This window comes from Microtus oregoni, unplaced genomic scaffold (genome assembly GCF_018167655.1).
Source record: "Microtus oregoni isolate MIOR12 unplaced genomic scaffold, Mior012 000011F_ref0000422, whole genome shotgun sequence".
Classification (NCBI taxonomy): domain Eukaryota; kingdom Metazoa; phylum Chordata; class Mammalia; order Rodentia; family Cricetidae; genus Microtus; species Microtus oregoni.
In genome coordinates this window covers 8,185,465-8,329,643 of record NW_024543070.1, presented here as the reverse complement: position 1 = coordinate 8,329,643, position 144,179 = coordinate 8,185,465, and the positions used below count along the sequence as shown (strand labels likewise).

At 41.6% G+C, this 144,179-nt stretch overlaps 3 protein-coding genes across 6 annotated transcripts; 1 reads left to right on the top strand and 2 right to left on the bottom strand.

Moving 5' to 3' along the window:
* Positions 1 to 48,496: 48,496 nt before the first annotated feature.
* Positions 48,497 to 63,257, bottom strand: Cdo1 (cysteine dioxygenase type 1). The gene is made up of 5 exons (XM_041659617.1): positions 62,880 to 63,257; positions 59,044 to 59,121; positions 54,818 to 54,972; positions 50,390 to 50,559; positions 48,497 to 48,957 (listed from the first exon to the last, which is right to left on the bottom strand). Exons 1-5 carry the CDS (start codon positions 63,047 to 63,049, stop codon positions 48,928 to 48,930), a joined length of 603 nt encoding a protein of 200 aa, XP_041515551.1. The 5' UTR covers positions 63,050 to 63,257; the 3' UTR covers positions 48,497 to 48,927.
* Positions 63,258 to 67,826: 4,569 nt separating this feature from the next.
* Atg12 (autophagy related 12) lies at positions 67,827 to 77,627 on the bottom strand. The gene is made up of 4 exons (XM_041659851.1): positions 77,230 to 77,627; positions 72,969 to 73,105; positions 70,775 to 70,837; positions 67,827 to 70,226 (listed from the first exon to the last, which is right to left on the bottom strand). The coding sequence occupies exons 1-4, from the start codon at positions 77,555 to 77,557 to the stop codon at positions 70,167 to 70,169; spliced, it is 588 nt and encodes a 195-aa protein (XP_041515785.1). The 5' UTR covers positions 77,558 to 77,627; the 3' UTR covers positions 67,827 to 70,166.
* Positions 77,628 to 77,700: 73 nt separating this feature from the next.
* On the top strand, positions 77,701 to 124,152 carry Ap3s1 (adaptor related protein complex 3 subunit sigma 1). Of its 4 annotated transcripts, XR_005974985.1 has the most exons (8): positions 77,720 to 77,941; positions 89,853 to 89,944; positions 93,403 to 93,514; positions 112,542 to 112,613; positions 114,590 to 114,697; positions 117,509 to 117,549; positions 122,346 to 122,393; positions 123,550 to 123,621. XR_005974985.1 is itself a non-coding variant. In XM_041659854.1 (7 exons), exons 1-7 carry the CDS (start codon positions 77,873 to 77,875, stop codon positions 123,676 to 123,678), a joined length of 630 nt encoding a protein of 209 aa, XP_041515788.1. In that variant the 5' UTR covers positions 77,701 to 77,872; the 3' UTR covers positions 123,679 to 124,152. The 4 variants fall into 4 exon arrangements, 3 of the variants coding, with proteins under 3 accessions (XP_041515788.1, XP_041515787.1, XP_041515786.1); XM_041659854.1 differs by lacking the exon at positions 117,509 to 117,549 and having other exon boundaries at positions 77,701 to 77,941; positions 123,550 to 124,152; XM_041659853.1 differs by lacking the exon at positions 122,346 to 122,393 and having other exon boundaries at positions 77,723 to 77,941; positions 123,550 to 123,666.
* The last annotated feature ends 20,027 nt before the right edge of the window (positions 124,153 to 144,179 follow it).

The following is a 144,179-nucleotide window of genomic DNA, read 5'->3' as shown; positions in this document are numbered from 1 at the left end:
CATCTTAACCAGCTGTGGGAGCCTGCAGACTACATCTTCGCTATAGCTCTTGTTCAGCGCCTCTGAATTCACTCTCTAATCACAGAATAAGCACAAAATCAACAGCTTAAAGCAGCAGCCATTTGGCCCCTCACAACATCCACATTTCAAGTTTCCAAAAGTTCTTTATTGATACATCCCTCTGCACCAAATGCCAGCCACGGCATTCCTACCTAGAGGCTGGACTGGGGCTGCATTCACCTCCAGCTTCACAGATTGTTGGTGGACTGCAGTTTCTTAGATGTAGGACTGAGACCCTCTGCCCTCAGATGCTTGCCACGTGGGCACTTTATATGCTCTTTGCTACTTAATCAGCCACAGATCTACAGTGGCTCAGACATCGAAATGGAACCACATACAGCAATATGACCATAGAGGTAGCTATTCATCACCTCGACTGCATTTTATGCTACTACTACTAAGTCATCCATCCTGCCTACCCTCAAGTGGGGGAAACGTGTGCCAGTGAGTGGCAAGGTCAGGGGCCACATTAGAGGCTGTCAGCCAGGCTCTCAGGACTCCTTCAAAGGGAGCTTCAGCAGGTGGCTGCTGGAACTTATGTGCATTGCCTTCCACTAGCGTGCGGACATTGGTTCCTCTCGTGACTTGTTTGTAGAGGGATTCCTTCCCAGAAGAATGCTTCTTCCTCCATAAATGTCTGAACAGGAATGAGCAAATGACCCCTGTTAGGTTGGCAGTAATTATAGAAAGCAATGACGATCAATGAGTAGGAACAAGGCTAGAAAAACTGACTCCCTGCTACATTTAAATATGAAGGTTGGGGGCTGGAGAGATGGCTCAGAGGTTAAGAGCATTGCCTGCTCTTCCAAAGGTCCTGAGTTCAATTCCCAGCAACCACATGGTGGCTCACAACTGTCTGTCACTCCAGTGCCAGAGGGATTTGACATGCTCTTTTGGCCTCTGCAGACTCCAGGCACAAAAGTGCTGCATAAATACACATGGAGACAAAGAACTTATACACATAAAATTAAATCAGAATTAAAAAGTAATTAAAGAACCAAATAGACACCAGAGGTAGATGTTGCATGGAGCCCCTTTGTATTTGACTGCTCCTCCCATGGATATAGGACCTGAGGCCATGGGACAGAACCAGGTAGGAGCAAGGCCATAAGGGCTTGAGCACTGTAGACTCTGAGGGTGTGAGTTTGTCATTGATTTAAAATGAATAGAAACAAGACAGTGTGTGGATATAAATAGCTACATGGCAGGTAAGTTGGACATTTCAAATACTGGTTGTTGGTGCACCCACATGCAAGCTTGTGTGACGCACAGGGGATGCTTGACTGGCTTCGCTGCCTATCAACTGCGTCATTAGGAGAAGCACCTGACTGGGAAAGAAACTACGGGGCTTTCCTGTCACAGTCCTCCAGGTGCAGGAGGACAGCAGAAACCAGGACGGAGAGGTGGACTCTGGTCTTCTTCTCAGTAGACTTTCCAAACTTCTAGTGCACAGAAAGAAAAAAAGGCCTGTTTATAGGCTGAGGTTTCACCAAAATTTATGCATCCGAACATAATATGTGACTAAGAGGATCACAGCCAGAGCAATCCCTAAGATGAAGGGACTTGCTCGAAAAAGAAACAGTGACCACAAACAGCCAAACCCCAAATCTCGGGGAATGATCACTGTGGCCTTTCTGTCTACAGCTGAGCTGCTGTTTGCACTAGGGGTTTCCAGAGGCTTCTAGAACATTCCATTTGCATCACTGTGTTCTCTGCTGACTGGCAGTTCTGTAGACTGACTGATTGGGCATCTGGAGACTTTGTCTTGTTCCTTTGCTCTGTGTCTGTCTGCCTCCTAGCTAGATGTGGGTCCCACTGCTGTCTCCAGTTCTTACCTATTACTTCTGACAGAGTTAGCTAGAAGGCCCCTCAAACACTTGTTCTGCTCCCACAAATTGTTTGAATCATTGCTTGCTCCTAAGTGGGAAGCTAAAAGGCACTCAGGATCCCTAACACTGCCTTATCTGGTCAATATATGTGGATTATAAATATTTTAAGTACATACTTGAATATATACATATATATGAATGTGCTCATGCACACACACAGACACAAATATTGCAGACTAAGTCACTGACAGAATTCCTGCAGCTGTGGAGAAGACACGAGGCTTCCCCTCTTCCCCATCTGGGAAGCAGTTGAGATTCCAAACAACCCTGGCTTTCTCAAGCACACTAAGCTGTGAGTGACTTTGAGTGGCATCGTAGATGGCATCATTGCTCCGCCCTTCGTGGCTGTTTATTTATTTAGGGAACGGTGGCTCTACGTTAACTCTCCGGGAGTGCTGTAACAGGGTACCACAGGCTGGGTGGCTTAACAGCAGGAAGGTTTTCTTCTCTTAGAGTCCTGGAAGCCAGATTGGCCTCCCCCCGCTGTGGCTTGCAGTTGGCTGGCTTCTCTTGGTCTTTCTGTGGCAATCTGTCCTAATCGGTTTAGAACACCTGTATCTGATCACGACTCATTTCAGTCACCTCTCAAGCTGTATCACCGGGGGAAATGATATTCTATTTGCTTTTTTAAATTAAAAATTCAATGGGATAAAGACAGCATTAAGTGAACACTGTGAACATGGTGGCAGATGACAAACACTGCCCTGACAAGCTTCAGATGACTCAAGGGAGCTTCCATGGCATTTCATCTAGTTCTTCAAGCAAACCAATGGGGACACACTGTAATGAAGACACTTTAATCTCTCTATGTGATTTGAGCTTTCCCATCCAGCTATTTTCAAAGCCGGGATTCACCTGCCATTATGTCTGACAGCAAAGTATCTTTAACTACTAGAAAGCATCCTTGCTCATCAGCCCACAGCAGCTTTGTGAGTTAATAAAGGGAACTCTTTAGAGAAAATATACAGGGTGGTGGTGGTGGTGCACACTTTAATCCCAGCGCCTGGGAGGCATGGGCAGGCCGATCTCTGTGAGTTCGAGTTCAGCCTTGTCTACAGAGTGAGTTCCAGGGCAGCTAGGGCTGTTACACAGAGAAACTTGTGTGTGTGTGTGTGTGTGTGTGTGTGTGTGAGAGAGAGAGAGAGAGAGAGAGAGAGAGAGAGAGAGAGAGAGAACCAGAGAAGCTAGAAAGCTGATGGATCGGTGGTTTCAAACACTTGCTGCTCTTGCAGAGGACCTGGATTCTGTTCCCAGCACCGACATGGTGACTCACAATGGTCTATAACTCCAGTTTCAGGGGAATCTGATGCCCTCTTCTGGTTGCTATGGCAGTGCACACATGGTGAACTTAACATACATGCAGGCACAATACTCATGCAAATAAAAATTTTAAAAAAAGTTAAATTTAAAAAAAGAAAGAAGAAAATATTTGAGCAATGGGGAAGGGGATAGTACAGGCTGAGCACTGCGTGGTGTGTGAACACAGTAGTCTTCTCTTAATTCTGGTTTTATGCTGTTTGGCTTTATTTGCTCAATAGTCTATAGTAGCATGAAATTTACCTACAAGTTCTTAGATCAATATTCCCCTGAGTGTAATTCTCTACCCTGCTCTATCTTGATACCCTAATGTCTTCAGGAGCAAAGGTTCCCTCACACCTAAGCAGAAGTGAGAAGCTATGGTCTACTCAACCACTATATCCACCAATTTAATCATAATAAGCGATTTTAATATCCTGCAGACAATAATTGGTACTGCCACATGATCATACATGGTTCTTTAGTATTGTTTGAGATTACGGGTAAGAAAAAAAATATGGAATACAGTTCTCTTAGCTAATTTTAACATTTATAAGCCTCAAAGTAACTATATATGCTTTAAAAATAAAGTCTACCTGTTTGAGACAGACTAATTCTTTAGTCTGACTAACAAATGGATCTTTCAAAAAGGTCTCCCCAGGACCTCCATTCCACAGATTGAAAAACAACATTATTTCATGAGCACCTTGAAGAAAGGTTAATGTTTTATTCATCTTTATGTACTCAAGACCTAATCTAGTGCCTCGCACGAAGCAAGTGTTTCCTAAGAAGTAGCTATTTGAGAGCTGCTTTGTTTTAGCTGAGCTTTAATATTCACGGAGCATTTCTCACAGTTTACAAGACTCCGTGCTAAAGACCACATAGGTTTGTATTAATTAGCTTTACTTCACAGCAGTGCGACACCAGACAGGTTATTTTTGAAGAAAAAAAAAAGGCTTATTTTGGCTCTTGTTTCTGGGGGTTTTGTCAGATCTGATGCCCTCTCTGGGTTTGGGGCTCTGGTAATGGTAGCTCATCTTAGGAAGATGTGTGTTGAGGCATTCACATCGCAAGCCAGTGAACCCAGAGACGGGCTCTAATGCCCCAGAGTTCTTCCAAGATGTTCTGCCTCTTCTGTCTTCAAGGCCTTTCTCAGGACCATCACCCCAAGAAGACACCTTTACACTGGACCATTTTTAAACCATGGCGTGTATTGAGCTCCATAATTATTAAACAATTAGGAAGCAGATGGCATTGTCATACATGTTTTACAGATGGCAAGGCAGACTCAAAGATCTTTAGGAATTTGCTCAAGGTCACATTGCTGTGCATACAGCAAGATCTTATTGTTTTGTATGCTATTAAATGTAACTTCCTAGCCGAAGAGAAGTCTGTGGATACTGATGATTAGCCACATTAATAGAGCCCTACTTGAACAGCTCCATTTTTCACAAGATGGACCACAACTTTCATAGAGACATTGCTCCCCTTATTCCTAAGCAACCAACATATATCGTGGTTTGTGTATACCCACTTCTAATCTGACCTGTTTTGTACAGCAAACTCTCACCTAATCTTTGAATGACTGTATGAATGAATGAGCCAAGGAGTGAATGCCATTCCTTGAAAACTTTACATAGCATCAACCATCTTTCTGGAAGGTTTATGGTTATCGTATGAGGCCCCCAGTGAAGGGAAAATGATGCTGGCACTTTATTTCCAGTGGCAAACAGATCAGAGCTCATCAGAAGTAGAAAGGATAGTATAAGATAGAGAGTGGTGGGAGGCAGAGGTCAGCCCAGTAGGGATACCCTGAGTCTTCCGAGCCCCCAGTTCTGGGGACCGCCAAGCAAGGGTGCTAAGGAGAATGCAGAGAGGAGCATGGTAAATGCCTTCCCTGTCCTAGGAAGCTTGACAGTCAGGGAGAGGGAAATCTGGATCGCAGCAGTGCCATGTCAAACATAGCCTGAGCCAAAAATCTAAACAGACAGTCTTGAACCAAGATCTCAGGGAACACAGACAGAAGCCAGATGGCTTCCAGCTGGAGGAAGCAGGAAGTGCCAACCCTAGACCCAGCTGTGTTTTGAATCAGAGATCAGCAAGGACTTTCTCCACACAGGAGACTCTACAGAGATCTCAGATAGGGGACAGGGGAGAACTGACCGCTGTTTAAACACTGGCTACACTCCGACCAGCTCTGAGCTAATCTTTACTTGGTTAGAACATTACCGTAAGTTTTTGAGAAGCCAATGTTGTATTTGAACACCCAACGGGAGGGCTCGGGCTTTGTGTTACCCACCTTCTCTAATGTCGGATTTATCTGCCCTGCACTCATTCAGACTACTTGCTATCTCTGTGGGTTTGAGGAGGAGAGCCACACAACATTAAAGCAGAGAGTGTCCTGAGATTTACCTGGGCCTAAACTAGGGGCAGGGGTGGAGGATCAAACACCAGAGGAGATGGAAACGGGAGAGGCAGTGTGGAAGAGAGCTGCTGTCAGATGCACAAAACAGCACACTGCTGTTTTCACATCTCTGACTGAAATTTAGCATCTCCTTTCATCTAGCTATAGAGGAAAATCACAGCATCAGCCATCATCTGTGGCTTTGCCATCACTGAAAACCAGAGAGTCTGGGGCCAGAAATACAGCGTGGTGGATAAGAGGACTTCCTGCGCTTGTGGAGGACCCAGGTTCAGTTCCCAGGACCCTCATCAGGTAGCTCTCGATCAACTGGAACTCTGTTCCAGGAGATCCTATACTCTTCTCTGGTTTCCATGGACTCCTCCTTGTATGTGGTTCACAAAACTCATGCTACTACACACACACACACACACACACACACACACACACAAATTAAACAGATCTTTTAAAAAATCCTATATTCATTTGATTTAATGGGATCATAAAAGAAACTATGTCACAAAATAGATTAAAAAAAGAAACCTTGCTGAGCGTAGCTTGAGATGACAAGGAATAGAGCTTTGCATAGTATCTTTCCAGTTTAATAGTGTAAAATTAATTTCACAAGCTGATGGCAAACACTGACTTCTTTTATTATTACGGCAAAACTACACCCTGAAGCACACAAGTGGAAGCCTAGTGGGCTTTCACAGACGTAGCCTTCCACACAGCCAGTCACATACAATCAACACAACCAGGCACACATAGCCATCAACACAAGGAACCATATATATATATATATATATATACATCCTGGAGCTAAGCCTGGGGGCACACACCTATAATCTCACCTAGCACTGAGAGGCAGAAATAAGAGGATTTGGAGTTTTAAACTAGCCTGGGCTATGTAATAACACTGAGAGAGGAGGAGAGAAAAGGTGGGGGGAAAAGGAATTGGTAGCAGAAAGTAAAATATGGAACTGTACATCCTTAAATCCTACTATCCTATTTTCTAAGGCTCCTGCTCACAGCTTGGGGAGCCAGAACTGCTCTGAGGGATCCAGACCCTGGGTTCCAGTGAGAGAGAACAATTTCCAAGATCATTCATCTTACAAAGCTACAGATGCTGTACAAACAAGTCCAAGACAGTCAGTCTTCAGGTACCTACTTATTTTCTAAAGGAAGTTCCATCATCAAATTGTAACATTTTACTACCTGAAAGGGGGTGGGATTTGCTATTCCATTCTTACTGGCTGATGACAGGGGACAGTGCTAACCAGAGCACATATGTTTTGATGATAAATATTTCACAACTTGTGGTAGTTTGAATAATAATGCCCCCCATAGGCTCATATATTTGAATGCTTTGTCATCAGGGAGTGGAACTACCTGAGAAGGATTAGGAAGTGTGTCTTATTGGGGCAGATGGAGCCTTGTTGAAGGAAGTATGTCGCCAGGGGTGGGCGTTGAGGTTTCAAAAGCCCAAACCAGGACCAGTGGCTCCCTCTTCCTGCTGCCTGTGCATCTGGATGCTGTACTCTCAGTTTCTTCTCTAGCACCATGTCTGCCTCTGTGCTGCCATGCTCACTGCCGTAATGATAATGGACTGAATCTCTGAAACTGGAAGTGAGCCCAAATTAAACGCTTTCTTTTGTAAGAGTTACCATGGTCATGGTGTCCATTCACAGGAATGAAAATTGACTAGGACACAACTTAAGCTTAGCCTTATTGAAATTCCTGAAAATTATGGACATTATTTCAATTTGTTTCCATAAAATGTATTTTTTTTTATTTTTTTATTTTTATTTTTATTTATTTATTTATTTTTTTTTGATTTTTCGAGTCAGGGTTTCTCCGTAGCTTTTGGTTCCTGTCCTGGAACTAGCTCTTGTAGACCAGGCTGGCCTCACAGAGATCCGCCTGTCTCTGCCTCCTGCGTGCTGGGATTAAAGGCGTGCGCCACCACCGCCCGGCTATTTTTTTTTAAAATATACATTTTGCTTAAGAATATTCAAAAGTAGCTGAGTGCAAGCCTTTGATCCCAGTGCTCAGGAGACAGAGGCAGGTGGATCTCTTGAGTTCCAGGCCAGCCTGGTCTATAGAGTGAATTCCAGGATAGCCAAAGTTACAGAGAGAAACCCTATCTCAAAAAAAGAGTATGTTTTGAACTGGAGAGATGGCTCAGTGGTTAAAAGCACTAGAGGTCCCAGGTTCAATTCCCAGCACCCACATGGAAGCTCTCAACTGTCTGTAACTCCAGTGCTGGGGATTTGATGCCCTCACACAGACATGCATGTAGGCAAAACACCGATGCACACACACACACGAAATTAAAATAAATACATTTTAAAAAGAATATTCAAAATCCTGTCATTACACAATATTGATAACAGACACAAGGGATATAATGATATAAGTGATTTTTTCCAATAAAGTGAGATTTCTCACATCTATGTTCATCTATTTTAATGATAATATCTTTGATTTGTTGAATCTTGTCTTTAATCTAAGTTACATGACGATTTCTTTTAACTGTCCCAACAATCCTAAAAGTTGCATTAATGCCTCTATACTTTTGTTTTATTTATTATTAGTGTTGCATGTGCGTGCACATGACTGGTGTGCATGTCTTACAGGGTGCATGTAGTCAGAACAGCTTTCAGTAGGCTTTCCTTCCGTGGGTGAGCCTTGAGGCTTGAATTCAGATGGTCAGATTTACATGACAAGCACGTTCCCCCGCTGAGTCATATTACTGGTTCCATGGCTACTTTCTGTAAGGTCACAGAAGTGAGATGCACACAGATATGACTTCTTCCACGTCCTCACTTATTCCGCGATGTGTTTATTACTTATAATCGTTCTTATTGCAATTTAATTGTGTTTCCGTAGCCCATTTCACACCCCCAGGTTGAAAGAAATGGATTCTCATTTTCCAAATGCACCCTGTGATCATCTTTTCTTTTTAATCTTATTTTAAAAAAAATAGCTAGAAAATATAAACATAATTACAGGGGCTGACTTTAACATGCTCGCGGATCAGTTTCAGTGCTGAACAATCAACACGCACGACAAGCACGGTTGTAGGAAAGAGTTAAAAAAGAAAACTGAATCTGGGCGAGGTGGCACATACCTTTAATCCCAGTACTTGAGAGGCAGAGGCAATGTATTTCTGTGAGTTCAAGGCTAGCCTGATCTCCATGGTGAGTTCCAGGACAGGCCACACTTCAAGACAAAACAAAACAAGCAAACAAACAAACAAAAAAAAAATCAAAACCTAAACCAAAATACTGTCTCAAGAAAAAAAAAAACAAAAACAAAACACAAAACAAAAAGGGAAGGAGGAAAGAAACTAAGCTTGAAGATGGCCCACTATTTCTTTCAAACCTGTTTCCTAAAGTCTCCCGGAAAGGAGGCTGTTAGGGGTGTGGGCAGGGAAAGGGGGCGAATAGGAGCTGGAAACAGCAGAGGTGAATGCGATCCAAGTACATTATGTTCGTGAATGGAAATGTTATAAAGACATTCTCCTCTTTCTATAATTGCTATGCGCCGATGAAAATCATTGGTGTGGGTTGGGGGATGTAGTTCAGTTGGTAGAATGTTTTTCCCAGCATGCACAGGGCTCAGGAATCTGATTCCAGGACTGCCTAAACCAGGCATGGTGGTACATTCCTGTAATCTCCAGCAAAGTGGAGGCAGGAGGACCCCAGAGCACTTCCCATCACAAGGCTTACTCCAGTATTACAGTGCCCAGTCCCATGAACTGTGCAAGACTTCCTTTTGAGTTAAATCATTTTCCTCCTCCTACCAAGGGCAAGCTTCAAACAGCGGAGCAGGGGTGGCCTTTGCTTCATCTGCCAGCACCTCTCTTGTCCCCTTCAGCTAGATTCCCAGGCTCCTGGGCTTAGAGGAACTTGGGGGAAGGAGCACAGAAAGTTCTTCCTCTGCTGCTGTCTTTCTGAAGGCCTTTGCACTCCCCAGCATGGCAGTTGTTGAAAGCTGATTCTCCCATGGGACCGCTGAGTTCTTCAGAAGTTTCCTTGGATGTCGCTCCCTCTGCAGCGCTGCTAGAGAAACCAGTTCTCCAACAGTCCCTTTGCAAGTTGAGTTTCGATCCGCCTCATTGCCTCCTTCGGTATGGATAGCTAGCGGATCTCAGAGACTCAGCCAGAGTTTCCAGGTCATAGCCTAAAACATTTGCCACTACAGCCATTCTGGGTATTACACACACTCTCACTTTAGAGGATGTGAATACAGAACGGAACTTTCTTCCAGAAAATTAAGCACTAATTATCTCAGGGTTGGTTCCTGGGCCTCCCATGGATATCAAAGTCCACAGATGCTCAACTGCTGTAGTGTTTGCAGATAACTTCTGCAGGTTGCAAGCTCCAAAGCCCCTCTGGATTACACAGAATACAGTAGCAATGATATATAAATAGTTGCTGGTACTGTATTGTTTTGGGAATAATTGTAAGACAAAAATCTGGTCATATTCTACAGAGATTTCAATATATTTTTCAAGTATTTTCCATCTGGTTTGTTAAAAATACACATACGACATGATACCTATAGAAACAGGTGGCTAATTATATATGATAAATGTTGCCTGGCATTTGGCACAGTGCTGAAAACTTCGTTATTATTGCTAGTTCTTACTGCTCATTTAAAGTTTTATTATTATTATTTCAATTTGAAAATGAATTATAATACCTACTCCTCATTTGCTCTTTTTTATTTACCCAGATTTTAGTGGTTCTTCAACAAATATGTAGTTTCAGTTCTGTCTGTTCCATCTGTAAACTTGAAATCGATTCTGTCTTTCTCCAGTGATAGAAGTTTTTCATATGAGTTTACATATTTCTATTTAAAAATGGAGAAGAAAGCATAAACATAACTTTCTAATCTATAAAAGGGTTAAATTCAAATAGAGGAATATGGTATCATTTCTAGCCAATATCATTCATGCATTTGATAAACTTATTGGAATACCATTGGAGCCACACATTTTAAAATAATAGTAGTATTAACTTTTAAACTTCCTAATCTCTTTCCCTGGCTCTTTGATCCCACCCTCAGGATCATAACAGAGATTGCCATGGCAACTACATCACGATGACCATGGCTGGGACAGGAAAGGGAGTGGCTTAAGACACACATGAGATGCTCGTTTCCAATACCGTAGAAGTGCTTTTGCTTGTTTTTGTGGTTTTGTTTTGTTTTGTTTTTGAGACGGGGTTTTGCCACGTAGCATTGGGCCTGCATTCCATCATTCATTTGTTCAATCAATTATTTTCTTGAACTCTTTCTGTGCTCCAGACATAGCAAGCGTTCTTGCTGCTAGACATCCAAACAAGGAACAAGCAGATGAAAGGTGCTGGCCTTGGTATTGGGTCTCCAACAAGTACTGCAGAGAAAGAGAAAGTGGAGGAGGATAAAGATCCTTCCAGAGTCGAATGGAGGGTGCAGATTGAAATTGAATTCTGGAAAATCCTTACTGACAAAGTGACATTTGGACACAGAAGTGAAGGGAGTGGGATGACTCTGAAGACTTGACGAAGCATTGGTCATTGCTTGTCACTTGCTTATGATAAAGAGACTTCACAGACAGTTTGGACTTCATGCAACAAATCCAAAGCTCTAGCAAAACGAAGCCACATTCTATGTGACAGCAGTCAGATGAGACAGAGGGGGGACTGGTTACTTTAAATCAAGTCAGAGTCTTGATATTGGGCAAAGAGGTTCCAGTTTCCCAAGTCTTCATTACCTGTCTCACTCAGTTACATCACCTGTCAACCCCTTGAAGACCCGAGTTCATAACCTTGACTATGTGAGAGCCAAAGTCACATTTTAAGTTTTAATTATTATGCCTTAGAGATCCAGGAAACAAAAATGCCTCTGACCTGCTAGCCACTTGCCCAAGGACAGACACTGCCTGAAATGCTAGAGGCTGTGTTTATGGGAGCTAACAAGTCACGTGCCTTTTGTTCTCATAAACAAGTTTGTTTGAGCCGTGTGCACCAGGTATGCTTGGTCACGTGTGGGCGGGAGGTTCACAGGCTGGAGGTGTGTCAGAATGGATGCTTGCCCCTGATTGGACCTGGTGGGAAATGCAATGAATTATGGGTTTTCCATCTCAAGCTGCTGCAAACTGTGATTCTGGGCCGTTTCCCAGGAACCTGGGTATGAACCTGGCCAGAGCCCATTCACCTGGCCAGGATTTAATTAAAGCTTGCTTTGAATTTGGCCTTAAACTGTGGTAGTGGTCTTATTCTCAATCAGTGGGATTAACAACTAAAACCTAAAGAAAAGAGAGACCTCAAACGTCAGCACCCTCCTTTAACGCAGTGCCTAGGCTTGAGGTCCTTGTAGTGCAATACCTACTCCCCAACACTGTGGTGGGAATGCTGCCCCCGTGAGCCCCAGCCTGGGTCCTGGCACTCTAGATGGATAAATGGTGTTCGCTTAGCTGTTGGAAGCCTGGAATGACAGACACCAGTGTCTCTTGCACAACGGCTGATGTTATCAGGACTGAGTTAAGAACTTGCCATCCTGGTCTGCACACATTATACCTTTCAAACACACCAACAAAAATATGTTGATTAATAAAGAGATTGGGAGCCAAACAAGGCATATTTTCTGTCTCAGCAGAACCTCAACACAACAAGCTATTGCAGGCATTTGAACTCCACCTACCTGTTGGCACACAGAAGGGACAGGAATTCTCCACTTTGAGTGAGAAACCACAGCGTTCACAGAAACTCCTCTGAGGAAGCTCTGAGTGTGGTAGAGAACACGAGCGAGCAAAAGCCCTCTGTCAGGTGTAGACACTGTCCCCAACCCCAGCAGTGTCAAATGTGGGTTGACATAGCAACGACCTCATGCTTTCTACCCCAGGTAGACTTTCGTCTCTGTCACTATTTGTCTAAGCCTTTGAATCCTTTAAACTGAAGCCCGATAGAAGAGGAGTTGAGATTCCCAACCCCACTGCGATTGCATCTAGCTAGTTTGTTATAAAATAAAAATAGGTGAGAGCGTGGTGACTTGGAAGCAAACTGTAGGACGCAGTGTGGCATGCACGTTTGTGGGGACAAACTGTAAGGTGCAGAGTGGCCCGCACGTTTGTGGCACAAATTGTAAGGCACAGCGTAGGTTTCCATCCTTTGCGTTTGCACAGGGATAAGAACACCTTAAGCCGGGGGTTGGGGGAGGGGAGTCCACCGAGCACAGGCAGTCTTCTTTGTATTTCACAATCAGTTAAAGAAAAGAAAAAAAAAAAAAAAAAAAAACAAGGGGAGGAGAAGGAATCTTCAGCTCTAACTCCTAGTGGGTATTTTAAAAAGAAGCGAGTCAAGACCGACTGAGCCACTCCTATCAGCTGGCTGCGGATCACAAAGACTGTGAAATAGAGGAAATGTCTCTTTTGTGTCTCAGTCCCCCTCTTGTGTTCTTTTCCCCTCCAGCGCCGCCGTCTATTCTCTACCGTAGAACACAGAGTTCCCAATGACTGTGCTCTCTTTCATGCCCCTAAATATGGACCAACGCAGAGACTAAAGAAAACTTTTTTTTTATTTTTAAAAAGAATTCTTGTTCAATGATTGATTCTGACTTTAAGACTGAAAGCAAAAAGTAAAGAGAAGAATGACCTCTCACAGAGTTCTCAAGATGTATTTCTCTTCTCACAGGGAGTTTTCAAGGGGCGCCAGCCACTTTCCTAAGGAATGGCTTGTGCAGTTTTGGGTTGGAAATGAAGCATTCGGCACCAGCATCTGGCAGGTGCAGTTCTTGGTTCTTTTAACTTTAATACTTTATATCCACTGTATCAGTAGCGGCTCTTTGAAATGTGTGTGTGTGTGTGTGTGTGTGTGTGTGTGTGTGTGTGTGTGTGTGTGAGAGAGAGAGAGAGAGAGAAATTCTACACACAATCATACTCCGATTATGTAGTAGATCTAGATTCAGCAAAAGATAAAACAAAATAAATCTTATTTTTATCTTCTGGGGAAAAAAGCGTTAATGTTAATGCTCTTTTTACCTGGTACCCACTTTCACTCTTTCCTTTGACTGTAAAACAGTGACCAGGGATGTAGTAGCCCAGTTGGTAGAGTGCTTGTCTATCGTGTGGGAATCCCTGTGTTTGACAGCCAGCCCCACATAGGCTGGGCATGGTGGTATACACCTACAATTCCAGCTCTTAGGAGATGGTGGTGAGAGGATCAGAATGTCAAGATCAGGACATAGGAAGGAGACATACATAAAACCCATCAATCAATCAAACAAATAAACAACAGGGCCCCAGACCTTAGTAGGCCCTGAGGTCTTAGCACAACTGACTCCATGATGGAAATATCGCTCAGTAAAGCTCAACCTATGGACAGCACCACCTGCCAAAATGAAAACAAATACCTAATCTATCAAAGTCCATATAGTTCTGGGAAAGTCTCTAAGTGTACTAACCTTGCTCTTTGGCTTCTGCACTTTCACTACTGGCTAACTGTTCTTGTTAACTGAAGTATGACATCCCACGGCATGGTTTTGTGCTTAATAGGTCAACCTGAGAAGTGCTCAGTACTACCCTGGGATCCTGAACACCCTAATAAAGACTTTCTATTGGCTTAAACCCATATCCAAGCAGTCTCCTTTGGTGAGTATCCCAAAACACACCAAAGGCAACTGTGAAATTAATTTGAAGATAGCTACCAGTCCATACATTTGAGTACTAAGTGCATATTTACAGAAAAACATAATTTTAGTATCAACTTTCATTGTAAGGAAGTCACAAGTGACTGATTTTTTTTTTTTTAAAACGGTTGGTGAGGTGACTCATTGAGGAAAGGGACCTGCAGCCAAGCCCGAGGACCTGAGTTCAATTCCTGGGACCCAGGTGATGGGAAGAGAGAGCCAGGTCTTGCAAGTTGTTCTCCAACCTCCACATGTGTTTTCTCATTACACACGCAAATGCTTGATATTAGTCTCTAAAAAAATTAATTTCTTTTTAAGGGACATATTTTCTAGCATCCATGACTGAAAGACCCAGACCCACACAAGGAATAAAAAGATATAGTACCTGAATTCCAGAGGAACTCTCGACTTATTCCTGAAATCAAAACAAAACAAAAGAATGAGTGTTTTTCTCTTTTATTAACCTTGCCTATTCCTCCTTGCGTTTCTTTCACGCTGCACCTGTGACTTCCCGTACCAGACAGGCTGAAAAGCTGGTTTGCGAACCTAGGCTCCCACTTCTCCACTCACTGCCCAGGGCACAAACGTGGGAGGCTGGTGTTCATCTTCAGTTTTGTCTTCCAGTTTGTAACTCCAAGTGTATGTCCTGTGAGCACCTTCTTTCAGGGACCAGTCGATGGCAGGTAAAACTCCCATACCTTGCTCTGTGCGTTGTCTTTATCTGACTGCTCTGATCTGTATCACTGTTAGTAAACTGGTAATCTAGCAAGCCTACTATTTTCCCGAGTCCTGTGAGCCACTCCAGCAAATGACTGGATCAAGGAGCTGGTTGAGGGAATCACTGATTTGTATCCCATTGGTTAGAGACAGCAAGTCCTGTGCCTATGGTCTGCAGTGGAGCAGTTTTGTTGGATGGAGACCTTAACCCATGGGGCCTGGTGATATCATCAGAAAGAGAGCATTGTGATAGGTTGAGAATGTAGGACATCAGGTTGATATCTGTAGAAAACTAGAAAATCACTTTATATGGAAAAAAAAATCCCATATTGGCCACAGATGCAATCTGTGTTAAATTCCAGTATAGAGAAAAATGGTTTATTATACAAATTCAAACCATTTACTGATGCCCCAGACACCAGCAGTACTTGTTCTTATCACCTGAAACGTGGGACAGGTCCTGTCCAGTGGCAGGCACTGTGTCACGTGAATCAGGAGGGGCATGTTTGTAAGGTGCCATTGCAGCCTGTGATTTGGGATAGTTGTCTGTTGGAGCTACAACCCTCCCTGTCCCTTGGGCTCGCCCCCAGAAGATATGAAAACTGTCTCTGTAAATAGAACTCAATTTGAAGAAAAATTTGAAATGCTTTTAAAAAGTATAAAAGCTATCCTCAATGAAATGCAAGAAATAATATATAGTGATAATACATAGAATTGAGAAAAAATTCAAGAAATTATGATAAATTCATATTACCAAATGGATAAGAAATTAGTGTACATACATACATATACATAGATATGTATAATGAACCAATAAGAAATCACAGAAATGGCATATATATATATATATATATATATATATATATATATATTGGTTTTTCAAGACAGGGTCTCTCTGTGTAGCTTTGGAACCTATCCTAGAACTCACTCTGCAGACCAGGCTAGCCTTGAAATTTATGAGCTTGGGACAGATCACTTGAGTTTAACCAACTAGATGAAACATTTAAGGTTTAAAAACTGAAAGATAGCAATAATAATTAAAAAAAACTCTAAAGCCATATTTTTTAAAAAAAAATGAAAAGGGAAGAAGTGCAAAATTAAATAAAAAGAGGGGAAAGAGGTATGGAGGTCAGGAGAGAAACAAAAAGAAAGAAAATATAAAAAAGAATGAAGAAATCCTATTAGATTTACCGCACGCTGTTAAAAGAACAAATATTTGTATTAGGGGACTTCCATAACGCACAAAGGAGAGGAAGGCTCTGGAAGGCTCTGGAAGGCTCTGGAAGGCGATTCTACGCAGCGTTTTGACATTAACATGAATCTTCCCAATATCCAAAGACTTTGGGCACCCTGATATAAAATGCTAAAAGGATACAACTGTATTTTTAATCTATATATTCTGTGTCTTAATTGTGGTAACAGTTCTATGGACTTACACATGGCCCCCCAAATCAAATTAATCATTTAGATATATATGCACTTCAGACTGGGGTATAGTACTTGGCAAGAATGCCTGAAACTTGGGGTTCTATTGCTAGAAACACATAAACTCTGTGTGGCGGCTCTTGTCTGTGACTCTAGCACTCAGGAAATAGACGCAGAAATATCATAAGTTCAAAGTCACCCTTACTTGACAGCAAACTTAAGGCTAGCCTGAAACATATGAGACCCTGTCTGGGCCCAAAACAAGAGAGCAAAATCAAACCAACCAGTCAAACAAAACCCCTAGATTTCTCTGAAGTCAGAAATGTATCATTTGGTCTACATTTTTTATATGCCAAAATTAATGGAGACTATGTAGTGGAGGATCTATGAGCTGCTAGAGCAATCCCAGACAGACAGACAATAATACAGACAAAAGTCTCCCAGCATCTCCTTTGCCTTCCTGGTCTGAGACAGAAAGGCCTGGCAGGCTTTGTTTCCTGGCAGCATGGATTTCCATATATTTTCCCACCCATATATATGTATACATATATGTGTAAATATATGTGTTTACACACACATATGGAGAGAGAGAGAGAGAGAGAGAGAGAGAGAGAGAGAGAGAGAGAGAGAGAGAGAACTATGGAGAACAGTGCCAGGACAAACCCTGGTGCTAAGAACATTCTCCCAGAAAAGTGACTTTTGAGATACAGGGAGTGGTGGGGATGAAGTACGCCCTATATCCCAGGGAAAAGCATGCAAGTCAGAGAAGAGCATGATAAAGTTCCAACCAAGGGAGTCTTGGCTCAACTGGTCCAGAGCAGAATAAGAAGCAATGAGAAACAGTGTTTCCAGAGTGGAGATGTGTTAGGGTCCTCCAGCTGCTGAACAGAATCTGTTGTTTACTAGGAGAGAAGCCTCTGACAGTTTCTGTCAACTAAAATAATGCGGGAGTATCCGACTGTCTGACTCCTGAGCTAAAAAGAAAGAGGAAAATCGTTGTGTAATCGCACCAGTGCACCAGCCCACGTTGACATCTGAGCTTGCATTTCCTGTTAGTTTACTTGAATCTGGTGATAGCACACAAGTCACCTGTGTTTCTACCCGGACAGAAAAATGCAGTCATGTTAGTTAACTTTCAGGCCACTCTGGTGGACTTCTTCCCCTAGCCTTTGGAAAAAAGAGCCTCGCCAGTCACGGCATGCACTTCCCTCCCCATCATGGCATCTACTAGCCTTATCGTCTGAGGTGAGTCTCACCAAGTTGAAGATCCCTTACAGGAACACATTCCAGGTGTCCTGTCTGAAGCCACAGCATTGAGAACAAGATGTATGATCCCTTGCAAGGAACATGTGGTGTTCTTGATTTTTTTTTCAGCGGCCACACCCGACAGGTAAACTTGTAAGTGGGTCGCGGACACAAAACGAGCTTTGAGATTAGAGGAAGCAGGTTCATTTCTAAACGCAAAGCTAAGCTCCTGAGACAATCTCATCAGCTAGGAAAACAGTACTTGCTCAGGAAGTTGGGTTCTGGGTATTTAGCCTGAGTGTGACTTGGAAAAGAAAATCATTTGGCTCAGAGTCATCTGGCACAATGCAGCTTCAACAAAAGTTCCAATTAAGATAAGCCAATTAAGACAAACTTGTTTCTAAATTAATAGCCCGAGTCAGGAATAACCACTTGACTTTGTGTTGAAGCAGGAGGTAGAGTTGGGAGGACCAGGAGCCCTTCCCAAAGGCTACAAAGTTATCATACAAAAAAGAAAGAAAGAAAGAAAGAGAAAAAAGAAAGAAAAAAAGAAAAGAAAAGAAAACAAAGAGCTGGCAGAAAAGATGGTTGGAAACCCTGCCCCAGCCCCTACCACCCTGAACCAAGGCTGACTTGCAAAAGAAATTCTACTTTATGCAAACAACACACAGAGCCTGTGGAATACGATATAAAAGTAATTGAAAGTGAGACCCCAGCCCTCTAACACCTTTATATCCAAGGAATCTGGGATAGATGATTGGAAGCATCACCCCAGCCCCTGGTCTGGGAGTTGTGTTGGTCTCTACTCCAACTGTCAGCCTGCCAAGTGCTGACCCTTCCCCCAGGAGGGTCAGGACCACTCCCACAAGCTATTTAGGCTCCTGTTGGAAAAAGGAACACGTGGTCTCCAGGGTTTTCACGGGCTCCTCTCCCCCGCCGTGCTGTCTCAGTCCACCTGAGAGTGCTGCATTTATTAAACATGGACATTTTAATTTGTTCTAATCTGGTTTAATTGTGTCGGAGGAGCAGCTTTTCTTAAGATTAAACCAAACAAAAAGCCCTAATCCTCTACACAGCCTGCATACTCTCTCCCTGGATAGTGTCTTCATTTTTAAAGCATTCTCTCCTTTTCCTTGCTGCGCTCCATGAGGTTGGCAGAGGGTTAAAGCCACTGCAGCCAGTGTCTATAGAGGGCATTATTTCACTTTAAAAATTTGATGTGTGCAGATGTTTTGCTAGCATGTATATCTGTGCAGTACAGTGTGTACAATGTTCATTGGATCAGAGTTATGGAAGAATGTGAACTTCCACGGGGGTGCTGGGAATTGAACTCTAGTTCTCTGAAAGATCAGCCAGTGCTTTTAATTGCTGAGCTGCCGTTTCGCCAGACCTAAGACAGGAACTGTGTGTTAATAACAACCTAGCTGTAGCTGTACTCCATGTGGAAAACTGTATTTGCCAGCCTAGGCTAAGTGGGGAGCCCAACACCACGCCCATAGCACCTTTGCCTCTCCCCATGGGTTCAGCAGAAGCTGGGCTGGAGTCTCCACTTTTAACACAGCAGGCAACCAAAGAGCAGTGCTCTCTCCTGTGGGAAAGGTTAACAGGAGGTCTGCTGAAAATAAGACTTAAAGATGTCCAGAACAGAACAGAACAAAGGCATTAACCCAGAGAAAGCTGAACTTGGATGATGCCCTCCCCACCTATGCTGTGCTGCTGTAACAGACTGGATAATACACAGAAAAATACAATCACTGGTTTGGGTTCTGGTGGCTGGAAAGCGGACACCAAGCTCCAGGGGCCTTCCTATTGCTTCAATGCTCAGAATGCCTGAGCTGTAGAAGGAGGCAACTCTTTTATCAGTTCAGAAAAGCTAAGTCACCAGTGTATCCACAACAGAAGATAAAGCATTTAGGCCACTAGAGAGGAGAAAGCCTGGGAATTAAAAGGCCTCCAAAGCAATAATCACAAGAAAGTAGCCCATGTTTGGCAAGAAGTATTAACAAATTCAAGAAGGTACATAGACTCTAGCTAATATAAACAGATAGATTCTCACAATGACAGGGAGAGAGAGAGAGAGAGAGAGAGAGAGAGAGAGAGAGAGAGAGACAGACTTGGAACGGCCAGAGGGCAGGGGAACCTCTAATTTCACTGGTTCTCTAGCTGGCATCAGATTGCCCATCTGAAACCATGGGAACCAGAAAGAGATAGTTATGTTTTCCAAATGCTAGAACTGTCTCCTCAGCAAAAAATCCTCCAGGCAAGGGAAAAGTATCAGAATTTGTTGCCAATAGATCTTCCCTTAGAAAAATGGCTTTGCCTAGCATCTATGAGGCTCCTAGTTCATTCCCAGTACTGTGGGGTGGTGAAAATGGCTTTAAATGGGTTTGACACTTGAAGAAAATAAGAGAAAAAAAATTTAGAACCTCAAAAAGGAAGGAAGATCAACAGAGAAAACAAAACTGTGCGTAAACACAACAGACGTTTACTGCTCTTGAGCTCACTAAATTATGCTTAAAGTTGAGGCAACATTGTCTGATTCAGCTATCGATGCATAGAGAAGGAGTATTTAACACTACTGAACAGGAGAGGGACAAGGGGCTAACATATCTGTAGATCTTAAACTGTAACCAAGACAACTGATGTAGATATATTAACCAGGTGCCCCCCCCATCCATGTGGAGGACCCGGGGAGATAACTGAGTTATGTGCTTACTGTCCAAGCATAACCACCCACTTAAAGCTGAGTGCAATAGTGACCGTAGTGTTGGGGGTCACAGATAAGAAGATCCTGGTGGCTTGCTGGTCAACCAGTCTAAACCAGTCTAATGGAAATAGTGAACTTCAGGTTTTGTGAGAGACTATGTCTCAAAAAAACAAGATGGGGAAGAAGAGAGGAAAATACCACACCGAATCTCTGACCTTTACATGCTAATACATGGACAAGCGCGCGCACACACACACACACACACACACACACACACACACACACTGTGGTGGTTTGAATGAGAATGGCCTAAATAGGCTCATATGTTTGAGAGCTTGGTCCCCAGTTGGTGTGACTGTTTGAGAAAAATTAGGAAGGATAACCTTGTTGGAAGAGGTAAATCCCTAGGGGTGGGCTTGGAGGTTTCAAGAAGCCCACAAAGTCTCCACTTAGTTTTCTCCCTGCCTCATGTCTGTGGATCAGATGTAAGCTCTCAGTTGCTGCTCCAGCTCCATACTTACCTACCTGATGCCATGCTCCCCACCGTGATGGTCATGAACTCTAACCCTCTGGAACTGGGAGACTAAAATTAAATACTTTCTTTTTAAAATTGCCTTGGTTATAGTGTTTTGTCATGGTGATACAAAAGTAACTAAGACACATACACACACCAAATCTATGTAGAAATACTCAAAGAATGTCAAATAGGGTTGTCCTCTCTTGGAGCCTCCCCCCAACTCTCAGGAGTTTCTTCTTATATTTTCTTAATAAAGCTCTATTTGTTTTTCTACCAAAAGAAATTTTAAAGAAAGAAATGAAACAGAAAACAACAAAATAGAGTGGCATAAAAACAAAATTAAACTAAAAATAAAGTTTATGCAATACACACACACACAGAGAGACAAAAAAGAAAACACGGATGCTGAGGCCCAGGCCTATGCTCCAAGCACTTGGGAAGTGAACGTGGCAGGGTCAGAAATTCATGGTTATTCTTGGAGATGGATTGAGTTTGAGGCAAACCAACCTGGGCTAAGTGAGACTCTGTCTCAACAAAACAAAACAAAAGCTAAGGAGAAACAGATGCATTAACACCTTTTAGTGCTTATGGATGGGTTCCCACACACTCCACAATCCTATTATCTTCTGTTCTAAACCTTCATTTGCTACATTGTATTCTCAGACAAACCAGAAATGGTTAAAACAACCATTCACACCATGATTTTCCATGATAGTATAGTGATATTTTATTTATGTTTTAATAAATAAAACTTGCCTGAAGATTAGAGGGTAAAAGTAAGCCATTAGAAGCCAGGCAGTGCTGTCATGTAGGCAGAGGCTTCTTGTTTATTCCTGGCCTCTTAGTCCTGAAAGAATCACACAGAAACTATATTAATTATAGTAAATGTAAATAAACTTTTATAAGCAATATTTGGGAATGGGTGTAGTTCTCTCCAAATTGCTTCATGCTTTTGGTTGGGCAAAGTAATTTTGTGGTGTAGGAGGTCCTTCTGTATTTGTGTTGCTTTCATTGGTTAAATAAAGAAACTGCCTTGGCCTTTTGATAGAGCAAAACTTAGACAGGTGGAATAGACCGAATTGGATGCTGGGAAGAAGGGCAGTGTGGCAGAGGCCATGAAACTCCTGTCTGAGACTGATGCTGGCTAGAATCTTTCCCAGTAAGCCATGACCTCGTGGTGAACACAGATTGGTAGAAATGGGTTAGATCAGGATGTGAGAGTTGGCCAAGAAAAGGCTAGATATAATGGGCCAGGCAGTAATTTAATTAATACAATTTTGGTGTGGTTATTTTGGGAGTTAAGCTAGCCAGGTGGTGGGATGCGGCCCACTTCTTCATACTACAATTTTGGCCAAATTACCTAAAGCGAACCTTTCTATTAGCATACATGGGCCGCCTTTCTCTAAGGCAGGGTTCTAGAGGAGCAGCATTGGATGTGAAGCAGACAAGGCTTTTATAGAACTTGGGTGTAGGGGCTTCCAAGTCGGGGGAAACAGATAGGATAAAAGGAGCTGAACATAATGGTTGTCAGAACATGATAATCCCAAAAGGTAGTCATAACAAGGTAGCCATAGGTGCATAGGTGGTCATATAACCTTTGGAAACAAAGTTAGGGTTCAAGATGATTATGAAAAACTTTCTGAAACAAAGACACGATTGTTTTTCCTTGAGTATTGGGTACAGAATCATTTGTAGCTAAGCTTACAGGTGAGACATAGCTCAATCCTTGAAAAACGGAAGTTTAATCACAAACAAGGAATGAACCTGGCTGGTCTTCACCATAAGATGGTGTTTAAGCTTAAGATGGTTTAAGCAGCATGGCTCTTCAGAAACACATTTAGCAAACGTGACTGTGTCTATCATAAATGAAGATAATGATGACGATGCTATTGGCCATCTATCTCTCCGTGTTCCATATCCATAGACTCAACTGTTTTAGACTGAATTTTTTTTAAAGTTCTGACTTGTATTGAACATATAGACTTCCTGTCCTTACTTTCTACACATTACAGTTCAATATATTATAGAACTACTGCAGCTGATGTAAGGAATATGGAGATGCTTTAGAGTTTCCAGGAGGATGTGTGTCGTTATAGCAGGACAGTAGAACACTTTATAGAATTGGGGGGTTGGTCCCCATGAATAGCAGGGAGCAACTCTACTGGCCTTTCCTCCTTCCACTTCAGTTTCTGCTAAACAGACTAATGTGGAACTCTCTAGAACCTTGCAGCCTGTCTTCATGCGTTCTTCTTTTCATTTGCAAGAACCCAAGCATAATTCCAACGCACAGATCACTTGACGATGAACCCAGCACAAGACGGTTTTCAGTACAGTGTTCAACCATGTAAAATATTATCACCCTCCTATAACGTGACCACTAATTAATCTATTACCCTACCTAGAACACGTTTAGGTGAGACTTTTAGGTTAACTGTGAAAGAGGACACCGTCGATCTAGTCCTCGGGATAGCAGGATGGATGCTTACGGTTCAGCGATTCAGCAATGGCCCCAGCCCCACGCAGTGCGGAGAGCACCAAGTCGGGGGCTAAGGGGTGCTTGCAATGCTATGTCGTTTAGTGGCAAGAAACAAAGTGTGCCAGCAGTCACGCTCACACTGCTGGCCGTGGGTCCTTGAGGAAAGTTTGACTCATACTCAAGTTTTAGTGTTTCTACGTCCCAAAAAGGTGGCTTTAATTTGTTTTGTTTTCCCAAGAACGAATACTCAAGTCTTTGAAACTCAGCTCATCCAAAATGTAATAAGGGGTCTTAGCATAAAATCAAATTGGGCCTGGCGTCCGATTCCTACTTCTGCAGCCATAGCAAGTCTGGTGGCCTCTTGGGAAGGAACTTGCCTGAGGACAAAGCAGCTAAAGGAGCAGGTGCCAAGGCAGCAGAGACTGGGTAGCATGAGGTACTTTGGCGGAGCCATGGCTTTTGCTGCCACCTGGTCTATTTCCTTCTTCTCTCTCGGGCCCATCTCCATGTAGCTATCTGTGTACCTGTGCTTGAAGGGCAGATCTGTAACTTTAATATTAGGTGGTAGCTTAATGCACTGAGCAATGGAATTTAGAAAGGACCAGAACTTCCCCAATAGTACATGGAGATCAGAATCAGCAAATGAATAAACTCTTTTTATGGTAGACACAGACTGGTGGGGTACGGGACATACAGAGCCCCCAGAAGGCAGGACTGTTGATATTCCCCCAACACACACACATGTTACAAAAAGAGGTGGAGGTAAACTAAGATTAATAACTTGCCAAGGTCTCGGGGGGGATCGATTAGATAATGGAGTCTCCAGTCTGAGTCTAAATATATCCCCTCTTACCTCATTGTGGCTCCTTGGAAAAGTACAGAAATACAGAGAATGGCGGGGAGAGGGGTGGAAATCGCATGCCGTTCCATCACCAAAGGACTTGGCATTTGCCAGCGAAGCTGGGCATGGCAGTTCATGCTCAAAACGCCAGCAACCGCACAGGCTGAATCAGGAAGACCACAAGTTCCAGGCAGCCTGGGCTACATGGTGAGCCTCTGAGTTAAAACAACAATAACAACAGCACTGTTTCATGTCAGAAATCACAGTAAAGTTTATAATGTCAGTAGTCTTTGTAGGATCCAAATAGAGCAATTGCTAATTATTTCTCTGAACTTTCTGCTTCACCATCCTAGAGCAGTCCCACTAAAGTCCCACTAATTACAGAGCATTTGCTGGAGTTCCTGTAATCCACTCTTGGCTCTTAAGGGGTTAACCCAGGTCTCCCAGACTTCCTCAGTGCCCACATACAGCTTAAGAAGGCTAGGCCATAAGCAGGGTATTTCTTGACTTGGTGCCAAGTCTTAGCCATTTTGACCCTGTAACACAATCCCTCTGAATTCCTGCTGAAAATGATCCCAACCCCGTTGAGACGCCATATGGCAAACCCTAGGTATCACAAAAGCCTGATTTTAATTTCTGGCCAGCCAACAGCCTCAGAGGATGAAAACCCTTCCAAGGCCTTGGAGTCCTTTCAGCTGTGGGTTACTGGATGGAACAGAAGCCTCTGGGTGGGAAGAATGGAAATGAGCCCACTCCAGAAGATGCCTAATACGGGGAATTCAAGCGGGGTTTAAACCACGGACAAAAGAAGGCTGAAGTCCCTGCCTGGACTTGTGACATCAGCCATTCCGCCAGGCAGACACCAGGAATGCAGATTAACTGCCTCTAACAGGACCAAACTGAGAACACCGTGCTGTAATTCCCCCAATTTAAATCAACAAGGAAGGAAACTGGGTGGTGCCCTGCACTCCCGGGGCTGCCAAAGCCCCCTTATGCAATTTAGGATGCTTTACCAGAGATAAACTTCTGACTGGCGTTGATTTTTTCTTTTCAAACTAGGTGGGGCAGGCTTGACTGCATTCTTTGGGAGTTGGGAGTTTGCCGTGTAATTTTCAATGCTGAATTTTCATCCTGATGACACCATGAAAATGATCTTACTTGCCACTAAAAGAATATTTGTGGTGCTAATTAACACTGGAAAATTTTGTTTGTAGCTTACAATATTTTCTTTCATGGAATAGTATGTTTCTCACTGAAGAACCTGGGCAAAGTCTTGGGGCATTATGAAAACATTTCCCTTGAAAAGTTTATAGTTCTTAAACTTGAGAAACTCTGGTGTGCAACATTTCTCTTTAAATCAAGAACTATAAGGATGTAACTATATTTGGAGGTTATTTCAGTTGCTCCAGTCTAGGACCACCACCCCTTCATCTCCAAGTGACCATACTACACTATGTCCTTTGGGTAGAAAGATACAGATGGATGGAAAGCAATGATATTCCTTTAAGGATAAATACAGTTCTTGGATGGGGGTACAAATCACTACAATAAGAAAAAAGTCCTTCTTGCCAAAGACTTCATGGAGGATTGAAAGTAAGATAGCTAGTCTACGAGCTAGAAAATCACTCACAGGCACTGGGCCATAGAGCTGCCCTCAGCAAGAAGGGCTGGCGGGAGCATGGGGCTCGCAGGGATGGAAGTAGCAAAGGCTTTATGGAGAAGGTAATTGAAAGGAAGGAACAGTTGGAAGTACTTGTAAGACAGGAAGAAGAGCAGCTGCTTGGGACGCAATGTGCAGTGTTCTCCCGTGACCCGCCAGTAGAGGTATCCCGTGCAACGTTCAAGGAATAAAGATCTAAGTTCTGGAAACTAAGTTAACAGCGATGGCAAGTCACTTATGGAGACCAGTGCATCTGAAGCCCTAACATCCATGGTAATCTGCTGGAAATGTGGATAAATCGTACATTTCCTGTTGCCATGGCTGGCTTCACGTTTGAACAAGTCCCATAACCCCTGAGCACCAGTGTCCTCATTTGTGATGTGGTAACTAACAGCACTGCCTACCTGGTAACACGGCTTAGAGATGAGATGCATATCAAGTGTTCTGCCTTAGGAAGGATTCAGCGTACATGAGCCACAGTCCCAGTTCTCCTGTTGACTTTGTTGGATGGCCTAGAGGCTTACACACTATGGCTGTAGAGATGGTCATATTGCTTGGGTTATGAAGTGATACAAGGACATATTAAGCAGCTTTTTTTTATTGTATTTGTCTTTTCTTTCTTCTTATGATTTATGCAAAACGACAATAAAGAAAGATACATTCACTCAACAAATGCCGTTGAGTGTCCATATGCTGTGGTTGCTCTCCTTCTGAGACAGAGGTAAGGAGATAACAGCACAGCCCCTCCCCAGAGAGGATGGTAGAGCGTTTGATGATAAATGCTATGGAGAAATATGAATCTGGGGAAAGAGCAAAGGTTGTTGTGAAAGTGGGTGGTTATTTTGGTCAAAGGAACTTCAACAATAAATACATTCTCATATGTTCGTCTCCTCAAAACTTGTTTATAACTCAAGCCGGACACTGTGTTATTGCCTTCCGTGTTCCCAATGTGCAATGGTGTGTAAGGAACAAAGGAAGTGCTTAATAAATATTTGGTGAATGAAAGAAAGGATGAATAATGAATGAATGCTGAATTCCAGAATAAACCCAGAAGTGAAGACAGATGCTCTGAGAGGTTTGATCTACCCAAGATAAAACAGAAAGCAAGAGAGGAAATCTAGGTTCCAGGAATGCTAGCTTCAAACACAATGCTGTCTGCACTGCTGTGTTCTGCGTGTCTGAAACATCTTTGTTTTAATACTGCCCCATCTGCTCCTCTTTCAGGGGTGACTAGACTTGGCTACTTGGACGGAATTCTGAGAGCTTGTTTTTCTAGTTTTGTTTTTTTTACTTGGTCTTCATGGAAAACATCACTCCTTACTCCTAAACAGTCAAAACACTCCACCAAGGTCCCTCTAACAGTGGTGTATTTGCTCACCTAGTAAACCAGCTGTTCCATCCCAAAGGAAATGTTTCAGAACACATTAATAAAACAGCCAGAAAAGAGTTCCCATTGAGATCATCTTTCAGGGTTCTTTTAAGATGGAAAAATAAATTTGGAACACTTCTCAAACTTTTGGCTCATGACAACACCCCTACCGAAAATTGCTGAATACCCTAAATAGCTCATTTGTAGGTGTTTTTTACCTATTGTTATCCATTATTCAGAAATTAAGACTATAATCTAAAAATGCACTTACAAATTAATTTGTATTTAAACTATAAGTCCATTACATGTTAACGTAACATCTTTTTAATGAAAAGCTATCTCCTAAAAGCAAAGAGTAGGCAATGAAAAGGAGGCATTGCTTCCCAACTACAGACCTCTCTCATGCCTCAGAGAAGAAGTCAGGACCCAGCTGCTTCTGCGTTTGATTTGCTGTGATCTCCTTGTCATTTAGCCTTGGGAAAATTCCACCAAAGCTTATGAAAGAATGAGGTTTAAAAACTCAAGTAGTATCTCGGTGTTATTGTAAAAGTAGTTTTGATCTCATAGATTCGATGAAATTGACTTGGAGAATCTGGTGAATTACTGTGCCCAAATGTTATAGGAATACTAGATATTAAAAAGTTATGGTAAAATACTATTTATTAATAATTAATCATAATATAATAATTGTTATTATTTCTCACTATGTAGTCAGGCTGGACTAAGACTCATCAGCATGCCACAGCCTCCTGAGTGCTAGGATTACAAATATGCCCAAGCACACACCAAACACCGCTTGTCTTTGGTTTTGGCTTTTGGTTTTGAGACAGGATCTCTCCACGTAGTTCTGGTTATCCCGAAGCTCTATATACAGACTAGAATAACCTTGAGCTCATAGAGATCAGCCTGCCTCTGCCTCTGCCTCTGAGTGACAGAATTAAAGGTGTGCACAATCCATGCCTGGCTAAAACTTGCATTTTGTGAGAGTGATAGCTGCTTATTTAAAAGCAAACAAAAAAAATGAAATTGTGCTTTAGATTTTTATTATAAGAGTGTACAGGCCTGGCAGGAGGGCTCACCAGATAAAGGCATCTGCCAAGTCTAATGAGCTGGGCTTGATACCCAGGACCCAAGATGGAAGGAGAGACCCAGCTCCTGCACGTTGTCCTCTGACCTCCACACAAGTGCTGTGGCAAGTGTGCACCTATACACACACATTCCGACACACACTCATACACATACCTATATAAAAACACAGTAATAAATAAGTAAATGGGATACAAAAATTCAATGTATTAATTTTCTAGAACACAGCAATGTTCTTCAACTTTCAGAATCTTTAGGAGAGGGATGAGGAAATGGCCACGTGTTAAAAGTTTGTTTCCCGGCACTTCCATCAAGTGAGGACACATGCCTAAAGTCCCAGCAAGGGAGGAGGTAGAATAAAGAGGATCGGGATTCGCGGTCACACTACGCTACACTAGTGAGTTTGAAACTAGCCTGGGCTACATGAGATGCTGACTTAAAAAATAAAAAACAAAAGACATCAAAATAGCCTTTCTGTGGTGTAAGGAATTTGTGTGCATGCCCATTGATCCTGCTAGGTTGTTTCCCTACCACGACCAAAACCCCAAACTCTCAGTCATTCATCCTTCCAGCCACTCATTCATCCGGTGAAGGCTCATCTTTTCTTAGGATGGCTCATTTCATGTACCAACCTGTTTTGACCACGATACCAAATAACGCAATAAAAACGCAACTGTGACTACAGTATCTTAGTGTTTGAGCATTTACCCAGCATGCCACAGGCCTGCCTGAGCTCAACGTCCAATACTGAAGACAGCAACAGAATCTAATCTTCTAGCTGACATGAAGGTACTTTGCAGATGTGACTGACATTTACAGACAGATGATATTCATCCAAGATTATCTTCAATAACTGGCATGAGTCCCATCCAAGGACTGCCGACGTAATGAACGAGCATTAGTATGTGCTTAGACTCCGAGTCTGACAAGCCCCTTTCCTTGTGTTAACTGGCCGGATGGCTTCCTTGTTTTTTGTACAAAAGTAGAATTGATAAAGCACTTTTTTAAAAACAAAAGTTAAAAGAAAATATTAAAGGGGGTTGAGATACCTAGGAAAGCATTTGCTTAGCAGGCATGAAGCCCTGGGTTTTCTGCCTACGAGCAGATCTATAAAGTCAGGGTGATGGCACAGGCGGGAGATGGAGGCAGAACAAGAAGTTCAAGGTCATCCTCAGCTATAGAGTGAGATGGAGGAGATGGAGGCCAGCCTGGGCTACATGAGACCCTATTCCAAAATTTAAATCATAACCGGTGAAAATAGACCTCAAAGCCAGGTATTTGGGTTGTAGACTTTTTCTTCTGTGTTCAGGTTTTAGTGAATTTCAGCTACATTAAAGGCCTTTGAGATACTCAAATGGGAAAATAATTTTTTCCTACAGACTTGTGGGATTGTGGATAACAATCACAAAAAGAATAAAACTGCAAAACCAATCACATAGCTCTGCTGAGTTAACCAAATGTCACTCCCCCTTGCTAAGCACAAGATGGGCATGGCTTCCCTCACACAGTAGCCAAGAAACGTAGTTGAGAAGTAAAACAGAAGCATACACTCCTTCTCCTGACCCACACTGCACTCTCTTTCCTGGGTCTGTGTGTCTTCCCTGCTCTGGGCTTCTCAGATGACTACTGAGACTTCCACGTGGCTGTTCAAGCATCGGCGTGTGCGGCCTTGTTTCATTCATCTGGAGACAGAAAGGAAAAACCTACCCCAACTTTCAGTTTCTCCCCCTCCACTCACACAGCCCAGAGCACTTCAGACACCAGAAATACAGTTTTCCCACACACACCAAGCAAGCAAGTAAATGTTATTTTTTCCGGTAGCCGATACCAGGTAGATGTCGTAGGCTCCAATTCAGTTCTAACACTTGCTTTTTTGAGATAACACCAGGCACAATGAGTCAAAGGTCATTCCCCGAGGCTGCCCTCTGTCCATTTTTCAGGCCAGTTATAAGCCCTAGGTTGTTCCCACCCCTGACAACTGGGGTTCCTGAAATACTTGCCCAGTGGGTCACCGAGCTCAGGGAACACTTACACATATTCGCTGGCCAGGTGTGCAGGGGACAGAGGATAGAGATGGGGAGAGGGCGTGTGCTGGAGGACCACCAACTTGCCTGTCCTTCCCCGGAAGTCCCATAGGTTCAATTATCTGGCAGTTTCTCTTCTGGATTTGGTGGAGATCTCACACAGGCACGATAGTTACTAGACTGGGTGTGGAAACCAAGCCAGGCCTGCCTAGCATTTTTCCTGGCCTCTCTGTACAGCATTCTTCCCTCTAAGGTATGAGATGAACCCTTCTAGAATGAGGAAGGCCTTATCCTTATCAGCTGAGGGAGGGGGCATTAGAGTTTCTATGACCTGCATTGAGGAAAGAAGTTAAAAATTAGAAACTATGAGTAAAAACCAACTATATATATATATATATATGTGTGTGTGTGTGTATATACATCATATATGTATATATATATGTGTGTGTATATACATCATATATGTATATATATATATATATATATATATATATATATATGTGCGTTTTTGTTTTTTGAAGCAAGGTTTCTCTGACCTCGCCTGATACTCACTTTGTAGATCAGGCTGGCCTCAGGCTCACAGAGATCTGCCTGCCTCTGCCTCCCGAATGTTGAGATTAAAGGTATATGCCACCACTACCTGGGCAACACAAATATTTAATGTATATTCACTTATAAATATCTTGAAAATCCACTTCATTTAATCCATTGCCTACACAATATGCTACAGTATGAGTATGTTTATATGTGTAGTAATAAGAAGTGGCGGGGCTGCGTCCCGGCACCCGGCCGCCCTCACGGCTAGCTTTACCCGAAATAATTACACGGAAAACTGTATTCTTTTAAACACTGCTTGGTCCATTTCTTTCTAGCCTCTTCTAGGCTAATTCTCACATATTAATTTAGCCCATTTCTAATCATCTGTGTTGCACCCCAAGGTGCGCTTACCGGGAAGATTCTAGCCCACGTCCATCCTGGGTCGGAGCTGAATCGCGTCTGCCGGTGAGAGAGGAGCATGGCGTCTCTGTCTGAGGCGTCTTCCTCCCAGCATTCTGTTCTGTTTACTCCACCCACCTATGTTCTAAGCTATGAGCCCGAGCAGTTTGTTTATTACTTAGCCAATGAAATCAACAGATTAATATATGACACTCCCACATCATATATGTGTTTCGGATCCCAGCCAGCTGATTCCAGGTTCTTTGTGTCTTATCCAAAGAATTGAAAATTAAGGCTCACACATGTTTTCTATGAGGTTGTTCGGAGAGAAGGAATAGCACAGACTATCAAGGTTGACAGCAGGCCACATGAGTGAAAGTAAGTGAGGGTCTCAGGCTACTATAGCCTGGGTCTCTTTTTATGGGGTCTAAGGAAGGAGAAACTAGCTACTAAAGGTCATAGTTTGGGTCATTCTCTGTTTTGACTGATGAATTACGTTATATATTCACTTTTTATCCTACTGTGCATGTCCCTTCCCATAATGCATCTGATTTCTATCATATATACACACAACTGTGAAGAGGCCTAAGATGGTGAATAGAATATTTCCCATAAAAACTCACTTGAAGAACACTGTTTGCCTTTGTCTTACTACTATGCACCCCAAGCAACTTCAGACCAAATGGACCCTGCTATACTTTGCCCCAGGATACAGTGGGACAACGGTAGAACAGAAGTTACCCAAATTTGATTATTACTAAGGACAGAGAAATCTTTACTATTGTTCAGAGACAGGAGTATGTGGAGCCCAGTGTAGGTGGGATGTTGAGGGGGTTCCAAGGTTACTAGGTGCATTGTTTGGAGAGGGCTGTGTGCTCATATGTATGTATGCAGGTAAAGAAGCAAGTCAGCCAAAGTACATTGTTAGAGAGTGGGTAGGGGAGCACATGCAACACCCAGATCAGCCGTTAAGCTGTCTACACAGCTGAGGATGACCTTGAATTCCTGATTTCTTGTTTCTACCTCCAATTGCTGCAATTACAGGCACATACGATGATGCCCAGCTCAGCTCCCTCATCTGCAGACTCTTGTCTTTCTCCAGGGATGGCTAATCTGTCTTTCCTTTGATTTACCTGATTGCTACCTCCTTCCTTCCCTCCTTTCTTTACTCGCACCCCCTTTCTCTTCCATTCATTCTTTCTCCTCCTTTCATTATCATGAGTGTGTGCATGTGTGTGTGTGTGTGTGTGTGTGTGTGTGTGCGCACGTGTATGTGTGTGCGTGTGCCTGGGTGTTACCTCCTCTTCCCCCTCCCCTCCTCTTCCCCTTTCTTTCTCCCTTTTCATTCGCTCAGTGTCCATGTCATCTTTTTAGTCCTTTTCTGGATTATGCCAGAGTATTAGAAATTTCTTTACCTAGGTTTTATAGTTACTATTTACTCTTTTAATTTGTCTATTCCTATATTAGGTTCATATGTTGAGCTTTTAAAGTTCCTACATTAAAGAAAACAAAAGATGACAATTAAAAATAATTTTATCTTGTGATGTATGAGTATATTGATAAGGTCTTATCACACTGAAAATATTTATGATCTGGAGTCTTCCTTGCCTGTCTTGACTGTTCCTTCGAGTGTTGGCTTTGTTTCTTGTTTATCGTCCACTAAGCTCCACGTCTCTCCTCGGTTGGCTGATGGTTCAGGATTGTGTGCTTATCTCTGTATCCTGACATTGTGTGTACATGCCTGTGGTTTGGCAGCTACTAGTGATAGCTTGCCTGCAGGGACTTTGGAGCAGTGTAGGTGCTATAGACAGAGGGAGGTGTTTCAACGACAGTCTTCTATGTGATATTCATAAGCCGGCAGCTGTATGGAGTGCGGTTTTATCAGTTCATCCCCAGAGTCAAAAGAGCTTCTGCCCAGATTCTCTCCCCAGTTGTTCTACCTAGCTGCTCTGCTCGGTTGCTCTGCCCAGCTTCCCTAGACAGGATTCTCCAGTGATCATAACAGCTGTGGTCTCTGCTTCACTGCCGCTATTGAATGCAGGTTTTTGGAACCAGTTATTTTCTGTAGCAGAAACCATAGGAGTTTTATCATTATTTATGGGCTCAGTGGCTAAGAGCAACTACTGCTCTTTCAGAGAACCCAAGGTGGATTCCCAGCACCTATATCGGGCAGCCTGTAACTCCCGCTTCGGGTGATCTGACACCCTCTACTGGCATCCCTAGGCCCTGCACTCCTGTACATAAACCTTGCACACACATTTTAAAAAAATCTTCAAAAATTGTTTACAATGGAGTTGCTTGGACTCCAACCACTGACCTGAAGAATTTACAAACAGCGTATAGGAAGCACACTCATGCCAGTATCACTATATTTGATCTTTATTAAGTGACACATGAAAGATTTCTGGAAGTCCCTTTAAAAATTGTAAGTCCCTTTAAAAATAGTTACACAAACCTATAGTCCCAGTTACTTCAGAGGGTAAGACAGGAGAACTGCTTGAGCCCATTAGTTGGGGCTAGCCTGGGCAACACAGCAGGGCCTTGCCTCTTAAAACAATACTAGAAAACACACACACATATAAACACAAACAAATAAACAGATGTAGTAATGAAAAAGGAATTGGGGGGGCAAGGGAAATATCAGCATGCAAGCACTTATTTAGTGGTATTATGACTCCGTGACTTTTTGTCACTGCTCTCCAAGGACTGAGATTATGGACACGTGCCTGAGCATTCACTCCCAAGGCAGAGCACTCCATCCTCCCTTCCCTTAGGCCTTTGTTTATAAGTCTTTCATGATTTCATGATGGTGAGGGCCGTCCCCGGAAGCAATGGGCAGAGGTCTAGACAGCTATTGATTGTCACAACGTCACAGTGATCATCCGTTGTCACAATGCCTGTGACAGAGAGTCACACCCCTGGACCCTCCTACACTATGAGTCCCAGAAGTGAATCTTTTCCCCCAAGCTAATATAGTGGTCACCATGGACTGGGGCGGCGTAAGAGCCACACAAAGAAGGATGGCGCCAGGTAGTCCGCCTGGGATCTCTGGAATGAGAACCAAAGGAATGCTTGAAAGACCTGAAATTTCATGGGGGAGGGGTGTGTGCAGATAACTGTGCTAAGTGTTCAGAGGCCAGAGGACCTTCCTATATTATTCACTACATGGCCCATCAAATCTGAAGCTCACCATTTAGGTTAGGCTGGGAGGCCAGCACGTTCCTGGGATCCACTTGCCTCCTCCCACACTGGGGTTGCAGGTGTGCACAAGCCATGCCTAGATTCTGGAGGTGCTAGGAATTTGACCTCAGGTCCTCTCATTTTCTTTTTAATTTATTTTTTTAAACTTTATTTTATGTCAATTGGTGTGAAGGTATCAGATCCCCTGGAACTGGGGTTACAGATACTTGTAAACTGCCATGTGGGAATTGAACCCGGGTCCTCTGGAGGAACAGGCAGTGTCCTTAACCTCTGAGCCATCTCCTCAGCCCCAGGTCCTCTTATTTTCAGAAGTGCTTGTACTCACTGGGCCATGTCTTTGTTCCCAGGAAAATAATCAGTGAGGTCAATCTGTCCAACAGAACTTTATTTGAGATCCAAATTATAAAGCAAATATTTGGAGTCCAGCTGCTTTGGTCCCTGGAGGCAGTGGGTTAAGTCGGCTATGGTTTATTCCACCCTGCACTGCTCATTGAACCATCCGGTCTATAGCAGATTTGGGAGTCTTGGGATTCTGTGGAGAGCAGCTGATTTTTAATTCTTTAACTGAACAGTGAGTGAAGAAGCCACAACTCCATAGAAGTGAATAAATAGCCCAGTACAAGTTAGTGCCAGAGTGAAGCATGAGGACGGGACCCTGATCGAGTGTTCTTGTTGCTCTTCCTACCGTCGCGCTGTGACGGCCAGAAGCTGGGAAACAGTCATAGGCGCCAGAGACAAGTGTGCACCGTAGCAAAAGCAGCTCCCCAGCGCGATGATGAACCTGGTGTCTCAGGTCTGTTCTACAAACCTAGCACCGCAGTGTTCCAGGTCTCTGGGGGATGTTCTCTTCACTCCAGCCTCCTGCAGTAGCAGGGCCCCTGGGGGTGAGTCTAGGAAACCGTTCCATACCTGGTCTACACAGACAAGCAAACAAAACACACAAACAAACAACAATAACAACTACAAGGGTCTCTTGCTTTACTGACTGAGCCAGCCGTGTTGTGACAGGCACTGGGTGCGAACCCAAACACCGGAACCCTCCTCACCTTGCTGTGTTTCTGAGATTACACCGTTGCGGGTCCAAGCTTTGACGTCTCTGCCGGGAGCTCTTACCAGGTAAGAAAGGAGAGAGAGAAAGGAACCCGGCAGCCACTGCTGTCACCACAGCTGAGGAGACAGAACAACCAGGCAACAAAAATTTGCCTCCATGGCTCATAGCACAATAGGAAATACTCTTTTCTGTATTATTAGATTTTTTAAAATTTATTTTACATACCAACCACAGTCCGACCCCCTCCCCCGTTCCCTCCCTGACTCCTTTCTATCCCCAACCCCCCTGCATCCACTCCTCAGAAAGGATAAGGCCTCCCGTGGGAGTCTGCAAAGCGTGGCATATCAAGCTGAGGCAGGACCAAGCTCCTCCCCCTGCATCCAGGCTGAGCAAGGCATCTCACTTTGGGACTAGGTCAGGAAATCCATCCTCTTAAGCTTCAAGTCCCAGAACTGTCGGGATTGCTCTTGATTACTAATGTGGTGAGTCTAAGAAATGCTTATGAGATTTGTGCAGCTTACCCCTGGCTGGGAGGATGTTTCCAGACCATTAGATCGTGAGGGAGCTGACCTAATGAGTGGGCTCATGCGTCACGTGTTTATAATATGATATTTATTGGCAGCGACGAAAGGTGGAGCACGGCATCCAGCTGAGGAAATAGGACTCCGGCACGTGTCCAGCCCTGCTCTCTGTTGCCTCTTCACCAAGAAGCGGGGCTCAGCCCCTTCCACTCACTCTTCGGTTTGTTCCCGTATCCAGGACATCCTGTCCAATGCCTGTGCTAAGCGGTCTGGGACTGAAGGCTCTGAAACCGTGACCCCAAACAAATCCGTTCTCACTCAGGTTGTTTATGTTTGGCATTCCATCACCGCAAGGCGAAAATAGCTGGCGGATACACTGGACTCGGGAACCCTGCATGGAACCCTGCAACTCTGGGAAAAAACAGGGAACTCCGTTATAACAATAAAATTGCTAGTTCCTGATTCTCTGCAGCTCAGTTACGCTGCCCGTTTCTGTTGGCGTTCACTCATTTTGGCGTTAGCAGCTTCTCGCAGAGTCACAGCTCCAAGTGTGAGTCCGTATCTTCGCATATGTGTGAAGTTATTTTAAGCAGGTTCACTGAGGGAAAATTTCTCACATATACTAAAAAGTATTTAATTGTGGGGTTTCATAAGAAGTTTTGCTTAGGCCAAGGCAAAAGAAAAGCAATAAAGACAATACTTAATGACAGTATGGACAGAGGCGAGACAGATGTATGACTTCATAATTGATCAGCTGCCCTCACATGGCTGGTGTCTTCCCGTGTTCCTTGTTCACGTGAAGGAAGGTGTGTCTTGATTAGTGAGTTTTGGAGAGAAAACTTCCCTGGCGTTAGAGTGGAGATGCTCTCTCTCTTTTAACTAGGGCCTTGTGCCTGGGGACAGTTGTGTGATGGGGAGAAGGTGAGGCAGGAAGCCATCGGTGATCCTGATAAGCCAATGTCTAGGTGACTCATGTCTAACTGAAAAGTAACAGATTGGTAAACTACTTGGCTGAAATTCTGAAGCCACATTTACTAGTGACCATTACAAAAATAAGGTGTGTTTGTTGTTTTATTCTCAGATGGGCATCTCCCTATCCTGCCAGGCTTATCCCAACTCCCATACAGTCCCTGTATTTCTATCGTCCTAACAGCTGGGTGTGCTGGCTGGTTTTATGTCAACTTGACAGAAGCTAGAGTCCCCTGAGAGGAGGGAATCTCAACTGAGAAAATGCTTCCATTACACTGGGCTGTAGGCAAATCCATAGGGCATATTCTTGATCAGTGACTGAGGGGGGAGGCCCCCCCCGCTGTGAATGGTAGTATCCCTTGACTGGTAGTTTGGGATTCTATTGGAAAGCAGGCTAGGAGGGGCAAGCCAGCAAGCAGCACTCCTGGCTGGCCTCTGCATCAGCTTCTGTCTCCAGGTTTCCCCACTGGGCTGAGTTCCTGCCTTAGCTTTCCTCATTAGACTGGCTCAGGATCTGTAGGGCCAAATACACCCTTTCCTCCACAAGCTGCTTTTGGCCATGCCGTTTATTACAGCAAGAGTGTCCCTAACTAAGACACTGGGGTTACGGTAGTCCGCCATCATACCCAGGGTGATATTTGCAATTCTCTCTGGTCTCTGTCATTGTCTCCCTGTTTGCTCCTAACTTGGAAGCTCAAGAAATTTGGGAAAGTGAATTCCATAAAACCAGTGGGCATGAACTTGGTTGTTTTTTTTTTTCATTTTTATTTATTTTTACTTAAAAATTTCCACCGCCTCCCCTCCTCCCATTTCCCTTCCCCTGTCCCTGTCCCCTCCTCCTCCCCCTCCAGTCCAAAGAGCAGTCAGGGTTCATTGGGACTTGGTTGTTTTACTGTCAATTGCTAGGACCCTCAACACAATGGCATTAAAAGCCAAGCTGAGGTGACTTGGGCTAGTTAGGTGTTCCCTTCTTATTGGTGGATGCTTACACCAGGTAGTCAAAGGACAAGCTGCTGGGATTGTGGTCCCTGCAGTGTTAGGCATCCTCTTCTTTACCGGGACACGGATGCAAATGTTACATCCCTCATCCGCCAGTGTGCTCAGGAAGTTCTCAGACCTTTAGTTTCGAGCATACTTGTGCTCATCTGCGCACCACATGCCTAGACTACTTTGGTGATGGTGGTACCTTTTTATCTTCAAAAATAGGTCACCTATCAGGCTCTGCTTGGTGGGTGGTGTCCACAGACTGGTGGTGGTTCTGTGTGCAGGATGGGATATGGCGTCATCCCACCTCTACATCTGAACTCAAACCGTAGTCAGATGCCTCTGGTAAAATTAATCGCCTCGGGCAAGACACAGCTTGCCAGCGGCTTACACAACATGTGTGAACTTAGCGCATGGCCTGAACTCTGAGGCCTCACAAGGAAACTCCCAGGTGGTTTTGAGACTGTCTCGTGTATGTGTAATTAGCCTTCTCTTCTCCATTTTGTTGCCTAACCTAACACTGCTGCCAAGGCTTCACGACATGGTTGGTTATTGGTGCACTACTGTATCTCCAATTCTGGCCTCGGGGAAAGAACACCAGGGCCCCTCAGGGGACCAACCCAATCTTCCATTGAATCCCCACAGCCCATCAAGTATAAGATGACAAGAATATGTCATGGAACACAATGAGATGAACTATAGACAGAACAAACTCATAGTAGGCTTAGGTGTGGCTTCTCTAAGACCTTAGGCTCAGAACTGTGCTAGGGTCTATGAAAGGGCCACTTGTCCCCTCGGTGTGACAGGAATGAGCTCTGACACTGAGGTTCCCACTCCACATCTGTATTGGTTGGTTTTTGTTCCCTTGACACAAACTTAGCACTATCTTCAAAGAGGAAGCCTCAGTTGAGAAATGCCTCCATCAGATGGGCCTCTACTCAAATCTAGGGGCATTTTCTTGATTCATGACTGATGTGGTCATGGTGGGTAGGTGGCTAGCTCACTATGGGTGATGCCACCCCTGGGGAGGTGGTTCTTGGTTGTATAAAAAAGCAAACTGAGTAAGCCAGTTAACAGGCCTTCTCTATAAGGTCTCTGCTTCAGTTCCTGCCCGGCTTCCCTCAGTGATGGACTAGAAAATGTATGTATAAGTCAACCCTTTCCTCCCCAACTTGGGTTTGGTTAGCACTTTTTATGGCAACAGAGAAGCACACTGGGATGGCATTTTCCACTGCCTGTAAAGAGGAAGGGATTTTCTCCTCTTTACCATCTACGGCACCTTCTCCCTCCACTCGGCCATAGTCTGCCTTCTAGAACGACTGACAGGAAATGGGTGTTTTTGAGAAATCTGCTGACCCCATTCTTCCTGCTGTCCACCCTCATATGGTCTGGTCCTTTGATCTTGACAGGATATTCATAAAGAAAATAATCCAACATCAGTGCCTTCCTAGAGTTTGCCTTATTCGGTCTTGAAAACACCAAGAAAGGAATGTTCTCAGCCAGCCACATTCCTCTCTGTGGTCTCTTCCACAAAATGAGGCCACTATGGGGGAATCTTGTCTCTACTGTAAGACTCTACAACTAGTCTCCTTGGATGGCTAGGACACACACAGTCCGTAAGGGAAAAGTAATCTATACTATACTAATAAAAATCTTCAGAGTCATAATCTATATTAAAGCAATAAGAAGAGACAGGTGGATCTCTGTGAATTCGAGACCAGCCTGGTCTACAGAGCTAGTTCCAGGACAGGCTCTAAAAGCCACAGAGAAACCCTGTCTCAGAAAACCAAAAAAAAAAAAAAAAAAAAAAGCAATAAGAAATCACCAGGCACGGAGGCACACACCTTTAATGCCAGCACTCAGGAGGCAGTGGCAGACAGATCTCTGTGAGTGTGAGTTCAGCCTGGTCTACAGAGTGAGTTCCAGGACAGCCAGGACTATTATACAGAGCAACCCTGTCTTGAAAAACTAAGAGAGAGAGAGAGAGAGATCTGTAGAGATATAAATCCAATTTATATGATCATCCAGAGTGTTTAGCTGACTTATGTCAGCAACCATAAAGAGCTTTCCTGTCCTCTTGATTTCTAATTATGTTTTAAAGATATATGTGACAGAGCTGGAGAGAAGGCTCAGCAGTGAGGAGTGCTTGCTGCTCTTGAACCTGGATTCAGGTCCCAGCACTACCATGGCAGTTCACAACCACCAGTAACTCCAGCCTCAGGAGATCTGACACCCTCTTCTGGCCTCTGTGGGTACTGCACACACACGGAACACATACACACAAGCAGACAAAACACTCATACACACACACAAAAAGTAAAGAAATCTTTTTTTTTTAATCATAAAATGTTTCCCAAGATTAGCTTTTTCCCCAAAGTACTAGCAACTTGTAATTCAGGTTTTCTCTAAGTTTTTTTTTTTTTTTTTACAATTGCAATTAAAATTATCAAAACACCAGGGTATCTATCCCACTACCCTTATTCATTTCCTGACTTTAAGACATCTATGTTTATAGAAAGCTTTTAACTATGGTGTTTTTGATGGTGTTCATTTTGTACCTCCACGTGCGTATGTTGCCTGCAAAGACCCAGAATGGTTGTTTTGCATAACTCGTTGTAACACAGGCATTGTTGTAACACAGTCTTCAGAAGAAGGCAGGACAGAGTGCACTTTCCAGCTTTGTAGCCTATCAGGGTTCTCCTGATCCCACATAACTTTGCCTGTGTTCCTACACCAACTGTCTGTCGGCGTCTGCTCATAGTCTGGACCTTTTCTGAGTTAAAACACAAGTGTTCTCTGTGGATTCCTGACCTAGAGTCAGATGAAGTGCTAGTTTATGAGTCTGAATGCAGCTTGCATCAACCAGGGTGTTTACCACTACCGGGAGCTGCAGAATTTCATTTGGTAAGTCTAATTAATTTGAACTGTAGTTCAATATCTACCAGGTTGGTGGAAAACCATATTTTCAACTTTGTTTGAAAAAGCTCCTTCCCTCCTTCAGATTATGCAACAGTTGAGGAAGCATGTAAGCATAGTGTTGAAAAAGGTTCAGAAAACACCTTTTGTTTTGATTCATCTTGATAATTACCAGTTCGTTTATTGTTTAAATCTGTCTGATCCCTTGAGAGATCCTGCATTGTGATGAGGCTAGAACAAACTGATCCCAGTGACCAGCCTTCCTTCTACCATTTCCAAAACACTTAATAGAATGGGTCAAAGGTCCTTGTCCTCCATAGGCAAAAACACACACACACACACAATATGAACACCACACACACACACACTATGAACACCACACACACATACACACTACACACACACTCACACACACTGTACATACAAACTACACACACAGAATACACATATTACACACACATTACACACACAACATATACACACACTGAAGTACACACACACTGTATATACACAGTACACAATACACTATAAATACACACTACACACACTGCACGCACACACACACACACACACACACATACACACACCTTTTCCACCTACAAAGGCCTTCAGAATCCTGCTTTCTTACCCTCCTTGACATCTCCCCTGAATCTTTTCAATCACACTAGTCAGAAGGGGGCCAGAGAGGCTGGTTTGATGTAACTTCAGTCCCTAGGGACAAGATTACAAGATGCTGTCCTCACGTGGGAATGAGGGAGGGGAAAATACAATGAGAAAAGTTTCCGGAATGCTGAGCATCTACTTTTCTAGAGCAGCTGAAACAAGACACAAATGAGTGTTTGCTAAGTGGAGATGCAAGGCTCAAAGTGCAGGTTTAAATAGTCCAGCAAAGTCTTGTCTCTGCTTTGACTTGGTTGTGAGCTCGGATATAGTGGTCTGCTGATGAGTGTTAACAGTAGCTCTTTAGAGGAAGAAAAACACTTCAGTTTACGGTGCTGACAAATTTCCATGGTGCGAGTGCTCCTTTTATTTTTATTTATTTACTTGCTTTGTTTTGTTCTTGAGACAGGGCTTCACTTGTAGTCCTGTCTGTCCTGGATCTCAATACCCGCAGAGATCTGCCTGCCTCTGTCTCTATACTGCTGGAAGTAAAAGCATGTGCCACCATACCCAACACTTATTATGACCGCTGATTTGCTTGCAAACTTTCTGAATACAAATCCCTAAGACCCGTATGAGCCTATGACTTCACAGCACTGCTTAAACACTTATGTTAACCCCAATGTCCTCAACTTCTTCATTTGCCACCATACCTGTTTGACGAAACCCTCACCTGAGTACATTTCGCCTTCACAACTCCATAAGCACTAATGTTTATGCTCTAAGATATTTGTTCAGGAGAATTCTGTGGAAATTAATTATAATCTTACCAGTTTCTTTCTGGGACTTAAAACACTTGTAATCGTGCCTGTCAGGGTTATCAGCCTCCAGTGGCTTTGGACTACTTCCCAGCTCTGAAGAACTCTTTATTCTCCAGGAGTTCTTCTGGTTGTGCTTCTTCGTAAGCATGAAAACTGTTGCTCTGGTATGTGGCTATCCATCTCCAGATGTTCGACAGATGAACAACACTACCTGAACTTGTGCAAGGAGACCCCTCAGATGACAGAGGAAAGCCATTCTTAGTTTTTTTTTACGTCCCTGTGAAGCATTTTAAAAATACATTAGGTATGTTACCTCATATCTGTAATCCCAGCACTTGTGAGGCTCTGGAAGAAGGATTGCTGAGTTCAGGGTCAGCCTGGGCTACATAGTGAGTTATAGGATAGCCTGGGCTACATCATAAGTTTCTGGAATAATTTTGGCTGAAATAAGTAAATAAGCAAACCAGGGCTGGAGTATCAGGAAACAGCACTTGCTGGCAAGCGTGAGGCCTTGGCTCTGCCCTGCCCCCAGTACTGCAAGATGTAGCATAGAAAATAAACTTAAACTAGCCAAGCACGATGGTGTACACTTTACATCCCAGCACTTGAGAGGAAAGGACATGAAGAACACTTCAAGCTTGAGGCCAGTTTGCAGGCCTACTAAGATACTGTCTCAAAAAAGAAATCAAATAAACCAATAAACCACAAACCTCTCCATAAACAGCACACAGGGCATGTTTTCATGTAGGGCTGTCACATCTCCAGCCACATAAATGGCTCAGCAATAAAAAGCCAACACAGAGAATGCTTCAGTGTTCAGAAGGAGAACAGAGCAGAATTCTTTTTTTTTCCTTTTTTTTTAAAATTATTTATTTGTTTATTAAAGATTTCTGTCTCCTCCCTCCACTGCCTCCCATTTTCCTCCCCCTCCCCCAATCAACTCCCCCTCTCTTGTCAGCCCGAAATGCAGTCAGGGTTCCCTGCCCTGTGGGGAGTCCAAGGACCTCCCACTTCCTTTCAGGTCTAGTAAGGTGAACATCCAAACAGCCTAGGCACCCACAAAGCCAGTACGTGCAGTAGGATCAAAACCCAGTGCCATTGTTCTTGACTTCTCAGCAGTCCTCATTGTCCGCTATGTTCAGCAAGTCCGGTTTTATCCCAGGCTTTTTCAGACCCACTTCAGCTGGCCTTGGTGAGTTCCCGATAGAACATCCCCATTGTCTCAGTGTGTGGGTGCACCCCTCACGGTCCTGAGTTCCTTGCTTGTGCTCTCTCTCCTTCTCAGAGCAGAATTCTAAAGTCAACCATGACCAACACTGGCTTTCCCAAGGTTTCTTTGACTGTGATAATCCCCATGCGAGTGACAGAGCGCTGGAGCTTCTCATGACCTTGGTTCGCCAGTGAGCAGAATGAAATGGCTGAGTTGACGAGTGAGGACGTCAAGGGGCAGGTTCTGCATTCCAGAGGGCCTGCCAGTTCCTGCACACTCCGCATCAGAGTCCCCTCATCTCCCCCGACTCTCCTTACAGAAACACACCAAATGATATTCATAAAAATGACCTTGCCTTCCCTGTATTTATTGCAGAATTGTTTGCAGGGGTAAAGGTTTGGAAATACCTAAGAGTAAAAGTCCATCAGTATGAGATTCATGAACTAACTTGCACGTGGCGGAATCTGAGGTGGAAAGAGCTGTGGGTGACCAGCATTGGCTCCAGACTGAGAGCCTGTTTATAAAAGCGGAGGAAAGAAATAAGCAAACACATGAAATGGTATACTCGCTGCCTGAAAAGCGGGAAACCGAATACCTGCTGGTTGGAATGCAAGGAATGCCACCGAGTCCCTTCCACATCTTCTCATACTCACGGTCATTGTGCCCTACCTATTCTGGCACACACAGGTAGACAGATTTTTTTTTTCAAATATAAATTTTGAAAAGACTATGATGAGAAGAAATTTTTCTTCTAAACATTCACAAATGTCCACTTCTGTAGCATTAAATGCATTCACAGTGCTGTGTGCCTGTCCCCACTATCTATAGCTAAAACATTTCATCAATGCCACTACAAACCCCGATTATAACTTCATCACTAAGCCCTCTAGTCCTCCTCATCCTGGTCTCCAATAACTTCTCTGCTCTGTTTTGTCTCCATGAGTGTGCATATTCCGGGTTCTTCAAATACACAGACTCTACAACATTTGTCTTGCTGTGGCAGATGTACGTCATTCTTCCACAGGTATTTTTTTTTCCTCTAAACACCTGCCAGATAAATAGAGTTATGAAAGCCTGGGGTTTCCTTAGAGACAGAGAGGACATAACTTGTGAACTGTGTGGACATGTCTCCGATGAGGTAGCTCATGCTTCTGATGTTTTCTAGAACCCCCACTGTATCCTGTAAAAGGCTAAGTAGAAGGCCAGGGATGTGGCTCTGTGGTAGAGAGCACCTGCTTAGCATGTGCAAAGCCCTAGGTTGGATCTTCAGCACTGAAAAAAAAAATTAATTAGCCATGCTGGAAGCTTGTTTCTCCCATCTTAGCTTTGGGGAGTTAGAAACCAGTGGGTGGTGAGTTCAAGGCCAGTGTGGGCTACCTACAAAAATACTGTCGTTTTGTATGGGGTATGGGAGTGCATACTCTTAATCTCAGCACTTGGGAGAAAGAGGCGGATTGATTTCTATGAGTTAAAAGCCAGGCAGGTGGGAGAAAGAGGCAGATCGATTTCTGTGAGTTAAAAACCAGGCAGGTCTACGAATTGAGTTCCAGGCTAGTAAACAATAGACGGCAAAGCCATGTGAGCAAACAAAGAAACATGAATTCTTGGCCTTTCCTGCTCATGTTAGTGCTGTTTTAATTTCATAAAACAAAGCCCAATAGCCATTAGTTCCCATGAGTCATGGCTTGTATATGGCTTCTATAGAGCATCACATCATTTGTGGGGTTTGGATGTTTTTGTTTTGTTTTGTTTTTTGAGATAGGATCTCACTGCATAGCCCTAGCTGGAAATCACTTTGTAGACCAGACTGACTTCGAATTCACAGAGATCCACCCACCTCTTGCCTCCTAAATGCTGGGTTTAAAAGTGTGCACTATCACACACGTCCACCTTTTTGTGTAGTGTTCTGAGGGAAAGTCTCATGTAGCCCAGGCTAGTCTCCAACTCACTATGCAACAGAGGAAGAGGTTGAACTGATCCCCTGTCTCCACCCCCTGTCCCAAATTCTTGGGATGATGGAGCCGTATGCCACCGCATGGATCTGAAACCATTTTTTTTCTTTTAGAGAAAGGGCTTATTTTAGCTCATAATTACAGGCTACAGTTCATCATAGCGGAGAAGTTACAGCAGCAGGAGCCTGAAGCAGCCGGTCACATTTCATCTGTGCTCAATCAAGAATGAAAAGAGAATGAATGCATGGGTGCTGTGTGCTTGCTTGTGCTCAGCTTGGCTTCTCCACTCTTATACAGTCCAGGACTCCTGACTAGGGAATGGTGCTGCCCACTGTGGGCTGGGAAAATTACCTTAATTAAGACAGTCCCCCACAGACACATCCACCTGTCAGTTCACTGTAGAGGCCCTCGTAGAGGTGTTCTTCCCAAATGAGTGTAGGCTGTGCTTGATTGACAGTTAAAACACTAGCTGTCACAGATGTATACCCAAGAGTGGGAATATTGGGTCAGATGTTTTCTTTTCATTGCAGTGCTGGGCATAGAACCCAGGGCCCTGTACCTGCTAGGCAAAATACTCTACCATATATATATATATATATATATATATATATATATATATATACACACACACATATACATATATTACATTTATGGGATCTCTGTCCCAAGCCCTGCATCAAACTTTCATTTCTTTGTTAAATTTTTATTAAAAATTTTAATTTATTTTACATACCAAGTTTCCCTCCCTCCTCTCCTACTGTTCCCTCCCCCTGCAGCTCCCTTCTATCCTCCTCCCATCTACTCCTCCTCTGTCTCCATTCAGAAAGGGCAAGGCCTCCTTCCCATGGTAATCAACAAAACATGGCATATCAAGTTGAGGCAGGACCAAGCTTCACCGCCCTGCATCAAAGCTGAGCGAGGCATCCCGCCATAGGGAGTAGGTTCTAAAAAGCCAACTCATGCACCAGGGACAAATCCTGGTCCCACTGCTAGGGCCCCCACAAGCAGACCAAACTACACAACACATGCAGAGGGCCTAGGTTAGCTCCATGCAGGCTCCACAGCGGTCAGTCTAGAGTCCATGTGCTCCCACTAGCTCAGGTCAGCTTTCTCTGTGGGTTTCCATCATGATCTTGACCCCTCTTGCTCATATAATCCCTCCTCTCTTCAGCTGGACTCCCAGAGCTTGGCCCAGTGCTTGGCTGTTGCCCCTCCCCCCAACCTGAAGTGAAATCTTTATCTAGGGGCCCCAGAAACCTTTAGAGGGTCCATGAGTCTTTTTTGAGCTGTGTGCAAACTGTGGGTGTGGTTTCTTTCTGGTGTTCTTTTCCTTTTGTGTCCAAAATTTTTAAAGTCATTAAAAGATGCTGAATGGGATAACTAATGCTTCCTTTTCCCTTGAAGCATATTCAAAATTCCTTTCAGGTGTATCAGTTTGTTTTTTTTTTAAATATTTATTTATTATGCATACAATATTCTGTCTGTGTGTATGTCTGCCGGCCAGAAGAGGGCACCAGACCTCATTACAGATGGTTGTGAGCCACCATGTGGTTGCTGGGAATTGAACTCAGGACCTTTGGAAGAGCAGGCAATGCTCTTAACCACTGAGCCATCTCTCCAGCCCTATCAGTTTGTTTAAATATGTGACTGATGAACCCATACCAAAGATAATTCCACTGGACATAGGTCTTACCTAAAAAAAAAACAAACAAAAAACAGTGGCTTAAAAAAATTCCTGGAATTGACATATTTAATGAAAATAACATTGTTCATTTAATTTGGTGAGTCACAGAGAAAAATATACCATTAGGATGCATGGATGTCAGATTACTGTGTGAGGAGATGGAGTTTTCTCTATTCATCCTATAAATACGGGCAGTTACTATGTGTCTTTGTATTCTGTACACAGTAGTAAAGGAAATGACATCACCACCCGCCCCCAACAGAGCTTCTGTCTTATTAGCAAGATCTCCATGATAGAGGAGTGAAGAAGAGGAACAGCATCCTCAGCAGAGCTGCTTTGTGGAGCTGGACAGACAGCATCTGGAGACAATGTGGGATAATGCCCTTGTACACTGTAAAGATTTGTCACTCATATTGGTTTAATAAAACACTGATTGGTCAGTATCCAGGCAGGAGACTAGGAGAATTCTGGGAAGAGGAAAGGCCCAGACACAGTCACCAGCCAGATGCAGAAAAGTCAAGATGCGAACACCTTACTGAGAGAAGGTGCCAAGTCACGTGGCTTAAACATAGACAAGAATTATGGGTTAATTTAAGTTGTGAGAGATAGTTAATAATAAGCCTGGGTTAATTTAAGTTGTAAGAGCTAGCTAATAATAAGCCTGAGCTAAGAGACCAAATGGTTTATAATTAATAAAAGCCTCTGTGTGGTTCTTTGGGACTGATTGTCTGCGGGACCAGGCTGTTAGGTAGGGTGGATGGAGAACTCCTCTCTGGGAGGGGGAACAGCAGCCTAGCTGAAAACACAGCCTCGCCTAATGTTGCCAGGTAACTTCAAGGTTCAAGATGTTAGGAATCTATCTTCTTTTATAATGTTCCACTATTTAAATGTTGGATACAAAACCACATTTGAACTCATGCAAATAAGGACACTCCAGCAGTTTTCAGGCAAGAACGCCTCTGTGTTGGTATTCTTGTCAGTTAGTGAAAATAAGACCCCCACGTTACTGTTGAGTGCATCTCCTGGGCCTTCACAATCCTTTATCCTAGAAACATCTTTTGGGATGGGGGTATACCTCAGTGGTGAAGTACATACCTAACATGCAAGAAGCCTTGAGTCACACACACACACACACACACACACACACACACACACCTCTCTCTCTCTCCCAAACCAAAGTGCTTTTCACATTGTAATTTATCTAAATCTAAGAAACTCATTTATATGATGACTTATAGCATATGCATCAAAAAAGCAATGTCTACTTGTTCTCAAATCCAGTTTTATTAAAGTAGTTTGGCAATTTGGTGGCAGTACAAAGGGGGGGGCACATTAGAGACAGTTTCGGTTTTCTGCATGCAGGAGGTCTGGGCACATGCGTATTTCCACACCCGCTGCTGTCTACTACCAAGCAGCAGGCTGCTATATGCTTTCCTACTCTCCAACGGCATAGGAATTTGTCAAACAGGCTTGAAAAAATAAAATCCAGATTTAAAAAGTTCTCATCAAATACCAAGAACACAGATTTTCTCCTGCATAGCTTAGGACACCATTTGCTTCCTTAGTGACCACTTTGCCATAGATTCGAGCATGGGCTTTTTTAGCTGTGTTACTGGGCAGCAAATGTTGGGCGGCCTCTCTGCCCAAGGTAAACATTGAGGAGCCAGAAGCAAAACTTCTCAGGGCTTGGTATGCCTTAGTTGTTCTCCACTGAGCCTGAAGTTGGCTGTAAGGAAGGAAACGAGAAAGACGTGTAAGAAATTTTGTACAAGACATGAAGGCTTGTACTAAGTAAGTGGTTCTCAACATAGGGGCTGCAAGTCCCCAAACACTGTCAGAAAACACCGATATGTACGTTATGATTCATAACAGTAGCAAAATCACAGTTATGCAGTAGCAACAAAAATAATTTTATGGTTGGGGTCACTACAACCTGAGGAACAGCATTAGGAAGGTTGAGAAACACTGTTCTAAGTGGTCTTGTTTCTCAAGCAGAACTTGAAAGCCTGGCTATGACAATGGAGCCTCATGGCTTTCTTCCTGTGAAAGGAGTATCTTTTGGAGCTTCAGATGTGGAAGACAAAGGCAAAACAGGGCAATAAGTTACCTGAGGATTACGGTAGCCTGTTTCCATGTACTATTGCTTAACAAGTTGCCATATGCTTCCTTAATAACTAAATGAAGACCATTCCAATTTATTTCACCAATGACAGAAAACTGGTTGCCTTATGGGGGGCGGGAATGCTTTTCCTTGAAGAAGAATGTCTTAGCATAGAGTACAGTATTTTTGTGCCCCCCCCCCAAAAAAAATCACATCTCAGTGAGTTAGCTAGCACACGTGACAGTCAAAACACAGGCTTCAGAACAGTCTCAGCAAATGCAATGTATTGTTGTCCCAGTGAATTAGACCTATAAACATTAAGTCAGAGTAGTGAGAAACAGGCCAGATAAAGTCTTCAGTCTTATTTCCCAAGTGGAGAAAACATTTCCTTTAGGAGTGAATACACATCTTGAAGTTTCCCAAAAACAAGTCCTTGCATTTAATTTAATTTAAAATAATAAAGTATCTCCAATGCTTAAGAAATAAGGATAGACTGGATTTTTACCCTGAGATTTCATTCAAGAATATCTTAGATTTGTGATACTTAAATAATGCTTATGATTTTTAAAATAATCTGTACATGTGTGTAGGTATGTGCATGTGAGTACAGGGGCCCAGGCTGACCAGGGCATGGGATCTCCCTGGAGCTAGAGCTGAAGGCCGTTGTGAGCTGCTGGGTATGAGTCCTGGGAACCATGGTTCTTTGTAAGAACCATGAGCTCTAGAACCATCTCTCCAGCACATTAAATAAACCTACGGCAATAAAAGCCTACAACACACTATTGGCAGTCTCTAAGTTATGCATTTTTAAAGGTTTATGCGCATGAGTGTTTTGCCTACGTGTGTGTGTGTGTGTGTGTGTGTGTGTGTGTGTGTGTGTGTGTGTGTACAATGCGCATGGCTGCCCATAGAGATCCTAAGAGGACACTGGCATCAGATCTCCTAATTCATGTAAGTCCTAGAATCAGTTGGGGCTTCTGAGAACTGAATCTGGGTCCCCTGCAGGAGCCCTCTCCGTAGTCCCTCCTAAGTCATTCAAACCCAGGAAACTACTTACAAATGGAGTCCTGATTCCGAATTTGCTGTGGAAAGTCATGGTGACTTTGTTTTTATGGCCGGTCCTTTGATCAAAGGCGTGGCACGAATCGAAAGGTGGGCTGTACAGGTGAAGGCTCACGGCAGGCTCCGTGTGGCTGACGTTCTCCACCCGATGTAATCCAATGGAATCTGTGCAGACAAAGGGGGCAGGAAACAGCGGAGAGATGGAGACGGCGGCTGAAGGCAAAGAGTTTCCTAACCACCCACAATCTTTAACTGATATCGATGAGTATGGCATGAATGTACAGTAGATTTAATTTCCTTGTTATGGATAGAAAGCGCCATGCAGGCATTCTCCCTGCAAACCATCTCACATTACAGTGAAAGACTAAAACTAGATACAAATTTGTAAGAACCTGAAAGCTTAAAAGATAGTTTCATTAGGGAAAAGAAAACAAAACTCTAAACCATTCAGGGGGAAAACCAAGAAAGAAACTATAATTTGAAACTCTCAAACAGATCAGGAATTGGCAGCCCCAGGCACTTTCTGGAAACAAGTGAAGACAGGGCTAACACACTTACAGGTTGAAAGGTTGTTTAGGAAGTAGGGTCTCAAATCCTTTCACCATCCCCCCCGCCCCCCCCCCCCCCACACTCCCAACCCCTGTAGAAGACAGAGATTGGCTATCTAGAAAAAGTACCGTGGCTGAACTCGGGACTGGTGGATACCAGGTTACAAACGAGTGAATGAAGCAACAAGGCACATGTGAATGGCAAGGGTCTTGCTTCCTTCACCAGCCAGCATCATCCAGGACTTCTTTCTCCAGGCAGAGATGCGGGCACCTCCGTAAGGAGTCTCACCAGCTCCACAGAAAAGCCCTCCCCATCCTGCCACCAGCAGTTCCTCTGCTAAAGGGCTCTGCCTGACCCTCAGAGAGCGATCCAGTCAACAAGCCCTGTCCTGTGCACAGAGACACCAGTGAACTTCTTTGTCCCTGGATTTTACACATGAGCACACAACTGAATTAGCCTCTAGTACAGAAGACAGAGGGGGGCTTGAGCAGCCTGGAAAAGCAAGTTGAAACAGGACATTGAGAAGACCTGGGGAAGTCTATTATTAGCATTCTAACTGAGACAAAACACCGGGCGGGGGGCAGGAATCAAAAGATTTTTTGTTTTTGCTTATTTATTTCTTGAGAGATGGTTTCACGCAGCTCATGGTCACCTTGACCTTCTGATCTTCCTTTCCTCAGCCCCACCCCAAGTCTGGGGCTGCTTTATTTGGGGGTAGGGTTGAACCGAGGACTTTGTGCAGACATGCTGGGCAAACACTCTACCAGCTGAACTACAACCCCAGCCTCAAAAAGGCTTCTCAAATAAAAAGACAGCTGGATGTGGTGATGCATGTCTGTAGGACATGCTGAAGAGGCAGAGGCAGGAGAATTGCCAAATAAAATAAAACCTGAACAGAAGGGCTGGTAGAAAAAGTTGAGGTCGATTAAAAAAAAATCAAAGGACAAAGATGAAAATAATAAAGGGGACAAAGATCAAAGGACAAGTTCAGGGAGCTCAATATCCAAACAAGAGGCCTTTCAGAAACACAGCTCATAGGGACAGCTTGAGGATATTTCTTGGATTGAGGCTCATGTGGTCAAACTGAGAGAAACCAAGCACCTGGCAGAACGATGAGTCCTTAGGTGACCTTATCGCTGTGGGACAGCAAGGGACAGATGAAGGTGCCACATGAGAAGATCCCAAACATTTCCAGAAGAGTCTTCAGAGAAGGAGTTAAGAGTCAGAATGACCACTTGTCCCCTTTCAACAGGGTCAGGGACAGGATACACTAAAGACAGAGACATAAGCTTCTGAGGTCACAACCCAAATTCAGCTAGTTTATCCATCAAGTTATAAGATTCGAATATGGGGTTTTGTGTTTTGGATATTAGGAAGTCTCAAAAATCTAGCATCCATGATGCCTTCCCTAGAGAGACACTGGAAGAGACGCTTACTCAAACGAGGATCAAGAACAAAGGCAACATGAACTCGGGAAATAAGCTCAAATGCAGAAAAAAGCAAAGGGAAGGCTGACTGTGAACCCTGGCTTAGAAATAACCAGTCTAGACAGGGCAATTATGTCCAGGAAGATTTAAAAATCCAGTGTGCTCTCCCCCCCCCCCCCCCACTCATTGCTTTTTCAAGACAGGGTCTCACTATGTAACTCTGGCTGTCTTGGAACTCACTATGTAGACCAGGGTGGCCTCAAAGTAACAGAGATCCTCTACCTCTGCTTTTTAGTGCTGTGCCACCATGCCTGGCCCAACCTTCAGAATTTCTCTGTGTCTCCGAGGTTAACATTGAACCCAGGCTTGTTTCAAACTTGCAGAAAACAAATCCTCCTGCCTCAGCCTCTTGAGTGCTAGAGTTACATGGTACATGAACACTGTGCAGTAGGAAAACCAAGACGATCTAGTGCCTGCTTATGCACAATCTGGAATGAGCATTAACAGTTAACACTGAATGCTGTATACGAATAATATTTTGCTTTTCTAATTGCAGGTGTCCACACCAGCTGGCTCATGATGGACAATCGAAGGCCCTCAGATCAAATCACCTGTCCTTTAGAAGAGCCCAAGGTTCCTATGTGAGCCTCACGGTTCACAGTCTCAGCATTTGAATCTTTGCCTCTTTCTCCCCTATGTGTCTGTACTCCCTCTGTTACAGTCACGCTGGACTTTTCTTGGTGTTTCTGTCAACGTTCTCTGGACCTCTCCCACTTGAAACAGGCTCCTGAGCGTCTGTCCCAGTTCTCTGCTCACTTTCGCCTATGTTGTCTGTTACTCCTGGATGTGTAAAGACATTCCCAGCTACAGCTCTGCTGATGGGCGAGAGCTCGTCTCTCTGCTGCTTGCAGAGCCTTGTGTCTTGATCTTGTTTACAGTCTCCTAATACATCCTGCCCAACCTTATCTTCCTTCTTCCTTTCCGTTTGCCCCCATTCCTCAAGTTTCTACTCTCCGCAAGAGCTGTACCTTTCCCTGGACAGGGAACCTTCCCCAGATCATACCCATGTCTGCCCCTAATCTGTAAACATCAGAGGTTGGAAAGCGTTTAATGTTTTTCACTAATTAGTCTACAAAAATAGTCAGTGAGTACATCCCACCTTTCGCTGATTGGCAAAAATTAACATTAACAACCAGAATTTAACACTTCTATGGAAAAAGAACCAGGACTCACTCTCCTCCGGGGGTGGGGACCACTGCTGTCCTTTCAGAGTTCATTAGGTCCTCGCCAAAATCTTTTACCCCTCGTCTGCAGCTCCCTCCTTCACCCATATGTTTGGCTGCTACAGGCTTCTGCACTGGAGACCCCTGACAGAGCTCTTTTCCAAATGGAATGTATGTTCTTAGAGACTCTGGGTCCAGCTGAAAGTGATTACCCTAAAAGACGTTTAGCTTTACTGTGCTAAGGTATAAGTGACAAGCCTGTTCTTATAAAGCCGGTGTGCGCCTTCTATATAGCAACCCTCAAACATTTGAGAAAAATGAAAATGTCTACAGGGGAACCCGACAGACTCGTGTGAAGTGAATACAAGAGAAAACATTTCCCATACAATCTGATCTCTGTAAGTGATCTGCATTCCTAAACTAATAATCTAATAAATTTAAGCCAAGTAGCAAGGTCAATACTAGACTTTAAGATATATGAAGGAAATGCTGTGTTTGCCAGGGAAAGCTATAATATTTTATTTTATATAAGCAGGCCAGCTTCCTGATTAAAAGCATATGTTTGGACTTGAACTGCATGCATTCAAATACTGGCTAAATATTTAAAACCGGAGTGACTCCAGACAAGTTATTTAATCTTCATATGTACTGGCAATCTCATCTATACATGAAAACATTATGACTCTCATATGTTTTAATGAACTTTGGGAACGTTATGGTCCTTTTCAGAAACATAAATAAATTCACTGCCTCTCCTGGGGAGCATTTGGCTGTTCCAGAAGACATTGGGGGAAAGAACAAATTCTTGGTACGATATCTCTAAGTCATTGCCCAACAATATACATTACAAAATTTCCCTTGAGAAAAGTCTTTTAGGTATGCTGCATGCGGTTTACAAAAATAGGCACTGGCTAATGTTCTTAATCTCTTCCAGAACACGTCCTTGCATTTTCTGATACACACACACTATACATTTTGCAAGTAGACACGACTCTTTTGTATAAATTCATATCCCGTTCTCTTTGTTCTAAGTTTCGACGGGGTAAACAACTTTCCAATGAATGACAATCTTCATGCATATGTTTTGAGTGAATAATTCCAACCCTGCTTTAAAGCCTTAGAAACACATTGTGTTCAGGCCAGATTGTAACTATTTCCCATCAACACGCATAGATAAGAGTTCAGCTGTTCCTGTGTTCTCCTAGACAAAGAATAGGATGTTACCATTAATGTAGGCACACTGGTTTTCCCTCAAGGTCCTTTCTGACTTCTTGATCATCTCATTTGATTTCTTGTCAGGCCAGGCAAACAATGTCTCCTTTAGGTTTCCTTGCAGCATCTTCAAAAAGCAGTGGGAGTCCGTGTGGTCATGGATACTGCTATATGAGCACAAAATGACAAATGAATTCAGTAGTTGGTCCAGCACTCCACTGACTGAGTGGAAACTGATACACTCTTGGGAAGCTCTCAACCAGATTCATTTCAGTTGCTGTGTTTTACACTTCAGCACGATGGTTCCGGGCACAATAACAACACAGCATCCACAGCAAGGCACGTAGTTAACAGTTTAGATGTAAACTCTCACTAAGGATTGGCTTACATTTTTATATTTTTGGTTGTGAGCCTAGCCTTTAACGGCTGAGCCATCCCTCCAGGCCTGGCTTACATTTTTAAAAATGTTATAACTATAATCTGGTAACAAAACACAAACCCAGAAACCTTTCCTCCCCTCCCATACAGTTGTTTGGTTTGTTTGTTTTTGTCTTTTTGTTTTGCTGATCCTTGTCTTTGAGACAGGTATCATTACACAGCTAAGGCTGGGCTAGAACTCATGCTCTTCCTGCCTTAGAAGGGAGGATTACAGGCTTGCTGGGGTTCCAGGTGCGGCACAACGCCCAGGAAAACGCAGCATTTAATAAGACATATAAACTGTGCTATAACTGATAATGAAAGAATATTAGAAGTGGAGGAGGGCTCACATGTATGTGAGGTTCTGAATTTTATCTCTGGCATCCCCCACACATGCACGCATGCACACATGCATGCATGCACCCATGCATGGGCACACAGGAGGAAGGGTTCATTAAAGAAATTTTTAAAAGGATGAGGATAGTCATTTGTAATAATTGTACCATATTGGGATCACTGTTTTTCCCCATAGGCTTTTCCTCTTTTCTTCTTTGTGTGGGTGGGAGAATGTGTACGTGAGCATAACATACTCACTATCCTGAAATGATGATGTAATGTATACACAGCGTTAACATCTTACAGGCTTGGAGTAGCCTACCAGGGATGATCTTCCAATAGTGGTGGGAGAAAGCAAACTGCATATTAAGTGAAAAGGAATTTATTCATGTGATCTTAGAGCCAACAATTTAGGCATATGAGGTCATAACAGGGACAAGGTTGAATAAAATCTGTAAATGTATATAATTTTTAGCATTTGCATCCCGTTGAATTCTGGTAATGTTTAATGTGTCATAAAAAGAACTGTTCCTTGTGCCCACAAACTAGCCCTATCCCTGCTGATCTGTTTTTAAAAAGCACTGAGAATGACCCCTACCCCATTTCATCAACAAATGTTCCCTACGGACCTAACCTCGTAATTCTGCATTTCTTTTCTCTCACCAAAACGGGTCTAGCTATTGTTTTGACAGAACCCGAGAGATCTGTGTAAAAATACAGTTATTATTCAGTTGGCAACAAAGCTGACCAATGTGCAAACTAAAGACAAGGAAACAGATTTGAAAAGTATTGGTGTCAGTTTAAGTTGCTTTCCTGGTAAAGAAGTTGAACGATTAACTAGAGGTGGACAGAATTTTTCTGAATTTGTGACGTTTTTCTAGCTCCAAATCTTACCAGTTTGGTCTTTGGTCCCACAGTTGTTGACACATCTCACATACCACAAAGGTCAAAGGTCAGGGTTAAGCACAGTTCCAAAAACAGTTTAACTCCATAGGAGACAGAGATGTCGAATTAAGGTGACTATTTGCTTCCTCTGAATTACTACTACTCATTTGGGGTGGAGGTCTTATTTTTATTTTTATTATTTTATATTCTTTTTTGGTTTGTTTATTTATCCCCCTGTCTCTCTGTGTATGTGCATATACAACTTGTAAGAGTTGGCTTTCTCTGTGGATTCCAGTAATTGGGGAGAATCATCGAGTTTGGGGGCGAGCGCATTTATGCACTGAGCCATCTTGCTTGCTGAGGGAGGAGATGAGGGGTGATTTAAATGTATGTAGTACATGCCTGACTCCTACCCCAGTGCTAATTCCATGCTGAGATTAGTGGACAATGTAAACAAATAACTCTAAATGTGAATTGCTAGTCCTTGTGAAGTTGGTGACTAGCCTGGAGCTCTCATTGTTCACTGTAAGAAATACCGTGAATGTTTTCTATTTCCATCCATTTGTATGCAAAATTCAAGAAGTCCTTGTTTTTTACTGCTGAGTAATACTCTAATATGTATATATTCCATACTTTCTTCATCCATTCTTCCGTTGAAGGGCATCTAGGTTGTTTCCAGGTTCTGGCTATTACAAACAATGCTGCCATGAACATAGTTGAGCATATACTTTTGTTGTATGATAGGGCCTCTCTTGGGTATATTCCCAAGAGTGGTATTGCTGGATCCAGGGGTAGGTTGATCCCGAATTTCCTGAGAAACCGAAACACTGCTTTCCAGAGTGGTTGCACAAGTTTGCATTCCCACCAGCAATGGGTGAGTGTACCCCTTTCTCCACAACCTCTCCAGCAAAGGCTATCATTGGTGTTTTTGATTTTAGCCATTCTGACAGGTGTAAGGTGGTATCTTAAAGTTGTCTTGATTTGCATTTCCCTGATCGCTAAGGAAGTTGAGCATGACCTTAAGTGTCTTTTGGCCATTTGAAGTTCTTCTGTTGAGAATTCTCTGTTCAGATCAGTGCCCCATTTTATAATTGGGTTGATTAGCCTTTTACGGTCTAGTTTCTTGAGTTCTCTATATATTTTGGAGATCAAACCTTTGTCAGTTGCAGGGTTGGTGCTATCCTGAGTGAGGTAAGCCAGACCCAAAAAGAGGAACATGGGATGTACTCACTCATATTTGGTTTCTAGCCATAAATAAAGGACATTGAGCCTATAATTCATGTTCCTAGAGAAGCTAAATAAGGTGAATCCAAAGACAAACACATAGGCATCCTCAGGAATATTAACCTTCATCAGGCGATGAAAGGAGACAGAGACAGAGACCCACACGGGAGCACCGGACAGAAATCTCAAGGTCCAAATCAGGAGCAGAAGGAGACGGAGCACGAGCAAGGAACTCAGGACCACGAGGGGTGCACCCACACACTAAGACAATGGGGATGTTCTATTGGGATCTCACCAAGGCCAGCTGGCCTAGGTCTGAAAAAGCATGGGATAAATCCAGACTAGCTGAACATAGCGGACAATGAGGAATACTGAGAACTCAAGAACAATTGCAGTGGGTTTTTGATCCTACTGCACGTACTGGCTTTGTGGGAGCCTAGGCAGTTTGAATGCTCACCTTAGGAGACCTGGATAGAGGTGGGCAGTCCTTGGGCTTCCCACAGGTCAGGGAACCCTGATTGCTCTTCGAGCAGATGAGGGGGGGGGGGACTTGATCGGGGGAGGGGGAGGGAAACGGGAAGCGGTTGTGGGGACGAGGCAGAAATTCTTAATAAATAAATAAATTAAAATAAAAATAAAAAAAAAAAAAAAAAAAAAAAAAAAAGCTTTCAAAGCCCAAAAAAAAAAAAAAAAAAAAAGAAATACCGTGAATGGGGCTGGGGTGTTAGTTCAGTGTTAGATGGTAGAGTGCTTGCTTAGTATGCATGAGACATACATTTGAGTCCTGGCATTGTAGAATACAGGTTTACTTTTGAATATTTTGAGACTTACTATGAGTCTTACTATGTACCCCTGCCTGTCCTAGAACTCACTGTGTATATCAAAACCTAATACTAGTTGAACCTTGAGATTATTAAATACCTATTTTAAAACACATTATAAAAGCAGTTAACAGCTGGGCGGTGGTAGCACACGCCTTTAATCCCAACACTCAGGGAGGCAGAGGCAGGTGGATTTCTGTGAGTTTGAGGGCAGCCTGGTCTTCAAGAAGTTGACAAAATGTGCAAAACAGAAAACAATGTGTATCTAACCTCAACTTCATTAACAAAGTATCATAGACACATAGTCACATTAGTATAGTGTACACACCGAAATGTTACTTCACAGTAGGGACATATGGCGTTTTGTAACTTTCTCCAACCCAGAGATCCATCTGCTGGCTCTTATGTTGGGTTTAAAGGTGTGTGCCACCATGGCCAGCCAAACCATAGATTTATCAAAGAAGAGTAAGAAAGAACCCCGGAGGCTGGAAGGATGCCGGAGGGAGGCGTTTTCACAGGGAAAGCCGGGACTGAGTGAGCGAGCGGCTGTGTTACCTGCCATGTCCTTCTCCCCAGCACAGGATCATCAGGTTAAACTTCCCATTTCCTTGATCCACAAGATTGCGAGTGTACCTGAAAAGACAGACATATGCCAGTCTGAATCTGCCTGCTGAGATAAGTACTAGAAAAAAGAAGCATAACGCGGTGTCATCTACTTTTATTTACTAATATTCTCATTTTAAACAATGGTCTCATGTAGCCCAGGCTGTGAACTCCTGGTTCCCCTATCTCCATGCCCAAGGGCTGGGATTCTAAGCATCACTTATGCCCAACCTTCCTTTTTTTTTTTTTTCTGTTTCATAATCTTTCATTCAAATGTAAAAGTTCAGAAGAAGCCATTTGTAGGGATTGGGATTTGTTCTTTTAAAAACAAAACAAGAATAAAGGAAATATAAAATCAAAACAAAACAAAAACAGCCAAGGAGAAAAACCAAAACCAAACCAAACAAACTGTCAGAAACTGTCAAGGAAAGGAAAGAGCATGGAGCCATACAAGTTAATTGAACAAACCCCTTTCTCTCACTACCAATAGCTCACACCCATTCAATGCTAATGCGTATTCCTGAGTTAAATCCATAGTTCAGTTTTGTTCACAAAGCCATCTGAAAATAACAAGCACTGCTTGCTTCCTTCAGCCCAGTCAAATTGTGAGCCACTTCAATATGCACTTTCTGTTTTTGAAAACAAGGGAGGCATTATTCAAAGAAAGCAGTACTTAGCCTCCAGATACATTTCCCAGGAATGGCAGATTCCAAAAGCCTAGCTGCTCTGGGGCTTTTCAAAGTGGACCCCCTAACCCACTGTGCACAGGAGCATGAATCCTAGCCCCCAGCTTCCACCTCAATAAAACTTGAACACGGTTTTCGAATTCAGAGCCCAGAACAAATAAAAACTGTTTTTACAGCTGAGCTTTGACTTTTCTGCATTGTGTACTTTTATTTTTTTCTGGTCTAGAAAGAATGACGAAACATTTCTGTATTTTGATTTGCTGACTTTCCTGAGGTAGCTATTCAGTCTTTACTACCAGCATGAAATGATAACAGGGGGAAAAAAGTTTCATGTTTCTCCATGCTTATCAGTCTCAAACTAGTAAAAAGTAGTGTTTTCATGGAAGGTATCTGGAGAGTTCATTACTACCCAGAAAAGAATGTTGCTATTGTTTTGGGATTTTTTTTTCCCTTGGTAGCTTTTGAGGACTAAAGTTTCATTAAAGGACTGTTCTAGAACTCTGCCCAGTTTTACTGCTAAAGCCCTGATACAAACACATTCAAAAGCACAAATAAGCCGTAGCTTGAAGTAAATACCAGAACAAAGGCTACATTAGGTCAGAATACTGCCAAACCTTTTACTATTATAACTGGCAAGAAAAAAAAAACCCATCAAAACCAAAACAACTATCCTATGGACACTTGAACTCTTTAAGTTGTAATTTGGTCCAGTGATCCTGTTGTCAGCATTTGGCCAGCAGTGTCTGATGTTTGTGACACCCGTTTTAGACTGCTGTCTCTATGGGCAAGGAAGCATTGTACACATTTGCTTGGGTACTGTTTGCTCACTCCGTCATCTGTTAACCCAAGCTCCCCATGCACTGCAGCTTTCCTCTTGTCCTGTCCTTCCTTCTGTCCCCCAGGCTCAGGGCCCGGTGCGTGCAGGCCATGGGTCTCTGGAGAGTTGCCAGGTACCATTATTTTCTTTTTAGCTGTTAGTCTCCCTTATACCTTATGACCCAGGAAGGGGCTGTACACACAGCCTTTAAGCCACAGTAAACAGAGTTCCTGTATTAACACCCCACTTCTCCAAAGAACCCACCGTCTGGATATACTGAAAGGAACACACACAGCCTTGCTCCCACCCCCAGATCAGATTGGAATCCTTCTGGGCACCAAGGACAATACAATAGAACTCTCTGTCTCTTGTTCTCCCTATAGTCCACCCATATCCCACCCAGGACTTCACCTCTATCTTACGGAGCTGTGCTTGGGTGTAGGGAGAGATCCCTGGCAATGCCATTGTTCTGGAGAGCAGGCGCTGTTGCCACAAACCTGACTAATTTCACTTGGACAATGCTATGTCTCCAGATATGTTACAGTAACAGAAGAATTTGTCACAGGTCTAGAGGAAGTTGCCTGGGGGTTTACAGTCCAGCTTCTTAAATTGTGCATTGCACAGCGGAATGTGGGCGCATAGAAGATCGGAACAGTGTAAGATTTCTGAAGGTACAGCCCCAAATTAATACCAAATAAAATGTCATGTGTAATAAACTGGTAACTGGCAGCACTTGCCCCGTCATCGCATGACACCATAGCAACCAGTTTTTTAAAATGTATTATTATTGTGTGTGTCATGTGTGTGTTCAGGCATGCATGTGTGAAGGATATGGCATTTTTGTGGAGTTTTCATGTAGCCCAGGCTGTGAACACACAGGGCAGCTGAGGTTTACCTGCCTCCACCTCCCAAGGGCAAGCAGCATGCCCAGCCTCAGTTCTTTTTCATGCTTAATAATATTTCATTCAAATGCAAAATCAAAACAACAAATATTGGACCAAGATTCATGTAAAAATAAACAAGCACTCCTTCTCATTAACATACATATTTGCTTTAATCTTTAATAAATGATAGAATTATATGTATGCCAAATTAAAAAAAAACTGTGGATGATTTTCAGTAAATATTTGATTTTTATTTTAAACACCTGCATATATGGAGCTATAAAGTTTTTCAGGCCAAAGGCGCTGCAGGCGGCCTTGTTAGTTGTAGGCTCCTAAACAATGACGGGGAAACGACCTTGTGTAGGATACCCAACTCCTTTTCCGCTGCTCTTTGCTTGTAAAACTGAGATAAGAACAGTTTCATCTCACACCGTGTGACCTGACTGGAGGAGCTCTTGGTCCACAAACGGGCAATTACCTGCCAGCATTTAAATAGACATCTCAGGTGTACCCTTGCGGGACCCAGCCCAGACCTGAGTGACCAGAATCAAAGGAAACGCTTCAGACCACTTCCCAAACACAAAATGCCACCCTTCTTGTCCTAAGTTTTTACTACTTTAAGTTTAAAAATATTGTCGAAACAGCCCTTGCTGACAGAACTTTGTTACATGTTAAGGAGAGAACTTCCGAGGAGAAGCCCCGTTCTTGCCACCCTTTCCTCCAGCCAGTCTATCAAGCGCAAGCACTGAGGCTTGCTCTTTCTTCCACACAGAAAACTTAAGAGCTCTGGCTCCTGAGGGCTGACCATCAGACTTAATCCTTAAGTCAAAGCTTCCAAAGGTCTCAGGCTACCAGACTCAAGCAGGTCCGGAAAGTAGCGGTCTTTATTTAGTTTTACCTTCTAGGTTCTGGGAAACAAGGGAGAGAGAAGGCCAAAGGCTTGGGGGGCTGCAAAAGCCGCGGAGTGCCCAATTTACAAAATCTGACAAGTGTGCGAGCCAATCCTTAGTCGGGGTGGTGAAAGTGGGGTGGAAGAACTAACATTGGATAGGAACAGTTCGCAAAACCCTTGCGCTGTTCCAGGATCGGGGACAAAGGACTGACTTGGGGTTGTGTTGGGTCCCACCAGCACCCAGGGTGATCTCCGGGAGCGTTCTCCGACCATCTGCCGTCAGTCCCAGGCGGCTGCCCGGCTGGAGCTCGAGCGTGCCAGGTGGCGGGAGGGGTCTCTTGGTGCTGTGCCAGAGACGGCTGCGGAGGTGGGGCGTGGTGTTGCTGTGTTGGAGGCTAGGACTGGGGGTGGCGGGGTTTTGCGGGAGACAGCGGAAAACCTGAGAGTGGTGCGGGGACCTCCCTTCCGACTGCGGGGACCTAGCTTTGCAGAAGGCCGGGCACGCTCACCTGTACTGGTCGAATTTGGCGTACAAAGCCCACTCGGCGGGATTGCTCTCGTAGGCCTCCAGCACAGCCTGTACCTCCTCTACGTTGACCTCGTCGCCCGCGAAGAGCTCATGCAGGATGCGGATGAGGTCGGCCAGGGTCCGGGGCTTCAGCAGCTTCGTCCCTTCCATCCCGTAGGGCTGCGGCACCCCCCTCCAGGCCGGCTGCGGAGGACCCCGGCTGCAGGCTGGACACCCGACACACCCAGGACCCGGGACGCCCGGGACCCACCGCACTAAAGGCTCGCAAGGGTGTTGAGACTCAGGTCTAGGAGTCACCGGAGACCAGCCTAGTGCACCGCACCGGTCGAGACCAAAGCTGCGGAATCCGCCCTCCCGGGCCCTTTTTAAGCTCTTCGAGTCCTGCAGAACGTATCAACCGCCTTCAGGGGGAGGAGTGAGGCGGAGAGACCTGAGAAAGGGGCTGGAGCTGGAGAGCGCCAGCGGGAAGGCTCTGGCACAGGACCCTGCTGCCTGTGCGCGCCAGCTCTCAGAAGCCCCACTGTGGCCCTTGCTCTATATGAGCAATTTCTTCCCCGCCTTAGCAGCGGATTTTGGCCGCCCATCCCATCCCTTTCCAGGGCTTGGTTTACAATGAATGCCTGTGGGTTTTAGGTCTCGGAGGGGTGGATACTGAGGAAATGGAACCCATCTTCCAAATGCAGCTAAGGTGGTCGGGAAGATGAACGATGAATCCATTCCCTGGCCACAGTAACTGTTAGGTGACTATAAACGGTCCACATACAAGCCCCGGGCTAGGTGATAATTAATCTTTGCTTTGAGAGTCATTTTATAGCGCTGGCTGGCTGTAGCCCTTCATCTCAGAGGTCCGGCCTGCTTCTGCCTCCAGAGTGCTCGTGTTTTTCTCTTTTTAAATTCAAATGTACAGTAGTGTACTGTGGATTAATATTTGACTTGAGCTTTTAGTAAGACCAGCGGCTTTAATCTTATACATCGCTTGGTAAAATATATCCAGTGCAAAGAGCTGGCGGTGATGGCACAGGCCTTTAATCCCAGCACTTGGGAGACTTAAGAGATGGTGGACTGGGCCTTTTTCTGGGGCTGGTGGTGGTGATGTTCGTCAGTGTACAGTCATTTAAAAGACTGCAATTGGATGACTTGAATCCTTAAATTCTAGGCACATACACACAAAGAGTTCTACCCCCTTGCACTTAGCATGCTCTGGGAACAGCAGGGGTTACATGTGGCTGAAAAAGGAACAGACACACCTCAAAGTATATATTCATTCTTCCCATTATAAATGATGATTTGGATTATTAAAGGTATAGACTTCTGTACCCCCACCCCGTCACTGTCCACACGTTAATATTTACTTGAGCTGCATGGTTTGGAACACTCCTGTCTAATGCTATCACAGCACACATGTCTCAACTGTAATCCTAGCACTTGGTTGGCTGAAGCCCAATTGCTGTTTGTGGACAAGCAAGCAACAAAACAAATAACAAAAAGCAGAAAAAAACAAAACACACAAAACAGCTTTGTGGGGTTCTCTGAAAGCTTTTCTAAGGCATCTGGGATCGAGTTTACATGAAACTTTATAGCTTACTCAAAACTTATTTTACTTTCCATTGTTCTGAGTTCCCTCATTCTCTCTTCCATTCATTCATGACTTTATTGTCTGTCCATACCCCCATCCCCACCCCGATTTTATAGGAAAAGTACAACTCCCTCCCCGCCTTTACTTGGGTTTATCTGTAGCTTTGGAGCCTGACCTGGATTTCCTCTGTAGACCAGGCTAGCCTCAAACTCAGATATCCTCCTGCCTCTACCTCCCAAATGCTGGGACCAAAGGCGTACACCACCACTGCCCGGTTCTTTGACAAGAATCAGAGAGGAAGAACTAGGATGTGCAGGACTCTTTTGAGATTAGGTCTATTGTTGCCTAGGCTGACCGGGGACTCAGTTGGCTTAAATCATCAGCTTCCCATGAGATGTAACTACAGACAGACACAGGCCACCATGACTGTCAACACTTCCCATCTCCGACAATTCCTAGCACACCGTGCTTTGTGCATGTTGGGAGGTACACAGAAAAGGTGGTGAGAGAGCTGGTAAGTGGCTAAGACAATGCTATTGTTGGTAAAGGGCAGCTGAATTCTTCCTAAGGGACAGTATAAGTCAGCTTGTGATAGTCACCTGCATTATTTTTATTTATATAAGTGAAATGTCAAGATCCAGGTAGATCCGTTACTAAGGGCAACGGCTGTAGTTTTGTCAGATACTGCCACTGGGACAGCACTCCAAGAGAAAGGAGCTACAAGTAATAGAGTTTTGGAAATAATGTGTCTACCCATGAATGCAAAACATTAAAAAAGCATGTACTCTGAGCCAAGCTTGTTCACACAATCCAAATTCCCTATGTTTTAATTACTGTCCTCAGATGGGTGATAGTCTAAGGGGAGGGTTGAGTCACAGCAATGTACATGGAGAGATGGACAGACACTGGCAGTATACACAGTGGAGAAATACAAAGCAAGGGAAGCTGGGTAGTGAGGAATTGCCAGTTTAGAGGGTGTTCGGGGAAGATGTCCTTAAAAGTGACGTTTGAGCAGGAACCAGAGAGGTCAAGTGCATTTAACTTGGAGGAGACCCTTCCAAGAGGAGGAAAACCAAGGACAAAAGTCCTTGGAATGGACACAATCTTAGTGTCTGAATTCAGAGCACAGACTGGCTGTGACTGGCCAACTGTGGAGAAGGGAGGAGGGCTGCAGGTCCAATGGACTCGGCAGGGTAGAGGAGCTAGAGGAGACAATGGCTGAGCGCTAACAAGTTCTGAAGGGGAAGCTTTCAGGATCTGCAGACAGATGAGCTGGTTTGGAAGATGAGTAAAGATGGAAAGACCGGAGAAAAGCCGATTGGCATGGTTTGTGAATCCCATGGGAGAGCCAGGAATGTGGACTGGCTTGTTACAGGTAGCTCTGTAAAAAGAGCCATTTCACACTGGACAGACTCGAAGTAACCAATGTTAGGATTAGTATCCAATTTCCTGTGATGTGAAAGGACTGTGGGAGTTAAATTCTAAGATTCTCCTCATGGCCGTTCACGTTTGATCTCTCATGCACTGAAGACAGCAAGCGAAACCAGTGCTGCCCAATGCTTTTGTTTTCCACTTTCCAGTATTTCTAAAACAAGAAAAACAACAACAAAACACAAAACCCAATGCCCCCAAACCTGTAGGACTTACATTCAAGTAGGAAAATCTGGCTGCTCCACTGCAGGTGTCATGGATCAAAGGCAATGATTAGCATCTGCAGTTTTTAGATTTTTCTTTAACCACCCAAGGTCTTTCCACATTCATTAGTCATTTTCCACTTTTTAATTATTTGGGGTGCTAGGGATCAACCCAGAACTCTATCACTGATCTACGCCAGGCCCTGTGGTGTTTTGCTGATTAGTGTTTGCCTTATCCAGAACGAATCCATATATTAACATCATTAACCTCTCCATGTGTTGCAACTGTTTTTTTTTTTTTTTTTTTTTTGTTACCTTCTGCTGTACGAAAGCTACAGATTTCCTTCCTTGTTCCTTTTGAAGTTAAATCCCTCTTAATTCAGTCAGGGAAAAGCAACAGAAGCAGCCCTCCTTTCCACCTGCAGGCCCCACCATCATGGAGTGATGGGGACATGTATGCCGCAGCAGCACACAGCTAAGCGCTGTCACTGTCGTGGCTTTCTCACGTGTTCTTAGGAGGAGGAGGGTCTCCTGAGTCACTCAAGACTTTAAGGAAGAGTTCAGAGTCCCAATTAGACCCTGAAGGAGCTGGGGCTTGAAGGAGTGAAGAGTTAGTGAATCCTTGGAGGCAAGGAAACAAAGAACAGGCAAGCCAGGGAGTAACAAATCCTGTCAGGCTGCAAACTGCCGTGGTAAGATAAGTTTTCTCAGCTTTCCCATCAGTCAGTTTCCTAGAGCCAGCTCTCTTCCTGCCCGAAGCTTGCTCAGCATATTACAATACCTGGACAATGAAGTGGGAGCTTCGTAACAAGCCGTTTTCATCTTCATACTCCTGCAGTATGTAATGCTACCCTACCGTTAAGTTACACACAAATAAACTGGCTGACTAAAGTTAGTAATCTGAGGCACAGCTTACAATTTTGTTTTCTTCCCACCCCCAAGGCTTCTCTGTGTAACTTTGGGATCTGGGATCTGTCCTGGAACTTGCTCTATAGACCAGGCTGGCCTTAAACTCACGGAGATCTGCCTGCCTCTCCCTCCCAAGCACTGGGATTAGTGTGCACTGGCTGCTCTTCCACAGGGTCTGAGTTCAATACCCAGCAACCACATGATGGCTCACAACCATCAGCAACGAGACCTGATGCCCTCTTCTGGGCCTGCAGGCACACATGCAGGCAGAAGACTATATATAATAAATAATAAATATTTAATTTATAATAATAAATCATAAATTAAAAAATTTATTATGAAAAGAAAAAACCAAAATCTTTAAAGTTAAAACTTCTAAAAATCAGCCTTCAGGAAGAATTCAATCTTATTTTGATTAGCAACAAATCACTTTAATTTGCTATATGTTCTAAATATTTGAAAACTCATTATGAAATCCCTGGCATAAATAATTTGAAGGATAGGCGTGGAATATTCATGTATACTTGTGTGCTGTTGTACCTCTGCACAGGGTGCAGATACTACCATATACTCATCACACACAGGGAAAACTGAAATAAAAACGAAGGTTCATTCTCTTTTCCTCCTATGTTTCAACTGCCCCTGAGATGCTTTAAACTGTCCAGTCACCCCATCAGTCATGGGCTCCCTGCTTACAAGTGTCGAAAATTATTTGGGCAAAGACCAACAGACAATGTAAAACAATTCGATAGTATAAATCCCTACATAGTCCTCAAAACTACCGGGGGAAGAAAATAAGGCATACAAATTTAGTTAACTTTTGCTTTAATATGGCAATAAGTTATTTTGATAAAAATTACAAATTCAAACTCAAGTATTTCTGATTTCATGGAGGCAGTAAGCACTCTGGCATCTAGAACATCAGCAAACAATAAATCCAACATTATTTCTCCTGTTAAGTATCTACCATTGTGTTCTTTTAGAAACCTCGTAGCGGGCAAAGGTAGAACAGACCTTTCCCTTATCCAGCTGACACTGCTCATAAATTAGTACATCAGGTGTTTTCCTGAGCCTACATTTTGTACATCTATCTCACTGTCCACATCCTCCCTCTGTGAACTATTACCTGTATTAACTCATTCCAGGGTAATGCTGACAAGGGGACATCCAAAACTCATTCTTGGGCAGAAACAAGAAGCCAACAGCACTGTGCTGTGTTCTTACACAGCATCCTCCATGGCTCACATGGATGAGTACTACTATAAAGCACACTCTAGAAATTGAGCTACAAATGAGCCAGAAGCAGTGGTGCATAAGCCTGGCACCCAAAAGCCCGAGGCAGGTCAGCCTGAGTGACACAGTCTGTCTCAAAAAGAACAAAAAAGAGTAATTCAAGTCTTCATTTTTTTTTTTTTGTTTTTGATTAAAAAAATACATTTCTATCATCACTTCTGAAAGAAACCCTTGGAATTCTGACATACTTTAAATCCTGTAATCGGTTTAGACATTTAATTTATTGGAACACTTTTGTCAGGGGAGGGGAAGGGTTATTTTCATGTTGTGTTCAGATAGTCTCATCCTTTAGCCCACACTGGTCTTAAATAGTCAATCTTCTTGCCTCAGCTTTCTGAGTGCTGGAGAAGTGTGCACTATCATGTCTGGTTCTGGTTCGACATGTTTGGAGCAGGGTAAGGTGATCCATACCTCAAATCTCAGCATCATGAGACAGAGTAGGTAAACAGATCTCTGTGAGTTCCAGGCTAGGCAGAGTCCACCCCTTCTCCCCACAAAAAAAAAAAACACATAACAAATACGGTACATAAGAAAAAAAAGTTAAATCTTACCTCAAGCAATGACCAGTCTAATGACAGCAGTAACAGTGATACTCTCTTCCATGATGGCACGACAGACACATACAATTGGAGACTTTTTTCGAGACAGGGTTTCTCTGTAGCCTTGGAGCCTGTCCTGGATCTAGCTTTTGTAGACCAGATTGGCCTCGAACTCACAGAGATCCGCCTGCCTCTGCCTCCCGAGTGCTGGGATTAAAGGCGTGCGCCACCACTGTCTGGCCTATGCAGGCTATTTTTAAATCACTATCTTTGAATGCTTTCAATTTGGAAAACACATTATGAAGCACTCACTGAGTGCTGGAGATGCAGCTGTGCAGAGCCATGGCCTTGAGTGTACACTGATCTCCAGCACAGCAAAGAAACAAACTAAAAACACACAGCTTACAAACGAGGGCTGGGATGAATCGAAAGCTTGATGATGTTGCTGGGTTAACTAAGTCAATTGCTCTGACACAGATAGCTGACACTAGGAATACACAGGGTGGGGGTCAAGAGTCTGTTTGGAATAAGTTCTTTGCAGCGCAGACTGGTTTTGAACTCCTGATCCTCCTGCCCAGGCTTCCTGAGCGCTAGAATTACAAGTGTGACCACGATGCCCAGGCTGAAGCACACGCATCATAAACGGCAGGACTGAAAAGCGTCGAGGACTCATTTGCTCACAATCTGTACAATTGTTTCCGGCATGATTAATTTTAAACTATGCACATCCTCCAATTCTTCCAGTCTGTCAACATAGTTGCTTTCCTGATTACACATTAACTAGAAACTAGGTTCAACAGTTGTTCCTCCAATCATCTGGCAAAGATGTCACAACTGTCAACTCATTTTATCAACTGGGCTGCCCTCTACTGGATAACTTAAGGCACTGAGACAAGTCAGTGCGCTTGGTTTCACAAAGCAATACAGACAAATGTAAACATTCCATATTCCAAACAGAGGTTCCCTGAATAAGTTAAAAAAACACCTCGAAACACAAACCCTTCAGTTAGTCTTTACCATGGAAAGAACACAGTGCCAACTCCACAAGGAACGCCAGTCATCCTGAGAACCCACAATAGAGTTCTAGCCCCCTTTCTAACCGTGGAGGCAGATCTGAAACAGGAGTGGGCAGGGGTAATGGGCACACTAATCTTTCATGATTTTATGGTAATGTAAATCTCGTTTTTAGTCCATTTACTCTATGTTGTCTTCTTACACATAAGCACAACTCATGGCAGATTCATGCTGAGTATCTGATAGTCATAAGCCTCTTGAGCCCTTTCTTCTGTGATGATATCTAGCTGTTCTTCTGTGGCTCATCCCCACGCCTGTGATTTGCAGTAATGTAGGACCAGTTTACCATCACTGCCAAAACACTACAGAAAGAAAAAAAACAACACATTAAACACTAACTCTTTTTAGATTAAGAAAGAGTTCTATAACATACTACATTTTCCAAAGGATACCTCTATCATACATATCAATATTATACACATTCAACAAAACTAGGGTACCTGGGTATGGGCTTAAACACCTTCACTGCCTTCGTGACATCTCTGATCAGGTATTCTCAGCTCTTTCCTGGCAGTGCTAGTCTATCTACTCATGACTACTGTCATGAAGCAGCACTGTCGAGGTCACTCTAGTGTGGCTTTATCAAATACGGATGACAATGAACAATGCAGAAGTGATACAGATTAGACAAAATTTCTAAGAAAAGCAAAAATTACTTCTAAATAAAACTTATCCCTTGACTGTTTAAGCTTAATTATAAAGATCCTACTATGTTAAAGGTGTTCATGACATAAGAGAACAAAGGGCTTTCCCCCACTGATAGTTAAGATGGCATGCTAGCTCTTAAAGACGCCAATCAATAGTCCACAATGTTCAATAGACACAATACCCATGAGGGTAGGTTACTTACCTCATATAGAGTTCCAACTTCTTGGTCTGGGGAAGGGGCAAAGGATTGGTTCACATAAATAAACTAAAGGGAAAAAAAATGGATTCAAAATGGTATCCTTTTTGTAACTAAGACATTTTTAAACACTGTGTATGGTGTCTGTGCCAGAGATCAACACTGGGCATCCTTGGTGGCTCTCCTGCTTGAGACTGAGCCCATCTCTGAGTCTGGAACTCACCTGATGGCAAGTCTGGCTGGTCACTGAGATCCAGAGTCTGCCCATCTCCCCACCAGGCACTGGGGTCACATAGACCAGCACAGGGCCCTGAGGTCCCTAGGTACTAGATCTTCATCTTTGTGGGTGGAAGGCCTTTATAGACTGAACCAGTTCCCTAGATAAATACGTTTTAAGTAGTTTTTCACAAATAGTTTTTGGAAGGATATTCAAAACACTACATTAACAAAATGCCTACTTGGCATAGCAGCTCCTGACTGTAATCCCAGAAGGTGAGAGTGCAGGATTGCCCATGACTTCAAGGCCAGCCTACGCTACACAGTGAGACTATCCCAAAAGAAGAAAAATAATTCCCACTGAGCCAAGATAAAATTTCTTCTACTAATTTCACATTTGCAGTTAAAAATCAATACATTTGATATTGGGCATTTTCCTCTTTTTTTTCTTTTGATCTTTACTACTTTTGAAAAATTTCTGAGGTACTGAGTTTTAAGCTGGACATTCTTAGTATTAAATTAGTTGAAGAGAAAAAAAGGATTCATTGTTCTAGACTTTTAATCAATTTTAATCACTTTAAATAGTGCTTAAAGAATTCCTAAATATATTAAAGCAAAAGGTCATAGTGTCGAAGAGGCTTTTTTGATCAACTTCTTTTTAGAAAATAGAAGAAAACTGGCAGGTAACATCCATCTCAAAATCTAAGGATAAAATATTCTAGGCGTAACAACTCTCTCTCTTTTAAACAGAAACAGTATGTGAACAGTTAGTCAACAGGTATTGTTTATACAACAATAAATATTGGTTAAGTTTTTTCCTTCTGTACTGAATGAGACAGTTAAGAGTCCTGGCCCTAAACACAAATAACATTTCATGGCCCACTCTATGTATATGAGCAGTACTGAAAATAATAGTATCTATATCTCATGGGGCTACTCAGAGCAAACCACACCAAATAACATATAATGCCAAGCACAGCTATGTGCTTTAGTGATGATTTAGTTTAGGAAGGACTGTGTTCATGATCATGGTCCTGTAAGATCCTGTCTTCATGAGACATGCTATTTTAATCAGTGTAACCATACTCTAAGATGTTCACACAAAAACAAAAGCGTCTAATAATGTATTTCTCAAAATGTATCCACTGCTAACTGTGGAGATAGCTCAGTTGGTAAAGTGCTTGATATGCAAGTGTGAAGACCAGAGTTCTACCCTCACATACTCCCAGCAATAGGGAGAGGGAGACGGGGACTCCTGGGACTTACTGGCTAGACAGTTTAGCCTGCTTGGTGAGCTTTAGGCCAATGAAACTGTCTCAAAGAACAAGATGGATGGCAACTGAAGCATGATGCCCGAGGTTCTTCAAAGAAACAAAACCCTTATCACAACTAAAACCTAAATGGAGTGCTTACTATATTGTATACCATGAAATAGGTATATGAGTCTTAGTTCTTTAACCATATGTGAAAGACACATTGCTTACCTCAAGAACAATAGGACAAAAGCAATACAGAATCAAAGTAATTTAAACACCAAACTGTACTAATATACAGAGTTCATATAATGTTCTATGACAAATAATTCTGCATGGATATTCAGTGATACTTTGAGGAAAATAACTAAAATGCCAGCCTTAAAAAATACAAAACAAACAGAATGGAAAGCAACAACTGTAATGATAAACATGATGTTAAGGGCTTGGGATAAGTAATCACACTTCCTGCCCGATGACCTGACATAATTTCCAGGAACATGGTGGACGGAGAATCCACTCCCAAGCACTGTTCCGACCACTGCATGTACATGGCAACCACCTCCAGAGGTAAACAATAAAAACAACCGTGTTCGAGAACAAAGGAAGAATCTGCTCAAAAGTCCATAGAACAAAAGCAACGTGTAACTTTGTACGTACACGTGTTACTCAGGGTTGCCTAGGAACTACTGTGGATTTTTATAGGCAAACAATCATTATTGTATTCATACCAACTGTTCCGAGGCCACGAGTTTAAGGAACTTTTTGATGAAGTCAATGAGTCCTTGGATGGTTCGGGTTCGCTCCACAGCCCATTTCTTTGTTTTCATTATAGGGGTATCTCCTACAGCCTTCAGCAGGATGTCAACTTCAAAAAAATCGTTTTGAAACATCTGATGAGAAGGTGATGTGAAACCGTTCAGAAAACAAACTTTATCTACAATTACTTTTCTGGAGCTATGTGGGAAATACAAAATATTAGACTCTTCTCTACTATTTTCCCCCTTAATCCTACAAAGTTCTTTCTAATGAGATTAATCTTTAAGACACATTCGACACAAGAGAACTCTAAAGATAATAAATCGATCTAGCCCATGATATAAATAATACCCAAACCAAGTTAAAAAAAAAAAACTCATCCATTTTTCACCTACAAAATTGGTGGTAAAAATAAGGTGGTAATGTAGGTAATGCTGCTGCCGCCACTGTAACATGGCATGCCTTTCTGGAAAGCAATATGGTAATACATATCCGATACTTGGAGATACACCTTGACTCAATAATATATTACTTAAAATCTAGAATAGCTTGAGATTTATATTCAAATAAAAGGATGTCACCTTTATCAAAACATTTATTTTTACAGGGGGGAAAAAGCAGTAAATTTACATATTCAACACATATAAGTAGGTAGGATTAAATAAAATATGAGCTGCTTTATGGCAGAATTTATAGAGAAAGGACACACATTCCAAATTGGGTCCAAACTATGGCTCTGTCTCTTGTAGAGCTACAAGCACTAAACTCTTTCACTCTCAAACCCCTGTAACAGCACCTACCTCACAGGGCTGATATGAGGACTAAGTCAGTTAATGCACGTTCACAGCAGTACCCAGGCCATAAGTTATACTAATAGAAATTTAAGCTTATAAAGAGATGTTCAAGAATACAGTTTGGTTTTTGAGACAGGGTTTCTCTGTAGCTTTGGAGCCTGTCCTGGAACTCGCTCTGTAAACCAGGCTGGCCTCGAAATCAGAGAGATCCTCCCGCCTCTGCCTCCTGAGTACTGGGATTAAAGGCGTGTGCCACCACAGTCTGGCTTCAAGAACACATTTTAAAAGCAGTTAATAGTTTAAGAAGCTGAGAAAATGTGCAAAATAGAAAAGCGTGTGTATACAACCCCAACTTCATTCAGAATCACATACACATATTCAGATTAGTATAGCATCAAAATGTTACTTCGTAGTAGTGACATATGGCTGTTTGTAAATACTAAATTTCCTATACTTAACTTTTTAATGAAAAAAAAATCCCTATTACTATAGTGGTATATTATTTGTATTTTAATAAATAAAGCTTGTTTGAAGATCAGTGCAAAGCAGACATACTAGTCAGCCATACAGGCCAGGCAGTGGTGGCTCACACCTTTAATCCCAGTAGCCAAACTAGCTAGTCATAGAGGCTGGGCAGTGGTGGTGCATGACTTTAATCTCAGCCCTAGAGAGGAATATAAAACGGGAGGAGACAGGTCTCATGCTGTCTCAATCTGAGAATTTCTGGAGGCAGGATCACCCATTTTTGGTCTGAGGTAGGGGTAAGAGCCAAGTGGCTAGCTGCTTTGCTTTTCTGATCTTCAGCTTGAACCCCAATATCTGTCTCTGAGTTTTTATTATTCGTGTTACACACTATTAAAAAAAAAATCAGGGGCCCAAAAAAGTTTCAAAGAAAGCAGTAATATTTCAATGATTCAAAACACAGATGTAGATGAAAGTTTCTGTCCCGCCTGGTCCCACAGCCGTTCAGTACCAAAGAAACACACTGTCTGGACTATCAGCTCAGGCTTATTATTAACTAGCTCTTACAACTTAAGTTAACCCATAATTCTTGTCTAAGTTTAGCCACACTGCTCGGTATCTTTTCTCAGTAAGGCATTCTCATCTTGCTTACTCTGTGTCTGGCTGGTGACTGTGTCTCTGCCTTTCATCTTCCTAGAACTTGTAAGTGGCCTATACTTCCTGCCTGGCTACTGGCCAATCAGCATTTTTAAACAAATATTTACAGTGTGCTAAAACATTATCCCACAGCACACAGATATGCAAATAAAGACTGATCTCCTGAATGAAGTTTATTTCCCTTAAGAGACACCTACAACCAAAGCTGCCCCAAGAGCAGAACTGTCCAATTGTTACCACACTCTTGCCCCATTTGTTTGGCATTCAAAGTTGGGATCAACTTATTCAAGTTTCCTCCTGAAGCTAGGTGTGGTGGTGCAGGTCTTTAATCCCAGCACTTAGGAGGCTGAGGCAGATGGATCTCTGGGAGTTTGAGGCCAGCCTGGTCTACAGAATGAGTTCCAGGAGATCACATCTCCTCCTGAAATGAAACACAGGATCTAGAACATATGATGCAGCTCATCTTCCTAGAAAAGAACTATGTAAATGCCCTTTCAGTTATTTTTGGGAATAAGGATGAGTCGGGAAGGCATAAAGGTGATTTTGGTTAGTCTATCTTTCATACCTTCCTCCTCAGTTCCCTCGACCCCTGGAGCAATCAATAACTCGGCAGCAATTAGGCACTGAAATGTACTACTGAAGAAAGAAGAGCCAGAGGGCAAGAAGCTGGAGACACAGTAATTTATAGTAATTATGTAGTAATTACAGCTGTAGTCTTAGTTCCCAAAATGACTTGCTTGTAGCTCTGAACCCTGACTACACATTAGAATCAACCAGAGAAGTTAATATACACAGCAATTAAATCACAATCTTTTGCAAAGTAGGACCTTAGCACTGGTATTTAAACGCTCAGCCCGGGAAGCCTGTGCCAGCAGGGTCAAGAACATGCCATCTTTCTTTGGCAAATTACAGTGGAAATGTGAAATATCTGATAAAGAAATTGTCTACAAAAGGATGAAAATAGGAATTCAACTTGTCAGAGTGAGAGAGAGAGAGAAGAAAAAGAAAGGAAATATGGAGACCCAAACAAACACAGCCACCTCAGGCATCATCTTGGATTATGGGTCATTTTCTAGTTTTTCTTTGATTTTGGTATAGCAATCATCAGTGTGAAAGACTAAAACTTTGCCTGAGATGGCTAGGTGTTTTTGTTTGTTTCTGGCCCGGGGATGGCTTTGACCATACAGAGATTTGCTAGTCAAAGGCTTCTGAATGTTAGGATTAAGAGTGTATGTCACAACTCTCGGCCCGGTGCTTCCATCTTAAAGGAAACCTTTGAAAGTGAGCTTGCTACAACTAACTGGAGGAAAAAAATATTAGGACTTTTTTTTTTTTCCAGGTTGACTGGTCATCTGTCAAAATACTAAGTACAGCATATATATTCATGGCAGATTTCCTCCAACCGCAAGGTCATTTTTTTTTTTTCTGTCTAGATGAGCTGGGACTTGAACCCCTGGACCTTTAGTACCGTTTTACTATTGAGTGACATACACCTGCATTTCCTCCAGGAGCAGTGCTGGGAAACAATTCTCCTGTGCTGCACAAACAAGCTGGTGAGATTAAGGAGCAGCAGAGATACCCGGATCTAAATTTTATGTCCCTGAAAGGAGAACAATCAAGGACAAGGTCTACCCTTTCCATCGATACGTGTTAGTTTGCTGATTTTTCTTATAGTCAAATCTCACTTTACAGTGTTCAGGGCAAGTTAACCTCAATTTCCTTACTTTCCAGTGGCAAACATATATGACAATACAGAGGCTGAGGACAGCTAGGTAAAAGAAATATTCAATATTGCACAAAAAAAGGCTTACCCCCCATCCCAAATACATAGCTAACTAAAAGGTGGCACCTATACCTTGAGTTTTCCCTTAGCATTCTTCACAGTAGCTCAAGTTCCAGGTTTTCGTTCTACAGAATGAATCTAAATTCATTCCATTACTGTTTCATTCATATCCACATTGGGGGAAGCCAATAGCGAAACTCGTCACAATTCGTGGACTGTACTCCACTTGTCGCCCGTCACCTTACATTTTGATTTCAGTAACTTCTGTTCTACCCGGAAGTACCAAGATCTCACTCGCAACCCAGCTTCAAATTGCTCGAAGGCTGACTACCTCCAAGACCCCGTAAAAAGTGCGAAGGATGGCGAATCCGGGTATCACCCGGATCACGTAGGCACCCAAAGGCGCGAACACCGGCAAGAGGAGAAAGAGCACCTCTGGGACGCGCCCTTCTCTAGCTTTCGCTTCTTTACGGGCCGCCTTCCTTACAAATTCTATTACATCTCCCGCCTCCGCACACAAATGGATGTTGACATTACTTTTTTTCTTGGTGTCACCGGGAGGCTCCTCCGTCCCCGGGGAGACTGTGGCCGAAGACGGGGGCTCTGGGGTGGCAGTTTCCGGGGAGAGCTCCGAAAGGCTCTCGCCGCCGGCTGCAGCCGCTGAAGGAGGGAGCTGCAGCAGAGCCTCGGGATCTTCCGCCATCTTGCTCGCCGAGAGTGGATGGCGGAAGTGACGTACCCGGTGCAGAGGTTGGGCCTTGCTCCACGGAGGGTCGCAAAGCAGGCGCCGGGTGGGGGGACCCGGGACAACAGTGAATTTTGGGGTGTCTGGAGAGCGGTACATTAGATGATCCGTTGGAAACATTATTTAAAAGAGTTCTGAGTGTCATCTAGTCGCAGCGAGCTTCCGGAACGTTCCACGACGCGGCTCCGCGCGCCACCAGTTGAGTACGTGCCCCCTCCCTCCAGCAAGTTGGCTCCGGCCCGGGACGCTTCCGTTTCCTTCCGGCCTGCCCCGCCCAGGTCCCGCCTCCAGGCCCCGCCCCACAGCGCGGGAGCGCGCGCGCGCGTGCGAGAGGGGGCGGGTGGGGAAGCAGTGGCAGCAAAGCTCCCGGAGGCGAGGCTCGCACGCCCGCCCCCGCCCTGGCCCCAGCGCCCACCCGGTCGGCCCGGCCCAGCCATGATCAAGGCCATCCTCATCTTCAACAACCACGGGAAGCCGCGGCTCTCCAAGTTCTACCAGCCCTATGTGAGTATGCCCCTGCCGTGGACCCGGGGAGAGGGCGAGCGCCGGCGCAGGGCAGCGCCCAGCGGCTTCCTCCGAACGACCCTCGCGACGCCGCGGCCCTCCCCGCGTCCGACTCCTGCACCGCTGGCCCGCCTGTCACCTCGGGCAGTGGGAGCCGCTTGCCACTCCCCGCCGGCGGCTCGCCGTCTGTGGGCGAGGCGGTTTGTCCGCCGCGAGGGGCGCTGCCCACCTGCCCGGCACCTCCGCTCCAGCACGGCGGCCGCGCCGCTCCCAGTCCCACTCCCTTGTCTCCCAGCCTGGCCAGGTGGATTGCTTTCTGTCGCTCGGGGACAGATGGGCCACTGTGCTGTCCGCCCTAATCCCCCGGCGAGCTCAGCAACTTTGGCTCGCCGCACGCCCTGGCCAGTGTGTGCAGTGTGTTTCCATATGGAAGCCTCCCAAGCCCCCGTGTGACTGTTGAGGAAATTAAGTGGGAACCTGGGGTTGCGATCGGCGTTGCCTTTGGGGTTTTAACCTACCGTCTGAATCTACTCTTGACTTAACTGGCAGCGTAAGTCGTTGGCCCATCAGAAAGGGACTCTGCATCTCGGAGTTAACGATTTCATCTTGGTGTGGTTTTACTTCTTTAAACCAAAACATAAGGGCATTTGCCCTGAGTTTTGGTTGACAGGAAATAGCATCTGAGAAAGTTCTCTTCTAGAACTGTGAACATTGTTTAATATTGCTAGGAGCAGAGACTTTCAAGTCACGAAGATCACTTCTAAACGATGGAGGAGAGGTGATAGGTTCCTATGCCTTACCTGAGGGCAAAACTCAGACTGGGTCATGCTCTGAGCTGTCATTTGTAGGGTGAGCTCTGTAGCTGTCTTGGGGACGTTTTGCGTATAGCCAGACATGGACTTTGAATTTAGTGTTGAAAATATGCCAATACCGACACTTTATGCGCATGGCCCCAGATGGAAATTATTCCTGCCATTAGAAATGAAACGTGAAAATGTCAGTTTGCCTGAAGTGATAATGCAGTCTGTGGAGGTGTTGGCTGAAGTGAGAAATAGAGCTGCTGCATTTCCTTAAGTCGCTTCGCTAAAGAACACTTTGCTCTACTTTCCGCGTGGTTTTTTATCGTTAGTATAACTAAACGCTAATGGGCTGCTTAAAAAGTCTAGATCGTTCTTGAGTCCAACATAAAATTCTAGTTGTTCCTTCTGAGGAAAACAATGCCATTAGCTTGACATTACCTGATTGCCTAAAATGCCCTTGTTGAGTCCATTTGCTGTGTAGAAAAGGCACGTTCCAATAGTGAGATCACATTGAAGAGTTTTGTTTTTCTTTCTGCATTTAAATCTGCACATTTACGTAGTAATCCGTCTTGCCTGGTGATGAAGATCTGTAATTCCAGCTACTCAGGAAGCTGAGACAGGAGTATTGGAAGGTCAAGACCTAGGCTATGAGTTCAAGACCAGCCTGTGCAATTTAGTGAGACCCTGTCTCAACATAAAAAGTAAAAAGTGGGCTAGTGATAGTGTTTCTCACATCCACAAGGTCCTGGCTTCAATCCCTAGTATTATAAATTTAAGTATTAAGCACTATTCAGAATAATAGGTCCCTTGGATAAATCCATAATTTCACGGTAATCACTACTATAGGTAGACTTAAATCATATGAAGTATGAATTTAACCTGGAAATCTAGAAATACAGCTTTGGCCAGCAGTGGAAGCAGACTTGTCTTTTACCTTTCATTATTAGGTAGCAGTGACAGCTAATGTGGGAGAAGGTGTGCAGCTGAAGCAGCTGTGGTGGCACTTTTTTGGTCACTGAGTGACAGTGCTGCTGGCGGCGTGGGGCTGGACGGAATTTAAAGGGACGTGGATTATATAGAGGTGACGTGCCAGAACTGTTTCTCTGTCAGCTGCTACAAATTGGATCTTCCCGACCGTGTGCTAAATGGTCTTTCAGAAATAGTTGAAAGTAATTTATTTCTTTGCTTCTTGCACTAGACTATAACCCCTGTGGGGTTGTATTTTTCTATTTTTTGTTCATTTATTCCATTGTCATCAAATTTTTACTTCATGCCTGCCACATGTAGGCACTGTAAGTGAAGAAACACATCCACTTTCTGCTTGTAGGAGGATGTAGACATGGCTAAAAAATAGCCTGTATGACATTACAGGTATTAATAGAAATAAATGATGTGGAAAATAAATCAAGACAAAGTAGGGACTGTGAGCATGACAATTTAAAATACTGCAGCCAGTTACATTCTCAGCAAGAAGTAATGTTTAAGCCAAGTATTGAGCGTGGTAAGAAAAGCAGTCTTGTAGAGAGATACCTGGGGGGAAGGGCACTCCAGGCAGAGATTAAGGAGTGCACATATGCAGAAGTTGATGTTTGGAGAAGGAATATCACGAACACATGCCTTACAAGTGGAGACTGTCAAGGAAGCACGCTAGGAAATGGTCATCCAAATGTAGCCCTTTTGTGTTGCCTGCGATTCCTTTCTTCTCTTTGTGACAGAACCCAAATCGAGTCCTTGTCTTTGCTTAGCCCAGACACCATGTACAGTGTTTTCTGAAGGAATTTACCCTGCTGCTGCTCTTGTCTTAGAACTTCCTTTTTATGGTATGATACTCTGCTTCACAGCTCCAAGTCCTTGGGACATCCTATTGAATTTTTGTTTGAAGATGAAATTTAAGCATATTTGTGTCATTTCCAGCAGTCAACATTGAGTCTTTAATGTACTGAACTTTTTAAATTTTATTGTGTGTATGTGTTTGTCTATGTCTGTGTGTACCACATGTGCACAGGTGACCGCTGAGGCCGGGAGTGGGATCCACTGGAACTGGCGTTTCAGTTGGTTGTGAACTGCTTGCAGTAGGTGCTGGGAGCCAAGCGTTACCCTCTGCAGGAGCAGTCAGATCTCTTAACCAAACTTAACTCTCTGGCTCCTGCAGTGAATTCCTAAGGAACTGTTGTTAAATGCTTTCCTTTGGAATCTAGCTTTGGGATAAAAGTTGAATTAAAATTGATTGGTAAATTTCCTTCTAACTGTTACAATTTAGTTGTCCATTAAGCAGAGATTTTCAGAATCTGTCTTCAGCATGAACGTAATGGTGGAGTAGCTGTTACTTCTTTCCTGTGTAAAGCTGGGAGACGTCTCTGAAGAAGTGTTCTTCAGGTCTGTCCGGTGGCTCATCTGGGAAGGCATTTCCTGCCACGCCTGGCAACCTGAGTTCCATGCCCAGAACCCATGTAGTGGGAGGAAAGGGCCCTCTTTTATGGTAACCTCTGACACTTTGGTGTCTTCCTCACACAAATAAATTTAAAAATGTACTTTATTTAAAAGTATATCCAATAAGCTCAGTTTTGAGTTAAATAAATTAAGCAATATTTCAGGATATTTTTAGGCCAACGTTTCTGTGCTCTGACAGGATGCTGAGGTTTAAGTTTAACATTTTGGGCTAATACTAACAGTTTGAAAATTGCTTTACTTTGGCATGTTTCCCTACTATGATGGGTTTTTGCTCTTCATTTAGGCTTCCTCAGGATATCACATTTGTGTGGTATTGCCCCTTTGTACTGTAGCCTTGGCCATGCCTCTCGGTTGGTGTCATTTGTGAGACATGAAGTAACATGTGTTTTGTAGTCTTTGCTGAGTTAAACTTGTGGCTCTTTCCACTTAAGTCAGATATTAAGAACGGCTGGGCTGATTACTTCCCCTTTTGTTTTGCCTGCTATATCCTTGTCATTTCTAAACTTCTGCAAGTTAGCATTTGTGTGTGGACATTATCTTTCAAGTCATGCTTACCCACAGCAATCTGGCAATAGTAACTTTTAGTCTTAACAGTTACCTAGAAATTATTTGTATATTACTAACATTTAAAACACATGTTTTTTTACATAGCTATTAAACACAAAAGCAACAACAAAACCTCCTTGGGCTATATGATTTCTGTGTTATTGGTAAATCAAAATGTATTTAGTGAATCATGCTGATAAAGTAGAAGGACATTGTGAGTTGCTGTTCTTGTTTCCGCAAATACTAAAGATTACCACACTTTAAAGTACAAGCAGAAACAGTTGTAAACTGTAAAATACATGAGTTACCCCAATATATGTACGTTAAGCTGTGTTTAGGTATTAGGCTGTTTAACAACTCCCAGCACTAGAAAGATTGTTCTTTCAATCCTCAAATATGAAGTTCTGAACATGACGTTTTCTTTTAAACATCTTTAATAAGTTGTAGCTGTGCTTATTGGTTTCCTTTAGTGACTTATGACAATGTGGCAGGATAGTTAGATGCATTTTGATTTTCATCTTTCTTACTTTTTCCCCATCCTGGACATGAAGCCTAGAGCTTCATGTATGCTTGGGTATGCCATACCACTTAGCTACACCCAGCCAGTTGTTAGTCAGGTGTGGCACCCAGCTGTAGTCCCAGTACTCACAGCTAGGAGGGAAGTTGAGGCAGGTAGCTCACTTGAGCCCATGGATTGGAGACCAGCCTAGACAACATAGGGAGACTCTGTTTCAAAATTTGAAACAAAATGAAATTTTAAAAGGTGTAATTATCAGCATTTCTGAGTAATATCAATATGTATTATTACACAGTTCAGCCTTTTAAAGAAAAAGCCTATGATTTCTTTAAAAATATCCTTTTAAAGATTCATTTTGTGTGTAGGAGTGTTTGTCTATATCAGTGTATGTGTACCATGTGCATGCTTGGTTCCTAAGGAGGTCAGAAGACAGCATCACATCCTTGGTGCTGGTGTTAGAGATGGTTGTGAACCATCACGTGGATTCTGGGGACTGAACCTGGGCCTCGACAGGAGCAGCAAGTGGTTTTATCCACGGAGCCGTCTCATCCCTCCAGCCCCTCCATATGATTTGTTTTCCTTTAGTATTGGTTAGAATTCTTTGGGGTTCCTAAACTGGGTCTTATATGATTGATGCAAATGATTCTGAACAATTCCTGTAGGGTAAGTAGTATAGAGTAGAAGACGGTTTCCAGCATGGATTCAGCTAAGGCTGTGACTTCCTTACAGAGTGCTACTTTATTTGCCTTACGTGGCACAAGAATTCCTTATCCAAAGGCTGATTCTGACCCTTACAATTCAGAGTGGTTAGTTTCTGTAATCTAAAATTTGTTCTCTGCCCTGTCCCTTCAAAAACAAAAACAAAAATAACCCCACCAATCTGGCTAGACAGTCAAACAAAAACCAATAATAGCTTTCTTTCATCAGGATCCAAGCTTGGAAACAGATAAAGTGGTATTGTCAGAAAGCTGGAAAATAGGAATATGTGAAAAGAATCTTATTGTTGGAAGTGAAGAGCTGGTTCAAGCAAAGAGCTTGTACTACTCTTCCAGAGGGCTTGAGTGTTGTTCCCGTATTACTTGGTGGCTCACAACCTTCAATAACTGCATTTCCAGGGGATCCAGGGCCCTCTTCTGACCTCCCCAGGCACTGCTTGAGTGTGAATCATGTAGGCAAAACATAATACACACGAAGCTAAATAAATCTTAGAAAAGTTTAAAAATAATGACCACATGTGCTAATATCTAGTCATTATTGTAATTTAAGTACCCATTAGGGCTAAGGAGATGGCTCAGTAGACATAGTGATTGTCGTGCAATCATGAGGACCTAGATTCAGATCCTGAGTATTTTACATAAAAAACCAAGTCCAGTAGTATGTACCTCTAATCCCAGCACCAAAGAAGTAGGTCTCTAGGACTTGCTGGCCAACCACTCAAGTTGCAGGAAGCTCCATGTTCAGTGAGAAATCCTGTGTCAAAGCATACAGCAGTGGTACACATACCCTGGGGGTAGCCAACAGCTCTCTAATTAAACTTCAGTCCTGCTCAACAGGAGGGAGTCCATGTCTGCTACTGGAAATCTAGGTGACTGCTTATTTCTACTAAAGTCATGGTTATTGGAAGATAATCCATAACCACTAATTGACTAAACCAGCATAATCCCTGGCAATAATCTATAAACATTTGTTCTTACATCTACAGATAAGTGTAGTCTTTATCAAGAAAACTTCCCTTTGTAGCAAAGACCATTACAGAAAACCACAACCAATCAAAATGCAGAGTTGTGGCGTCCAGTTCCAATGGCTACATCTACAACACACTTCTACTCTTAAGGTTCAGGGACCATTTCAGAAAGACTGTAAGAACCAGGAAATCAGGGAGTTTGCTGCAAGATTGTGTTTCCTAATTATATCAGAAGCTTACATCCATAAAGTCTCACCAACATGGTTGTGCAGATGTGAGCTAACGAAGGATGACACCAATGAATTGCCAAACTGGACAGAGAAAAGCCCATGAGGTCTCAGCCTTGCAGAAAGAGCTATTAGCAATAGAGGAAAACTGATAACAGGAATGATGACCGTCCACAGGGAAGAGCACACCAATTTGTTATTCAGTAGCAAATGACCAGCCCTGAAAATACAGGTAGCATTATACCAACTGAACAGGTTGTATTTAGAAATATATGTATGTATACATATATGCATGCAATAACAGTAAAAAAAAGAGACTGAATTTCAAGGAGAGCTGGGAGAGGTATATGGGAAGGTTCAGAGGGAGGAAAGGAAGGAAGAAATGTTATAATCAAATTAATATCTCAAAAATAAAAATAAAAAGCCTTTCCTTATATCTCCTTTCCCACGGTGACTACTTTTATCTGGTTATCATGGCATTGTGTAAATAATGTGCTTTTGGCTAAGTTTTCATTTGTAGACATGACCTATTCTCTTATTGGAAATAATCACTTAGTTCTGACTTACAGCATCCAAGTCTCAGTCCCTCAAAGCTACTTTATACTTCAGACTATGTCCGTCCTCAGTGCCCATATTAGTTTTTTATGTAAACCATCCTCAGCTGAGCCAGGTTGTAAATTTTGTTTAGTTTTTTTTTTCCTTCTGACATTTTATCTTCCTCGAAGATAATCGCTTTTCCTTTGAGCTAGTTTTTTTGTTATTTACTTATTTCTAATTTATGTTTCTGCCAGCATGTGTCTGTCAGTTTCCTGTTCATTAAGAAATCTCTTCTGGAACCTCTTGGCTAGGATCAGTCTCTGCCAGTTGCCTGGCAGTCATGTTTGGACTTTATCTGCGAGATTCCTCTTGGCTGTTTTCTATGTTAGATCTTCAATTGCTTGATTCTTTGTCTGTTGTCTTATCATGGTAGAGCCAGTGACTTCTTGAGTAAAGTGTAACAAGAAGTAGATTTTATGAGAGCTTGCTGTTCTGAAAGTCTTATTAATAAGTACATTGAGATCTAGAATTCTAATCTTCATGATTGCATGCTGTGCCATCTTTCTGTTTCCATTGTTGGTTTTCAAAAGTCTGTAGTAATTCTGGCTGCTCCCTTTCTGTGTATGATGACTTTATGACTTACTAGGAATGCATAGACTTCTGTTTCTAAAGTCTTAGAGTTCCTTGCTGTGAGACTGTTCGCATCCATAGCGTGGGATACTCCATCAGGTATTATTATTCTGGGAGCTCTAATTGTCTACTGGAAGCATTTCTTGGTTTCTTTGTGTTCTGTTTTGATGCAGGGATTAAACCTAGGGCCCTTGAGTGTGCTAGGCAAGGGCTATCACAGAGTTAGCTATATCCTCGGTCCTTCTCTCTAATCTGAGTCTTTAATTCTTGATTCTTATAGACTATTGTAAATTCTTAAAATGTTTTCTTTTCTTCTATGCCTCCAATCTCTTCTATAGGCATTTTCCTCAAGCTTTTTTTCTAGTTTATATCAGGAATTTGAAAATTTCTTGTGTTATAATTTTCATGATATCCTTCTTAATTTCTGAATTGTACTTGTTTCGTAGGTTACATCTCTCCTGAGTGTTTCAGATACAGAGCTCAGATCCTGTTGGAATCTACAAAGGAAGTTCAAATATGTTATTTTAAGTGTATAACAGGAGTAGGAATGATACCAAGGTGTAAGCAGAGACTGTGCTTTTGTTTCCCTGCCACCAGACCTGAATAATCATACAAAACTATATTAATTATAATACTGTTTGGCCAAAGGCTCCAGCATATTCCTAGCTAACTCTTGAATCTTAAATTAACCCATTTCTACTAATCTGAGTATATATCACCACGAGGCTGTGGCTTACCAGTAAGGTTCTGGTGGTGTCTTTCTCATTGGGCAGTTCCACAGCTTCCCTGTAGTCTGCCTTCTCTCTTTCTATATCTCTGCCTGGCTTTCCTCTGCTAAGCCATTGGCCGGAACAGCTTTATTAAGTAGGGTGAACACGGTGTTTTGAGACAGAGGCAGGGAACTGAAGAGAGCAGTGAGCATTCACTGTGGCTGATCTGTGTGGGTGGGGAGAAACAGCAGGTGAGAAAACTCCATAGGTAGTTCGAAAGTAAATTTGGAAAATGTTTATGGTATGGAAGGAATTTTTGTGTATTAATTGTATATGTTTCCACTTTGCTGAATTTGGTAGCTTACACACACACACACACACACACACACACACGCACACACACACACATGAACCATCTCTGAAAAGACTGAAAAGGAATAGTTTTTTAGGTCTTTCTCTCGTTTGGGTTTATATTAGTGCTTTTTAATTTCTCTTTTTTTAAGAACCTGGTTTTAGAGTAGATATGCTCTGAAGTTCTTTTGTGCTCCAGTGTCCAAGGTCTTCCTTTTTCCCAGCCGTGATGGCGTTAGCACTGCTGAACCTGTGAAGTGGAGACCAGGAATGTGGGATGGAGAAGGATCTGACCCAAGCCTCAGTCTGACATCATCAACTGGAGGTGGTTAGAAGCTGTGGCAGCTAAGGATGCCCCAAACCCCCTTCCTAGGATGCTCTCTAGGAAGTGGAGATGTCACCCCACTTAAACTTTCAAATAGGAAATCCCTTTATCCTACCTTGCTTTTTATTGCTGTAATTTATTGATCTTAAAATACTGCATAACAGACTTCTCTTGGGTCAAAGAGAGATCCTAGAGCTCCCCTCCTCCACCTGAAGGAGCCCTGTGGGGCCAGGTGCTGAGGGGAGCCTCCTTGTATCCTGCTTATCTCTTTCTCCAGGGGCCCCAGGTTGGGCTCCATCCCATCTGCAAGTACCTCCAGAAGCATATCTATTTCATTTAATTGGAGTTGGAAGAGGGATCTTGCCCTACTTTTCCACCTTTCCCAGAGCAGGGGAGGGTGCGGGCACATTGAGCTCACTTCTCTAGTTTGAGTGTTGAGGTTGAAGCTGCTGCTGAGCAGCCTTCGGTGTCACAGAGGAGTCATTACCTAGGACTGACCTCTCAGTTCAGAAGCTTGCAGTATTTATATACAGAGATGAGAAACTATTGTGTTATTATCTATTCATTAAAAGTTTGATTGAATCCTGAGTGAGGTAAGCCAGACCCAAAAAGAGGAACATGGGGTGTACTCACTCATATTTGGTTTCTAGCCATAAATAAAGGACATTGAGCTTATAATTCGCAATCCTAGAGAAGCTAAATAAGAAGGTGAATCCAAAGACAAACATATAGACATCCTCCTGAATATTAACCTTCATCAGGCGATATGAAAGGAGACAGAGACAGAGACCCACATTGGAGCACCAGAATGAAATCTCAAGGTCCAAATCAGGAGCAGAAGGAGAGGGAGCACAAGCAAGGAACTCAGGACCGTGAGGGGTACACCCACACACTGAGACAATGGGGATGTTCTATCGGGAACTCACCAAGGCCAGCTGGCCTGGGTCTGAAAAAGCATGGGATAAAACCGGACTTGCTGAACATAGCGGACAATGAGGACTACTGAGAACTCAAGAACAATGGCAGTGGGTTTTTGATCCTACTGCACGTACTGGCTTTGGGGGAGCCTAGGCAGTTTGGATGCTCACCTTACTAGACGTGGATGGAGGTGGGTGGTCCTTGGACTTCCCACAGGTCAGGGAACCCTGATTGCTCTTCGAGCTGATGAGGGAGGGGGACTTGATCGGGGGAGGGGGAGGGAAATGGGAGGTGGTGGCAGGGAGGAGGCAGAAATCCTTAATAAATAAATAAATTTTAAAAAAAAGAAACATAAAAAAAGAAACACACACACACACACAAAAATCCCAGTATGTGTGTGTGTCATAAATAAATAAAAACTTCCAAGAATTAAAAAAAAAAGTTTGATTGAAAACTAAAATAACTTGCATTTAATTGTTGATTTTTTCTACCTAGTTGTAATGTGATTATAGAATATAATTTTTGTGAAACCAATCCTCTAGTATTTGTTATTCATCTTTTTGATTTTCTTATAGTTTAATTATGTTTTTCTTTGACATGAAGTCTCGCTGTGTAATCAGGTTATCATCTGACTGTCCATGTAGACCAGCGTTGTCTTGAAATTGAGCGCTCTTGCTTCAGGCTCCTACATCCTTGCATTGCAGACATGTGCCAGTATTTCTGGCAATGGTTTTGTTTCTGTTTCCTGTAATATATGGTATTAAGCAATGTTTAGTGTTGCTTAGTTGAATTTTATGCTAATGGAATGATTATGTGTCCTTGTGCTACTTGCCCTTTCTATTTCAGCTGGGGACTGAAGTGTGTCTCTTCTAGGTTCCCGTGTTGGAGCTCCAACTCCAGTGGAATGGTTTCTGCAGATTGGAAAAGTATTGAGTTTAGATGAGGGCATGAGAGTGGGTCCGTGTGCCCTCTTGTGGGGCTAGTGTCTTCCTAAGGGGCTGGAGAGTGAGCTTCTGCCCTCTTTCTTTGCTGCATGAGGACAGAGAGAACTGCTGGTATCTTGATTTTGGACTTGTAGCCCCCAGACCTGTCAAAAATAAACAGTTCTACGTAGGCTATCCAGTCTGCCTCTTGCTGTTGCGACAGATTGAATCAAGGCTCTTTTATTTTTCCCATTATGATTTGGAAATTTAAATGTTTAAGGATAAGAACATGTTACAATTTGTCTGTTCTGTGAATGGAGGATATTTGGATTATTTCAGCTTTTAAAAAAGTCATTTTATAAGTGCTTTCCTGTTGGACATATTAAGAGTTTTATATGAATGCCATTGCTGATAGTTGTTTCTGACCTCAAAGGTTGATTTCATAGGAGTTAGAAGAGTATAAGGAGTAAAAGTGTTGATGAATGAAACTTGTGAAATGCTAGTGCCCTTTACCCTCACACTGGAGGGCTGAGAGCTTCTGTGCTTTGAATTTTTGTGCTATTTCATGCCTATTCTAGTGTGGCTCCTTGGAGTGTTGCCATTGTTACTTTAACTGAATGTCACTGGATTACTTTGAGGCTTAACATCTTTATATTGTTTATGAACCATCTTACTTCCTTTCTTGTGAAGTTTCTGCTCATGATTTTGCTTACACTTTGAATGACTTGGGAAAGTAGCTCTTTTTTACTGGGATAGGAATTGCTTGGTTGAGTTTAGAAAATATCTATGGAGCCAATTCTTGGTTTGGGATCTGGTCTACATAAAGATGAATAAGGTGGACTCATAACCTCAATCTGTATTCTACCAAGGTTCAATTTACCTGTAAACTCAAGTTTCTCTATTGTCCCTGCACTAAATATTACTTACTATAGCTCCATGAGTTACCTAACGTTACTTCCCTGCTTACTTTAGCCATTTGAAAAGCAGCGTCTTTGACTAGCTGATATCTACTTTCCTTTTTCACCAGTGTGTCTGAGTGTTCTGTTTCTCATTCAGTTTTGAAGGTAGAAATAAGTTACTTTCATTGTAGTGGTAAACTATAATGAGGCTCCCTACCCACACTTTTATCTAACAATGCTGGGTTTTGCCTTTGTAGTTTGAATCTAATTCCCAAGGACCTTTCCCCCTTTTTGTTTCCAGATTACAATTACTATCTTTTATTTTCAAAATATCTTGCAATGCTGTTAAACCTGCAAACTCGATCCTAATGCGTGTGAATTATTCTTTCTCAGAGTGAAGATACGCAACAGCAGATCATCAGGGAGACTTTCCATTTGGTGTCGAAGCGAGATGAGAATGTGTGTAATTTCCTAGAAGGAGGATTGTAAGTAGAGCTTTTCGTGGGTATTTCTGATTTCCAGTGTGTGGTGAAAGTATGTACTTGATGAAAATCCTTCATTGTGATTCATTAAATTCGGTGAATTAATTGTTATCACTGTTAGGCATGACTCTAATTTGTAGACTTTTTAAGATACTCAGTCTTTCTAAAAATTTTCCCCTCCCAGCCTTAGTCCTTTCACCCAGTTTCTTGTGCATTTTATATTTACCGACATAAAAATATAGCCTTAAAATATTTTACTTATGAGATCACAGTGTTTACTTGCATGTTGCCTTTTTTGCTTAATACTTTGTAAACTTTTGCCTGTATATTCATCTGGAGAAATAGAACTTACCTAGCAAAGGTGCTGACTGCCAGCCCTGATGACCTGAATGTGATCCCTAGGACCCACATAGGAGGGAACTTGTTCCCACAAGTTGTCATTTGTCATATGTGCATCCACATACACAAATAAGTGTAATACATTTTTAAAAATTCTGGGAGATCATTCTTTCTAATGGGTGTAGTATTCCTAGTTTGAATGCACATAAAATTTCAGATCATATGCTTTATTTTATTATAAACAAAGTCAAAGTCTACTTTTCAAATATCTATGAGTCTAATATATCCCTATATAAGTTCAACTAGTAGATGTTTCTGTTTTTAAAATGAAAAAATTAGCTTGAAAACTAAATAAATACTGTAGATATTTATTTTTTCTTTTTCGTTGTCTGCAGCACTGTAAATTAGACCCAAGGCTTTGTGCTTGCTAGGCAAGTGCTTTCCTACTCATGTTCATCCCAAGCTCTAAGTAAATCCTTTAAAATGAATGGGTTCTATTGACAGCAGTTTACCTCAAAATGATTTCTTCCCCAGTTACACTTAATATGTTCTTATTGAGAATTAAAACTAAGTATCAGCAAAGTCACATGAATGATAAGATGCATATTGTAAAAAAAAAATCAGGGCAACAGAACCCACTTTTGTCTGACCATATTTTTTTAATAATGTGGAAAGTTTATTTACATTTTAAAAAGTTATATCATACTGCACTTAAACATGTAATGCATGTTTATGTGTAGATTTTGGTGTTAAGCTCCCCCAGACTCTAACTTAGTGAGCAGGGCAGCCACTTGTTCTGCTTTTGTTGAACCTCTGTGGGAATCTGGTCGTCTTTGCCGTAGCCATTGCTTCTCTCTTAGCTTCTTACCATCTCACAGGCGTCTCACCTCCGCAGGCGCAGGGTGTTTCACATGGTAGATAGAAAGAGGACCCTGTTTGGACGGAAATTAGGCTTTGAAATTGACATTCTTCCCTAACCATATAAAAACGGGAGGCAGTTACTTACTGTGCCAAAGATGAAGCTGTTCATCCATCCTCATTCTAGTTTTGATCCTGGTTAGCCAGTTCCCTTGGTCAGATTGTTCAAATTCTTGGAACTTCGTTTTCTCCTCTAAAATGAAATATTAGGTCTAAGGAGATGTCAAAAATTAGAAACTTATATTTATAAAATTTTACATTCTGCATTTCACCTCTGTACTGTATACTTTTTAGTCCACTTGACACAAACTAGAGTCATCAGAGAGGAGATATAGAGAAAATGCCTCCATAAGATTCAGCAGAAAGTCATTTTTTTTCATTAGTGATCAGTGTGGGAGGCCCAGCCCACTGTGGGTGGTGCCATCTCTGGGCTGTGGTCCTGGACTCTATGAGCAGGCCTTTTGCCGCAAACCAGTAAGCAGCCAAGGCCCCTGTACCAGCTCCTGCCTCCAGGATCCTATCCTGTTTGAGTTCCTGTCCTGATTTCCTTCAGTGATGGACTTGTATGTGGAAATGTAAGCCAAGTTAACCCTTTCTTCCCTAGCTTGACTTTGGTCATGGCGTTTCATCATAGCGGTAGAAACCCTGGCTAAGACAACTTACACAATAACTTGGATAGTATTAGATTGGTTAAAGTGAAATTATGTTTTTCAAGGCCAATTATGTTCTTGCTTTGCACAGGTCCTTAGTTTCTCTGAGCATTAATCTAATTTGTAACACATTTTCAGAAGCATGGTCTTTTAAAGCAAAACAAAAGACAACTTATAGTAAAATAGCTGATGTGTTTATTTTCCCTTTCAGGGAATAATTTGTAACTGTTGTCATAACCAATGTCAGAATGTTCAAAGTGTACATACAGACTTTTAAATTAAATCCTCTCTGGACAAGTAACCTAGCATACTAAGAATCCTCCCTAGAACGCGCCCCCCCCCACCCCATATAATTTGTTTTTGCTCTTATAGGACAAGGAAGCAGTATGTACTTAGAAGTTGTTTCTATAGAGCTTGCAAGTTTAGTGTTATATTTATGGACTGAGAAAAATGTCGTACCATATTTGTGGATACTCTCTTAATTTTGATTGTGTATAACCTTGTTTTAAATCATGTTAATGTGGAAGTGGTCTTGAGAAGGTGAATTTGGTATTATAAACTTGACTATTATACAGCTAAAGTGTATTTGGAAAAATAGAAGATGCCTCAGATAATTCCTAAATTATTCTTTTAAAAATGCTAAATTCTAGTCATATGAATAAAAGAATTTAATGAAAGAGTTGAGCATTCATTAGCCCAGTGTTCTTACATTTAGATTTAAGAGTAGTGTTTTTGGAGAGCATCTTGATGCTAAGTCTGTCTAAAACTTAAGAAATACTCTTTTTTTTTTCCTAGCTGATAATCAGTCTTAAGCTGTGTATTTTACTGTGACCTATGAAGTTATATCTTGTAAGCATTTGCACATGCTTTGTGATCTGGTTTGCCTGTTCCTTCAGCCTCATTGTTTACTAACCTATTCTTGTCTACTGGCCTCATGTCTCCCTGAAAGTGCATATTGTCGTGACAAAAAGCCCTTTTCAGCCATTGCGACCTGACTCCAAGGTGCTCCTCTCTTCATTGTTCCATGGGTCACCCTATTGGTTAGATGTCAGTCTAAATGTCTCTCTCTCTCTCTCCCTGTCTCTTTCTGTTTCTCTCTCTGTTTCTCTCTCTGTTTCTCTCTCTCTCTCTCTCTCTGTTTCTCTCTGTTTCTCTCTCTCTCTCTCTCTCTCTCTCTCTCTCTCTCTCTCTCTGTCCATTCTGAAGTGGGAAGCTCATGGATGTGCTAGACCTGCCCTGGTTCTCTGTGTGGCACCTTCCCCTACCTGTTGACTTTCTCATCTCTTTACCTGCTATCAGGGCCTGACACACCACACTTAACTCAGTGAATACTTTAATGAATAATTAACTAAAATTAAGTGCTGGCTTTTTTTTTACTTGACATTTCTGAAGAAAATTGCTGTCTTAATCTACTTAGCTTCTGAAGTTTACTTGAACGCTATGCCATTGTTACATTCTGTTTTACAAAAGGTCTTAACAAATGCCATTTTGCTTGAACTAATGAAATGTTCTGCATTTTGTTCACCATTTTAATTACTTTGTTTTGTCATTTAGATTAATCGGAGGCTCTGACAACAAGCTGATTTATAGACATTATGCAACACTATATTTTGTCTTCTGTGTGGATTCCTCAGAAAGTGAACTTGGCATTTTAGACCTAATTCAAGTAAGTTAACAGTTAGATCTTAACTACCTTTAATTAGTTATTTTGATTATATTTTTGTAAATTTAAGATTCAAACTCTATAAAATGATGGTTTGCTTGTTAAGTGTTCCATAGTTATCAGGTGGGTACGCTGTCACATATTACCTGACATAAATCATTTTAGGGGAAATATTTATTTTGGCTCAGAGTTCTGAAGTTTCAGTCTGTCAGCTGCTCCATCCCATTGCATTATGTCATGGCAAAGCAGTAGCGTAGCGGAAGAGCATGGCAGAGGAGTGCTGTTGTTCTCGTGGCCGTTGGGAAGCAAAAGGGCCAGGGACAAGATGAACATTTCAAAGACACCTCCAGTGGCCCCTTTCCTCCAGCTAGGTTCCACCTCTTGGTAGACTGTTTAGTTATGAACTTGTAAGTAGATTATTTTATCTAGAAAAACAGTACCCTCATGATCCAGTTCAAACCATATTAAAGGATGGAGAAACTAATCTGTTTAGGACTAATTACAACTAATTTCGTCATGCCTTTTCTGTTCGTGTGGGTTACTACAAGGAGCCCAAGACTCTGAATCTTTCTGCATATGTCCAAATCTGACCCTGAAGACTTAACTCTCCCAGGCTTCTGAAAAGCTTTTGAAGTGTGTCCATAGAACTGAAGGTCATTCATAAGACAACTGATGTTTTGAACCTCATCTGTTAATACTTCTTTGATGCTTTAAATTAAATCTTGCTTTTTTATTACTGCCTTCAACTTTCAACAGGTTGTATGTGTGTGCTTGTGTGTGTGTGTGCCTGTGTGTGTGCATGTGTGCTTTTTCATTTTATTGAGCCTAGAGATGTATTTGTTTCTTCCAGCATCTTTCCTTCTCTAGATTTCATCTCCTATTTTATTAGACTAGCCTGAATTTAGTCGTTTTCATCTCTTTCTACCTCCCATGCCTTGGGGATTTTGTCAGCAACTATCAAGGCTTTGAGATTGTCCTCCATTTGCAAGCTAAGTTGCTAAGTTGACCTACAGTATAAAGAATGGCTGCAAAAGATGAGACGTAGACTTCTTGCATTACTAACAGCAGAAGCATTATCCGGAAAACACCCCGATCCACACTAACAATTGCCTGCACTAGTTCTTGTCTCGGAGGATGCTGTGAAGGAGCCAGGTGATGCCTGCACCCCAGTAACTCATCACATGGGTGGGGGACCCCAGACTTGGGAGCTGACTTTCTTTATAATGGGGAAATCATGTCTGCTCTGGGGAGAACGAGATTCTCTTTAAGGGAAAAAGTAAACTTATCCTTTGCTGTAAAGGAAGACACTATTTTTCCAAGACTGTTTGTCAGTGTGACAGATTTGAAAAGATAGTCCTAGACACAGATAGCAACCACCTCTGTTCACAGGATTGTACAAACCTAAAATCTGTAGACTTTTCAGAGTTGCTTCTTACTCGCTAGTATTCAGTACAGGACTGCATGTGTGAAGGCTCTTGGGGACTTTGGGGTTTTCACGTACAACACTCCATGGCCTTCTGTCTTCAGACCTGGACTTTGGGGTTTTCATGTACAACACTCCATGGCCTTCTATCTTCAGACCTGGACTTTGGGGTTTTCATGTACAACACTCCATGGCCTTCTATCTTCAGACCTGGATTTTGGGGTTTTCACGTACAACATTCCATGGCCTTATATCTTCAGACCTGGAGCTACACTTCTTCAGAGTGCCTTCTGCCCCAGCTTTCTGTTCATGTGTAGGCCTTGTTTTTAGACAACTGCAAATCAGTCTGTTCTCTCAGTCTCGGTTTCTTCTCTCAGCTGCCTTCGTATCTTCCCATGTTTCTGTTCCCTCTGGTTTTAACATCTGGCGTGTTCCTCACTTTCCCTAATCCTGCCTGGGTCTTGCTTTTCTTTATTCAGTTTAGATTCCATGGAGAGTTATAGTATGCATAGCCTTCTGTGCACTTCATTCCCAGCCTGTGCTAATACACTTGGAAGATTTTTTTTTTAAGATTTATTTATTATGTATACAACATTCTGCCTCGATGTATGCCCGCACGCCAGAGGAGGGCGCCAGATCTCAGTACAAATGGTTGTGAACCACCATGTGGTTACTGGGAATTGAACTCAGGACCTCTGGAAGAGCAGCCAGTGCTCTTAACCTCTGAGCCATCTCTCCAGCCCCCCACTTGGAAGATGTTGAAGAAAAGCACAATGCTATTTACTGCTCACTTTAGACTACTGATCTCGGGAAGTCCTTAGTACTGTCCACTAGTCATAGTTCATCTGTGGCCCACTTTTTCACCCTGACATCACTTCCTAGAGCACTAACAAGACTGAAGCAGTCAGAAGAGAGCGTTGGCCAGCTCTTGCTGTCCACCTGCCTGCCCGTTGTGTGTTCTGTAGAGGCTGCACTCACGGTGCTCCTAGCTGAGGACCCAGGCTGTTGTAGTCTTCACTTCCTCTTCTCCAGCGCCCGTACACCTCTTCTAAATCATTCCCGCAGCCAGCACCGTGCTCTCCACCTCTACTCCCCTTCTGTCACTGACGTTATTTCTTTCTCTCCTTTGACAACAAAATACGTAGTTATAAAAATATATCTGGAACCCTTTTTGCTCTCTTGTACCATTGTTGCTGAATTGCAAGGTTCTTAGCAGGCTTCCTCTGCCTGATTCAGTTTGCTCACTCATGATGAGTACTTTCTCCACTTGATTTTGAGGGTAGTGTTCTTCCCTGGCTTTTGTCCTGCATCTTTAGTTACTTCATCGTGGCCTCGTCACCTCACCTACCTCTAGTTGTTGATCATGTCTTAGGGTTCTGTCTTGAGTATCTTCTCTTTTTGTTGGTTTACTCCTTTGCTAAGTTATTTTATCCAAATATTATCTGTGTGTTGGTGGTACCAAATTTAATCTTTAGCCCAGAGCTTTTCTTTGAGTAAATAACTTTGAAGCCCAATTTCTTTTTGGACTTCTCCTTTTGGGTATTATGTAAAGATCTCAAACTTCCTGTGTCCCACTCTGAGGTAGATCTGACATCTGTATTTCCTATGGATTTTGTCTTATTGTTAGCAACAACTTTACTCTTCCAGTGCTGTAGTCAGAACCTGAGGTCCTTAGGTCCTTAGGTCTCACTCTTTGCACCCTGCCTCCATCTTCGGCGAATCCTTGCCTGACCACTTACTACCTTCTTGGCTGTTACCACTTGGTCCAGGCCTCCACAATTAATCTGTATCCTGGCAGTTTCCTGGCTGTTCTCCCTGCTTCTGCTGTTTTGGGTCCTCACTTGGTGCTTCAGTCAGAAGCCATTGCAGTATGCCACATCTCATACCTTTTATCCTAGACTCTCCATAATAACTTCCTGGAGAAATGTGCCACATTTGCACATCTGTCATTGGCTACCCAGGGTCCTGTGTGTTCTACCCCGCCCCCCATTGCTTGCTTATCTTCCTTCTGTCTCCGTCTCACGTGCTTAGCCTCTTACTGATCTAACAAGCAGACTTCTACTTCAGACTTTGTACTTGCTGGCTTCGGTGCCTGGAATGTTCTTTCATTTGGTACCCACTTGACTGGCTCTATATCATTCTTCCAGATTTTGACCCAAATACTACCTTTTCAGTATGGAAATCTCTGGCTATGCTTTCTAAAATTCCCCTCTACATTTCTAACATACATCTGTATTTTTCTTTTCCTTAGCACATGTTACCATTTTATATGCCATATGGTTGACATATTTTGTTTATCATTTATTGCAAATAGAATAAAAGCTCTATGGAAGCCTAGAGGTTATGTTATTTATTGACTTATCTATCAGAACTGTATATTGCATTGCATTATTATTGTTGATTTATCTCATACAAGGAATAGTAAGTCTTCAAGAAATAATTGTTTGATGAATGGATTTAATGTCCATGTACAGTATACAATATAAAATAATTGACAATAAAGCCTAAAGTTTAATTAGAATAGTTATACTGAAAATTACCAAAATAAAATATAGCTATGACTACATATTATTGACATTTTCTTATCTGAGTTTTGCTTGCTGTGTTAATTTATGAGAATCATTAAGACACACACACACACATATGTATTTTCAGTTCATATGCAATCCCATCTCTAAAAACTAAAGAAAGAAGAAGAAGAAAAGCAAACTACCTTTAAAAATGTAGTTGTGGGCCAGAGAGCGGGTAAAAGCACTTTCCATGCAGGCCTGCTGGACAGAACCCACACAGTAGCAAGATCCATCTCCATCAAATTGTCCTCTAACCCCACATACCCGTGTGGGCACGCAGGCTGACACACACTAGTAAATAATTCTTAAAAATGTAAATGTAGCCGGGCGGTGGTGGCGCACACCTTTAATCCCAGCACTCGGGAGGCAGAGGCAGGCGGATCTCTGTGAGTTCGAGGCCAGCCTGGTCTACAAGAGCTAGTTCCAGGACAGGAACCAAAAGCTACGGAGAAACCCTGTCTCGAAAAATCAAAAAAAAAATGTAAATGTAATTGTTACAAGTAATTGTCTTGGGTGAAGATTATCAAGAGGTAATACACAGAATTGTTTGTTTCCTATCTGAATAGTACACATAGATGTGGCATCAGTAAATTGAAAGCTGGGGAAAGCTACATGTAAAAAGATTTCTTTGTCAATCGAGTTATGGTTTTTAAGTCTATAGGAAGGAAATATTCTTGATTTTAAATGAGAAATTACTAAGAAGAAAACTTAAGTAATAAATTCTAAATGACCACGCTTAGAAATATAAGTGGTAAGACTAAAGCTTTTGGTGTAATTGTTAATAAGTAAAAACAATAAATGATAGTGGAGGTATTGGTGTATCACTTTCCTCTTAAACCTGGAATTCTGTTCTGTTCTGTTTGTTTGTTTGGTTGGTTTTTTTGTTTGTCTGTTTGTTTTTTTAAAGACAGAATCTCATTATGTAGTCCTGGCTTGCCTCATGCTTAGTAGGTAGGTCAAGCTGGTATTGAACTCACAGAGAGCCATCTGCCTTTGCCTCATGAGTGCTGAGATTAAAAGTGTGTACTACCATACTTGACAAGTGTGTAATTCTTTTTTGTTTGTCCTGAGATGTATTTTATTTTTATGTATATGTCTATGCATGTGCGTATGAGTACCCAAGGAAGCCAAGAAAGTGTTGGAGCACCTGGAACTGGAGTCACAGGCAGTTGTGATCTGCCTAATGTGGATTCTGAGAGAGCCTTAAGTGTTCTTAACTGCTGATCTATCGCTCTGGCTCCCAAGTCTATAATTTCTTACACTGGTTTTTGAGTATCTTGGCAGGTATCAGTTACACGAAAGCACAAAGTAATCTTGGTAAGCATTTGCTATATGTCTGTTTATTCTTTCTTTCCTCATTCCTTTCTTCCTAAATTGGTGTTGTTGTTGAAAAATGATAATTTTAAGATAAACATACAATAAATGAGGTGCAATCCTAATTAGTCTTAATAATAAAAACCCAGAGTCAGATATTGGGGTAAAAGCTGAAAGATCAGAGAAGTAAAGGAGCGGCCACAATCACCTCTCACTTCTGACTCCTCAGACTGAAAAGGCCGAGCTCCTGTCTACACCCTGCCTTATCACTTCCTCTCTCTGCTTCATCATATCACTTTCTGTCTCCTGTCTGTACAGACCTCCAGACTTCTATGGTTAACTTGTGGCTAGCTCCACCCTCTGATTTTCGGGCAAGCTTTATTTGTCAGAAAACAAACAAAATATCACAACATTTCCCCCTTTTTTGTCTAAAATAAAAAGGGGTTATAACTAACATAGAAAAACTATGTGTAATAAGTATAATAACTATATACAAACATATACAGATTAGAGCCTGAGACTCTTAATCTCAGGGTCATGGGTTCAAGTCCCATGTTGGGCACCATTTGTAACCCGACATTTCTCTCCTGCCCACTAGTTCCTGAATAACCACTCAGAGGCTTAATATTAATTATAAATCATTGGCCGATGGCTCAGGCTTATTAGTAGCTAGCTTTTACATTTAAATTAACCCATTTCTATTAATCTAAGTATTTTCACATGTCCATAATGTTACCAGTCTGGCATGTTGTACCTTGGGTATCTAAATAGCATCTCCCAGACTCTGCCTTTCTCTTGTATCTCTGCTTGGATTTCCTGCCTAGCTCTATCCTGCCTTGCCATAGGCCAACACAGCTTTATTTATCAATCAATAAGAGCAACACATATTTACAGTGTACAGAAAGACATCCCACAGCACATAAGGTTGAATATAATTTAAAAATAATATTTAAAGCTTTAAGCAGAGACTTTAAAGAAAGTTTGAGCCTGCAATAACTGACTTAAAATTTTTGGTTATTTGTCCTTTTATCTCTGAGAACCACTAAAGAATCACTATTTTGTTTCCCTGTATACTTTCCTCGAAAAGAAAGAAGAGACAGCATTTTGTTTTATATGGCTGGTAACAGAGAAGGAAATGACCAGGACTATACATTGCCTTCTGAGTTCATTATGACACCTACTAATTTATTTGATATACAGTTATAGCTTTATTTTAAAACTTTGTGTCTCTGAAGAAAGTAATTTTCTGTTCCTTTATTGGCTGTCCATGACTGAAGAGAATGGTAGAGACGTGCTACATTAAAGTTCTGATTTTTAATGAATGGCTATAGTAGCCATTCATTAGAGTCTCTAGAGTTAAAAAAAAGGAGAAAGAACTCCTTTAAAATTCAGTCTGCTTTACTGAGAAAGATTAAAATGATTTGAATTTACTTAGAAGTAAAGTACTCCGTGCTCTATGCCTTAGGCTTTGATTTTCGATGTTGTGACACATCTACAGGACAGCTGTTACATCTCGGAAGGGAGTTAGAGGAGGAACTGCCAAAGAACAAGAATCGTGCATCAGAACTGATGTAATTCTGTCATGTGCTTTTGGAAAAGGAAAATGTCTATTGTGTTTTACTAATGTTTTTGACTTTATTTCTCAAACAATAGTAACTTTAGTGGTGGTAGTAGTTGAAGTGTGTGTGTGTGATTAAACTCAGAGCCTTACATGTTCCACTCTGATAATTTGTTTTGATATTATATAAAATGCAGAAAAGAGTATCTCAGGAGAGTTATATCATTTTGCTTACTATAAAAGCAGACTTAGAGGAGCTGGTGAGATGGCTTAGTAGTTAAAAGGCACTCTTGCAGAGTTTTCAGTTCAGTTCCTAGCACCTACCTTCACTGTCACACACCTGCCTGTAGCTGTAAATGGAACTTTCTTAACCCAGCCAGCTGTTTCCAAATACCTGGTGGCTGCTTCCCAAATTACCACACAGTGGAGGCTTACCATAAATTATAAATGCTCAACCAATAGCTCAGGCTTATTACTAACCAGCTCACACTTTTTAAGTTAACCGATATTCCTTATTTACACTGTCATGTGGTGGTGGTACCTTTATTAGCATGGCACATTCATCTCTTGCTCCCTCTGAATATGGATTGTGACTCCTAACTCCAGCTCTTCTCCTTCCCATCGTCTTTAGTCTGGTCACCCTGCCTACCTGGCTACTGACCAGTCAGCATTTTATTAAACCTATCCAAGTGACAAATGTTTACAGTGTACAAGAGAATTATCGCACAGCAGGTAATTCTACCTCAAAGGGGTCCAATACCCTCTTTTTGCTTCCTGAGGCACCCACACAGGAGATACACACTCATACAGATACCCATGAATGTACAAAAATAAAAATAAAATTCTATAAAAAACCTAGAGCTATTTTTATAAGACTTTTAGCATATTATGCATCAACTTACTGTGTTACCAAAAAAGAAAAGGTTTGTAATTTACCTGACAGGTAGTAAGTCTGTCATTACCTTGAACATGTTCATGTCTTTGCTCTTGGTTACCAGTTGTTTTATTGCTTAAGAGGGAGTGCTAACTGTGTGAGCCAGTTGCCATGAAAACACGGTTGAGTGGACAAAGATGATTGAGGAGCTCATCATTTTTGCTTCTGTTTCATCAAACAGCTATTCAGAGCTTATTCGGAACTGATTTTCTTGATTGTTTTCACCCTCTGGTTGTGAGACTACAACTCTAATGTAAAAAATTAAAAGTGGAAAATGAAAAATTTGTTCTTGCATGTTCCATAGAGAATAAAGAAAATGTCAGCCTATCTCTAAGTATATACTTGTAATTTTCTTGCTTCAAGCATTAAAAAAAGTACTATTCAAATAATCATTGAAAAACACATATTCTTTGCAAAGATTTGGTGTTCTCACAGTGTGCTTGTATTCCCTGGTTTGACTTTCCGTGTTGCGTTAAGTCTGGAAGAAGCATTTAAGCACACTCTGTGGGACTTATGCTAGTGTGTCACTCACTGGAACGGGAACTTCTGTTCTTTAATTGCTCATAAGTTACTAGAAAGAATAGCCTTTTTTATTTCTTTTTACAAAATCTTTGTTTTTGAGACAGTTTCTATATAGTCCTGGTTGTCCTGGAACACACTGTGTAGACTGGACATGCCTCAAACTCACAGAGTTCCTCCTTCCTCCACCTCCTGAGTGATGGGATTAAAGGCGTACCCCCCCCCCCACACACACCAGGCCTCTTTTCTGTTCCTGATATGCACTGTTTTAATGTGATGACCGAGCATATGTAATAGCCGGCCTTAAGAGTCTTTTCTGTTGCTGCATGTGTACATTGGAAATGTTAAAATATTTACACAGTAAGAACAGAAGTTCATTAAATATTAATGTTGGGTCGTTTGAGTTATTTATAAGCCGTCACACTATCCTCAATTTGTATATTGCCACACAGATAATGGAAGCTTGATAGTGGATAATTCTAAATTTCTGCTGTGGTTTTCTGTACTACATTTAGTAGTTACCACAGCATTGACCTGGTTCATTTGTAGTGGAAACACTGAGTATAGTTAGGAAGAACTGTGGCCTTGGGATATATTTTCAATTTAAAGTTCCATGTGTAATATTGCCACAGTTACAGCGCTGCTAGCCAAGCTTTTATGAGATTATTTCATTTATGGATGCTGTGCTAAATTAATATAATATTCATGGAGTTACTTAATCTCTACAGACCTGGGGATTTTTTTTTTTTTGTCTTTAAATGTACTTCTTTTGAAGATGCTGCTTATAGAGTTGATAGGCTTGTTAAAAAGGTCGATGAATTCAAGCAGTATAGAATCTCATATTAAAAGTGTTCAGACTTTGCTATGTACTAGGTGTACAACTTTTGACCCTAATTTTCTTCTAGTGGGGAAATAATACCAAATAGGTGTGAACATTGAAAAGACATCCTGTATAACACTTATCATCAAATCATATATTTATAAGAAAGGAACATAAAGACTGACTTAGTACACAACTTGAATTGGTAATTTTTTATTGTCTTATTTTTAGAAGTATCTATACATCTTTTCTTCTATATGCTATATAATGTCTTGGGATGAGTTTCATAGGGTGACACATATCCTAAGAAGGGCTTAGCTGAAGAGATGGTTTAGCGGTTAAAATATGTACTATTCTTACAGAGGACTCAAGTTCAGTTCTCAGTGCACACATCAGAGTGGCCCAAACTGCCTGTGACTTCAGCTCCAAAGGACTGGACACTGTCTTCTGGCCTCTTCAGGCACTGTTCTTACACGCTCATGATGGTGGAGCCTGCTCACTTGTTCCTGGCCACTTAGACCCGAAATAATCACACGGAAACTATATTAACTGCAACGTGCTTGGCCAATCACTTAAGCATATTGCTAGCTAGCTCCTGTATCTTAAATTAATTCATTTTCATTATTTTGGTTTTTTACCACGAGGCTCATGGTTTACCCATAAGGTTTCTGGGCATCTGTCTTCTTCAGCGGCTACATGATGTCTTCCTGACTTGCCTACTTTCTCATCTATTTCTGCTTGAAATTCCCACCTTACTCTATTCTGCCATGCCACAGGACCAAAGCAGCTCTCTCATTAACAAAAAACATTCACAGCATGCAGAGGGGGATCCCACATCATGCATACTCACATGTGTGTACACACACACAATTAAAAATAAATATATATTTTTTAAAAATAGTAAGCTTAATTGGGGCAACTGATAAACAAAGAATACTGAGCTGAAAACGATCTCCCCTTATCCTATAGAAAATTATGCTGAGGTGGATGTTCCTTCTCTGTGGAATTGTCTATTGCCTGTTGCCATGTGCTAATGGAGATGTCCCCACCTCTGTCATTTTCCTCTTCTATAGTGTGGGTGGCTTGAAAGCATTCTTGTTAGTGGATGATAGATACGTTGTTTAAAGCTGGGGCTATCTAAGTTTAGAATCCACTTGTTTTTAAAAGATTGGGATACCAACCTAGTTAGTATCAAAGGACTGGATAGTTGCATTCCTCCGTTGAGATGAAATCAACCTCTGGTCACATGGGAAGGTAAGTTCCCATGCATTTCCTTATGATGAAAGGAATGCTGGCCTGTGGGCTTCCATTATGAGCAGTCTAGAGGGAATGTTTCAGGAATCATTTCTGGATAATTTTGCCTCCTGTATTGTTAATCAAAATGTTTTAAGCTTTCTGTTTTTAGTGAAAAAATATGTATGTATGTATGCATGCATGTATGTATGCATGCATGTATATGTTTGTATATAAACCAGAAAATGTTTTCATAAACACTTTAAATTAGAATTGCTCATATTCCTTAAATCTCTTCCGTATCTTGTTTCCATGGTTGAAGTGGCTATTTTTCAGTAATTAGAAATGTTATGATCACTTAGATTTATATTTCGCCTGCTCACATTTGGTGATGTCTACTTCCCTAGTTTACATACTGCGTTGCTGCCTCAGTTCCTTGGAATATCAACATCAGGTTGGTATTTAGGGTCACAGCAGTATGACTCAGGGCTTAGCTAATGTAACAATTGGCTAACTTTGGGGACATTATTTAGCTTCAATTTTTATTTTACAGATTTCTTTCCTGTAATTGTCTAAGCACATATCTCCCAGCTGTATTTTATTCTACAATCTAAGCAGCCTGCATGTAGTGTAGACTATAACACGTCCATCATTAGTACTCCCAGTAACTGAAGCAGTTAGGCCACACATTTGGGGCTGGAAACCACAAAAGTTTATTCTCTTGTATTCAATGAAAATTTCAGAGAAACATGAGCTATTGTTACTTTTTGTTGTTGATTTGGACATAAGATAAATGTATTGCTTCCTGGTATAGAATGGTTGGTTTTTAAGGTAAAGAATTGGACATAGAGGAAAGTGCCCTTTGTGTAATTAAAAAAAAAAACTTCTAAAAAATTAAGGTATTCTTAACACTTATTGATTGACAGTACACATAGTAGCAGATGTGTGCGTGCTGTGGCGTGTGTGGAGGTCAGAGGACCACTTCCCCGGGCTCTCTCTCCCTGCGGTGTTCTTCCCAGGGTTGAGCTCAGGGCATCGTTTATGATAAGCATCCGTACCCCTGAGCCATCTTGCTGACCTTTTAAAGATTTTTTTTAAAAAGCTGGAATTATTTTATACTTGCAAAAAAATGATCTACACAGTATAAAAAATTCTTATATACCACATGTATATTTATTCCGACCTCCCTGAATTTAACATCTTCCATAAACATAGTATAATTATTAAAATTAGGACCTGGGGGGCTTAGCTTGTTCCTGAAATCCTGATTCTCTGGAGACCAAGTAGAATATCTGAGTTCTAGGACAAGAACTTGTCTATATAGCAGAAAATGTCTCAAAAAGTAAAAAGAAACTGCCACAAAATAAGGAAATGGATATAAATACACTACTTTGTGAAATCTGTATACCTTGTTTAAAATTTGCCAGTTGTATTTTTAATGTAGTTTCCCTCCAGGATGGACACAAGCTGTGCCTTTAGTCTTCATGCTTCCTTAGTCTCTCTACTCTAAAGGCTCCTGTCTGTGTCCTTCCCTTCTTGTTTTTCATACCTGTCCTTTGAAGAGTGCTGGCCAGTTAGTTTGTGGATGGCCACCCACACGGTCTGCTTGGTGTCATGTACTTCCTTCTTAGTGCTTCCTGTCAGGACAAAAGGGGTGCCAGTTTATTCCTTTTCATTAGGGCATTTATTCCAGCCACTTGGTTAAGATGGGCCTACCAGGTTTGTCCACCATAAATTCTGTTTTCCTTTGTGCTCATAAGTATCTTACAGAAATATTTAAGGTTATATAATTATATAAGCTTTTACTCTGTATGTATTTGTTCATTAGTTTTAGCATCCATTAACATTTTTTCCCTAAAACACTTACTTGTGATGTTTACCCAAGTAGTTTTTTTTTTACATCATGCTTTCTGTATTTTTTCCAGGTTGAATCCTATTGTTGGGAAAAGATTATAAATACTTGTTAGTCATTTTTCTGCTTTCTTTTTTAATCAAGAATCAGTTGTACTGTATTTAGTTACAAATGGAAGAGTATATTTCAAGGCAAAATATCATTTTAAAAATTAACTGTTTAGAAGCTTAAAAATAGTTTCACAATTTGTGTCAATATAAGTTTTGTTTTTGTGGTGCTGGGCAATACAAATTGTTAAAAAATGTTCTTATGAGTAGGTTTTATACTAAGTATTCAGAGACTTCATTTTTAAATTAATATTTGATTTATTACTTATAAATTGCAACTAGTTCTTCCTTAACTTCTGAAGTCAGAGTATAAACCATATGTAAATGCAAAGACTGTTAACATAATGCAAGTCCTGTAGCACAAGCAGCCATTGTTGTACACAGACAGCATCCCAGAAACTCGGGGCAGCACTTTGCACAGGCGGGTATTAATTAGCTCAGCTCCACTAACACAGTATCATGGAGAAAAAGGAGTGACAGGATCTTAAACTGAATTTATGTTTAATATATCTTACATTTAAACATTTAAATATTTAGACTTTCTCAGACTCTTTTTTTCTTAATTCAATTATTTTTTTTAAATTTATTTATTTATTATACAATATTCCGTCTGTGTGTATGCCTACAGGCCAGAAGAGGGCACCAGACCTCATTACAGATGGTTGTGAGCCACCATGTGGTTGCTGGGAATTGAACTCAGGACCTTTGGAAGAACAGGCAGTGCTCTTAACCTCTGAGCCATCTCTCCAGCCCTCTTAATTCAATTATAAAAGCTAATGTCTTAGTCAGGCTTTCCTTTTCATTGAGTTGTGTTAAGTGCACAGTCATCATCTCTGCTGTCCTCCATCGCTGAGGTAAGTGCTCTGTACACCTTAACCCATGAGAAGATTGTGAGCAGCATCTGCAGCAGTGGTGTGTGCTGGAGCGTGTGTAGATGATAGCTCTCCTTCATCTTACTCCGTCGTCCTTGGTTTTTTTAGACATTCAGTATTTAGTGATAATTATTGGCTTGGGCTAAACCTAAACCAAAATTTATTTTTTAAGGATATCTGAGCCAGGCAGTGTGGCCCAGGCCTTTAATCCCAGCATTTGGAAGGCAGAGACAGGTGGATCTCTGTGAGTTCAAGGCCAGCCTGGTCTACAGAGCAAGTTCCAAGACAGCCAGAACTACATGGAGTAAGCTTGTCTTGAAAAACCAAATCAAACCCAGAACAACAACAAAAATATGACTAAAGAATGTTTATATCGCTTGAAATAGTATCAGAATTCTTAGATTTTTATCTCCTGTTCTTCCACTGAGGATTCAAAGAGGAGCAGACAGACAGACAAAAAGAGACTGTTTGAGTTTGGGGCTTGAAACTCTCCACGTAGCCCAGGCCGGCCGTGGATTTATAGCCCTCCTCCCTCAGGCCTCAGTAGTGCTGTGGTTGTAGCTGTACGCCTGTAGGTCTGATAATTTGTTTTGTGCTGTTTTAGAGCAGGGTCTCACACAGTTACCAACTAGTCTGGAATTCACCATGTATTTCGTACTGGTCTTGAACTCCTGATAGTTCTCTTCCTCAGCCTCCTGAGTGCTATGGTTACAGGCATGTGCTAACACCTAGCCCTTTTCACCGTATACCATGTCAGTTTTACTTTTTACTTCATTATTTATAGATCTAAACTAATAGGATTCATTTCTCATGAATTTTAACAGAAGTTCCTAAATGCAGACAGAAAATCCTTCCTTAACCTAGAAACCCTAAGAGGTTTGCCACATAAGTGCTATTGCTTGGGTTTTTTTTTTTTTATGACATTTGTTTTTACAGCTCCTCAAGCACATTTTTATTTACCCATCTCTGTGTGTATTTTAGCAGTAGCCAAGGTGTGATGCTGTGCCTCCGCTTATGAGATACCGTTCTGAGCACTTTTATAGCTACTCATTTTATTATTAGGACAACCTTATAATATAAGAATCATTATTATACCTAGATGAAGAAACAGACTTGATGGTGGTAAGTAGCTGCTCCAAATTTCTGAGTTTTGAGTATAGATAGACAGATGCTTGTGTTCTTAAGTGCAGTTAGGAGCCACACAACATCATTCCAGCTGAATGCATGACGGTTGTCCTATAGTGGATTTTAAAAAATCACTATCATCTAGTGAAATCGTAACCTTTATCATGTTTGCAGTGATGCTGCTGTAATGGGCTGCCTGGGTTACCTGTGTGTAACACACAGGTATAAAGATACCTGATAGTGCTGGGCAGTGGTGTTGAACACCTTTGATTCTAATACTCAGGAAGCAGAGGCAGGCGGGTCTCTGAATTTGAGACTAACTGGTCTACAGTGTGAGTTCTAGGACTGCCAAGGCTACAGATTGAAAAACCTGAGAGAGAGAGAGAGAGAGAGAGAGAGAGAGAGAGAGAGAGAGAGAGAGGAATGAATGCCCAATAGTAAGTGTTGCAATTTTCTCTCTGTTGCTGAAGCACTCTGACCAAAACCTAAAACAACTAAGGGAGGTTAAGGTTTATATTAGCTTACAAGTTACAGTCCATCACAGAGGGAACTCGAGGAGAAACTTGAATCAGAAACCATGGCCACTACTGCTTGTTGTCTTCCCACATGTTTGTGCTTAGTTCCTTTTCCCACCTTCTCAGAGAATGGTCCTGCCTACAACAGACTGAGACTGGGCCTTTCTATATCACTTAACAATCAAAATTCCCCCACAGACATGCCCACAGGCCAGTCTGATCTAAGCAATTCCTAAATTGAGAGTCTCTTCTCAGATGACTCGACTGTCAAGTTCACAAAGCTAACTAGGACACTGACATCTGTATGATAGACTGAGCATATTACACCATACCTTTTTATTGTTTTACAGTCCACCCCTATATATTTCTTTTGTGAGTTTACCCTAAGACAGTGTACTGTGTCCTATCAGCACCAACCTTATATGCTTAGCACTTACTATGCCCTTTAATTGCATCATTTTCTTTTCTGCCTAACTTAATCTTAGGAGACTTTGTTCTACTGGATTTTCTGTTTTAACTGGGTCTCATGTATCCAGGCTATTTTGCATTCACTGTAAAGCCAAGGATGACCCTGGACTTTGATTTTCTGCTTCTGTCTCCCACACCCAGTGTATGCAGTGCTGTATGTAAGTCAAACCCAGGGTGTTGTGCATGCTAAGCAAGCCCTCTACTAACTGAGCTATGCTCTCAGCCCCTAATCTTAAATTGTTCATTCACCAGAGCTTTTCTTCTGCATTTATAGTACATGAGACCATGCCCAAAGTGGGCTGGTATCTTAAAGGCTGTTGGCTGAAGGAGTTCCCACAGCACAAGGGTTTTCTTGTAATGAGGGAAGTGGGACCTGTTTATATGTGGATGTGTCACCTTCCTTATTATGTCTATCATCATTAAACTGAATACTAATTTTCTGGGGTTTTTTTTGAAGTAAAAGAAGTTAAAATATTACACAGTAAAGTAAAAACAATTTATCTCCTACTAGCCTTTGAATTCCTTAATCAGAGGTTAAGTCTTTGATTTTATATTCTTGCCATGTAAGACACTGACTCTAAACTTTATATTGTTTTTTTTAAGTGAGACACAAGGGGGTGTTATTTATCATATCACTTCTAGGTCTTAACTTTTTAAAAATCATTCTCCTTGAGAAATTATAATAGGATGGCACTTTAATATTATTTGTGATCCAGAACCTCTAAGGTCCTTTAAATAAATAAAAAAAAATCTTTGTGTACTTTTTTGCAGATCGATTAACCCTAAGAATATAACGTGTGTCCTCTGGGTTTTCTAATAATATTAAATAATTTTTGCTGAATGGAAAGAGAATTGCTGAATTGTTTTTTGAAGACGGTCTGAATGTTTTCAGCCACACTTAATGTTTTGACTGGATTATATGTAAATCTTAAGAATTAGTTTTATAAACTAAGACTGTATAGTTATAGTCTTTGTTGTTTTTATCTTGTTGTTCATCTATTCCCTGAGATTTTCTGAGCCGATACTTTTTTTTTTTTTTTTGGTTTTTTGAGACAGGGTTTCTCTGTGGCTTTGGAGCCTGTCCTGGAACTAGCTCTTGTAGACCAGGCTGGTCTCAAACTCACAGAGATCTGCCTGCCTCTGCCTCCCAAGTGCTGGGATTAAAGGCGTGCGCCACCATCGCCCGGCTTGAGCCGATACTTTTATCAAACATTAGAGTCATAATCCAATCTATGCCCCAAATTAGGTCTGGACTGTTCTCAGAAAGCCAATTAAAGGTGGAAAGTAGAGAAGAATGTATTCAATGTGGTTACATTGGTCCAAATCAGAGTCCTGAAATAGACCAGGGTTTAAACAGAGGGCAAAGGATATGCTCATCTAAGCAGCGTTAGTTAAGGTGTGCTCGTGCCCATGTTAACCCATTCTTGTCTGAATTTCAGTCTCATCCTGGGAGGTGGTTTCATATACTGTTAGAACTGGGTTTGGGTCTAGATGAAAAATGAAAACAACAGATTTAGCAAGTAAAATTAATACATTTCATTTTGTACATACCACTCACAAACTGTAAAGATTGGGTTAAGAAAACAGGTTTAGCGATGTGAGAAGTGAGAACACCTTCAGGCACACACATCCCAGATAAATGGTATTATACATTTAATAACCTTGTTCATAGTCAATACAGTAAAAGTCACGCTTTTATTGGAAAGGAGGCAAAGATGATGCTATTTATTTTATAAACATATTTTAAAAGAATTAACATCTCAAAATTTAATTAAAAGCTTTCCTTAGAGATATCTTTAGTAAAAAAAAAATGTTATACTTACAAGTAAATGTCATGCCTCTATCAGCACTAAGCAAAAACTGGCCCTCAGTTTCACTTTCTTAGTATATTTGAAAAGACATGCAAAGAAGCTACGATTACGGGCCAGTCCTCAAGTCTGAGTTCTAATTTGTGGGTGTGCTTACCTTTCTAGTAGTCTGCAGCATTGCAGTGTCAGTGCGTGGAGAATGGTCCCAGTTGTGTCACAAGGAAAAGGAGAAACTGGACTTTGACCATGTGCACATTCTCCCACAGAAGACTTGAGGGAAATTAGTGAAACTTCCTTCACAGGCAGCGCTGGCTAGAAAGACTTACTGCTAATCTTTTGCAGTTCCCCGACTTTGATGTTCTGATTCGTTCTTCCTTTTCTTCAACATAGCAATTTTAGATGTTAAAAAGAGAATTATTCCTTTTAATTATTTTGAGGGTTAGAAAATACTAGCAATATTGTTGAAGAATGAACTTTTTTTGTTTGTTTGTTTGCTTGTATGTCAAGACAGGGTTTCTCTTTATAGCCCTGGCTGTCCTGAAACTCACTCCAGAGACCAGGCTGTACGCGATCTCAGAAATCTGCCTGATTCTGCCTCCTGGTTAAAGGTGTGACCACCACTGTGCAGCCAAGAATGAACTTTGTATTAATTAAAACAAGCAGATCTATTGGAGCTTTTACCTGAGTAATATATTCCTCACGTAAACAGTAGAGCTGTGAAATTAAAGGTCACTAGCTAATATCACTTGGAAGATGCACTTTTACAGAGTGGGGTGTAGATGTTATCCATAGAAACTTCCATAATGTATAGTGGAAGAATTATTAGAATGGATTGATAACTGGATATTTTAGTTAATGAGTATAAAATCTCATCTTGGCTGTTGTTAGTGTTAGTTCATCTTTTTAGAACTTTCCATCTACTTTTGTTTCTTGATAGTGACAATGATGAATATTAAAATCTCAGCATCCTGGTAATGAGAAATTTATACTAAGATAATGTTCTTCCTTTTGGAAGTGAGGTCAGAAGTTGTTTTGGTGGTGGTGGCAGTGTGTGTGCTCATTTATACATTTGCTATATGTACTTAGAGAATAAAACAGTGTATATATAACTCCCCCACCAGTCAGTATGCTGTTATTAGTTGGGTATTGACTTTTACTAGGGGTCAGTCACATAAGTGTATATAGTGCCTGTGTGACTGACTGGTTATGTAAGCTAAAGACCCCCCAGAAAGAAAAGTGTCGGCCATAAAGCATATTACATTGATATCTGCTTAGATTGATCAGGTGAGTAAAGTAAGGCCCAATTATCATTTGTGTTCAAAAACACTTATTATCACACAGAGTATTCTAGAAAGTCAGAGCTTAGTTCTTAGGAGCTGACCAAAGACAAGTCCTAAAAGAGGTCATTTGGGGTATATGTGTGCAGGTTTGAACCTATGACTACTGAGGTAACTCTTCAAAAAGTCATACAAGTTACTGAGTTCAATCTGATGATGAGATCTTGTTCTTTCACTAAATAATGTCTAGGGGTTAGTTAGAGTAATTTTGTAATTAAAAATGACTGGCCACATTAGGTATGAAAGAAACTTGGACTCTATCCATTAGAACTCTCTGATGAATTTTTACTCAAATACTTTCCTGAAGAAAACTTATTTGAATATTTAAATTTTTTAAAATTTTAAGTAATGGTGTTGATCCTATTTAATTTTAGTAATTTACAGAAGTTTGTTTTGAATACTAAAATTTAGTTTATCTGAAAGTGGCATTTGCTTTTTATTATGGTCTTGAATTTTCAAAAGAGGTTCTGATAATAGAAGTTTTTATATAGTAAGGATTGTCTGCCTCATATATAAGAAGTTTGAATGAATGTACATACTTTTCAAAATATCTTTTTTCTTTTCTTTTTCCTTAGGTATTTGTGGAAACATTAGATAAATGTTTTGAAAATGTCTGTGAACTGGATTTAATATTCCATGTAGACAAGGTACTGTTTACCATATTGTCAAATATTTTAAGCTTTTTATTTAGGAAAAGCCTTGATTTGTGCTTGTTAGAGTGAAATGCCATTTAATGAACAAAGCTAGAAGGATTCCTACCTAGGAGAGGAAATCACTTGAGCAGGGATTGGTGGACATGGTTGCCTCTGCCTGGGTCTGTGGTTGGAGGAACTTGCACTTAAACTGGATTATAAGAATGAATAAATGGAAAAGGATTCTAGAAAAGGAGAGAACCATACTGGCAAAAGTAAAATACAGGCTGTTCTGTAAAGAGGGATTGGTATTAATCAAGAGAACTGGTTTTGAAGAGCTTTTACTGCCTTGAATTTGGGATTTTATTCTGAAGCAGTTTAATTAAGTTTCTCTTGGCAGTGCTGTTGTTTTGTTTGTGTGTGTTTGGAGGACATTTTTTTCTCCCCTGAAGCATGGAAATTAGTTTTGTAATGCGTTGAGATTTAAAACAAGTGAGTTAAGAGCTTGTTGGAATAGGCAGAAGGAAATTTCCACCAAGGGAGACTAAGGGAAGATTGGGTCAGTGTCGATGGCTCCTAAAGCTGAAGGAGACTGGGTTTCTGGCCACAGTTGCTGCGTGTTTGGAGGTGATGGTCCTAAGAGGAAGAGCTCCCAAAGAATGCAGACTGGTTACTGTCCTAAGTAAGTAATCTGATGGCTTGGGGCTTTCTTTTGGTTTGTTTGTTTTGTGTTTTCTTGTTGTTAGCTTTTCAATTTTTCAGTTACTTGTTATTTTGCATATGTTTTGTCTGCATGTATGTTTGTGCACTACATGCATATGTGGTACCTGCAGGAGCCAGAAGAGGGTGTCTGATGGATCTCCCCGAGCTGGAGTTACTGACAGGTGTGAGCTGAGATGTGGGAGCTGGGGGTTGAATCTGGATTAAGAGCAGCCAGGGCTCTTAATCAGAGCCATGTCTCTAGCCCCTGTTGCTATTTTTGAGGAAAGGGGGTTGTAAGTTGTAAATGTCTCAACTCTGAGGGGAAAGGTTTCCCCAGTGTTGCAGCTCTGAAGGGAAAATCCTGGCGTTTGTGAACCACGGGATACCACAAAGTCACACAGCACAACGAACCTTTACACAAGAGATTTATTGGGAAAGACACTAGGAGGTGGCCGCCTCTGCTCTGGTGAGAAACAGAAATAACTGAGCAGGAAACAGACTTCATATAGATTTCTTGGGCAGGAAGAGCTTTCCAGGGTGCCCTGATCTTGGGCCTTTTTTTTTTTTTTTTTTTTTTCCCTGTTGAGCAGGGCCTGGCCATTTTCCTGCCCTGAGGGGCTGGGTTAGTTGTTTCCTGTAGAGAAGTCTGGAAGGAAGACCTTACAACAATTCACAACATTCTGGTTAGAAAGGAGTAAAACATACATTTAAAGCTTATGAACTATGTATTTCTGTGAGTTTTCCACCTTATATTTTTGGATCAAAATTGAATGCAGTTAAATGAAACTTTCAAAAAATTAAAAATGCAGATGAGAGGGAATTCTGTAATTAATATTTATCACTTATTTAGTTTGATTACTTTTATAGATTGTCTAATTCAATCCTTTCAGTAATCTTGTGGAGAACTAATGCTATCTGTTTTCAACTCATTAAACTTAATGCCTACATAAACTGTATGAAACCCGAAGTTTCATAGTACTAGTGAAAGTGGAATCTGATTACAGTTTATTACAGCAGATTTTATAAATATTTATTTATTTATTATGTATACAATATTCTGTCTGTGTGTATGCCAGAAGGCCAGAAGAGGGCACCAGACCCCATTACAGATGGTTGTGAGCCACTATGTGGTTGCTGGGAATTGAACTCAGGACCTTTGGAAGAGCAGGCAATGCTCTTAACCTCTGAGCCATCTCTCCAGCCCTTACAGCAAATTTTAAAACAAAAATGACAAAATAGTTAAACTCTTTGTAGTGAATTTCTGTGTTTACACTATTTTTTCCTTTTAGGTTCACAATATTCTTGCAGAAATGGTGATGGGGGGAATGGTATTGGAGACCAACATGAATGAGATTGTCACACAAATTGATGCACAAAATAAACTGGAGAAATCTGAGGTAAGGCTGGAAAATGCTTTAGTTAGTGAAGGTTCTGAGCATGCCCGAGAGCTCATGCATGACTCTGCAGCCTTCACTGTGTGTCCTTCAGCAGAACGTTTAGGTACACCTGGAGTACCCTTCAGTTTCAGAGTGAGCACATTTTATGTCAGAATGTCCCAAGACTGCCAACCTCCAAAAAGCTTATGTATTCTTTTAACCACAGTGGGAGTGTGCCTTCAAATACTATTTTAAACTATTTCTGGAGGGAGGAAGAGGAGAGGAAGTAGAATTCTTGAGGAAGTCATGTTTTGTAATAGGTGTTTAGTCAGTCTGCACATTGAGAAAAATAGATTCAGTACTTTATTCTTTTTTAGGTCCTTCCCAAAGCTAAATAACAAGTTAGTTGTATATTTTATTCATTAATACATACATTGTACTGTATTCTATGATGGAAACCTGTTACTTGTGGCTAACTGAACAGGTTGAGTAAGAACATTTACACTTCCGTGCTGTGTGACCCTCCTTTAGAGTTTTAGTCACTCTTCTCAAGAACTGGGCTGCAGGTGAGCGGCAGGTGCTGTGCCTGACCCACTCAAGTTCACATTATCTTGGGATGTTGCTTCTGACACAAGTGAGAAAGATGAGCAGTCTTGATAACGTACAGCATTTCCCTTATTTAAAGACTCTCTTTTGTTTATTTTTTTGAGACAGAGTCTCACTGCGTTTCCCTGGCTGGCCTGGCGCTCACAGAGATTCACCTGTGTCTTTCTCGTGGGCACTGGGATCTCAAGGCATGTTTACCATGCCCAGCCTTTAAGGATTATTCTTGCATTTTATAACTCAGATTGAAAAACAAAACAAAACAAAAAGAATTATTAGTGGAAGTTCAAACGCATATTGCTGTAAAAAGAGTGGGATTACTGTTACTAAATAAATTTATAACAGGTGAGTTCCAAAAATATGATATTTGGTTGGTGATATTTGAAGTTCAGTTTGATACAGTTTTATGCTCATTTTAATTGAAGGATACACAGGGTTTGAATGAGAAACAGATGAAGCTCCTTATAAAACCACTTTCCTGTATTTTAAAGTAAAGGTAGTCTTCCAGGTCTCTTTCTCTCAATCTGCCATGCCTGTTGGCTTTCCAAAGGGGAGACTTTAGTGGTGATGCAGAGTGTGAAGTCAGGACTCGGAACTGTATCTGTATGTTCTGCCACCTCTTTGTGCATTACTGAGTTTTGAAAGCAGAAAATATGCAACAGACAGTTTTGTTTTAGGTCAAGGAAAAGAACAGTTTTATTTAGTATATTTATTTGTAATATTATTTAGTACAGTAAAAAAAACTATTAAAATATTGGCTTGAAATGTATGCAAATTGTTCAGCATTGCTTCAAAAAACCGCGAAAGTAGTTTTAAAGTAGGGTTTAAATGCAAGGACACGGTAACAATGCCTCACTGATTGCTCTAAAGTGAAAGGTTAATTTGTAAACTCTGTAATAATCTCTAGTCATACACTGGTCATGTGACTGGTTTGTTTCATATTGAGGGACTCATCTCCTGTTAGTGGCAATCCCTCCTTCTCCTCTTTTTTCTTTCTTTTTGTTTCCTGTTTACTTTTGTTCTATATAGTGTTTTATATATAGTCACGAATAAGAAGTACATTTTGCATATTTGGTTTTTCAGTAGACCATATTAATAAGACAGTTTTTTTTTAAGCTTTGGAGAGTGGCAAGATACAGAATTCACATTTTTGATGGGAATGCTGTGGTTTTATAAAATTGCTATGCAGAGATTTTTTTTTACGGCATAATCTTATTTAAAAAGTTTAGAATATTGGTGCTTGTTTATAATGGTTATCCACTGGCTGTGTTCTAATAAGTATACTCAGCTGTTATCTGCTGCCAAATTATTTTTTTTCTGCGTGTGTACTTTGCAAGAATGTATATTTTAATCAGATAAGGAATAAGCCACCAAATTATGTTATCATGTGTTTCTTTACATTTGACATTTTATTTATTGAAATTATATTAAAATTATATTGACTTCATGCAAGTTGTCATTAACTATATTTTTCAATGTTTGGAAGACCACACACTAAAATTCAAGTTTTCATATGCTTTAATTTTTTAAGTTAACTTCATGTATTTAGACCTAACCAGCCAGGTGGCTCTACTGATGAATTTAAAATTATTTAGAGAGTAAAGTATTAATTTTTAGTAAATTTCAATTATAACACAAAAATAACAAGGAAGACTTAAATAAAATTCAGATTCGTAAAAAGAACTGATCATATTTTAAAAATATGAACTATTTTAGGATTATCTTCTAGCTTTTGAAAATCATCCTGAATATAATTAAGATATGGCTTTTAAAATATTAATTTATTAATTTATTTAGGTTATCTGTCAGAAATCAAATATAGGGACTTGAAGATAGTCCATTTCCAGTTTAATTCCCAGCCTCCAGACAAGTAGGACAGGTCTGTCTGGTCCCAAGGAGAAAGGCAAAGGCACGACGATGTGTTTCACCTGTGTGGTGTGAGAGAAAAGATGGTTTATTTTCTTTTGGGGATTTTGGGAGAGACGGGTTTAAGATGGGATATTGGTGGGGACTGGGGAAATTTGAGAGGCACTGAGCAATCTGCCAGGGAATAAAAGGAATTCTGGGGGTGGTAGAGGGTTGGGGTGGGAGACTTGTTGGAATTATGTATTCTGGTTATTCTTAAGGTGGATAAATGGGTCTGGATTTAGTTACTACTTTTTAAGTCAGTCCTCCTTTTTTCCTGAACATCCTGATCTTTCTAGCTCTTTCCATTCTTCTCTCTTACAGACCTTTATCTTTCAGTCTCCCAGACAGGACAGGTAGACAAGGTATTGCTGACTTTGAGAAAACGTACTTAACAAAGGGAAAGCAAAATGATGTCGAAGGCAATTATTTTTTAGGCCAGACTCAAAAATTCTTTGTGTTGATGAACCCATATAGTCCCTGTAGCCTATTTTCCATTCTAGTTTATCCTTGTAGTTTCTTCATCTTTTATTGGATGTAGTGTATTTTACTAGTATATCATTGGCGTCATGTTTGTTCTGTTTTGTCTGCCTGCATTGTAAAAGGAAATTTTAAATTCTTTGTTTGTTTGCTTCTTTTGTAAAAACATGGTCATTTAATTGAAAACTTCCATTTGTAGAAATAACAATTTACTTTATATGTAAAGTTAATTTTTAGCATCCCCTAGAACCAATCTCAGTTAATTCTGGCAGTATATATAGATATGCCTGTATTTTTTTTAAATTCTACATTAATTTCCTAATATAAAATTACCTGCTGGGTTTTGGAAGCTATGAATTTGAAAATCAAAAGCCAAACCTTGTGTTTTCTGTATGAAGTGGGAAGCAGTGAATGTGTAGAGTTATGACTGCTAAATAGAGTCCTTTCCTCCAAAAATGGTTTTCAGTTCCAAAGTCTTAACAGAACAGTGGCCAACAAAAAGACCAAATTTTAAAAAGATGAACGAAGTGCTCGAAAAATAAATATATACCAAAATCCAGACATTGAAATGCATTATTATGTCTTATAAAACTAATTTTTCTTGTTTATGCTATACATGTAAAAACCTCCACACTCTCCCCACACTCTAAAACACACACATATACACACCTTTGATTGTTCTTGTTTCACACCATAAATTAACAGTGAATTACTGTTTAAAAAGTTTTATAATGCTGATGATAAGCAATCTTTTTTGAACAAAACCATGTTAGGAAAAAACTAAGATGGTTATAAATTTCCAATTGAAAATTTCTGAATCAAAATAATTTCCTGAGCCCTACGGTAGATAAGATGCTCTCCAAGCTGACAGCCATTGCCTGCCCTGAAGAACTCGAACGCCTTCCTGAGAGCCCAGCAATCACAGTGTTTTAATCTGCAGGGTCTGAGAAGTCGTGATGCACAGTAATAGAGTTATAATACTTATAATTTATGTCTTATTCTGAAACTAGGGGCTATTTTCATGAAGCTCAGATACAACTTTCAGTCCCTGTATCTAAGTATTATTTTCTGGTATGGAAAATATATGACCTCATTCACTTTATTGATTGATATCACCAGCAATTTCTATATTCTAATAATTACTTGTATTAAACTATTTTCTAACAAAAGAGGCAATAACCACTTAGATCTTTTAACTTCTATCCCTACAACTGTAATTGAGTTTAAAGAAAATTAGATATCTGGCTGGGTGGTGATGGCACATGCCTTTAATCCCAGCACTCGGGAGGCAGAGGCAGGCCGATCTCTGTGAGTTTGAGGCCAACCTGATCTACAAGAGCTAGTACCAGGACAGACTCCAAAGCTACAGAGAAACCCTGTCTCAAAAAACCAAAAAAAGGAAAAGAAAATTAGGTATCTGTTTCAAAAGAGTAGAGAATAGGAAAAGTGGCCCTAAGATACAGATGTGGGAAGGCCAACACATGAGTCAATACCTTCTCCTTAACTTGATAGGGACATTTGTATTTTTACAGAATTACCATGCGGACCTTTGAGGTCACGTGTTATTGTCAAAACTACCTATAATCAACCCCTAAAGGTTATTAGTCTGCTGTATTTATTTCACCCAGGCAAATCCTGTGTCAGATATTAAAACTGTGGGGCCGGAAGTGTAGCACACACCTTAGTCCCAGCACTTGGGAGGCAGAAGCAGGTGGAGTTAAGGACAAGCCTGCTCTAAATAGAGAATCCCTGGCCAGCCAGGGCTACTTAGTGAGATCCTGTCTCACCAAGAGAGTAACAACAGAGAGAAGTTAAAACTGAAACTAAAGATGATATATAAGTTAATTTTCTTTTAGGGTTGAAAAGTTTTGAACATTGGGAATTTGCTAAAATTGTTTATAAAATACTATAGGTCTGACTCAGTAGTTGTCATCAGTTGCTAATGTGCTTGTAGTTGTGATGTTAAGCACTGCCTCCCAAACAAGAAACAAGCCTGTTTTGTCTGGCTTGTTTGTTTAGGGTTTTTTTTTTTTTTTTTTTTTTTTGAGACACAGTCTGGCTGCATGGCTCAGGCTGGCTTTTAACTCAGTTCTGGAACTACAGGTGTGTGCCATTGTGCCCTGCAAGGACAAGGCTATACAAATTCCCAAATTAAAAATTAAACTGCCTCCATTAAGAAATTAAAAGATTTGGGATTTTCTGTTTTACTGAAAAACATTAACTTAAAACATGTCATTATTTTGTTAATGATTTTGAGTCTGAAACCATTTAGTACCATGTTTGTTAATGTTGGTCTTATTTGATTTGGCTCTTAGATCAAAGTTATGAATGTTCACATAGCAGTTTCCAGAAGGAAGGGTGAAGAAAGACTTTAGTTTGTATAGATTATTCCAACTACCATCTTATAATGCTATATTTCAAGCTTAAAGAAAATATTTTAAGATGGTAGTATGGTATTTTATACATCGTGAAATAATAAGTACATAATTTTCCCAAGAAAATTGATAACTGCATGAAGGAAAGGAAATTTTCAGGCTCTTTCAAATATATTTTAGCAATGCTGCTTTTTTCAGTTTTGCTTGCACATATTTTGTTTATTTTTGGGTCTGGCAATTTAAAAACAAAACCAAAAACGAATCATATCCATCCATTACTATCTTTGTGATTCAGGTGCTTGAAATTTCCAAGAGTATGTCTGTACAAGTCTCTATCTGTTTGGCCTCATTTTGGTATACCTGCAGACTTCATTTTGTTTTCTTTCTCTTAATTCTGTTAATTTATTTAATCTCATGGGAGAGAAAACATGACCATCCTTTTCTCTATGGTACTTCATTCTGTCATCCAGTTCATACTCTTAGCTGCTTTGGATCCATATATTTGTTTTTGTTAGTGGAGTGGCCGCTGCTTAGCCGCCATGGTAGTGTGCTAGTGTAACAGATGGAAACAAGTTATTTCTCTAGTACAACTTCAGTCTTCTTAGTTTTGCTTTGTGTCCACTATGCAATCTTAAACCTTTACGAGCTATACTGTACTGCCAAAAATAGCTTATTTTTCCATTTTAAAATTTTGTATATATGTTACTAAAAACTGAGGTAAAATTTACTTCTGTAGATGTTGCTGTTGGAAAAAGTTGTTAGTAAAAGTTATCCATATACTTTGGGTACATCTTTCCAAAAGAAAAGAAAAATTCTTCACTAAGATGAAAATTACTTTCACCTGTGTCAGAAAACTGATTTCCTAATGGGAAATTGCCTTTTCCATATTTTACTTTTTAGCAAAAAAAGTTTCAGACTTGACAGTCATGGACGTCTGAAAATGAAATTTATTTTCTGTTTTGATGTTATATGAGTAACAGTCCTTCTGTTTAAATCATAGTTTATATTCAAACATCTATAGCTCATGCCAGCTTTGTGTACTGACCAGTAGTCCCGTTTTTCTTCATACATTCTGCAGAATCCGTGCTCCTTAAATATTGGCTTAATTAAAATTAAAACATGCATTTCATTGTTTACCACCACTTACTTTCCTGATATACATACTACACAAAAGCATTGAACATGCTTGAGAAATAATTTGATTCTCTAATTCATCTGCGTGTTCTAAATAACCCCCATCCTCTGCATGTACAGCTTGCTGCATATGTTTAGAAAAGATGTAGATGGTTGTACTTAGCAACTTCTGGTTTTGCACAGTAAGAATATGGCACGTAAATGCCATTGCAATCATTTTCTGTTGTGCCTTTATATATTTTCATGAGCAGCTAAGAGTTGACAACATCTTTGCTCACAGAAATGGTTTAGTGAATGACAGGATGGTTTTCTTTTCCTTTGCCTGAGCTTAGTTAGCTGTACACCTGGTATTACAGAAAACAAGGCTTCATGGTAGATAATACTGAAAAAATAGATTTCCTGTTTATAAAGGTAAAATATAAAACCAATAAAATAAGACATGTATTTTTTACAATAATAAAATCTTTTAATAATTTATATCCTTAAAAATATTTGCATTAAAATGCTTTCCTGTCAACTTTTCATTTGTAATCCTTAATGTAAATTCCATGGCTAAAATAGTAATGAATTGACCCTGGAATTTGAAATTTTACCAAGTCCTCCTTTGCCTGGAAAAGTTATGATAGTTCCAGATCTCTACAACTTTAAAATAATTTCTGTTCCCTTGCATCCAACATACTTCTGGGAAAAGAAAATTTACAGGGTAGTAAATTCCTTTGAACTGGAATCTTCATTGCTCCTGAGTCATTCCAAATTTTGATAGCTAGGACTTTTACTTGAAACTATCAAATGAAAGATCCTTTTGAATATGATATATTTTCAGCTCTATTATTCTGACGTTATGACACTCAGTTTTATCTTTAACACCTTTGGTGGGTGGGAAAGAAGTAGGGTACACCATAAACTTCCTTGTTTCAGGTAGGTACAAATGAAGAAGTCAGTCAAACTTCTAATTTTATATCAAAAACAGCCTCCATTAAATTATGGAAATTGAATTCTCCCACTCTGTCTGGACTTGGACATAGAGCTTTCATCCATTATCACCATATCATTGCCTGTGTAGACCATCTCTAGTAGTCATACAGTTTAACGAATTTCTCTATTTCCAACCCTAAATTGATAATCCGTGGCTTTTATTTTATTGCTTAACAATGTTTGTATCCTTTATTCAGCACATAGTTTACACTGGCCTATTTTGTATCAGTCAAGATTTATCTCAGGTAACAACAGCTTTATTATTACTATTATTTTAATTAAAAGAGGTAGGATTACAGAAGAAAAATGTAAATTATGAAAAGGGACTTTAAAACTATTGCTTCTAATTTCATGGATATTGTCTTTTCATATATGTAATTGAGCAAAGGGGAAGTGTTTGTTTTGTGTAAAACAGTGCCACTCAACTCAGATGGATTTGTTGGCTTTGCTTTTTATATAGTCTGAATTTTTAAAGACAGTGAAATCTTATTGGTGTATTTTAAATCTTGACAGTGAAGCCTATTAATTTAACTCAAAAATTATATATATGTAGTTTTCTCTCATTTTAAATCATAGTTTCTAACAAATTATCTGACAAATTATACAGGTTCCTTCTAGAGGAATCCAAGTATATGCACTAGTGATAAGTGAAATTTAAACTTCATTTCTTTATATAGACTATTCTTTCTCTAAGTTTGTGTGGTTGAAACTCAGCATACGTTGTTGAGTCTAATCAGAGGACAAAGCATGCTTACTCATTTGATTCCCACTAATGGCTTGCTCCATGCAGTTTCAGTCTTAGGAAGAATTATTCTTTTTGGATTAAGGCTTCCCTAAAGATGTAATATTTTTTTAATGTTTTAGACCTTTCTTAGAAACTTTGGAAGAGCCCCAACAGTAATAAGACCAATTTCATTGTTTTAAAATGTAAGGATTTAGCCCTGAATGAAGAAGCTAAATAATTGCTATTACTTTTGTTTTATAAACATATATTATTTCCATTTTAAAATAAAAACAAACCTATCATGTTTGTTTCAAAAGATGTTTAATAAGGAAATTAATCTAAATCATTCCTCAAAACTGATGTCTGTTAAATTGTAGCTAAAATTTAGCTTTTATTTGAACATTGTGTGGTATCTGGGTAGCACACATAACTTGTACTTAAATCTTTCTTTACATTGTTATTGCATGTATTCATTGTATTTTCTAATGTGTCAGCTGTTTTCTCTTTATAGATTAGTATTTCAAAGTAACCATCTCATACTGATTCAAACTGCCATCTGGTCTCTAAGCTTGTTATGTGAAAACCTTTTACCATTGTCCTCCATTGCTGAGTTTGTTTGTAAAGAGCTACACCTGAGTTGTACATTTTCTTTTTCTTTTATTTGCTTCTGTATACAGGCTGGCTTAGCAGGAGCTCCAGCCCGTGCTGTATCAGCTGTAAAGAATATGAATCTTCCTGAGATCCCAAGAAATATTAACATTGGTGACATCAGTATAAAAGTGCCAAACCTGCCCTCTTTTAAATAAAATATTAAAAAGGCCACTCCCAGGTAAATCCAGAGGGAAAGTCATCTAAGTTTACCATGCAGTTGTTTACCAAAAATAGAGGAGGAGAGTCTTAACTTTGCTCTTGGATTTAAGTCAAGGTACTGTATAGAAGCTGCATAAAATCAGTATGGAAGTTCAATGTTGCTTTTCTTGCTCAGTGATTTTAAAGAAATTGAGTGGTTCCAGTGTGATTATTTTTTCTTTTCTAAATTGCATTCCTATGCCCACATAAAGGCATGCCTCTATATATTGGCTATTACAGTATTTCGAAAAGTGAGATGTTTCTTTAATTATGTACAACCCAAAATGTTGATGTTTTGTATGGATCACAAGTGCAGCGTTCTCTAATTCTTTCTGCTGTTTGTCACAATTGTTATTTAAAGAACCAAGTATGTATTGCATGAAAACATGACCTTTTCCTTAGTTTAAATAAACTCCAAGGTAGCTGGACTTCTAAAGTACCTTTCTGTTTTGCTTGGTATCTACTTTAGCAATAATTTTTTTTACAACCTCTGACTCAACAAAGTAAATAAAAGTATATTTTACCACTGTTAAACGCCTGTCAGTGTTGACTTTTTCAGTTCACACTTATGTTTTTATTCCTCAGAAGCTCACTGAGTCGTTGGGAAGCTGCCGTGGCACAGACTGAGGACTGTATCTCAGCGTGTTTGTTCTGTGCGATGAGGCTTGCAGTGCGAGAGGACATTATCTTTTTCAAAAATGTTAAAGAACTGTTTTGTTTTCCTATAACTAGCTTTGCCTTAAGCTCTTTGCCTCCCATTCTTGCCCAGATGATGCCCAATGATGTCAGCTGGCACCTGTTGGTGAGGATTCCAGTTCCTGCTGTAAAATTACAGCCGAAGGAACTGCTGGGTCCTGATTGGTTGGTTTTGCCTTTTAACTTCTGGCATGTGTTCTGATGTTTGGCCCATTGGCCCGTATCGTCTCCTGTGGTCTTACCTTGAGAACGGAGGGTTTCTTTTCAAGTTAGACCATGGTTTTCTATACAGTTGTTTTTCCCAGACATGTTTTTTTTTTTGAAGCACTTCTACAGATTTGTTTTACATATGAATTTTACTCTAAGAACGCCGTAAGAAAAAAATGACTTTAATTTCTTTCAAGCTTTGTCTGCTTTATTTCTCCACTTTAAGCAATGAGACAAAACCATAGCCTGTTGTTCTTAGGGGTGTTTTTTTCTTATACTGAAGCATATTTCTCTCTCTGTGGATTCCTAGTATGGAATCATACTGAGAAAAAGAAAATTGAACCTTCAGTTTTTAAAATTACCGCCAGCTTTGGGATAGTAAAAAAAAAAAAAAAAAAGACTTAGGTGAAAGTCCTACAAGCGGAAATTTGTGGGATAAGCATGGTCAGGAAGAAAAATTGCAGAACCCACATCCAGGAATGTGCTTCAGATATTGAGAAACTGCAGGAGACGGCAGTGGAGCAAGTTACTTAATGCTCCTGCTGTTGGTCTTGTAGATGTTTCTCCGTGGCTGGCTTACTGTGAGGCATAGTCAGTCAAGTGAAACGTTTAGATGTTTCAGAGTAAAACAAGGAAGAAATGTTCTTTTGAACATAGATTATTCATGTTTGTACTCCTAAACCACATCAAAATGACAGAAGTTTTAAAATTACTCGGATGCAAAGTGTCACAAAGAATTGCAGGTGGTAATGACTTTTTGGGAGGGAGGCGCTTGTAAGTGAGCAGGATGCACATAAAGCCGTCCTGCAAAGGTGAATGTTAGTCAGGCGGCAGGAAGTCTTGAAGTATGCGGGCTCACACAAACGAGCCCCCCAGTTTTAGGAGCTGGAAGTCCTAGAGCACTTAGAATAAAATTACTTCTAAAGGTCTAGAAAAATAAATTCACTTCGATATTCCCCCTGTTGCCTGTCCTCTCTGCAAGAGATGGGAGGGACAGGCATGACTTAAGACTGAGCACTGATGTATGGCAGAGGACCCTAAAAATCAGCCAAATGGTGATTTAAGTCAGGTCAGCCAGACTTAAATATCCCTCAACTCTGCCTTTGGAAAGGAGAAGACACTATTCTTCCAAGAGAAAAGACGTGTGTGTGTGTGTTGTTATTGTTGTTTTGAGACAGGTCTCACTCTGTAGCCCTAACTGATCTGGAACTCTCTGGGTAGACCAGGCTGGCTTGGAATTCACAGAGATTCTCCTGCCTGTCTCTCTCTCCTGCATGCTAGAATTCCAAGCATGCGCCCAGCATAAAACCTACAGTTATTAACTAAGAGCTTCTCACTGATGTCAGCCAGCCATGTCGTACTCCAGTAAACCTGTGCAGTTGAAAATTCTCTTCCCATGCTTCCTGTCAGGTCGTTAGGCCCGTGCTCTCAAGCAGATAACCCCACATCACCTCTATTGATGACTGGGAACATTGAAAGCTAGAAGCCAGTGCAGACAACACAGCCAAACTTAAAGGTTAAACACTTAAGAAATGAAGAGTTCTCACTCTATCCAACTTAATACCACTGTGTTTCACTGCAAAAGTACTCTCAGCTGCATACTCTAGCTGCTGCCCTAGGAACCAGTTCTTCATTGTCTTGGCCCTCTGCCCTGCAGCTGGGTGTTACCCTCTGTATCACTGCCTGCCTTCCCTGGGACTTCGCTGTCCACACCAGATGGAATAGTGGAGGAACCCTCTTAGCACTCTGTGTGTGCAGTTCTGAGGTGAAGGCAAGCAACACCGCCTGATATGTGAGAATGGAATAAACATTTCTCCTTTTCCACACTTTTAGGGAGACAGTTCTGAAGATACTATGAAAGCATTTCTCAATAATTTTCATGTATTAAGAGTCGTTTGTAGCAACAAGCAACCCTAATACTCTTTGTTTTAAAACATTCTGTTTGTTTAAAACAGTTTGGGAAGTAAATGAAATTATTGGATGAATATAAATTGTGTGTCTGGTCTCAAAGTTCCTGAAGAAGACTTTGAACTCTTGATCCTCCTGCCTCTACCTCTCTGGTTCTGAGATTGCTGGCATATGCCACCATGCCAAGCACAGTTACTGGATATATTTTATATATTATAGAATTGAATATTTAATAGAAGGATTAGGAGGTAAAGTTCACACAGTTTCTAGAAAAGTAAATTAAAAGACACTTGGGAAATAAAAGGTAAAATCAGAGAATCATTCCATGAAATTCTGTAGGTTGAGGAATCAAAAAAGATGGGGAATAATTGAGCATTTGTTTCCCCGGCATCCATTTCTCTTGCTGTTTACTTGAACTGTAAAAGTTTAGGGGTCAAGAGGCCCACAGAGTACAAGTGAAAAAGACTAATATAGTGCCCTAGATGGCCTGGTACTATGTAATAAAATAACGTACATTGGTACATTGGGTAGATTATAAATGGCAGACACTCATTTCTCAGTGTTCTAGACTAAGAAATTTCAGATGAAGAAATCAGATTTTTGTATGGCAAGTGCCTGGTTTTCTGGTCCAGACAGACACCTCCTAGTTGTGTCCTCAGAAGATGGCATGGTCTAGCCAGCTCCCTGGGACCTCTTAAGGGCATCAATCCCATTCATAAGGGCCCTATTACATGGTGCGATCATCTTCAAGTAGTTAAATTCCTTCTTTATAACTTTGTGCTGGCAATTAGCATTTCAACATGCGCTTTTGGCAGTGTCTTAGTCTCTTTGAGCTGCTGTAAAAGCTATGAGTAGTATATATACAAGTGACAGTTGTTTTTCGTAGGTCTGCAAGTTTCCATTCAAGATCAAGGCTTCAGCATATTTGCTGTTAGGTAAGGTCACATTCCTAGTAGAAGGCACCTGCTTGCTGTGTCTTCACACGGCAGACAAGCTTCATTAGGGGTGTGTGTGTGTGTGTGCATGCATGTGCACATGCGTGTGTGCATACATGTGCATTGTAATACATCCCTGGAGGTCAGAGGACAACTTGGGTGAGGTGGTTCTCTCTTTCCACTGTGTGGGTTCCAGGATTGAACTAAGGTTTGTCAGCAAGTGCCTGTATTCTATGAACCCCTGTTGGCCTTCTGTTAGTACCCTTAAAGCATTATTCATGAGAACTTCACTTCTGTGACCTAATTACATCTTAAAGGCTCTATTTTCTATATTATAATTTTGGGGATTAAGGTTTGACTTGTTTCATCATTGTACAGGGACACGTTCAGATCCTGATACCAAAACATGATTCTAAAATCTGTGAGGAAGTAAAGAGAAGAAAAATGTCACACATACAATAAAAATATTTTATAAACTGCAAGGAGAAATGACTTGAAACTCTGAAGAAAAAAATTTAAGCACAACTCTGTGCCAGTCAAATTATCAATTACATGTGAGATATACATCCTTTTTGAGTCTTAATACTAATACAAAGGTTTTACTCAAAATAACCTTGACAATATAACAATATCAAAGTGAGGGAAGTCTTTAAATATTTATATTTTAATGCAGCTGTATGTATGAATTACCAGGATAAAAAAATCTGTAAACAAATCTGTTAAGTAGGTTTTTTTTTAAAACAGATTCCTCAAGTCTTAAATATGTTAAATGTTCAAGAAGAAAGAACCAGAGTATATTGTAAGAATTAAAATGCTTTTTGTGGATCTACGAAGTAGTTGGTATAAAATTTTTAAAAGGTTTGGTAAACCAAACATAGCAAGATTACACTATTGATAAGAAAAGCAAGTCATCAATATCAATATCCAGTAAACCCATAGTGATGCTTGATCTCACTGGTAATCAGGGAACACGGGCTAAGGAACAGTTAGATGTTACTCACGTCTTGGCAAAAATTAGTGGAGTTGACTTACAGCTAATGGTAGAGGTGACTGAAGGAAACAAGAGATTGCTCAGGGGCTGGAGAGATGGCTCAGTGGTTAAGAGCATTGCCTGCTCTTCCAAAGGTCCTGAGTTCAATTCCCAGCAACCACATGGTGGCTTACAACCATCTGTGAAGAGGTCTGGCACCCTCTTCCGGCCTTCAGGCATACAGACAGAATATTGTATACATAATAAATAAATAAATAAATATTTAAAAAAAGAGATTGCTCATATTGATACCTGGGGTATGATTTACCCTAACATTTTAAAGAATATATCAAGTTATATAGAAATTTTAATGAAAAATAAACATACAAATATCTTGTGACAACCTTTGTTGTTTCTATATTCATGCAGAATTCCTTCCTATCATTGTTTCTCTTTTAAAATAGAATCTGTGTGTTTCTAATGTTAACCTTCGGGATCCTCCTGTCTTAGCCTCCTAAGTTCTGAGACTTCAGGTGTGTCCCACAATCCCTGACTGATGTCTTTTAATATAAAGACATTTATTACGTTGATTTTCTACCAACCAAAATAGAACATGAAATTAACTAATTGTTTATCTACCAGAAAATGGCTACAGTATTTAGAAACTGCCATACTTGTAATAGCAAATACTGGGATGAGCCAGTATCTGTCAAGGATCGACAGAAAGGCCATGTTGCATCCATACCATACAATCTCATGGCGCTGCCAGAGAGAATCAAAAGGCCTCTCAATATTGCCAAGAAATAGTCTTTAGAATACACTGCTTGGTGAAAAAAGGAAGCTAGGGAAGTAGATTGTGGTATGTTACCTGTATGTCAGTGCTCCTCAGAAAAGCCATGTGTATAGGACTACTGAGGCTATTAGGATGGCATTTCTAATTTCATGAACAACTTGAAAGTAAGAAGTTATAAGGAGTTGAATGACTTGATGTTGAGAAGACTCACAAGACTCGGGATCTGCAGCATCAACTAGACACCAGACTCAGGAAGAGCTGGTGCTTCAGTCTCCATCCTAAGAAAGGAGAAGGCAGTGAGAGCAGAGTCCGTCCCTTCCTAGGGACCAGGTAGGTAAGCCATGCTCTTTTCAGAGCTGCTGATGGGATGTGCCTCAGTACGTTACAGATACTTGCTTACTCCTCTGCCAGCTTAAATGTTAGTCTCTCTCCCTAACACCATACCCAGAGTGTTTGATCAGATATCTTATATTCTGTAGCTTGGTCAGGTTGACACAGAATTAACCATCCTAATGAAAGTTACCTTAAAAAAAGAAAATGAGTAAATTATTTACCTTTTTTAAAATACAAAGATAAGTCATGCATATTTAGAAGAAACGGCAGGAAATTGGGAATACAAGTAAACCTTACAGTACATTATTTTGAAACCATTTTATATAGTTCATATAGTGTGTGTGTGTGTGTGTGTACTATTTAAAATCCTTAAAAGTTGAAATTGAACCAGATAAACTGATTTATTCAGTAGGCTAGTAATATTACTGTTCATAGAAGAAATGCTTCACAGAACTTTAAAATTCTTGGCCATACTGCAAACAGACCTGTGGCCCCACCCTCTAACTGTTAGTGCTGTTTTAGAGACTGGGTTGGAAGTCCATGTTCCCATTTAATTGATAGATCTGTTCCCTACTTCTAGGCCCTGGAAGACGACAGTGTACTACCACAAATTTCAGGCTGCAACCCAGTTTTAACTACTGTGTCAGTGTGATATCTCTTAGAGGAGATTAATAAACCTGTAGGTGGCATCTGTGTATACACATTTATTACATACGTATCTACAAATATAGTATTAATCTGGCAAATGCATTCTGTGTGTGTGTGTGTGTGTGTGTGTGTGTGTGTTGTATGAGGTGCAAGAATGTAATGGTACATGCATTTAGAGGCCAGAGCAGTACATCAGGTGTGTATCTTCCTCATCGCTCTGCCTTTCACTAAGCTGGAAGCTTCCCATCCTAGCCAGTCTTCTTGACAGAGCCCTCAGGATGTTTCTGTTTCCACCACCCCAGTGCTAGGGTTACAGCACATGTAGCCATGCCTGGCTTTGTTTGCATTTTATTTCTATTTATTTTTGCTTTAATAATGCATGTTCTGTTCACACAAAAGGTGTGAGGGAAAGGAGGGGTTTAACTTGGCTGATGAAAAAGAAAGTTAAGCAGGGATGGCATTTCTAATTTCATGAACAACTTGAAAGTAAGAAAAACTGAAAAGCCACATGGTGGTACCAGAGAAGCCACCAGACTTCTTACCTTTCTCTAAGGACCTTTGGCTAGGGTAAAAGAAACTGAGGACAGTGACCCCTAGTGGACAAGGAAAGATGGCTGACTTATTCCTGTAGTTCAATGGTCATACAATCTTCCAGACACGTCAAGGAAGGGGACACAGGCACTCAGAGACTGACAGCACACACAAGGCCTGCACAGTTCAAACCAGACAGAATCCCAACACAGTGAAGAGGAAGTGGGCACAAAGTCCCTCCCCTAACCGAGAAGCTAGCTGCAGTTGATACCCACTGTTAAAGGGAAAATCGGTTTTCTCCAGTGTCAACCGCACTCCAGGGCTGCTTATGCCAGGGCTGTGCAGCTGCAAGGAGTTCCTCTTTGTGCACTTCCTGCGCACCCAGTAGTGTCGGTGCTGCCGGAACTGGGAGAAGACTGTGTGGTGTTTATGGCTATGCCCCAGTGGGAGAATCCAGCACAGGATTCTCTACCAAATCATGCCACCAACAGAGGGAACTCACGTACCCTGTGGAAAACAGTTCTTTGGGCGTCTGGGCCCTGACGGATGAGTACTGTGTATCCAGAAGAGAGCTGGGATTTTGTCAAGCTATCAGATCATGAAGATAGGCAGACCTGGCAGTAGTCAGTGGTAAAATGGAAATGATGGGGCAGAGGGCACAGAGATTGAGCCACATTCTCCAGAGTTAAATCGATGGCTAAATCATCAGCCACTCTATGATGCCATGTCCCCTGTAAGTAGACTGCACGGGTCCCAGGTACCACGGGGCAGAATAATGAGTGGCCCCACTTAGATATACCAGCCTGCCAATTCACAGCTCACTGGGTAAGACTTCAAAGACAGATACTAAAAGTCAGTCCCTCTTTTGTACAAGACTTGGGCAGAAACCTGAGAACGTTGATGAGGATGAGTGAAGGTATCTACTAGGTGACTACCCATATAACATCACAGGAGGTAGGAAATAAACATTGTGTCAAAATTAGCTTCTATCACAGACGACTCCCTAAGAGTTGATAGGGTTGACATCAGTCAAAACCTCTCCGATCTCTGCGTTTCAACTGCACACCTTCCATTCCCTTCATGTTGTAACCAGGCCAAGGCAAAGCTCAGAAAAATCCCATGCATCTTGCCTCATGAGGTATATGGCCTCAAGACTCAAATACCGTACTTGCCTCTGACTTTTACCTTTTTCTATTTCTATATATCTTTTCTTTCCATTTTATTCTGTATCTGGCTATGTGGCTGGTCCCTTGTTTTCTCAACTCCTTGATCTTTCAAGCTCCTTCTCCTCTTCCCAGATTTCTCCTTGTATTTATTCTGTCTGCCTGCCAGCCCCGCCTATCCCTTCTCCTGCCTCACTCTTGGCCATTCAGCTCTTTATTAGACCATCCGGTGTTTTAGACAGGCAAAGAACCATAGCTTCACAGAGTTAAACAAATGCAACACATCTTTGCATCACTAAACAAATGTTCTACATTATAGACAAATGTAGCGTTCCTTAATATTCCGCAGAGTTCAGGGAAATGTTTTTTTTTTTTTCAGGATTCATTTTGTTTTTTACATGTGCCCCTGCTTCAGAAGCTCCATACAAGGGCTAGGAAAGAGCGATTTTCATTTTGAAGTGTTTGTTCTGCATGAAACATCTTCTTCAAATGCCTTTGTTACTTTACTGATGCTCCTGAATTTTTGGGGTCGCTAAGACCACTCTTTACCACAGTCCAGCCCTCCACAAGGCTGGGGACAGGCTGCACGCCGCCATACAGTAATTAAGATCACAGTGTTTTCCCAGTAGAGTTATTTTGGTTTCAGGAGGCAGGGCTTTAAATGCTTATGTTCGAGGCTGCCTTTGTAGTGCATCCCCCACTTCCTGGCAGTTCTACTGGTGCTTTCATGTTCACATGGAAGCGGAAGACACTCTTACCCAGACTTCAAAACCGCGGATGGAGGAGTTATTAGTGATACATGTGAGGCTTTCTCCCTGGGTGGAGGCTAAAACACACTGTTTCATATTGGAGGTTTGGGCATCCCCTGCCATCCCCCAAACCCTCCACTTCTCACTCCACCCTCCTGAGCTCCAAGGAACTGGTCCTATGCTCATGGCTGCCCACAGAGTCTCTAATTGGGTGTCATTCCCTAAACATAGGGTGCATTTATACTGGTTTCTTGTAGAAACACCACCAGTTAGATACTGAGCAATCCTTTCACCCTTCCGCACTTTCTAGTGCCCTACAACAAAGCTCAGAAAGTCCGAGACAGTTATTTTCAGAGTGAAAACAGCCATGCTGCATTAGAAGGTAGAAGCCATTCTTGTTTATATCTGCAGTGAGCCCATGCTGCCTGTGTCCTGTTCAGAAGATCGAGTATACATTACATCTGGTTGCAGCAGACTTGAAGTCAAGTATTTTGAGATGGCGGTGGCAAGGATCACCTGCTTTGCCCTTTAGCAAGTTTGACACATTGCAGATATGATTGTTCAGGATCTCATAAACACCATCCCCTTACATCTTCCAGATTCATTTTAAAACTTTTTTATTCATTTAGTTAGCTAGCTAGAGATAGGCCCAGGCTGGCCTTTAGTGGCAGAGCCTCCTGTCTTCATGTCCTAAATTGTCAGATCACAGACAAGCAGCACCCACACTGCTCAGTTCCACCGTTAGAGTGCAGCTGTCACTTGCCACTAGCTGCCAAGAATATTGAACAGTTCCTAGTAGGTAAGGGGTACAGACCCACCTGGGGAAGGGTTTCAAAGAAGCCAAGTGACCACTGGGCATGGCAGCCTAAGACAAAAAGCATCTGGAGTGGAATATCTCAGTCTTGGTGGCTGACATTTTGGACTAGACAAGTCATTCTTGTAAGGGGCTGGGCTGGGCAGGGCTGGACGGGGCTGGGCTGGGTGTGGTTAGCAGTAGCACCCCAGGCCTCTGAATGCTGGATGCCCATTTCAGTCCCCCACCTGTAGAAATTAGCTCCATTTAGGAAATAACCAGGCTAGCAAAAGGATAAAACAATTATATTTTTATTTATTATAAGGGGAAAACTCACGAAACAGGAACGAGAAGTCAAACTTCAGCTGTGCCCCACGGAAATCACAGAGAAAGAGCACCTGGGCCCTGAACCCATTTTAAATCTTGTCCCAGAAAGCCACGCCTTAACTTGGATCCACCTCTTAAAGATAATTGGCTAACAAGGTTCCCCCACTTACCTTCCCCTTTTGTCTAAACAAGAGCTATCAAAACCTAATACAAAACTATGTACAGTAGGAACAGATATCAAGTATAAAATTACAAACATAAGCAATATTAAGCAAGGAACATATGATGAATGTTTTAATAAATGTTGTATTTTATTTTATTTTATTTTATTTTTTTTGGTTTTTCGAGACAGGGTTTCTCTGTGGCTTTGGAGCCTGTCCTGGAACTAGCTCTGTAGACCAGGCTGGTCTCGAACTCACAGAGATCCGCCTGCCTCTGCCTCCCAAGTGCTGGGATTAAAGGCGTGCGCCACCATCGCCCGGCTTAAATGTTCTATTTTAAAGAGTAATTTTTTTTTTTATTTTTGAGACAGGGTTTCTCCATAGCTTTTTTGGTTCCTGTCCTGGAACTAGCTCTTCTAGACCAGGCTGGCCTCAAACTCACAGAGATCTGCCTGCCTCTGCCTCCTGAATGCTGGGATTAAAGGCGTGCACCACCACCACCCAGCCTAAAGAGTAAATCTTGCATCAGAAATAAACTTGGCTAAATCATGAAAGGAAGGTAACTGTGACTATCTAATCTTCAACACCATCGAAGACCTGAGAAGGGAGATAATATTACTTGAGCAGGCAGGAAGTACAATCAAGCAGCTTCTAAGGTGAGCAATATATGATGGAGACAATTGGCTGCCTGAGCAATCACCCAAAATCTCATTTGCAACGTTAAAGCAATCAACTTTGGTTAAGGCCTAGAGTAACTGACAGACCATTTTCAGAGGCAGGAAATTTTTCAGAACCATCTTACCCTGTCTTGGCAAGGTTTGGCAGTCCCTTTTCCTTGGGTCTTTCTTATCTGTTCCAGATACCATGTACTTTGTCAGTGATCGAGGCATGGACAGTTCATTGCCCAAAGGCCAATTATGCCAAGAAGAAAATAAACTCTGAGTGGCGTGTCTTTGGTGCTCAGCATTCTCTCAGGAATAGATCGGTGATCCCAGGAGCAATCATGGCTCATGACAACAGAACCCTAAGTTATTTAAATGCCATGTTCTACAGTTCCTTGAAGTGGTTGAAGATTACCTATCTAGAGTGAATATAATCTCTTTGTATCTAAAGAACCTAATTAATTTGACTATATGTATAACAAACATGAACAACCATTGACCTGTAATATTTAATACCTATATAACTTAAAGACTAAGATTTTATGTCAGAATATTAATTTGTAAATGAATTGCAGCAAATGAGGACAGTGACCTCAAAATGTAAGCAATATATAAGTATCTTGTTAAGAGGTAAGAATAATATATAATGCAATACAAAAATATATCCTAAAAGTTGTATCAATATACAAAATGTCCTAAACAGAGGTAGAAACATGCATATATACAATCTGATAGAATAACTTTGCCTAGGTGTACAAATGTTATAAACAGAAATAACAAATATAATTTGAACTTGTATCAATATGCAAAAATTATGCCAATGTAAATTATCTATAAATAATAGCTCACAAGTATTCACTCTATTACCCACTATTATTATCCCCCCTTTTTTGAACCTACATAGTTTCTACCCCAACCCTCTATCTTATACAAATAATAATCAACAACCCCTAAACGGTGTTCCCAACCCTGAAGACAAACTTTTTTGTGAGAGGGAACATTGTCCTCTAGAATTGCTTCTCGCTGCCATGGGGGCAATGTTCTCTTTATGGGATCCTGCAAAAGTAAAGTGATGGTTAAGTTTCAAGATTACTGTCTAGTATAGTTGCAAACGATTTCCAAGCAGTTGATGGGTTTTTACCAAAGTTATTATTTGGAGTTCTGGCGAGAACGTCATGAGAAAGTGCACCATTTCAGCAGCTGGTACCCAAAAAAACTGGTCTTAATAGTAGCACTATCAGCATCACAATGTCATTTCAACCAGATGGAGTTGTTGCTGTGGGGCCCCATCTTCTTGCTGGAAAACTTCAAAGATTACGGCAGGAAAAGGATCTGTCGAAAACTCTATTGTTCATTGTGGAAAAGTTAAACATTATTCATATAGACATACATTCAATAAAGAATACAATATAGACAAAATAGACATGGAGAAAGTAAAATATTTACTAAAGTATTTTTAATTGATCATTATCAGTCTAAAGACTGTATCGTTTCTAAAAGTACCTCATTCGCCTGGGTTTTGTTTGTCAAATTGGTTGTCTCCTCCAGAGCACTGAATTTCCCTTTTAATTGATCATTGTAAATCTGTAAAGACTGCATCATTTTTAAAAGTGCCTCATTCTTGTCCCTGTTATACGACCATGTTTTTAAGGATAAAATATGAATGACAAAGCTAATCCCCAGAATCAAATAGAGAAGTGTAGGAGGGAAATCATATAAACCTTGCATAACATAGTACATGGTGTGAGTAAAGAGGCTATTGAATCTCTGGATGGTTAAATTATCCGTAATTTTTCCTATAAATTTATAATTTATATTTCAAATTATAAATCTTACCTGTGGTTGAATTTGAACTGGAGTAGGTGCAATAACCATTACCTGCCAGTAGGTGTCACAGCGCACTTTAAGCCGCGTGGCTGGTTTGAATCTGATTTTAGTGTTAATGCTTAAAGATATGCTCAGATTAAAAACAGTTATTTAGTGTAAATCACAGACTGTTTGCTCTGCAAAGGTCCCTGACTTGTCAGTGGCTGCACAAGCAGTGGAATAGCAAGGTAGCAACGCCGAACAGAGGCATCTGAGGGGAGCCCGTGTCTCACCTGAGTTTCTACGGTGAGCAGCTCCAAGTCCTCAGGCACCTTGGCCCTCCGAGACGGCACAGCTCTGAGGCACTTAATGAGGAAATATGAAGGATCTTAGCTAGAAGCTACTCAGGGCCACTGCATGGGAATTCTGTGCCCACAATGAGCAGTGGAGTGGATCCTGACTTCGGCTGGTCAGAGCCGCTGGAGACCCTAACCCCATGTTGGGCACCAACTGTAAAAAATTAGCTCGATTTGGGAAATAACCAGGCTACCTAAAGGATAAAACAATTATGTTTTTATTTATTATAAGGGAACAACTCACTAAATAGGAATGAAAAGTCCAAGCTCAGCTGTGCCCCATGGGAAAGAGAGAGAGAGAGAGAGAGAGAGAGAGAGAGAGAGAGAACCTGGGTTGTGCACCCGTTTTATTCCTGGTCCCAGAAAGCCTTAACGTGGATCCACCTCTTAAAGATAATTGGCTAACAATGGCTATGCACTTGTTGCAGTGCGTGCTTGTAGTCCCAACACTTGGAAAACTAAGGCAAGATGGTTGTGATTTTAAGGCCAGCCTGAGCTACTTAGTGAAATTCTGTCTTGAGAACACACACACCATAACACACAATCCCCCCCTCCCATTGCCGGAGGCTGCTCATTTGTTCCTGACTGCCCAGACTCGAAATAACCACGCAGAACCTATATTAATTAAATCACTGTTTAGCCTATTCTAGCTTCTTATTGGCTAGCTCGTAAATCTAAAATTAATCCATTTCTATTGATCTGTGTATCGCCACCTGGTTGTGGCTTACCTGCAAGGTTATGGCGCATCTCTCTCCAGCAGCAACTACATGGCTTCCTGTGACTCCAAGACCTTTTCTCTTCTAGCATTCAGTTTAGTTCCCCCCCCCCCCAGCTCTTCTCTGCCCTATCACAGACCAAGGCATCTTCTTTATTCATTAACCAATAAAAGCAACACATATACAGAAGGACCTCCCACACCCCCACACCACCACCACCACCACTCCACCACCGGAGGTACCTTGGGGGATTAGGGAAACACTCGTCCTTGCCATACTCAGCATTCCTTCTCTCCAGCGTGGCAAGGCTGTCCTCTGCACCTACTCACATCTCCCCCTCCCTCAGGGCTCTCATTTCACATTGCAGCACTGAAGATCCTGCATAAGAAAGCACCTTGTGGGTTTCATCTGGAAACTGGAAGTGTTAGGCAAAATAATCTGTTCAAGCTTTCCTCTGGTATTTTGAAGATTTCGTCTGATTAGGCTAGACCTACCCAAGTAAGTCTTCCTGGTTAATACAAAGTCCCTTGACTTATGTAAATCACTTCATCTTTACCCCACACGTAAGATAGTCCCAATAGTGACATTCAAGTTTTCCTCTGGTATTTTGCATAGTGTGGCAATGTGCGATTAGGATGCATGCTCCCCTCACAATGACTTGCCAGTTTCTCATAGTGGAGTCATCCCATTTGCACCTGAAGCTGTTGGATCCAGGGGCACCTCAGAGACACCCTCATTAAACTGCTACTGCCTCAAGTGAGGACAGCAAGGTCTAAAGGAGTGAAATGAAATGGAGATCAAAGATCAAAGTACATTATTTATTTCTCTGTGTGAAACTGAAATAATAAGCAAAAAAAAAAGGTTTTTTTTTTTATTTTTATTTTTTTTAAAGAAAGAAAGGGGCCACTCACTACCTGTGTTCCATCCCTGGAACCTACACAGTGAAGGGAAGGATATTCTCCTTGGTTAGTAACAAAGTTGACATTAAAAGAAGCCTTCAGGAAGAATTGGGGAGTTGAAAGGCCTATGTGAGAAGCATTTAAACTTGTAGAAAGGAATAGGGTGGGAAGGTAGGCAGACTCTCAAAGCCTTGGTTCCTGGTGTTCAAATCCCAGTGCCCTTTCCCTGATGTGGGCAGGGCATGTGGAAGTGGTGGAATGTCACTACTGGGACTATCTTACGTGTGGGGTAAAGATGAAGTGATTTACATAAGTCAAGGGACTTTGTATTAACCAGGAAGACTTACTTGGGTAGGTCTAGCCTAATCAAGTAGTGCCCTTAAGGGGGAGTCTAGGCTTTCACTGGAGCAGAAGTTTCATAGCTACCTGTTAGTCTAGAGGATGCAAACCTCCCTGCTGTGAAGCTGACTGCAGGGTGGGAGGCAACGTGGGAGAGCTGTTGGCTATTCACACCAACTCAAGAGGGAGGGATACTCCCTTTGTGTGCTTTGTAAACTTTCTAAACCCTCAAGGGCCAGGACCTAGCCTGAGGAACTCCAGTGGGCAGGTCCCACACCCAGACTTCCCTACTGACCCTTCCCAGTCACTCAAGGTGGGAGAGGAGTGGCCAGGCACCCACGTGGGAAAAAAAAGCTACCAATCCCTGACCTTGCCCCAAGATCAGACCACATAGTCCTTCCAATCCCAGGTTACTCTGGAAAACTCTCTCCCCTGCAAGAAACCCTATATAAATCCTGTATTCTGTCCAGTTCTTTTCTGTTTCTTGCTTAAGAAGAGGCAGCCACCCTCGTGAGGTTTTCTCTCCCAATAAATCTTTTGTGTGAGGTTTGTTGTATGGTGTGAATTCATGGTATTCCTTGGCTCCTGTCTGCCAGGATACCTTTCCATTTGAGCTGTAATACTTAGAAATGCTGAGGCGTTGAGAGGGAGCCTGAAGTTGACTACAGCAAGAGAATGAGAACCTTAGTTCAAAGGCAACAAGAAACGAATCTGCCCATCAACCCACGAACCTAGAAGAGAGTCATGAGACATAGCATGGCCAAGAGGTCTAAATTGCTGGATTAAGAAAACGATCATGAGGGAGCCGATTGTTGTAAGTGCAGCCCAGCTGCAGTAGAGGACCTGTGTGTGTTGGAGGCCAATACCATAGGACGGCCACCAAGAACAGCAGCCACAGTGGAATAGAGCCTTGCGGAGCTTAGAAAACAAGCCATGTGTGCTGCAGATGGCAAAGCTGGAGCATTGACTCACGCTCCTTGGAGGAGCCCAGAGATGGTGAGTGAATCCCAGACAATTGGACATTGAATTATTGACACTTTTGGAATTTGGTTTTGCTTGGTTCAGATTGTGACTGTGCCCTGGTTCTTCCCTCTTGAAGAAGGCATTTAATTTAATATTGATTTTTATAGGAGCCCACAGGTGAAAAACTTTGAACTTTTAATAGAGAGTTTTAGATTTTTAGAGAGGTTGGATATTTTAAAGAGACTAAAATTTTAAAGTGTTTAATTTGTAAATACTGTGGGACTTTTCAAATTATGATTTTAATGTGAGATCTTGGGGATGAATAAGAAAGGAAATTGTATCACTGAATTCTATGTGTTTCTGTGTCAAGTTGACAAGGGGTCAGTTGTGCTGGCCAGTCATTTGTCAACTCAAAACAAAATAGCCAGAGTCATCTAAAAGGAGGGAACTTCAACTGAGAAAATGCCTCCATAAGAGCCATCTGTAAGGCATTTTCTTTATTAGTGATCATGGGAAAGGGCCCAGTCCATTGTGGGTGGTTCTATCCCTGGGCTGATGGTCCTGGATTCTATAGGAAAGCAAACCGAGCAAGCCATGGGAAGCAGGCCAGTAAGTAGCAGCCATCCTTGGCTCCTGCCTCTAGGGTCCTACTCTCCTTGAGTTTCTGTCCTGACTTCTTTTGATAGTAAACAACAATATGGAGGTATAAGTTGAATAAACCCTTTCTCTTCCCCTCCAAAAAAAAAAAAAAAAAAAAAAGAAAAGAAAAGAAAGAAAGAAAAGAAAAGAAAAAAAGGAAAACTATCATGAGCTTCAAATGAGATTGAGCCCTGTTCTGCGTGCTGACTATAGCCTTGCGACACCCTGAACAGAGACTGGACTCGGGATCCACGGACATGGTGGCTGTAAATGGGTATTATGCTAAGCCTCTAAACTTGAGGTAATTTATTATATGGCAATACAAAATGAATTGAGGTTTTTCAAGGCACTTACAAGGCAGAATCTGAACTATTCTATAGTATATGGGAATTAAGTTGAAGTGATTTAAAAAATTCAATCAGAACCAACAACTAGGGAGCCTGTGTGGGACTGATCTAGGCTCTCCGCATATATGACAGTTGTGTATCTTGGTCTTCTTGTGGGACTCCTAACAGTGGAAGCAGCGACTGTTCTTAAAGCTTTGGCTGGCTCTAGGGAACCTACTCCTCATACTGAGTTACCTTTCCCAGCCTTAATTCATGGGCAGGTACTTAGTCTTACAGCAACTTGATGTGCCGTATTTCATGGATATCCATAGGAGACCTGCCCTTTCCTTAACAGAAACAGAGGAGTGGATTGGAGGGTGGGAACAGAGGGGGATTTGTGGGGAGAGACTGAGAAGAAAGGAGGGAAGGGAAACCTTGACTGGGATGTGATAGATAGATAGATAGATAGATAGATAGAAGTATAGATTCAAAATAAATTAATAAAATAATAAAAAATTCAGTCAGCATTACAAACAAATTTTGAATTTGATTTTTGCTCATTGAAATGTGCCCAGTTCAAAAACTGCATGATGCATGTTTTCATTATATGACTGTCCAGAGAAGACAAAAGGACAGGAATGAAGAACATGGCAGTGTTTCTACCAGAACTTGAGGCTAGGGAAAGGGACTGTCTTTAAAGGACGGCAGTAGAAACCAGGTTGAGTAAGCTGTTCTGTGCGATCAATTTAGTGGCAGATGCTAATTTCTGAGTATTTGTTAAAATCCACGGAGCTATGTACCACAGAGTTAATTCTGCCTTATAAATCTTCAATATAATAAAATAAGTGACATTAAAAGAATTTTTTGAAGCTCCATTGTTTGTTTTTTTCTCATGTTGCTTTGTTTGGGCATTTTTTTTAAAAAACTTACTGATCTTTTGTTTGTATATTATAGTTTCTGATTTTGAGGTTTTATGTCCTTTTTTGTGTATGCATGTGTGTGTGCATGTGTGTGTGCATGTGTGTGTGCGCATGTGTGTGCATGTGTGTGTGCATGTGTGTATGCATGTGTGTGCATGTGTGTGCATGTGTGTGCGTGTGTGCATGTGTGTATGCATGTGTGTATGCATGTGTGTATGCATGTGTGTGCATGCGTGTGTGCATGTGTGTGCGCGCATGTGTGTGCGCGCATGTGTGTGCATGTGTGTGTGCATGTGTGTATGCATGTGTGTGCATGTGTGTGCGTGTGTGCATGTGTGTATGCATGTGTGTATGCATGTGTGTGCATGTGTGTGTATGTGTGTATATGCATGTGTGTGCATGTGTGTGTGCATGTGTGTGTGCATGTGTGTGTGCGCATGTGTGTGCATGTGTGTGTGCATGTGTGTATGCATGTGTGTGCATGTGTGTGCATGTGTGTGCGTGTGTGCATGTGTGTATGCATGTGTGTATGCATGTGTGTATGCATGTGTGTGCATGCGTGTGTGCATGTGTGTGCGTGCATGTGTGTGCGCGCATGTGTGTGCATGTGTGTATGCATGTGTGTGCATGTGTGTGCATGTGTGTGCGTGTGTGCATGTGTGTATGCATGTGTGTGCATGTGTGTGTATGTGTGTATATGCATGTGTGTGCATGTGTGTGCATGTGTGTATGCATGTGTGTGTGCATGTGTGTGCATGTGTGTGCGTGTGTGCATGTGTGTATGCATGTGTGTATGCATGTGTGTGCATGTGTGTGCATGTGCGTATGCATGTGTATGCATGTGTGTATGCATGTGTGTATGCATGTGTGTGCATATGTGTGTGCATGTGTGTGCATGTGTGTGCATGTGTGTGTGCATGTGTGTGCATGTGTGTGCATGTGTGTGCATGTGTGCATGCGTGTGTGCATGCGTGTGTGCATGCGTGTGTGTGCATGTGTGTATGCATATGTGTGTGTATGCATGTGTGTGTATGCATGTGTGTCTATGCATGTGTGTGTGCATGTGTGTATGTGCATGTGTGTGTGTATGCATTTCTCATGCTCTTTCTTGGTTTCCTTGGTTTCTTTTTATTTGTTTATTTGGTTTATCCTTGTTTGTTTCTCTTTTTTTTATTTGTCTATTTGTTTTCTTAAGAGAGAGAAAGAAGGCATGGAGTTGGAAAGGTGGGCACTGGGAGGATCTAGGAGGAGATGAGGGAAGGGAAACTATGATCAGAATGTATTGTCTGTATTTTCCATTAAGAAGGAAAAAAATCATGAAGCATTGTACTGCCCACCTGGAGTATGGAAGCTCTGAGCACTCTGTGGCTTCCTGGAGTCACAGTCTAGTCAGGCAAACAGCACTTAGACTAGGAATTTATTCTACCAGTGCTATAGCTGGGTTGTTGACTGTCCCCTAAAGCCCGTCTCTCAGTAGTACCCGTGGCACTACTGGGAGGTGGTGGAGCTTGTAGAAATGATGTAGAAGGAAGTTAAGTCATTAAGGAAGTACCCTAGGAGGATGCCCTGCTCTTTCCTCTCCCTTGACTTCCTGGCCTCTGTGCTCTGAGCCGCTTTGTTACTTAATTCCCTGCCATGATGTTCTACCTCTCACGGTACCCCAAACAAGAGTTAGCCAGCCATGGGCTGAGTCATCTGAAACCACGAGCCAGACTTAACTTTTCCTCCTTTAAGTGCACGTCAGGTGTGTCACCGCCATGACAGGAGTCTGACTCACAAATAGAACGGAGGTAGGGTTTAATATAGGTGACAGGTTATACAAGCAGAGAGGGACTGGAGAGACAGAGAAGTGGGGCCATGTTGGTGCTCAGATTCAGGAGCTGGTTCTGATCAACTGCTGCTCTCCTAGAGATGTGGCTGTGTCTGAGAAAAACAAGAGAAGCTAATTGGCACCAATTGGAACCAACTGTGACCAACTGCTTTGGTGGCTGATAAAAAATGGAAAAAAGCAAGAAGGAATACCTCCCCCAATCTCTGGTATCAAGCATATAGATGGGGAGCTAGCTTGCAGGAGGTTCTTTGAAACATATTTTGTAGAGTCCTGGCTGCAAGCTACAGAACAGGACATCGAATGAGGTCTTTGAAACCCAAACTCCACCCACAATTTTGTGCGGGCAGATTAGAGGCAAGCTGTGTTGGCCAGGGACCATACCAGTGTCAGGTTATAGATGATCCAGAGCAGTCACAAGCTCAGGAAGTCCCTGACAGTGTACCCTGTTGACCAGCATCGTTTTTAAGATGAGCAGGATGATAGATTCAAGAAGTCTATCAGGAATTTTGCTCAGTCATTCCTAAGAACTAAATCACGCTAACCATGGGTGGTTCGCTCAAGATACAATGAGAGAAATGCAGTAGCTGAAATCTGCTTGTTGAGAAGGCTGAATATTCAGTGCTTAGCCATGACCTATAAAGAAATAGAACACACTCTCTGACATGAATTGCCAGGGTTTTTGATCTAGCACTGTACGCCTGCCTTATCTACCCCATTTCTCTTAAAATTGATTTCCCATGACTGTGCAAACCTTAGAATGTTTTCCTGAAGTTTGTCTGCGATAAAG

What these genes read in the sequence shown, in the direction of transcription:
- Cdo1 (XM_041659617.1), bottom strand. Translation starts at nt 63,049, where the DNA reads ATGGAAGGGACGAAGCTGCTGAAGCCCCGGACCCTGGCCGACCTCATC. An exon ending in CCAGTGTGCCTACATTAATG is followed by an intron (nt 50,560 to 54,817) that starts GTAACATCCTAT and finishes TTGTCTGCACAG; the next exon opens with ATTCCATTGGATTACATCGG. An exon ending in TCGGAATCAGGACTCCATTT is followed by an intron (nt 48,958 to 50,389) that starts GTAAGTAGTTTC and finishes CCTTCCTTACAG; the next exon opens with CCAACTTCAGGCTCAGTGGA.
- Atg12 (XM_041659851.1), bottom strand. Translation starts at nt 77,557, where the DNA reads ATGTTTCCAACGGATCATCTAATGTACCGCTCTCCAGACACCCCAAAA. An exon ending in CGGTGACACCAAGAAAAAAA is followed by an intron (nt 73,106 to 77,229) that starts GTAATGTCAACA and finishes ATTTTTTTGAAG; the next exon opens with TTGACATCCTGCTGAAGGCT. An exon ending in TCGTGGCCTCGGAACAGTTG is followed by an intron (nt 70,838 to 72,968) that starts GTATGAATACAA and finishes TTTTCCCTTTAG; the next exon opens with TTTATTTATGTGAACCAATC.
- Ap3s1 (XM_041659854.1), top strand. Translation starts at nt 77,873, where the DNA reads ATGATCAAGGCCATCCTCATCTTCAACAACCACGGGAAGCCGCGGCTC. An exon ending in CCAAGTTCTACCAGCCCTAT is followed by an intron (nt 77,942 to 89,852) that starts GTGAGTATGCCC and finishes ATTCTTTCTCAG; the next exon opens with AGTGAAGATACGCAACAGCA. An exon ending in AATTTCCTAGAAGGAGGATT is followed by an intron (nt 89,945 to 93,402) that starts GTAAGTAGAGCT and finishes TTTGTCATTTAG; the next exon opens with ATTAATCGGAGGCTCTGACA.